The sequence below is a fragment of the Hylobates moloch genome, unplaced genomic scaffold, assembly GCF_009828535.3.
Source record: "Hylobates moloch isolate HMO894 unplaced genomic scaffold, HMol_V3 SCAFFOLD_1, whole genome shotgun sequence".
Classification (NCBI taxonomy): domain Eukaryota; kingdom Metazoa; phylum Chordata; class Mammalia; order Primates; family Hylobatidae; genus Hylobates; species Hylobates moloch.
In genome coordinates this window covers 179,910,373-180,054,551 of record NW_026652276.1, presented here as the reverse complement: position 1 = coordinate 180,054,551, position 144,179 = coordinate 179,910,373, and the positions used below count along the sequence as shown (strand labels likewise).

At 36.1% G+C, this 144,179-nt stretch overlaps 1 protein-coding gene across 3 annotated transcripts; it reads left to right on the top strand.

The window, feature by feature from the left end:
• Nucleotides 1-24,132: 24,132 nt before the first annotated feature.
• CD36 (CD36 molecule) lies at nt 24,133-105,001 on the top strand. 3 transcript variants are annotated; one of them, XM_032761221.2, is made up of 15 exons: nt 24,133-24,305; nt 71,490-71,583; nt 72,054-72,262; nt 82,219-82,379; nt 86,792-86,939; nt 88,695-88,874; nt 90,082-90,173; nt 92,134-92,180; nt 95,554-95,623; nt 96,559-96,746; nt 97,474-97,592; nt 98,345-98,418; nt 98,968-99,022; nt 99,648-99,812; nt 102,093-105,001. In XM_032761221.2, exons 3-14 carry the CDS (start codon nt 72,143-72,145, stop codon nt 99,810-99,812), a joined length of 1,419 nt encoding a protein of 472 aa, XP_032617112.1. In that variant the 5' UTR covers nt 24,133-24,305; nt 71,490-71,583; nt 72,054-72,142; the 3' UTR covers nt 102,093-105,001. The 3 variants fall into 3 exon arrangements, with proteins under 3 accessions (XP_032617112.1, XP_032617115.1, XP_032617114.1); XM_032761224.2 differs by lacking the exon at nt 24,133-24,305 and adding an exon at nt 49,095-49,193; XM_032761223.2 differs by lacking the exon at nt 24,133-24,305 and adding an exon at nt 64,177-64,281.
• Nucleotides 105,002-144,179: the final 39,178 nt, after the last annotated feature.

Below are 144,179 nucleotides of genomic sequence, written 5' to 3'. Positions count from 1 at the left end.
TTTATAAGACATTAATTTTCTACTCACTAATGTTTGTTGCAACCTAAGTTTTTTAGAAATACCAAAACACTGGTGATATATAGTATGAGTTTTACCAGAAGCTTATTAGTTGGCAGAAATAAATATGATAGGTTCCATATTATGCTTAGGGATATGCACTTTACATTAAAACAAAAGTTAATAACAATATATTATATCCTTGGAAAATGCAAAAGAGTGGATATTAAGTGTTCTTGCCACAAAATAATCGTGTGAGATATGGTGCATGTTAATTAGCTAGATTTAGCCATTCCACAGTGTGTGTGAGTGTGCGTGTGTGTGTGTATGTGCAACATGATGAGCATCATGTAAAACATGATGTTTTGAAGTATACCGATATATATACTTCAAAACATCATGTTGCACATAATATATATAATAACTGTCAATTTAAAACAAACAAAATTGATAAAATATTTAAAAGTAAAGCCAACAAAACCAAAAACCTATCCCACTATTATTGTTTCCTTTATGTCATTAAATTGTTTTGGTTTTATAGTGTCATCTGTTCAGTTTAAAATGCTTCTATGTCACATCAAGTAATAGTAGCAGAATATTAGGAGGAGTGGTTATTCAGTTTTAGTTTCAAGGCTTAGAAGAGAAGACACTGCATTGTACTGCAGGTCAGTATCAAGGAGATCAGGTTGAGTCAAGAGTACAATAATAGAAAAGGCTGGTGGAATTGAAGATCCAAATTGTAGGGCTCTCTGTAGGCATAAGGCAAGATGTGAAAATGGATATCCTGGAAGCAACTGAAATTTCAGGCTATCAATAATTGTAGAAAGGATAGAAATGCACAAAGACTGAAGAAAATAGTGAAGCTCAGGAATGAGCAAGACGGGTTGGATCTTAATAAACATGACAGTGAGAGGCTTGGACCCCATTATCAAGAAAGAGGGGGACTCTTTATATTCACAGAGGAAAGGAGCCTGAGTTTAAAAGGGGAAGAAAGAAGGAGCCCTTGAGTTATGAGTGATTGGTGAACGTTTCATTACTCTCTGGGAGATTTACTTACTAAGTCCTTATCTCCTAACCACCCTGTAGGAGTTAGCAGAAATAGGGCTCAGATAAGGTGCCTTCAATGTTAGTGGGTATGTTTGTAGTAAATATGACCTTACAGCCACAAAATGAAGAATGCAAAGGAGGCCACATTTCTTTATATTAACTCTAATTATATTCTGAGTACGCATGCCCCTGGGCTGGAGGTTAATTCAATCTCTGTGATCATGAAGGTTCTCTTCCTTCCTGTCCAAGTCATGGATAAGTCCTGAAGTTTAATTTGCACTTAAACCCCTGGAGGCTGCTCTTGTCTTCACTTCTCACTGATGGTTATTACATGTTCAATGACCAAGTCTTCTTGGTGCTCTGAGTTTCTGGAATTCTGTTGCTTCAAAAATCCTTTATTGAAACCAGGAATTTTGATGCTTCTCAAGGCTCAGCTTGAAACCATTTTGATCCTACCACTTCCCCAAGGGTAATGAAGCTAGAGGAAGGTTTTCTTTTGGGGCCTTTTGGAGTCCTGCCCCTCCACCCTCCACCAAAGTCAGCTTCTCCCCTTTCCTCTTCATGATATCAGGAATGTTTTCTCTTTGAGAGAGGGCAGTGCTCTTTCTTGCTGAAGACTTTCTCAACCAAGTTTCTCATCTGATCCACAAAACCATTCTCTAAAAGACAGTGTAGTAGAAATACTATTCTAGATGTGTAAGAAAGAAATTATTGCACATAATGGATGAAAATCAGGGCTTGATTTTCTCGTGCAACCTCAGGACACTGTGTTTGCCAGAGCACTAGAGATAAAACCTAATAGTCATTTTCAGGTGCACAAAGACTATTAGAGATCTGGTGGTTTCTTCCTTTACATCATACTATCTGCGCACATCACAGGGCCCCACATTGATGGAAGACCCAGGACTATGCTTTTCCATTTTAAATCAGTTTCCACCATCTTGGCAGCCTGCCTTCAGAGAGTCTGAAGTAGTGTCATCTCTCTGCCTTTCCAAAAGTCTTCAGTGGTATTCAGAGACTTAACTGTCCAACTGATAGGCCTGAGGCTATGATTATAAAGTTGTTTCTATCAGTGCGAGCCACCACTACCTGCTCCTGTGGTTCTTTTATCTTCTATTCCTTCGGTAATGTGTCTCCCCTCATTAGCGGGAACCCAGGTCTTTGTCATCTTACCAGTCTCATGTCTCCTTCCTAGAAGCTGGAGATTGTTCCCACAATTGTCACCCTTAAAAATATTCCATACTTTTAAAATTTTTCTCCAGGTCATTAGCATCACTTTTTCAATGAGCATTAGCTTTTACAAAAGACAGAGCAGTTGGCCTCAAGCAGCTTTTGTTTTTATCCCATACAAATGAATATTTTTGACAAGGAAATTCAAAGGCCTTAGTATCTACTTGGAAGAGGGTTAAAAGGAGATACAGAAGGGACAGATACAAATTAATATCTCAGAAAATTCTGTTTCTGCAAAATTTGGAGCTTCATATAGGCAAGGAAAAGAGAGAATATGCTATTCTGTGACTTAGTGGGGGAACAGGCCAGTAATGGGCCAGGATTTTTGAGTTGTGATGATAGCACAGAGAGCTGTGAGTCCTTACATCACTGTGCCTGATGCTAGAGGGCAAATGTTAGAAAACCAGCCAAGATGATTTACAGGTCAAAGTATTATAGTGTGTCTGAGTCTAAGGATTAAAGCTAGTGTTCTTAAGAGAAAAATTTGAATTTAAGAACCAAGTAAAACAGATGTCAGAATATTAACAGTATGGTATAGTTGGTTGGAACAAAAAAAAATTCAGAGATATAAGGTTAGTGCTAATGAAGGCAGCAATCCCATTTTCCATTTTTATTATGGAAAAATTTTTTAAAAGCCCAAGGAGAAGGAAGCCTACTGTGCATTTGTGTCTTGATTTCATAGGGTTCAGAAAAGCAAGTTACCCCATTTGGTTGAAACGTAGGCCCCTGATACCAGGTATATCACAGTGGGTATCAAACATGTAGGTGTTAATGGAGTTGTGAGTCCCTAGATGGGACGTACCAAAGAGTAAGGAAGATTTGACTGGTAGATATCAGCCTCAAGGCTTGCTCTCTTGCGTGAGCCTAACAACAGCCCCTACCATCAACTCACACAAGAAATACGAGTATTCGGTTTTAATGGTATTCATTGGATTAAATAAAATATTCCAAATGAGGTGGCCTATGTAAAGCCTTCATATCTGGTGCAAATAGATAATCAATATTCTTATATTAGGCATAGAATGTATTAGAGAATGTGCAAAGCGGCTAAGACCTTGTTAGGAGAAAATAAGTTCAGGAACTTTAGTTCATTGAAAGTGATTTTTCTGGTACAGAATCTAATACCTAGAAGGATTTATGAAGACAAAATTATGGACCCCAGTACTCGAAACCAGAGTACCAAAGTAAAAGCAACATCAACAGCAAGGCCTATTATAGAGGCAGCATAATTGCTCCCTGATCCACAACATGAGACACTCCTGTGACCTAGAGGTGTGAGCCAGCCCAGTCCAGCATACTGGAAGTGACTGAGCCTCTGATGAAGTAAGTGGTCCCACCTGCAAATGCTAGGGTGACACAGTGTGTGAGAACCTGGAGAACCTATCTAGTCACATACGGTTATTTCAAGGAGGATGGAGAGTATCGCTTGGAGCCTAAGAGTGTTGATATGCCAATTTAAAAATGGATTTGTCTTACACTAAAAATATCTGGATTCCAAAAGGAATGTGATTTTACTTCTAATCAGAAAAACTTGACACTAAAGAGAAACACGCATGTACTCATATACACAATGGCAGCTATGCTTCTGAAAATAAAGTCCTTAAAAACTTTTTTAACTGAATTTTTAATGTCGTTAACTAAGTGAACACAATGTGAAATTCTCAAAAAAATATGTTCTTACAAATTATCTTCCTAGACAGTTACATTAAATACATTTATCTTGCACAAAAGTTGCTTGATAGAAATGTTGGGGCATATATAGAGGGCTACGTTAAAATGAGGAAGTAATGACCCCATCTTCTACAGTATTTTCACTTTTACACAGCCACATTTGTTCATTTATACAGATGTGGAATCATGGATTGTCATCTAGCAAAATAGACAATATTTTCATTTATCCATTTATTCTAGAAATACGCAGCACATTTTATATCCCAGGCATGGAGAGTACAAGAATTATAGTCTATATTTTTGGCCTTTAAGAAGTTCACAGTCTGGTGGAAAAAAACAGGCCTAGAGAGAGAGCAGCATTAATACAAAATAGCACGACAACTGCAGGAACACAAATACGTACAGGAAGCACTCAAGACAGGAAGATCCCAGTTTTAGGGGTCCAGGAAGACACCTTTTGGGAAGTAACACTTGAGTCTAGAGGGGTTAGTAGGACTACAGCTGGGAAACTAAAGACTCTTTTGCACATCAAAGCATTATTTATAGAAAACAGCAAAATAGCAAGCATATTTATATTGTTTTTTTCAATATTAATATTACTAAACTGAAGTCTGTTCACACAACAAATATTCACAGGTGGTTATTACATGCAATCAACCATGCTAAATGATGTTTTAAGTAATCCAAATTAAAACTGTTAAAACATATAAATTATTGCTTGGAAAACAGAGAGTATCTAAGGGCTCAATCTAACAATAAAACTTGGTCATAAATATATAAAGTCACACACTTACTAGAATTATAGAATATTTAACATTGAAAAGAATATAGCAGGAGAAGCAATGAAATGTATGTATTTTGCCATTGTGTTCACTTATCTCAGTTAACCACATTAAAAAATTCAGTTTAAAAGCTAACAATTGAGATGATACACATCACAATCTAAAGAGCGTGAAAGAGCCTCATTGAATAATGAAGTTTGTGATGGCTTTAGCCAAACAAAGTAAACCTACAGGTAACAATAAAATAATTTTCAAGTTCTTCCAGATAAATAGCAGAATACTTCAGCCAGCCATGAAGAACATCTTAAAACCACATGGTTCCGTTAAACTAGAAAACATTCCAAAATGTGTGGCTCTTGATAATATGGGTTAAAATAATTAAAATATAAGTGATATGTAACTCTCAAAAGGTAACTGAATGTCTTAGTTAATAGAAAGTAACTAAATCAAATTTATACAAAATTAATTTACCCCCTTCAAATCAAGAATATGTAATTCGTAATATACTATTGAGAACTGTAAGGCAAATATATAATTTTTACTGAAAGTAGTTCTCCTACCCCTGTGCCTGCCTTGTCCCCATTCCCACTCATACAGACCTTAAAAAAAGTTTCCTGGATTTGGGCCTGGGCTGCATTAGGCTTTAAATATTAGACAACCCAAGGAAACCTGAATGCAGAGTATAGAGTGACATTGTGTCTTCTGTGTGACTGTTTTCCTTCTCTGCATTATAATTCCAGCTCTGTACTTTCCTGCCTTGAAATCTTACCTTCCCAGCTTCTTCCCACACAGTTCTCTTTGATCACTTTTTTTTTTTTTTGCCATGAACACCTGATCTCAGAGCCTTTGTCTTCCTTTGAATTGAGCAGTATAGTGCTGTAATAATTTAAAACATGGCTTTAGCTATGAAATAAAGAGAGCCCTTTCCCTAAATAAAACTGAGCCTTAACATACTAATATCTCTATGACCCATGATTAAGTTTTGCCTACCATAAAAATTAAATAAACAGTGTAAGTGTATCTTTTTAAAAGAAGGAACAAATGGAAATGACTCAAGAGCTCCTGGTCGTGGGAGAGGGGAAAGGCCGATAGTAAAATAGTGAAATTTCACGAGAATGGGAGGCAAGGAAGTCAAAATAGACTTCCATTTATTTCAGATTTCTTCTTAGGAAGAGCCCTGGGTGTTTGAGTCTTGCAAGGCTTTCATTCTGGGTGTTGACAGCTGTACTGAGCTCCCGCTCGGTCCCAAGCGTTGTTACAGGCACTGGGCCATGCCACAGTGAACAAGGCTGCAAGATCAGCAGGCCAAATATATATATTTCTGTTTAACAGAAAAGAGAACCCAGGGAGCTTGCCCAAGTGATTTTCCTGAGGTTCTTAGGGATGGTTTTGACAGAACTGCATCAAGAATGAACTTGTCATTTCTAACAGCATGGATAAACCTGGAGAGAACTGTTAAGTAAAATAAACCAGACACAGAAAGACCAATACTGCACAATCTCACTTACATGTGGAATCTTAAAAAGCTGAACTCAGAAGTAGAGAGAGTAGAAGGGTGGTTACTGGGGCGGGGGTTGGGGAGTTCTTGGTTAAAAGATACAAAGTGTCAGATAGGGGGAATGTTTGTGACTTATATTATACAGCATGTGGATGATAGTTAATAACAATGTATTATATTTTTGAAAACTGCCCAGAGAGTAGATTTTGAGGGTTCTCACCACAAAACATGGATAAGTATGTGCAGTGATGGATACGTTAATAGGCCAGATTTAATCATTCCCCAATGTATAAATATATCGAAATATCATGTTGTACCTTATGAATATATACAATTTAAAAAAATAAATACTTCACTATATACAATAAAAAAATAGAATCCAGAATTTCTCATTGCTCTTTGTGAACAGTAACTACAATTTAGACCTTAGACATATGATTTTTATAAGACATTGTCATATTTTCTTCCATCTTGTATCCATTTATCTTTGCTTCTGTTACTGCTTCACCATTTTTCTCTGTCCTTTCCTCTATTTTCAAGCACTTTTTGCACTTTGCTGCTGATATCGTATGTGTTGCTCAATCACTTTAAATACATAGACCCAGTCAGAAATTCCCATGATAATCTCTACCCTAAGCATGCTGGCCACAATGCCAGGAAGGCAGGAGGTGTGTCAGCACATTGTGTAAGTGCCTTGATCATGTGATCAGATACTGTGGCACAGGACAAAGGGAATAGAGGAAGCCCGAGGAACAAGGCAAAGTAAAGGGAAAAAGAAGAACTCACAGAACAGCTACCACATTGCACTGGAAGCCCAATAGATACAACCACGCTGTTACAGTTTGCTGATAGAAAGAGGTTTCAATAACACTCTGAATCTAATCATGTCAGAAGTTATTAGGCCACTTGATCCATGATCAAAAGCAAGAAATAGATACATATTTTGCAACATAGAGCATGCACCCTGAATTGTGTGAGAGTGTGTGTGTGTGTGTGTGTGTGTGTGTGTGTGTGTGTGTGTGTGTGGAGGTGGGGGGGTTGTCTGAACTCATTGATATTGTTTGTACTTCATTTTTATCTGAAATTCATTGCAGGTATTGTCCTAAAGAATTATAAGAAGATTGGGAAAGTCTTAGAATGTTCTTTCATACAATCTCTGAAATGTCCCTTTTAAAAAATTGAAAGGAAAGGGGCTCCCCATTCATATTGGATTTTTCCTATTTTACGCACCATTGTCTTCTGATCACCTCCAAAATCACTTTCAGTTATCTCTACATATTTGGCAAAAAATGGGCGATCAGTACACTCTACTTTTATGTACAACAAACGTTAGAAAATGACTGTGGTGAGGGATAATTGAGAAAGGCACTAAGGTGTTTTATCTGTCTTTCGTCAAAGAGCCTGAAGATTATGACATTTTAAAAAATAATCTCTGTTGTCAGAAGCTTTAATGTTATCAGTTACCTGTACCCAAGACTTTGGAAATAGTGTTAGTATTGCAAAAAGAGACATTCTGGGGATGAGGTGTACAAAAGATGTCAGAATTTAGGATATAAGCTCATTCTGTTTATTTGCAGCTTGATTTCTCTAGGAAGGAAATGCATTCTCTTTTCATTTACAGAATCTTCCAGATTAAAGACAATTGTTTGTAAGCCATTCTGCTTGCTCTCTCCATCAAGTTCTTGGCCTTTGAAACTAGTTTTTTATCAAAGCTGTATAAATCTTGGATTTTGTAGATGATTTGGGAGAGGAAGGTACAGGAAGGAAAAAAACTGATCCAAGTCTGTGAAGGCAATGATTTGAAGTACTATTTTGTATAAGTCTGTAAGGAATCTTCAATTGCTTAACCAATTCCCCCCAAATTGAATGAATACTAATTTTAAACTGAAGTAATACTCATAAGATAACTGTAAAAAACAATTTGTGAGACAATGTTTCTTATACTAACATATGTAAATAAACATTTGCATTTTTATTGCTATACTCTTACATAAACTAAAAGTGTAAATATAACTCTGGCAGGTAACCTAAAGTGATATTTCCTTGGAATAATATTCAAACCATTGTCTGTATTGTGCTTCTAGTCATGATTTTCCATTTTACATATTAATAGTTTTTGTTATTTTCTCTATAAAGCTGAACACACGCTTTATAGATAATTAGGCAAATAATTAAAATGGAAAACATATATATATATCATTTATTCTGCTATCTAAGAACGATCACTCGATTTACCTTTGTATCTTTCTTTCCAATGAGATACTTATTATTACTTGAGAGTGGCGCTTCACAAAGAGCAACTATTGCACAGCATCAAAAAAAAAAAAAAAAAAAAAATGGCCCGGGTGCAGTGGCTCACGTCTGTAATCCCAACACTTTGGGAGGCCAAGGCAGGTGGATCACCTGAGGTCAGGAGTTCGAGACCAGCCTGACCAACACGGAGAAACCCTGTCTCTACTAAAAATACAAAATTAGCGGGGCGTGGTGGTGCATGTTTGTAATCCCAACTACTCAGGAGGCTGAGGCAGGAGAACCGCTTCAACCCAGGAGGCAGAAGTTGCGGTGAGCCAAGATGGCGTCATTGCACTCCAGTGTGGGCAACAATAGCAAAACACAGTCTTAAAAAAAATAATAATAATAAGAAGAAATGTTATTAAAATTTTAAAGGGATCATAGATTTAACATAGTTGTACTTCCTAAATTCATCATGACAATCTAATCCTCTTCATTCATTTAGGCTTTGCTTCTGCTGGATTCACTTTTTTATTTGGTTGGGGGAGAATTTTTCTGATTTTCCAAATACCTTTTACTATATTGCATTTTGTCTGCTATTCCTAGATATTGATGATAGCAAATACCTGCAGAGCATAGTAAAAAACTTTGACTCGAATTTCAGGCCTTTTGTGCATATCAAGTTCAAATTTATCTAGTGATGAGTTCAAGGCCAAGTTTAGAACCATATAATTACAATCTAACCTTTCAGGGCCCAGGATTCTAACACCTTTCATTCATAGATGAGAAAATGTGACTTGGGTGTGCTGGGTCATACCTGTAATCCCAGTGACACAGGAGGCTGAGGCAGCAGGATTGCTTGAGCCCAGGAGTTTGAGACCAGCCTGGGCAATATAGTGAGACCCCATATTTACAAAAAAGTAAAAATAAAACTTAGCTGAGAACGGTGGCACATCATGTCTGTAATTTCAGTGATGGGAGTCTGAGGTGGGAAGACCACTTGAACCTAAGAGGTCAAGGCTACAGTGAGCTAGATTGCACCACTGCACTCTAGCACCACTGCACTCTAGAGTGACAGAGTGAACCTTGTCTAAAAAAAAAATGGAATCTTTGATCTCAAAGGTTAATTGAGGCAGCTGAGTATTGAGAAGTCATTTGAGTGACAGTGTTTGGAAAATATCTGACAGTGTATGACAGATTCATGGATAATCTATTAGACAATTATTCCCCGTTCAGAACTGAAGTTGTAAGGGTAAAAACAGCTGATAACCAAGATAAAGAAGGATATTATAATCAAACACCATTTTGACATTTGGTGTCACTTGGTCTGGAAACAAGGATAAAGAATAATACCTGGATGATACATAAGATAGCTTCCTCATCTAGTCAATAATCTGCACTGTAGTGCTCTTTACATGAGAGATTTAATGAGGCTTAAATGAAATGGTTAATGTCTTAGCTGACTGCTAATCAGATATATTATTGGGTACTTACTACTAAACCCAATGATGACTGCAAAGCCATAATCATTTCTCTCCAGGGGCTTCTAATTTGTTGGTTAATGATAACTATAAGCTGTAAGGGAGGCATAGAAATAGTGATGGTACAAGAATAGGTATAAACTGCACAATGAGGGAACATAAGCCCTAAGTTATGCTTTGGACATAAAAATTCAATGTGGTCAAAAGACCAAGAGTCTGATGGAGTTGGCTTCTAATTGCCGTAGAATCCTGAGCAAAGCATTTAGCTTTGTGTGTGACTTGAGGTGGCTCTATTAATTTCCATTTGTTTTGAATTAATTACTTTATGCATGTGTGTGTCAGTCTAATTTTCATAATCACAACTCATCCAAAGATTTTCTCAAAAGTCAGACTTATCTAGAAAATCTATACTAAAGAAATCACGAAGAATGGCTCAACGTTGGAAAGAATGCTGAGATCTAAGGGAAAAGATACAACAGATCACAAGAAATTATTATGAACAATTATATGCTAGCAATTTAGAAAAACCTAGATGAAATGGATAAATTACTGAACATGTGCAATCTACCAAGATTGAATTATTAAGAAATCAAAAATCTGAACACATCTATCTCTCAATTGCCTGTACTGGTACCTAGAAATGTGTTTTATTGCATTCCGTATTGAAACAATTCATTCAGTCAATTTCATGGAAAGCCTTCAATGTGACAGGCCCTAAGAGGAACAAGGGTGAACTGGCTAATGCTGAGTCATGACCTGCAAATAACTATGCCAAACCTCCAAGGGAATTTATATTGTAATGTGCCCAAACTTCTATTTAGCATTAAGGCAATGGAATAGAGTTTTTATTTGAGGTATCATCAAGAAAAGTAGATGTGACAGTTTTGGACTCAGTGTTGTATATGATCTCTTTGATCCTGCAGATGTTTTAACACTACAATTAGCACACAGTAGCTAAATAAATCCAATCAGCTCTGTGTTGTGAATTGGCATGCATGTAATACAAACATAAAATTTAGCGACTGTTTTCTCCTAGTGACTTCAGACCTTGGTCATTGCAATTCTTATCTAATCTCTGATTTAGCCTCCAAATTCCAATATTCAAATATGCATTTATATCGTGTCTGTCCTCTATGTTAAGGTTTTTAGATTGAATATCTAAAGTCATTTACTGCCCAAATGGCAAAGTGTGGATAAACATTGAAGCTGAGGTATGATCACCTGGGCTCATTATACCATTATCTCTACTCTCTAAAATGTCCACAACATAAAGTCAAAAGACAAAAAATAATAATAAAAGATATTTTTAGATATTGTCTTTATGAACAAAATGAGTATAAAGTTGACTTTTAACTGTACAGGAAGAAAAGTTTACAGAAAGACTGAGCAGGACTAACTGTACCTGCTGTCGATCAAAAAACACAAGTATCACAAATGTTTTCTGCTTTATGAATTTTGCTTGCGTTTAATCCTTTACATGAAAGACAATCAGTCTCCTATGTTTCTAAGCTTCCTGGAAGGGGTAACGTCATATAAACCTTAATCAAGAGTTAGACCTTGAAATCTTAGCTGCTTAAATCACCCATTTCTATATTGTGGTCATTGTTATTAACTTAAAATTCAAATCCCACAGTTCTGTGTTTCATTTTTAGCACATCACTTCTGGTAGGGACCAGAAGTTTCCTTTAGACTAGGTTATGGCTTCTTATTTGCTTCTCTTTTTTATCTTAAAATTTATACCTACTAATAGCTTCCATGTGGTCATTTGCAGGACATTACAGTATAGAGTCCTTGAGCTGGCAGCTTGGAATAATGTTTTAGGGACAAGGAAGGAAGCTCTAAGTGAAAAGTGTGGAGAGGGAAAGAGAAGGAGACAGACACAGTGTATGGAGATACCAGATGAAGCTAAGAAGAAAATAGACAGCACACTCCAACTTGCTTAACTGTGATCTCCATGCAAAAAAAAAGTCTTATGGGGAAACATTCCAATTTGCATTGTAAGTGTACCTTAGTATTCAGGTAAACTTTTAATAATTGTTTTTAAAATATAGCTGAGTATTTCCATGGCTTAATATTCTCCTTGTACTATTAAATTTGTCTATTATATATCATTTAAGGGGAAAAGCAAAAACACAGACAATGATATTCTCTGTACTTCTTTTGATGTAAACAAAACAAAATGTATAACTTCTAGATAAAAAGCAAACTAAAAATATTAGTGAAAGTCCCCAACCCTAATTTTAGGAGCTTCCAAAATTGCTTACAAGTGTGTTCTGTAATGCAAAAGATGTTCAAGTTTATGGATCAGTTAGGACATTAAGATAATAAACCAGAATTAAAACCAAGTATTAGCATATACTTTACATACTAATTTTGGTCAGAAACATTCCATCAAAAATTAAAATTTTGTATTACATCTACAAACAGCAAGGCAAGGGTTAATGTCGCTAACCTGAGCTTACTTCTTTCAGGAATCTATGACTACAGTCCCTAATTTTGATAATATATCAAACAAGTGTGAACAGAAAATGTGTAAGTTTTCTTTATCATCAAAGAGACTATAGCAATGAGTTATTAAATGGCTATTTGAAATGTATCTCACACACAAATATAAAAATATCTTGTTATATAATATTAGGTCTTAGGTTTTATGCTAAAAATGTTTCAATTTTGATAGAGATGAAATCTCTTCTCCTATACCCTTATATTTATGACTGATTTCTGGCTGTATGTTGTGTCACCTCCTGAACCATGGACATGACCACTGATTATAATCTGAATTTGGTAATAAGATACATGAACTTGACATTCCCCCCACCCCGTATCTTCCTCTAATTGTAAATTGTTATAAAGAATATACAATATTTGCTAAAATAAAAGTATTTCTTAGAGGTACCTAGATCATACCCCCAAAATAGTATGGCAAAACATATTCAATTTATATACTTAGAGTTCCAAGGTAAAGTATACAAATCTGGCAATTTGATGCCAATTTGTGAATAAGGAAACGGGAGATCATGGAAAATAAGGAATTGCAAAGTTTAAAATAATAATAATAGAAACATCAAGGCAAAAGATACCACAGGTACCTTGAATATCATTCTAAGGTTCTTTTTTACAAATCTGAGACACTTAGGTTTTCAAGCACAGTTGACAACAATGTAGCAAAGAGCAATTATAAGCCAAGATATGCCAAACATGAAGAGAATAAACCTTTGCAGTAACCTTTCATACCCTTTCAGTGTCTCCTCAATTCCTACTGAATGGATACCTTGGCCAAGCATTTAACATTTCCTGTGATATTTCCTCAGTTTTCTTTTTCTTTTTTCCCAAATTTGAAAATTATTTCCTACTTTTTGAGTTGGCAGAGCTTCAGGCAAACTTAATGCCTCTCTGCTTCATGTACATATCCCATATGTTTAAGGGCCTCCAAGTCTTTTTTTAAACTGTTTGCTCTGCCTAGAAGCTCATTTCCCCTTCAACATGTTCAAATCCTATCCATTTTTTCAAAGCTTTACATAATATCCTATTATCTCTGCATTTCCTCATCTCCCTCTGAGATGTCAAAGCAAATTATTTATGCATATCTTACGGTTTAATAATTAGCTACTTTCTATTATAACTATCATCTATATACTATTGTACTGCAGTTTTTCCCAACCACTGGTTTCCAATATTCAGGGATTAACAATAACAAAAATGGTAAATGTGTCTGTTTCCATTTCGATTTTAAAATCAATTTGGACTCTGTTTGAAAAGGAAATCAGCAGTTTCAGATCCTCTTAGTGGTTGTCAAATGAGCACACATTCAACTTATCAAACTGAACAGTCCTAGCTATAAGGAGACCTTCAAACATTATTCAATTTTAAATCGTTATTTTTATAAAGTTATTTTAGATATCATTGGTTAAAGGTATTGACAAATATAAGTATATTGAAAACCACAATTGAAAGTAGAGAAATCTCTATCTGTAAATTTGCAACACCATCTTTATTGGATTTGAAAATTACATTAGTTGATTCATATTCCAACAAAACAAGAAGCGTTGTCTCTGGCATTTCAAAACCAATTATCAAAAAGAAAATGTAGTATCATATATATATATATATATATATATACACACACACACACACATATTTAATGTTTTATTTATTAGTATAAAAACAATTCACATGAATGGAGAACTATATTTATTATATTTATTAAGCAGACTGCACCTTCTTTCTTACCTCATAATTCAGAAATTAAATACTAGAAATATGAAAACCAAAATAATACAATTTAAGGTGTGAAATACAAAACTTCAAATAGCAATTAATAAAAGATGTGTTTATCTATATTTGATGACCAAAAAGGTAGTTAAATTTCAGGTTACTTTTCACTATATATTGGGTACTAAAACACAATACATTAGAACTTAATTTATGTGTTAACACGTTATCCTTTTATTAGCTGATTATTTTAGAGTAAAATTTATTTGTTAGTATGAAAAAATCAAATGTAGCCCTTCATTGGGGTATTAAAGAATACATAATCCTTAACAATTTGCTAATATAATTAAAAATCTAACTTTATCTTATAATATTAAAATGAATAATATTTTTAAGAACTGGAGGGTTTATATATAAGTATAAAAATGGGCCACAGGTCAGAAAATGTTTGGAAATATTAGTTGAAAATAAGAATAACAAAAACTAAATATAATAAGTGCTTTACACTTACTGAGAAATGTAATATATCAATCAATCAACAGATGAGTAAATACATAAAGTGGAAGGAGAAAATAGCCCCTGAGGTCATCCTCTAGAAGTTGAGGACAATATCTGGCTGATAGCCAGCAACGAAGGAGAACCTCAGTCTTACTACCTTAAGGGACTCAATTCTGTCAACAATCTTGTGAGCTTAGAAGAGGACCCTAAGTGCCAAATCAGAATTCAGCTCAACCAAAACTTTGATTTTAGTCTTGTGAGACACTGAGAAGAGAATCCAGCCATTCCATGCCCAACTTCTGACACACAGAACTATGAGGTAATTAATGGGTATGACTTTAAACCACTCAGTTTGTGGTAATTTGTTATGCAGCAACAGAAAATGAATACATTAGGGGTACTATTTTATTTTTTTGCTATTCATTCCTATCATTTTGTGTATCATGACAAACAATTTTGTGGGGTTTTTTTTGGTTTTTTGTTTGTTTGTTTGTTTTTGAGACAGAGTCTCGCTCTGTCGCCCAGGCTGGAGTGCAGTGGCGCCATCTGGGCTCGCTGCAACCTCCGCCTCCCGGGTTCACGCCATTCTCCTGCCTCAGCCTCCTGAGTAGCTGGGACTACAGGCACCCGCCACCACGCCCGGCTAATTTTTTGTATTTTTGGTAGAGACTGGGTTTCATTGTGTTAGCCAGGACGGTCTCTATCTCCCGACCTCATGATCCGCCCGCCTCTGCCTCCCAAAGTGCTGGGATTACAGGCGTGAGCCACCGCGCCTGGCTGACAATTTTAAGCTATGTATTGGACTATAGATTTTTCATTCCTCACAGATATTATTTCATAGAATTAAGGTTCATCATTAAACTGTAAACATTTTTCATTGTGAATTAATGTGATAAGTAAATATATGAGAAATAGCTTATTCAACTGGCCAACAGATATTTCTGGTGTGTTTTCTATGTGCCGAGTAGTCTTCTAAGCAGTGTGGATAAGGCAGTGAACAAGACAGTAAAACTTCCCTGGCCTCAAGGAGCTGACATTTTCATGTGAAAGATATTAAAGATTTTTAAAATACCAGACAAACTAATGTGCAATAAAATCAGGTAGCATAAATAAATAAATGTAATGAAGTGGGTTAGATGATGGGGTATGACGAGAGGTTATTTGAAATAGTGGCTAAATGAAGACAGGCACACAAGTGTCTGGGGGCAAAGGATTCTAAGTAGACTGAACAGCCAGTGCAAGGTCCACAGGTGAATATAGTTTGGCATTTTCCAGAAGGGGCTGTGTATTTTGGTAGAGTACATGAAGTGAAATATGGTAAGAGATAAGGATAGAGAACTAGTCAAGGGCCGAATCATGTGACGTGTTATAGATTCTGAATATCTGAAGGTAATCTCTACTTCCGAACCCTTTATTAGAATGCTTTGAAGACATTTAGTATTTTAATATTTACTTTTTCCTTTTTTTGAGATGCTCTGTTGCCCAGGCTCAAGTGCAGTGGTGCAATCATAGCTCTCTGCAGCCTTGACTTCCCAGGCTCAAGTGACCCTCCCATCTTAGCCTGCCAAGTAGCTGGGACTACAGGCACATGCCACCGCATGTGGCTACTTTTGTTTATTTTTTGTAGAGACAGGTCTTGCTATGTTGCCAGGGGGCTGGTCTCAAACTCCTAAGCTCAAGAAATCCTCCTGCCTCAGCTTCCCAAAGTGCTGGAATTACAGGCATGAGCCACCACACCCTGGCCTAATGTTTATCTTTTATAAAGACAAACATAATGAAGTTATCTTAGAGTTTAGTGCATGAAGAAATATGATGTCTTCTGAAGGACTGCTACAGTTTCCTGTATCTGATGAGAGCTTTGAAACACAAAGCAGTTCCTTTGTGGTCCTGGCTGCCAGGAGACACCAAGCTTGAGCTCCAGTGAACTAACAGTCCTTAGCTAAGGTTTTGGGGAAAATTCATCTCCTCTCCTCCATGACTATTTTCTTTGTTATTTATTTTATGTCACCATTGATTTTATGTTGTTCACTGCTGTTTCAAATACCTTTGGAAATAAGTACAGTTTTTAAAAATCCATATTTGCTAATCTGGAATATTTCTTTCTAAAACTATGATTCATATGAAATCCATTTATTAAATAATTGTTTAGTATCTGGGAACCGTTTAATTAAATGGATAAGCCCTCAATTACACCAATGAGGTTAAATATGTTGCTAAGTATGATAAAATAAGATTTAAATGGACAGGTAAAATAAAGCCTGATATGTAACATTATGGGAGGTCAATACAGGAAGGGTTTTTACTGCCTAAGGGGAAATGAAGAAGACAGCACAGAGATAAGGTACCTCCACTGAATCTTAAGGTGACACCACTGTGTGCTACTGAATATGGCAATGCTTGCTGTGCACTGCCCAATACTAAAGGGTGTCATTCATATTATGTATTATCAAATAGTATCCAATTTGATACAACTTATTAACATAGTAATACAATATATTATCAAATATACAATATTGTACAGCCAGCATACTTATAAATATATATCATGTACGATACATCATATGTATACGTCATACATTATACATGATATATATGATATACATGTCCTATATATAATGTATAAACATGTTATGACAATTTTCTTGCAGGGTGCAGTAAAATGCCATGAAGAAATGGCTTCTTTTATTTGCACAGTTATCCTTTGGGCCAGTGGTAGCACAAGCAGTAATTTTTAAACATGGAAATACCCATTAATTTAGATTTGATTTGACCAGGTTGTATATTAGACATGTTATTATTTTTTCAATGCTTCAAGTATACACATCTTGTTAAGAATCACTGAATCTGGAGAGTAACATTTAGTAGAGAATGGAAAATTCTAGATATAAGAACTATTTGAAGCAGTGACAGATGAAAAGTGAGAATGCAGGGACAATTTCATTGAAGAACAGATGATTCAAAATAGAAACAATAGGTGAGGGCCTTAAATACTGAGGAGTTTGAAGACCATTACCTGGGCAATGAGGATTATTAATGTTTTATTTTAAATAAGTCAAATAATCAAATTTGGGACTTAGGAAGATTAATCTGATAAATGAGAATGGAGCAAATCTTCATGCAGGAAGATCAGTTAGGTCAGGATGGCAGTGGTCAACGTGGTGGTGATTGAAACCTGACTTAAGTGGATGCAGTGAAAAATAAAACACAGGAGACAAATAGAAAAAAATATGGTGAAGTTAAAACTGTTAGAAATTGGAAGATGGTTGGGTGTATGGGTGACAATTTCAAGCTGAGTGACAGACAGTAGGTATGGTGATGAAATTTATGGAGATTGAGAACACAGGGAGGGGGAGATGTGTGTTTAAGGCACCTGAGTAGAGATGACCACAAAAAGTTGACATGCAGTTACACCACAGTGAGTCAATCCCACCAGAGTGTCCAAGAGTTCAAGGCCCAGGTCCATGGAGATCTAGGTCCAAGTCTAGTCATGTGGGGCACCATAACAGCCTCTATTTAAGTTGTAAAGCAGTAAATATTAGTATCACCCCAAGAGTTAAAAAAAATGGAGATAATATTGTACCAGTATGTAGAAAAGTCATAACAATGCTAACTAATCTTACAATTAGGATAAAATTTAGGGGTCAAAAATTAAGATTTGGAATTAATTGTGCAGAGGTGCTAAATTAGACCCACAGAGAAAAATGCATTATCAAGGAAGAGAAGATATAGGAAGAAAAGAAAAAATATAGCCTAGACCTTGATAGATACCCATACTTAGAATGCAGGTAGAGCAGTGGGAACCCAGAAGTAGACAGGGAAACAGCAGCCAAGAAGGTCACTTTCTAATCTTTACATTAAAGAATAGGCAAAAGTGAAAGAGTGATATATGAACTGTATTATAAAGGCTGGAGGTCTCAATTGCAGAGCTTTGCTAGAACTTTTCAATCTACCTCAGAACCATAGTACTTAATCCTCCCAAGTTTTGCCCTAAGAAAGAGAATGGAGCTATAGTTCACTAGATACAGCTTTGTACAATGCTTGTCAAAAAATTACAATAAGAATTGTTTGATCGTTACTGATTACTATCTGACAACATCAAAACAAAGTTTCATAAACATAAGTTCTACAGCATGGAAGTAATAATGATAACAAACCAAGGCTCTATGTCTGATTTAAAAAAGAGTGGGACATCTGCTTGGCTGCTACCATAATTGGCTACCAGCCTGTTGTTTTGTTGTCCTGGAAGGGGGACTTTATGTCCTGTGGATATTACTTGTTCTTGGTCCAGGGGGACCCGTGTTTCCATTAGATTACAAGCTCTATGCACATAGCCAGATGTGTGCAAGACTCTTGTATAATTTCTGTAAATCATGCTTAACTTTTTTCCTTTTAGTATTGGGTTTCTTTTAGTTTCCTTTGGTCCTTTCTCTGTGAGAATTAACTAGTTATCTCCCTGGACTTACAGTGTCTACGGTGTCACTTGGTGTGTTGTAACTCTCCCTGCCATAACCTTGTGAAAGCCTCCTATGATAACCAAACTAAACAGATATACTGACGTTTCACTATCACTGTTCATTCGTGTTGACATTGGATTCAATTCTATTCACTCATTCATTTATTTATTCTTTCATTCAGGAAATATATTTTCAGCACCTGCTGTATACCAATCATGTAGCTAGATGTGTTCTCATATGTTATCCAAAGAATGAGTGTTCATGGTAGGACATAGAATGATTTCTAGAATAGCTCCCATTTAAAGACTTCTTCAATTAATCTCACTCTCATTTCCTCATGCACCACTACCACCACTAAACCTGTTGATACTACTTTCTAAATATGTCTTAAATCCATTGTTTTTTCTCCACTTTTTTCTGCATCCTTTTTAGGCCGTATTACCATTACAGTCAATCATAATTGCCTTACTGGTTTCTCCACCTGAATTCTTATCTCTCTTCAACCCATTAACCATGCTGCTGCTGGAGACTTTTTCTTTTCAATGTAACTCAGATCCAATCGTGAATCTTTCCAGACTAAAATACTTCAAAGACTTCTTGTTGTTCCTGGGATAAATCCTTACAAACTACTGTGATATCTGGCCCATCTCTAAACCTCCTGCATCATCTCTTATTTTCCCTGTTCTCTGTCATCCAGGGGCATTGGCCTTCTGTTTTCTGCTTTCAGTTATTTAAACCTGCTGTGCTCTTAGCTGTCCCTGGCAGGTTCATTGCAGTTGCTGCTCCCTTACCTTTGAATGCTTTCCTTAATTCTTTGCCAGTTAAAACTGACTCATTTTTAGATGTTAGTTTATTTAGCTCAATGTACATAAAGCTACATTAGCTAAATAAACTAATATCTAAAAATCTTGTATGTACATGTACATGGGAATGTACGTATACATATTTGTGTGTGTATATGTGTATGTATGTGTATATGTGTGTATGTGTGTATATACATATATGTACATACATATATACATACATATGCACACACATATATATACATACATTCCCATACACATATACATATATCCATACATATCCATATATTTACATATATATATTATATATCCATATACATACATATATATACAACACACATGCATGTATATGTGTGTGTGTGTGTGTGTGTGTGTGTGTGTGTGTATATATAGAGATATATATGCATGCATCTATTAGGGAATCCTCTCTGATCTCTCAGTCTAGCTTATCACATTGCAACTTTTTTTCCTTCACTAAACAATAATATACTTGAGAGCACAAATTTTGGCTCTTTACCACTTTTTCCCCAAAGGAGTAGCACAAAACGTATATGTAAATAGAATTGCAATATATCTTGCTTTTGAATGAAAAATGATTAACTGATAATCCAACCCTCTTAAAAAGGAAGAATGCTGCTTTGGGACCATACTGTTTCTTGCAAATTCTTGACAAGGCTTTTATAATTAATGAAGATGACAATAGAATGGAGGAAATAAATAAGGATATTAATTTAGCAATAATTTTAGGCTTCAAAGATTTGAAACATTACTCCATTAAATTATTTTAATAGCATATATTTCCATTAATCTTCATTATTTTTGAAGACCAGAGTAAGCACTCTTCCCTAAAGTCAGCTTTTTCAAACATATATAATGTTATTTTATTTTTAAATTGGCAGATAAAATTGTGCGTATTTATTGTATAAAACATGATGTGTTTTGAAGTATGCATAGACTGTAGAATGACTAAATCTAGCTAGTTAACATATAAATTACCTCACATAGTTATCATGTATGTGGTACAAACACTTAAAATTCACTCTCTTAGCACTGTTTGAGAAAACAATATATATATTGAAGTCAGTTGTGAGCAGCAATGGCAATAAAAACTTTACCTTAATCTGATGTTTAGAATAAGGACATTTCACATATGCTAGATTAGAGAAAAGCAAGTTAAGCTGAGAAGGTTAATAGTAAACCTTTGTCATAGCTCTCCTGTAGAAAAATGCTCCTAATGAAGAGTGTGTTTAGGTGAAATTGTTTATTCCATGATAACAAACAAGCAAGCAAACAAAAAACCTTGGTAAGAAGAGTGTGCTAATAGAATCACTTACAAATTAGCCCTCAAGTATCTTTCAGAGCCTGAATTTATACTTTAGGCAAGCTAATAATGATACAAGGGCATTTTTTCAAATATGTTTTTCCTAAACACAAGTTAGCAAGGTTAATGTGTAAGCATCTTGTTGAATAATACTCATTGTTTTCAAGTGGGCAGAGGGGTTTATGCCAGAATTTCTCTAGAAGGCCGCAAACTGTTCCTTCCCGGTTGCGTTTCAGAGCCAGGGGTTCAAGAACAGTTCACCATTAACTTTTACACAATGGACAGAAATATACAAGTAAGAGGCAAATCTTTGATTTAAAATTTTAATTTTTGAGCATCATACTATTAATTTTAAAAGTCCTAAACACACTCAGCATTACATACACAAGGATGAAGTAAATGTCATTAATGATACTTAAAGCACATTGGATGATGGCCATGGAATAGAGAGGAGAATTATCTGAAAGAGGAATAGCACTCAGAAGACTTCAGAGAAACAGGACATGGGAAGTGCTGGGTAGGAGTGAAAACATGAATCCCGCTACTGCGTGTATATTGATGATGCTTTGCATATGTACAGATGAACTTAATTCCTTGTTTTGAGAAAAAGATGTTCACACAGAAATGGGAAATTCTATGATACTGTCTTGTGAAGGACATTCTGTCAACAGCTGGAAACAGCTGCTATTAGCAGCAGGATTGTTGGTTCAATTTAATGGCTTAAAGTTAGGCCAGACAACTATTTGGAAAAAAAAAAAGAGTCCTAAGTTTCAATGGACATTCTGTGATGAAATGTTCAGGTTTGAAGACAGTTGGTGAAGAAAACTTCTAGGGATTCCCTAAATGGAGGGAGTCAATGGTCTTGTCTCAGTGATTTACCACAGAGCCATCGTGCTTTTTAGCACAAGCCGCCACAACTTTTCCCTCTCCCTCACCACCTATCCCTATAAGCTCATGCCCAGCAGGGCGTAAACAATTTAATGATAATGCATATCTGATTAGTGGAAAGGAAATACAGGATTTCCTATTCTTATGGGACATAATCCATATTTGAAGATAACAGTGCTTACAATGTCAGAGGCAGTCTATGATATTTACTGTGTTCATAGAAAATATGCATAGCTGTGTTCACTAAATTTTTAGCATGGCTTCTTCTTCGATAAAATAATTTGTTTAAAAGTTCCTAGTTCAAATAATAGAGAAATCTTTTACACACAGGGAACAACATTTTTTTCCTTAATTAAAAAGTTCACATTCTATAATATTTGGAAATACGTGACCCTACTTTCATGTAAAGACCATCTGACCTAAAGGGTCAACTCCTTGCCACCTGGTTGTCCCTCTCTCTGTCACATATCAGACCTCTGACTGGTTGAGAGGTAGCCATCAGGGCTGGCCTTCCAGGATCTGGAAGATCAAAGTCTGCTCTTACAAAGTGGCAAGGAGAACGTGAAATGCATAAATGCAAGAAATCAGAAATCTCCCTGGCAGAAGTGGTGGCTTACGGATCCTCTCTCTTTTTCCTGTGTTAGGGACATAATCCTTCTGGGAATGTCCTGGTGTCATAGCAATACTCTTTAGGGACCATTTCTGTGCTTTCTGTAACTTTGTTTAAGCAACAAAAAAGCAAAAAAGCTTTGGACTTGCTCAAAGGGTGGCTAATCTGATACAGATAAAGGGTGGATGAAACTCATTTTTAGCCTGTAACTATGTTGTAGGATGGAAAAGAAAACTTGCTTTTGGGTCAAAATTTTGTGGGTTAGACTCTCAGATGAATCAGTTATTCACCATGTGTCCGTTGTCAAAACTTATCCTTTTAGTTGCAGTTTCTTCTCTGGAAAGTGAGCCTAAAATATTAATTTGAAAGCTTATTTGGGATTAGAAAAGGATAATGAATTAGATGGTATCTACATCGTAAAGGGTCAGGCACATGAACAGTGCTCAATACATAGGACCTATTATTAAAATATGATGAAAATACTGGTTATGGTAATTTGACAAAACAACCTTTTTTGTGGATAGTGGTTACTACTTGTTATAGAATAGTTTTATTTAAAGAGTGGTAACTCTAGTCTATCATTTCCCTTTAATGTGATTCTGTAAAAGAAATTTTAATTGAAAATATTTAAATATCAGGAGAGAAATATGACTTTTCCAGTTTCTCTGTTCACTTTGTTTTAGTATAGAATTAGAGATTTCTAGGTAAACCCTAGAAAATAATTTAGAAATCTTGTCATTATATCTTCAGAGTAATAACTTTCATCACAGGGTCTGTTTGGGCTGAGAGTAGAGCTTTATTCATGTTTACCGAAGTCCCAAACAAAAATTTTTTAAAACAAATACATTCTACAACTCTTCAAAAAGATTCAAAAAACAGTAATTTAAACCAAAGAACTCTGAAGGTGCATGGCACTTTCTGCCTCATTAAATGAGGCAAACAAAAAATGACCAAACGACTACTGAAAACATAGAGGAGAAAAAATACTGAGAAAGTTTACAGGGACTTTCCAGTAACAAAAGTTACTGGAACAAAAATCTGTTTTGTTGACTCAGTAGTAATCAATATTCACTTTTATGTTGTTTTATACTTAAGACAGGAAAACCTGAGCCTTTCTCTTTACTATCAGAGCAAATGGCAATCATGAAGTGAAGCAAATTGATGATTATTGATTACTGATTACTTGAATTTCTATGTTTCATAAGTAGAGCAACCATCTGTTAACAGGAATAACAGGTTTTAGCAGGGAAAGGATTAAGGGTTTTATTTTCCTCAACTGAGGCCCAAAATGAGTAAGATTTTTCAAGTTAACTTTCATTCCATTTGGCTCAGGTGTCAGGGATCTATATTTAACTTGTGTTAGGCTTGCGTCCGAAGTGCTGGAAGTCTCAGGATGTCAATGGCTTTCAGATGTCAGGATAACCTTAAGGATAGATGAAGGGTTGAGAGCCTGTGCCTCATTTCTGAGTTCTCAGCTGCTATGCCGTGGAAATCCTGTTTACTTTCTGCCTCTCCTCCTGCAAGACTCTGGAGCCAGTCTTGAGGTCCTACATCTGCGAAAGCAAGCTCTTCTAGAAGTTGGTGAGCAGAATGCTTTTTGTCTAGAAGTGTGGCTATAAATGTCTTTGTAGTTGATGCACTCTCATCTAGTAAGTAACTATTATTTTTGGGCTCTCTAAAAAGGTAATTATTATCTGATATAATAGTTTAGTCTGTGATGCTTCTTTTAACATATTTGTAAGTTTTAACCAAATGGTTAAAGAAATTTGCTTTTTAACCCTTAAACCTTACATATCCACAAGTCTCTAAATTCCATAGGATGCTACGGATTTCTAGTTGCCTAGTTCATGTCTTTTACTTAGAAAACATCAGAAAACCCAAACTTCTCGTGATTTCAAAAAGTGTAATTGTATTTGAAACTTCTTTTCCTTTAGATTTCTTATGTTTTCTGATAGGTTTTTAAGAAGATTAATCTTTTCAAAAGGATGCTCTAAAAATCTGGCCAATTAGATTATCCTCTTCCAACCTGGAAACAATATGTATTTAAAATGAGACTAGAATTGGAGTGACCTTCTTTCATGGAACTCTGAAAATGTTTTTTAGCTTGCTGTCACAACTGACAAATACATTTAAGAAATAATCTAAAAGACCAATCTTAACAATTTGACTCCTAGACAGAAGAAAACAAAAATCTTTTTATACATAAAACTTACTAATCATTAGTGATCATAGAAATTTTCTTGAGTGTGGGTGCCACATATCTTATTTGTGGGGTGAGGGGAGATTTTGTTACATAGCAGAATTTTTGTTATAGGTGTGTTTCATAATATGGCTACATTAGATCAGACAACACCACCAGGAATGACAGAGTCGTTACTTATACAGAAAGTCAATTTAAGTTATGCATATTTCGAGACACAATTAAGGTTGATACAAAAAAAAAAAAAAGCAATTCCTTCTGTTTCTCCATGCTATTCTGCTATTCTACAAGCCCTGGAAAAGAATTAGATAGGCTTCTTTGCCTTCACAAAAAAGGTCACTTTTTTATTATTATTATTTGGGGAACGGTTGCTTGGTGCGAGACCAAATTCGGGGGAACCATTTAAGGCTAATACTTCCAAAGGGGTAAATTTCTTGTTCACTTTCCTTGAGAGAACTCACAGTTCAGATGGGATCTCTATCTCAAAGAGAAATAGGCAACCTATCTTGTTTTCAGGTATAACTGACTAAATAATAAAAGTGGATTTGTGGGGCAATATATGAGACTTCTGTAATCCCGACAAGAGGAAAGGAAAAATATTTTCAAATGATGTACTATGCAAATACTAATTATTTTGAATCTGATACTTTTGTAAAGGATAATGACAACTGTGTAATTAACTGTTCTAAGAGTTCAAGAAAGCAAACACCTGAGGATAATAAAACAATTTTCACCTGGGAAAAAGATAAGCTCTGGAACTGAAGAATTACAGTCAGGCAAAAAAAAAAAAAAAAAGAGTTTTAAACTGCTGACAAATCATTGAAAAAGACTGCTAAATGTTGTAGAGTGGGATGATTAAATGGAAGGAAATGTTTCAGAGCAAAGAAATATAAAGTTGTTGATGTGACTGTGGCTCATTTTGCTTTTGGCACAAATTACTGATTAAGATGACTACTTAAGGAATTTTATATTCTTAGTATTTACAAAGTAATAAAGGTTCAGGTTAAATTATTGGAAAAATAAAGAAATGCTATAAAATGAGTGCATTTCAGATCAAAATTGTGAAGCACATCATTACTTTATTGCAACCTGTGAGGAGCAAGGGGAGGTACTGGAGGTGGGGGAATGAGGCTGGTTTTCCATATCATGTGACTGGAATCCTCAGTCATGTCTAATCCACAGTGGTTCAATCACAAACAATAAATGCTCATCAGGAAAAGGAAATGATCTCAAACAAATATAAGTGTGCAAGGATATAAAAAGAATATAGTCGAGTAAATAGTTTTAGTGTTTTGTTGTGTGTAGAAGTACAGTAATTGGCTAAGCCACTGGAATTTTTTTTTTTTTTAACAAAGTATGCCGTTGGTTGAACAATAAGCTTTCAAGTCATTTCTTTATGGAAAAGGGTAAAGTGAATTCTGATTTGTATCTTCTGACAAACCATGTGGAGAAGTAACACTTTTAGATACATGCTTGTTGGTACCCTGCTAAATAGCTAAAGATGTTTTGAAATATACTCAGAGACCTTTGTCACACAAACACTATGGTACAAAGAAGGAAATGACAGAAAATTGGCAAGCATTAGAGGGGACATAGGAGACAGCTTGGCTCATTCACCAAGGACTCTGGACTGTGCTCAAATGGAAAAGCATTGTTTGCCCTTCAGTGCTTGTGATGTTTAAAGGTGAAATGAGGATAGTTTTTAAAAATAAATTACTATTAGTTTCATCTCTTCATTAATGTTGTTCCTTCTCATTAAGTCTTATAAATATTACTTTTCTCATTTTAATTTTTAGAAAATTAAAAAAATATATTAGTCATGTCATGTTTTGCGACCATGACTTAATGAGAACACTTCAGTCTAATTGAAATTCATTTGGAGGTTCCTTTGGTCCCATGTTGGAACTTCATTGTAACTTTATTTAAAATGTAGCAAATGCCATTGCAAGATCTACTTCTTGTATCTCATTCTGGTCAGTTTTAGAAATGAAGTAATAAAACTTAGTGTGTTCAATACAGTGGTCTCAGAAAATAGAACCCAAAGCATACTATCTTTCTAGAGAAGATACAAAATTTTAAGTAAATTGGATATCTACTTTAAGACTGAGCCCTCAAACATGAAATACCTATTTTGGTTGAATACATGATGGAGTTGCTATCTTTCGAATACCTTTATTCATTGACATACATACATACTCTTTCAAAATATTTAATGAACACCTACACTGCTTTAGGAAATGCTATTAGAAGCAATATTGTGCTAAACATTTGTAAGAATCTAGGATCATTTTACAGGTGGTTTTCTGAACCTGTTCATATAGAATGAAACTTTTGATGAAGGTTAACAAACAAAAACTGTAAATAAATGGTGAAAGCATATTCATCATTTTATGGACACTTTTCCCCATGACCCCACAACACTAGCTCCCTTAAAGTGTTATCAGTCTCTGGGGGAAAAAAATGGACCAAATGAGTGACAGTTATATTTCCAGAAGGACTAGAAGGAAGATACTGGCAGAGTTGTTTCCATTGCTTGCTCTAAGCTTCTCATTTTTGCATCATTTACTCTTAAAATGCTAAGTAACTTCACACAACATAGGAAGCCTCTCCAGAATAAAATATCTGTAGTATGGACTCTAAGCTTTAGGATTGATAGCTTCCTAAAATTATTTCTTCTTGAACTACTTAATCTGAAATGGGGAATAAATACTAGTCTTGATTTTATCTTGGTCTCCTGGGGAGACATTTAATTTCTATTAGCCCCATCCTTTTAAGAGCTGCTTGGGCAATAGGTACATCTAAGCAGATGCATAGACAAGGAATTACAGTGCAGAAAGGTATAGCTGTGATAAGCTTAATATACTGGGATAAGAGCATTCCTTACAGACCTTTGCTATTGCCTAGAGTTGGAGCATCTTGCCTGCACATAAACTCCATAAAGGGAATGGAGCTATTCCATTTGTAACTACTTGTGTTAGTAACAGCAATGTCCCAGTGCCTGACTCATACATAATAAGCACTCAATAGAGAGATTTTATTCATTTATTTAAAATATTGTCTAAATATTTCCTAAATCAAAATATTCATCTTCTGCTAAAGACTATGACTAAAATTTTAAGAATTTTGAATCACATAAATAACTTAGATACATTTCTTTCTTATGTTTAGCACTTTTTCTAAAAATATCCAAATTGATGTAGATCTCTAACATAATACGTAGATCTGTGCAACTTTTTTTTTTTTTTGCATTAAATTCTCAGGTAGGTAGTTTAATGGAATGTTAACTACCACTGTTCTTCCCAGCATGTCTGGCTGGGTTTGTTTATTTTTACAAAATAGGACAGATCCTCTACTCACAAAATGCATTATGGGATTTAATAGAGAAATATTCTATATTTTACAGGACACTAAATATATAAACTCACAGATGCTGAGAATGTCTCAGTGAATCAATTCATGAAGCTCATTCATTTCACCTAATGCCTCTCAATGATGTCCTAGTCCTTTTCCCCAGTCTGCATGCAAAACTTAGATGTGCTTGCTACTGTGCTCAGTCTCTTAGATGTCTTTGCCGCATGTACTGAGTTTTGGATGAAGCCAGAGAGAAACATTTAGCTCAGTCAGTTTTACTCCGAGTCCAAGGGTCATCTTGGAGATTTGCTAATCTTTCCTCTGGGAAAGGGTTGTGATTTCTCCACTCTTCACTTCAGGAACAACCACAGCATGCACAGTACTGTTCTTTGCTAGCCTAGTCACGTATCCCCTCAAAACCCTCTCTGAAGTTGGGGGATGGTGACCAGCTGGTGGTAAAAGTACAGGCATCACCCATTTTCTTTCTCCATCCCTTAGTTCCTTTCTTAGACAGCTGCTTAAATGTTCCTTCGCCTTCAGTCTTCCAATCTTTGTGTATTGTATCCTTGTACTGCAGCCCTGTTATAATCATTCAACAAACTTCTATATGGTTTACCAGCTGAAGTTGGGAAACACAGGATTAAGCCAAGTGAAAAATAAATCCTATTATTAAGAGGCAAACAGGAAGCTTACTATAGTTCCTCCCATTATCTTCTCCACCCCATTAATATTCCTCTTAAGTATTAAAGGTAGCATTTTGTTCTCTGAACTCTCCTATGCAAAACTTCTGTACATAGTAACAGCAAGAGAGTTTCTGAAGCTGAAATCCTGTAGAATAAATAAAAGCAACTGAAACAATCTGAATGGTCTTTTGAAAAAAAGAAGAAAAAGAAAAGCACTTAATTATTTACCATGGCAAAGCAACAGCTATGAAGCTTGCCTTTTCTTTTTTTCTGAGGCTTAGGGCTGGATGTCTACTTTCAGCCGCTCTCCCAATGTTTACATTTTTTTCATAGCACAAGCTACAAACAGGAGAAGTGGGGATAGTTCTTAGCACACTCTAAAACTAAGATCTACTGATTTTTTACAAATAAGGACGTGGAGGCTTGTAGAAGTTAGTGACCTTTTATGCCCTTGTCTAGCCATATTGCTTTCCTCAGTTTCCATTTCTGCAGATTTTCTAGGTTCCCATTCCCCATCCCCCACTTTATAAGTGATATTATCAATTTTCATGACTTCACCTGTAATCTATATATTGAGGATACCCCAATCTACATCTTAGGGCTCCAATCACTCTTCTCAACTTCAGACCCATATATTTCCATGCCAGGAGGTCAAGTTCTCGAGTTGAAAGTATCTAAACTCTTGTTGTTGTTGTTGTTGTTGTTGTCGTTGTTGTCGTTGTTGAGACTGAGTCTCACTCTGTCGCCCAGGCTGGAGTACGGTGGCGCAATTTCGGCTCACTGCAACCTCCTTCTCCCAGGTTCAAGCGATTCTCCTGCCTCATCCTCCCAAGTGCTGGGACTACAGGTGCCCGCCGCCACACCCAGCTAATTTTTTGTATTTTTGGTAGAGATGGGGTTTCACTGTGTTAGCCCGGATGGTCTCCATCTCCTGACCTCGTGATCTGCCCACCTCGGCCTCTCAAAGTGCTGGGAATACAGGCGTGAGCCATATAACCTTGTTAATGTGTTCTGATTCAAGATGTACATTTTTATGTTCAAAATTAAATTATAATCCCCAAATGAGTGTCTTTTACCAGGCTTGAATTTATCCCAGCATTCAATAATATATATGGATATAACATATCCCCTGCAAATTATTTTAAAATAAAATGGTTAAATTTTAATAGCTATTTATTACCTATGTGGTACCTGCAAAGCACTCTAAAAATAATTATGCAAAGTGCCTAGTATTTAATGAGAAGTAAATTACTGGTTGAGGCATACTCTCTAGTGTTAGACTGCATATGTTTGAAACTTAGATCTCTAATTTCCCAGCTCTGTGACCTCTGGCAAGTTAGCAAACTTCTTTGTACCTCTGCTTCCCTATCTGTAACACATGGATAATAAACATGCCTACCTCGTAGGGTAACTGTTCAAGATAAGCAACTTAATGCATATAAAATACTCATACAAGTGTCTTGCATATGGTAAGTGCCGTAGAAGGGTTAAATATTATTTAAGTTTTACAATAATTTTAAAGTAGATAGTGTTATCTCCATTTTACAAATGAGTAAACAGACTTGGGGAGATTAAAAAATTGGCTCAGAATCTTGCAGCCAGTTAGTGAAAATGCCAATATTAAACCCTGATAGGACTAACTTCACACCACCCCTAAACCTGGTCCTGTATTTCACCTCCAGGTTAATAGTACCTCCTTTTGTCTTGTTACTCAAGCGTAAAACCTGAGACTTACAATTTTTTCCTATCTAGCTAGTCACCAAGCCTTAGCTATTCATGCTACCTTCTAAATATCTTCCATATCCACTAAATATTTCTGAAATCTTTCCCACATTTCCCACCCCCAACTACATAATTAAGTCCAACTACATAATTTCCTTTCTAGATTATTTTGATAGGCGTCCTCTGGCCTTCCCTCCAATCCATTCTCCATGCTGATGCCAAGGTCATCTCCTAAACCCAAATTTTATCATGCGCTCCTTCTCTAAAAATCCTTGAGTAGTCCTATGTTGCTTTCAGGATAAACCCACAAGAGAATGAATTCCAGGTAATCAAGGCACACACATAATATGAAGTTTGGTATAGTATGTGTTACATTAGGGCTTCACGTTTGTGGTCATTTGTGGCCACTTTTCTGGTGTCTTGTTCTTCCAAAACTCATACACTGTACCGAATCCTTACTGAAACATGTTTCCCCAGTTGTATGTTTATTATTTCCCCAGTTGTATGTTTCTTTATGTATCTCTATTTGGGGAAATGCCTGTGATCCACTATACCCTCTCCCACTCTGTACCCGGAGCTGTATAATGCACTCCTGGCGTAAGGAACCACTTCCTCCACCACTGTCCTTTAACACCTTCTCTCCCTCACCATTCACTCTTCCCACCTGAGTGTAGATGTCACAGCCTATTAGAATTGTCTGTTTATGAATCTGCCTTCCTAGACCTGCCGGGAGCTACTTGAGCGGGGTGTCAGGTTTTTGTTTTGTTGATTCTCACATTTTCTCCCAATCAGAAGTCCATACTAAGAATACTTCAGGAATGTATTTAAGTTTACTCTTGCAAAGGCTACTGATTGATAAAATATTTGCCAATGTAATTGGGGGGAATAAAAGCATCTATAAATAAAACAAAGTTGATGATTCAAACTATGATAGAAGAATAATTTCACACATAATCTGAAGATTTCAACAACAAGAGCTTGATAGGAGACATAATACAGTATTAGAGTCAGAAAAAATAGTTACAAAAAGCCTGAGTTAGTATTTGCCTGTCTTGTGGCTTGCGATCTGTTGGTGAAGGGAACCAGATCAGAATTTGGTTCAGGTTACAAGTATGATCACCCAGCAGGTGCTTGCTATGTAGGCAAAGGGTTGAGGGCAAGATAAGATTAGGAAAGGACATGCACTGTGAGGGGTGAGCCAAGCTCTGGGTCTGATCTGGGTTTAAAGCCTTCCTTGGAAAACAAGGACTGGCAAGTGAATACTGGAAACTGAAGAGTGAGTATTATCCAGAAGCACACAGCTCACTTTCAACAGCTGATTAAAGGATACTGGATTTATCACAGTCGTTCTCAAAAATTGGCGTGAGAATGATAAAAAATGTTTAACTCGGTATTCACAATGCCTTTTTAAAAATTGTTACTGTATTGTCATTGTAATTGTCATCATCATTACTCTTATTTTGAGTTTTCCTGATCTATATTTGTGCTCTGTATGTCTCACCTCAGACTACCTAAGATTTTTAATCCCTTCTAGGAAGTTATTTAAAATCCACCTACAATTATTTTGGTAGCCATTTACTGAGAGGATAATTTAGCTTCCTAATATTATGGTATTTTTACGTCATCTTTTGTAAATACAAGAAGAGTACATCTTCAATGCAGTCGCTGAGGCTTCTTTCCTTTAGTGAAGTTTTAGTGAAACAGAATTTTCCTCTATCTTCTTTTGAACATATTTTAAACAGTTATTTTAATTTTATTTATTAATTTATTTTTTATCTTTTTTGGGACTGAGTCTTGTTCTGTCTTGCCCAGGCTGCAGGGCAGTGGCATGATCTCGGCTCACTGCAACCTCTGCCTCCTGGGTTCAAGCGATTCTCCTGCCTCAGCCTCCCCAGTAGCTGGGATTACAGGCGCCCACCACCATGCCCGGCTAATTTTTTGGATTTTTAGTAGAGACGGGTTTCACCGTGTTAGCCAGGCTGGTCTCCATCTCCTGACCTCATGATCTGCCTGCCTCAGTCTCCCAAAGTGCTGGGATTACAGGCCTGAGCCATGGCACCCGGCCAGATTTTTTTATTTTTTAGAGACAGGGTCTAGCTCTGTCAGTCAGGCTGGAGTGCAGTGGCACAATCATAGCTCACCGTAATCTCAAACTCCTGGCTTTAAGTAATCTTCCCCCCTCAGCCACCCAAGAAGCTGGGACTACAGGTACACACCACCATGCCCAGCTAATTTTTGTGGTTGTTTCTTTTTGTAGAGGCAGGGTCTCTCTATGTTGCCCAGGCTGGTCTCAAACTCCTGGCCTCAAGCAATCCTCCCTCTTGGGCCCCACAAACCACTGGGATTATAGGCATGAGCCACTGCGCCCTGCCTTGAACAGAATTATAATAAAGCTCTTGGGTGTTTTGTGGCCTTTCAGCAGATGCTCTGCCCCCCTGTTGTGACCTGGCCATGTTTCTTGTCTCAGCCTGCTTTTTTCTCCCATACATGACACAGAGGCCCTAACCTCAAAATCGTTGTCCCATGTCATTTGGCACACCCATAATAATCTCTCCTATTTCTCATCACTGTGGCATCTTCTAATTTTTCTTCTTTGAGTTTCTCTTTAGTCATCTTGAAAATTCTGAGAGATTGTGCTAGCATATACATGAGAGCCTCCTGATAGCACTGGAGTTAGGAACCAAGTTTCTTAGATGCTTTATTACTACCAATGTCCTTTCCTTAACCAAAGACCAACAGGAACACACCTGTAGTGAAACAAGTTCATTACTCATTGAAAAGAGAGGGAAGTGTACCATAGGAAACTGAGAGTGACCCGGTAAGAAGATGTTAGGAAAAATCTATTCTAGAATTTGGACTTTGGTTGGTTGGTTGGGGAGGGTCGAGGAGTGATACTGAAGGAAATAGAGGTTTGCTCTGAATTGGATGTTGTCAGGAGGCAGGATAATTTTATGATTGGGTGTCTTAATCTTGGAGGAGGGAAGACTAGACTGAAGCTAAAGCTGTAATTGATAAAGAAGCAGAGTCACTCATGGTAAGTGGGAAGGGAATGTGTAGTATCTGTGGCTTGGACAGTGTTCATAATCATTCTGGGTTCAGACATAAAAGGTCTCATTTTGTCTTGACTCAACATAATCGCAGAATGGTTTTATCTAAAGTAAACGTTCTATGAATTGTTTGTGTTCAGCAGAACAAACACCAAGGCCAAGCAGTGAGTGCTGGGCCTGTGCCCAGAAACAGCAAGACCTAACTAATAGTATCAGGCCAGCTCCTGGATGATGGGCTGTTTTCTCTTTACATTACAAAGTTCTTTGTTCCTTCAGTAATTAAACGTGCACACCTGAAATCCAATTTCCACTACTTTGATGACTGTTGAAATAAGATTCTTTTGAATGTCCTTCTTAAGCTCTATAATATGCTCCATACACTGAGTCCTTTAATACAAAATATCATTCCTGTTATGCTAGCAACCTGAAAAATCACAAGAGATCAGTCCTTGTATAAAAATGATAATGTGCACAAATTGTTTGGGGGAATTGATTCTTTTCTTTGCATATATACCATAAAAACTAATTTGTTATATAAATGAAAAAATTATGCCATTGGCACATATAAAATACAATGAAATGAAATTTTAATTACTCAAAGCTTCTTATGAAGAAATTAAGGGGTCTTTCTACTTACTATATAGATGAATAGCATGCTAATCAGATTGTAGAATCCTGCAGTTGGGAATTATCTTAAAACGTATTTCTGAAAATAGGCACCTCTGTGGAACTTATGTAAATGTGGTTAAATATATATACTCAACTTTCTATTTAGATATTCCAGATACCAACTGAAATAGAAGAGATAATCTGACTTTTTCTATTATACAACCATAGACTTTCTTTTGTTATTTTTATTTCTTTAATTTTCCACATTGACAGATATAATTGTATGTATTCACTGTGTCTTAAATGTATAAGCATTGTGGAATGGACTCAATCTAGATATTTAACATGCATGTTATATCACATAGTTATTATTTTTGTGGTGAGAACACTTTACATCCACTAAGCATTTTTTAAGAATTCAAATAGACTTTCATCATAAGCTTTGCTTAAATAAAAAATCTAGTAAGTGATTCAAGTCTGTGATTGAATAATATTCCATATATTTAGGTAGTATATGGATTCAAAATGAGTAGAAATATTGACAAACATCCCATGCCAATAATCTACTTTGTAACTTCTCACAAATCTGTAGAGGAAGTAGTAGTAGAGAGAGGAGGGGAGATAAGGCTATAAATAAACTTGATTCCATAAGTCACACAAAGTGTCTTTTCTTTATGGTAATGTAATATTTAAGACATTTGTAATATTCATAATTGTACTACTTTCTTTACATCATACATATATGCTTTTTAAACATGAGCTGCATGACAAATTCAAAGTTTCAGTGCCATATGTAAAATTTTCTCTATTCTTTTTTTTTTTTTTTTTGCAGGGAGGTGGGGGTTGCTCTTAAAATATGATAAAGGCAATACAAGAGAAATAGTGTGTTTTAACCACTGCTGTATTTATCATAGTATCTTGTTAATAAGCTACTCTGATTCTACTTTATAGAGATTTTTCCTTTAGTTACTCTCGAAGATATCTAAACCAAGAAAGATGTTCATTCTTCTCTTTCTCCTTAAGGCCTATCTTTTCACAAGATCCTACTTCATCTTTCCTATTTTGGAATAAAACATGTAGCTCTGTTTTATGTGAGCCAGGAATAATTTACTGAACAGGAAACTGTAGTTAAGAAGTAAAAATCCCAGTTAAAAATTTTAACTTTTAATGGGACAGAGAGGCTTGAATCTTTTACAGATGAGAGATGCTTGTCATAGGCCTAAGAGATGGGGTTTATTTAAGTCTAGTCAGCAGTTTTGATTCTTAAATTTGAATAGTTCAAAAGTTAAATTAGAGTAGGATCCTGATAACTGAGTTGATTCCTTGTTAATAGTAATAAAAGGTAAATACTATCAATAAATATAAAATATCTACTAGTTACTTGGGAAGTTAAGATAGTACTTTTGGAGTCTATTTTATGCAGAACCAAATGCATATAATTAGCTAATGTGCTTTTGGATGTCTATATTTTGTAATATTACTGTCTGAAAGGTTGTTACAGATAAACATTTATTATTTTTCTGAAAGTCAAAGGGATATTTTGTATGCCCGGCTTAGCAGCAGTTGTCTATTTGAAATGAAAATAAAAGAGCATTAATGCCAATCTGCTTTCTTACTAGAAATATTCCTATACCTGATGTTTTTCCACAAACTCTTAACACATCACAGATATTCTTAAACTACTTGTATAAATTATACCAGAATAAAATGGGCTTCATTCTCTTTTTTTGTTTACATCAAATCTTTGTTTCTCCAGAGCACATCCGTGTTGTGGAGAAACAATGGTGATTGTTTTTAATTGCAAAAACTACCCAGATTATTTCTTGGAGAGCCTTCTTGTTTTCCATTGGGTTTAGACATAGGTTCTCTTTCACTCTTTATACTACATTTTTAGACCATCATAATGTATTTACATTTTATACACCCACTGACCAACAAGAGAATCTATAAATATGTTCACTAAAAAGCAGGTTCATACAATTAGTTTATTCATTCCTTCTTCCTGATGAGGTTCTTCTTTACTTGAGTCCAGTTCCTGACTCCAGAATAAAAATGAAATTATCAATGTCTCTTGTACATTAGTCTGTGATTTTTTTGCAGGGGAGCCCTCTGTATCTTAATCTTTGCTTCTTCTTCACGTCTCCATCTTTCCCTCAAATTCCCCACCATGACACTGAAGTACTTCGCCGATTCTGCCCTTCCTTGGAAACCAAATCTGAGTTCCTGACCCCAATTCCAATATACCAGTTTATAATGTGAAGTGGGAAATTGGGGGATTAAATATTTCCTGATATCAATTGAAAACTGTGGGTGCCCTTGTTATTTGCTCTGCTACTTGTTAGCTTTATACTGTATTTGTCGCTTCAACGAATGCCAATGTAAAAGAAATGCTAAGTCCTTTGTCCCTTTGACCTTCAGTGTTTTTTTCCCCTCTGCTTGCATAGGGGCGTATCCAGTTTTCATTACCTCTCTTCTATCTACCCCTGCTGTTATGTTCCAGAATGCCATCAAGATGAAAGCTAACCAAAAGTATTTCTCCCACTTGTGATAATGACTCTTAGGGCGTGCTTTTCAATTTTACGGCCCTCTTTGCCATGGCTGCCACTATAAACTGCAAGCACATTCCCGTTAATCCAAACTCTGCCTAGAATGAGACCACATTCCCTTCATTAGGCTGAATACAAGTTTTAGTTCAGGGTCTTGTGTCTTTCCCGCATTCATTTATTAGTCATCTAGCTGAATTTCTCAACCCAATTTATTGCTTTTCGTGTGACCTTTTAAAAGTACAAACTTGTATCCTGTTACTCCTCCAACTTATAACTACTTAATTGTTCTATTCCGCTCACAGAATAAAGTTCAAGCTCCTTAGAATATCATGCAGGGGGCTTCAAAGTCTGGTATCCACCCATTTTCCTCACTTTTTGCCACTTCCCTGAAAACCATTTTTGTACTTTTGCAAGCATATCACTTCCTTTTTGCCTCTGAATTCATACATGTTGTTCTTTCTGCTTCTATTGCCCTTTTTCCATCTTCTGTGATTAGAAAATATCTATTCATCCATTGAAGCCCTTCTGTTATTTTACAATCTATCTCCTATCAACAAAATCCCAATCTATTCAAGACCATATTTTACTCATCTTTGCATGCCAGTGCCACGCTCAAAGCCTGGAGTGTGATTAAAGGTCAGTTAATATTTGAATAAATAAGTTAGTTCTTTAGCAAGTTTCCTTTCTCTTAACTCACAACTTGGAATTGTATTATTTCTTTACTCTTCAGAATTTCTCCCAAAAAATTCTAAGGCGGGAAGCTTCATGAAAACTCTTGGAGTTTTCTCTAATAGTCTTACCAAAACAAATGGAAGACTCTTTCTTGGTTTCTGTGATAGCTTTCTTTGTTTCAGATTGGTTAATTTTATATATCACTTTTCATTTGTCAGGATAATTCTGTTTTTAGGAAGGATAGAAGCTTGGACTTAATTTTATTTTGAATTTTGATTTAATTTTGATTTGATTTTAAAGCCTTAACAGGTAACACTTTCTTCCTTTAAAGAAATCTATCTTTCCAGGCAATAGGAGATCTTGTGGTATTTCTTTGTTCTTTAGAGTTGATTCTATAGATACTCCTTGACTTTTTGTTAGGGTTATATCCCAATAAAGCTACTGTAAGTTAAAAATATGAAAATATTGTTGTAAAAATGCATTTAATATATCTAATCTACTGGATATCATAGCTCAGCCTAGCTTATCTTAAATGTGCTCCGAACACTTACATTAGCCCACATTTGGGCAAAATGATCTAATACAGAGCATATTTTAGAATAAAATGTGGACTATGTCATGTAATTAATCAAATCTAGCATTGAACTATGGTTTCTACTGAATATATATTGCTTTTACACCATTGTGAAGTTGAAGGGTTGTAAGTTGAATCATTGTAAGTTGGGGACCATCTGTGTGTGTGTATGTGCACACACATATGCAATTTGAGAAGATAATTGTGTTATCAAGATGGTATGACAGTCTAATATTTTAAAGTGATTTCTCTAGAGAAAAGTTATTATTTGACAAATACTATGAAAATAAATCTCAAACATTTTCTTAAGTCTCCAGTTGTTATCATTTGGGATGATTTTGCCTGCAAGTAACAAAGTCCAAAAGAAGCAGTTTCTTGGGTACTTTTTATTTGTTCATATAATGAGTCAACAGACTGAATTAACCAGCTTGGAATCATCCTTAGGCTCATTGATATTACTTAATTCATAGGGCCCTAGGTTGGTTTTTCTTACTGTTACCCTACAAGTGCAAAGTGGCTACGGCAATTGTAAGGATCATGTCTTTATATAACAATGCCTAACGGCAGTAAGAAACAAGTTTCTGTCTTGTTTCAGTCTTTTAAAACAGAAAACTATCACTGCAGCTCTGTAGCTGACTTGTTTCTATGCCTCAATGTCAGCATTTTGTTATATGCTTGGTATACATCTCATTATCAAGGAGAATTGTGGCTAAGACTAATGAATATTCAACCTCTGTAGCTTGGGAGAGGTTTTATAATCACATAAACGTGAAATATCTGATACAAAGTCAGAGCTCAGTGAGGAGAGATGAGGTGGAAAGAGTGGAAGTAACTTCTGTCACAGTAGGTCCTATTCTAATTTACATGAGTTCAATTTTTGAAAATTAAAATATATGTGTCCTCACATACAGGGGAACAACACACACGGGGGCCTTTCAGAGGGTGGACAGCGGAGGGAGAGAATCAGGAAAAATCACTAATGCGTACTAGGCTTAATACCTGGGTGACGAAATAATCTGTAGAACAAACCTCCATGACACAGTTTACCTATGTAACAAACCTGCGTGTGTACCCCTGAACTTAAAAGTTAAAAAAATACATAAAATATATGTATCCTCAAAATAATTTTTAAAAAGTAAAATTGCTGTTAAGGGCCAGGCGCGGTGGCTCACACCTGTAATCCCAGCACTTTGGGAGCCTGAGGTGGGTGGATCATCTGAGGTCAGGAGTTCGAAACCAGCCTGGCCAACATGTCAAAACCTCATCACTAATAAAAATAAATAAATTAGCCGGGCATGGTGGCAGGCGCTTGTAGTCCCAGCTACTTGGGAGACTGAAGCAAGGGAATTGCTTAAACCCATAAGGAAAAGCTTGCAGTGAGCCGAAATTGTGCCATGACAGAGCGAGACTCTGTCTCCAAAAAAAAAAAAAAAAAAATTGTTGTAAGAAAAACAAGCTCTTCAAACGTACATTGGATGCTGAAGTTTCTGTTTCTCACTTGGCTATGATATTCTTTTCGATTACATCTGTGCTGTGGTCTTCTAGGGTTTTGTCATTAGAGAAAGGTCAGACTGATAAGATAGTAAAGTGCCAAAAGTTGGTCATGCCTAAATTCATTGCAAAAATTACTTAGTTTAGGACAGAATTTTATTCCATTTATGTAAAGATGATTACTATTTTCTGTCATGCACAGTACATGTTCTTTCATGAATATTGTTAGGACAAATTTTATAAATTTCATAAATGCTTTTGGTTTTTTTTACATTGTTTCATATGGATAGTAATAGATTATAGTGTGATATATATATTTAGACCCTGCATTCAGGGTCTGAATGCAGCAGCCAGCATTTAACTCTTAGCTCAGCACTGTTTGACCTTGAGCAATTTAGCTAACCTCACAGAGCATCATTTTTGCCATTTGTAATACTGTGAAAATAGTGACACTTAAAGTGTTGTGAAAATCAGTTTAGATGGCCCTATAATGTTTTCAGAATAGGGTCTTGTTTGTGGTAGGCACTGTCTGGTCTGCAGTAAACACTCTCAGCATTAGCTACTAGTGTAAAAGAATACAACTTGGGCTTTTCAATAAATGTGTTTCTGAAAAGATTATCATTATTTCACAAATTAATTATGAAGCGATATTACAAGGAATAAAAAGGGTGATGTGATTATTTAAAAAGTCAATCAATACACAACGAAACTATGCCACCTGTCCTCCAGTCAGATTCTGCACCTAAGTGCAATGACTTTTAAAGCACTCACTAGGCTGGGCATGGTGGTTCACGCCTGTAGTCCCAGCACTTTGGGAGGCCGAGGCGGGTGGATCACCTGAGGTCTGAGGTTCGAAAACAGCCTGGCCAACATGGCGAAACCCCATCTCTACTAAAAATAAAACAGCAACAAAACAATTAGCCGGGCATGGTGGCACGTACTTGTAGTCCCAGCTGCTCGGGAGGCTGAGGCAAGAGAACTGCTTGAACCCAGGCAGCAGAGGTTGGCAGTAAGCTGAGATCGCACCATGGCACTCCAGCCTGGGTGACAGAGCAAGACTGTCTCAATTTAAAAAAAAAAAAAAGCCACTCACCAGAAACAGCTTTGGTTCTACTTAGCCCAAAGGAGGAAGGGGCACAAGATACCATTCAGGTGGATTTTGCAATTAAATTTAAATTATTACTTCCCCAGTGGCCTCATTCTAGGAGGTTGCTCATATATCTGAAAATTTATTCATGGGCTTAAACATTGGAACTCAAATAAGTTCAGGGCAAAAGGAGTCTAATCTGTGGTCCAGGGACCTTGGGGATCACTTATTTGACGGGAGAGCAAGAGTTTTTTTTTTTTTTTTTAATGTATATTTTTGTCTAATCCAGTGAGTGGGTTACGCATGGAGGGAGTGGGCTGCCCTCACTCTGGCTTCTGCTCCTGGTAAAGTTAGTAGAGCTTGGAAATGAAAGTCAACAGAAAAGCATTGTATTTATGTGGCACTTGAAAAATAGATTTTAAAATGAGTGATATGGGATTGCCAAAAGACTTTTAAAGAGAGGAGAATAAAGGCGATTAGAAGAAAGCACTTCTAAAAAGCTGACTTCCGTGACATAGTGCTACAATATAGGCTATCCAGATATTAGTAATGCTTTAGGGTGAAAAAGAAAATTTTATTTAAAATATTTTAATCTTTGCTTTCAAATGGAAAAAAAATTCTGTATTTAATTCCTTTTAAGAATGTCTTACTTTCTATTTTATTGTGAATTGTTATTTATACAATCTCGGGTTTCTCATTTTCTCAGGCCTGAATAATAAGTGTTTGATTTTTCTCACCGCTAACATTCACAGTAAGATGATACGCATTTATCCATAGTAAGAGTCATTGAAATATACTAAACTCTTTGTAATATTTACATAACAAAAGAGCAAAGGAATTCATAACTGCCATAAATATTTCCTAATATTTTAAGCTTGAATAGTTTTAGATTTAAAAATCATTAAAATGCTTTCAAACTTATATATAGACCTTTAACTTTGCTTTCATTATTTTCAAATTAAACTTGGATATATTTATATAATAAGTCAGCTCTAAAGTTACCAAATAATAAAGATGGTTATAAAATCCATCTAGTAATTTTTCAGTTTATAGCATTAGGTAAAATTTTTGTGCTCTGAAGCAGAATTTTTAGACTGTATTAGTGCTTCTTCACATAAGTCAACATAGAACTTTTAGCAGTTTAAAACTAATTGTTTTTGAATTGTAAGATGAAAATTACACGCTTTTTCCTAATAATGCCTGAACATAGCAGATGCTCAATTAATTTGAAGTGATTTACTTATTTTGAAGTTACGATGACAACTTTTTAATGTTTTCTTTCTCAAAGTCCCTGGCCTCTGGTAAAAATTGCTAAATCTTTCTATGGATGGGGAAATATCCTCTGCCTTTATCCCTCCACTGCATTGGCCAATGGATGGTAATTGATCTCTGACTCTTGTTTGAGAAAGAGGCTGGAATATCATTTTCTCTACGGAGCTTGCCATCTCTCCTAAAACCTTCTCCCTTTGTAGATTGTGCTATAAACTTTCCATGATAGTATCTATTGTGCTAGTTTATAATTTTCTGAATGTCAGTCTAAGCTTATTACCATTAAGCTAGGGTGTTACTGATTTTATTTATGTTTAAATTCTCTGGACCCAGAAATATCTGGTTTCAAGAAGAATTAGTTTATTAAAATAAATGACTGTGAATAAACGTTTTAACTGATATCTGTATATGGAAATAACGAAAATAATTTTAAAACATCAAAGTTGTGTAGACAAATGCATCTGTTGAGAGATTTATATTGACAAAAGGCAAGGATTTAGACATGAACCAGAAAATTCTTGTACTTTACCGTGCATTCTGTCTTAGTCAGTTTTATGTTCCTATAAGAAAATACCTGAGACTGGGTAATTTATAAAGAAAAGATGTTTATTTGTGGCTCATGGTTCTGGAGGCTGTACAAGAAACATGGCACCAGTATCTGCTTCTGATAGCAGCTTCCGGAAGCTTCCACCCATGACAACAGGGGAAGGAGAGCAGGCATTACATGGAGAGAGAGGGAAGGAAGGTGCCAGACTCTTTTTAACAATTGGATACCATGGGAACTATTTAATAATAGAGTAAGAACCCATTCATTACCAGGAGGACATCACCAAGCCATTCATTAGGGATCCATTCCCATGACCCAGAGACCTCCCATTTGGCGCCACCTCTAACTTTGGGGATCAAATTTCAACAAGGATTCAGAGGGGACAACTATTCAAACTATATCATATCCTTATGTTTTCCTACTAATCTTTGATATCACCAGCCAACTGGATGCATAACCTCAAGGTCACCTACCGCATACTACTGGCATACCTCATTTTGTTGTGCTTTGCAGCTATTACTATTTTACAAATTGAAGGTTTGTGGAAACCTTGCTTTGACCAAGTCTATTGGTGTCATTTTTTTCAACAGCATGAGCTCAATTCATGTCTGTGTGTCACATTTTGGTCATTTTTGCAGTATTTCAAACGTTTTTGTTATTATATCTGTTATGGTGATTTGTCATCGTAATTTTTTATGTTACTATTGTTGTTTTGGGACACCACAAACTGTACCATATAAGACAGCAAACATAATATTGTTTGTGTTCTGACTGCTACACTGTTCCCCTTTCTCGTTCCCTCTCCTGGAGCCACCCTAGTCCCTGAGATATGACCATATTGAAACTAGGTCAATTTATAACCCTACAATGGCCTCTAATGTTCAAGTGAATGGAAGTGTCACACATCTCTTACTTTAAATAAAAAAACTAGAAATGATTAAACTTAGTGAGGAAGGCATATTGAAAGCTAAGATAGGATGAAAACTAGGCCTCTGACACCAAACAGTTAGCTAAGTTGTGAATGCAAAGAAGAAGTTCTTGAAGGAAATTAAAAGTGCTACCCCAGTGAACACACGAAGGATAAGAAAGTCAAACTGCCTTATTGCTGATATAGAGAAAGTTTGAGTGGTCTGGATAGATTAAATCAGCTACAATATTCCTGTAAGACAGAGCCCAATCCAGAGGAAGGTCTTTACTCACTTTGATTCTATGAAAGTAAAAGAGGTGAGGAAGCTGCAGAAGAAAAGTGTGAAGCTCACAGAGGTTGATTCATGAGGTTTAAGGAAAGAAGCTGTCTCCATAACATAAAAGTGCAAGATAAAACATCAAGTGAAGAAGCTGCAGCAAGTTTTCTGGAAGATCTAACTAAGATCATTAGTGAAGGTGGCTACACTAAACAATAGATTTTCAATGCAGACAAAACAGCCTTCCATTGGAAAAAGGTGCCATTTAGGACTTCCATAGCTGGAGAGGAGAAGTCAATGCCTGGGGTTTCAAACCTTCAAAGGACAGGCTGACTGTCCAGTTAAGGGCTAATGCAGCTGGTGACTTTAAATTGAAATCAATGCTTACAACCATTATAAAAATCCTAGGGCCCTTCAGAATGATTCAAAGTCTACTCTGCTTGAGCTCTATAAATGGAACAACAAAGCCTGGATGCCAGCACATCCGTTTACAGCATAGTTTACTGAATAATTTAAGCCCACTGTTGAGACCTACTGCTCAGGATAAAAGGATTTCTTTCAAAATACAACTGATGATTAACAATGCAGCTGGTCATCTGAGAGCTTTGATGGGTATGTCCAATAAAATTAATGTTGTTTTCATGCCTGCTAACACAACATCCGTTTTGTAGCCCAGAGATCAGAGTCATTTTGACTTTCAAGACTAATTACTTAAGAAATAGGAGGCGGGTGGTCACTTGAGGTCAGGAGTTTAAAACTAGCCTGGCCAACATTGCAAAACTGTGTCTCTACTAAAAACACAAAAATTAGCCAGGCATGATGGTACACACCTGTAGTCTCAGCTACTCGAGAGGCTGAGGCAGGAGAATCGCTTGAACCTGGGAGGCAGAGATTGCAGTGAGCCTATTTTGTACCACTGCACTCCAGCCTGGGTGACAGAGTAAGACTCTGTCTCAAAACAGAAAAAAAAAAAAAAAGGGCTATAATTTCCATGGATAGTAATTCATGTGATGGATCTGGACAAAGTAAATTGAAAACCAACTGAAAGTAATTCACCATTCCAGATGCCATTGATAATATTTGTGATTCATAGGAAATGTTGAAATATCAATATCAACAGGAGTTTGGAAGAAGTTGATTGCAACCATCATGGATGACTGAGGGTTACAAGACTTCAGAGAAGGAAATAACTATAGATGTGGTGAAAAGAGCAGGAAAACTAGAATTAGAAGTGAAGCCTGAAGATGTGACTGCATTGGTGCAATCTCATGATAAAACTTCAGTGAAGGAGAAGTAGCTTTTCTAATTGAGCAAAGAAAGTGTTTTTTGTGTTTTTTGTTTTTTTTTTTTTTTTAGATGAAATCTCCTGGTGAAGATGCTATGAACATTGTTGACATGATGTGTAGGGAAAAACTCTATAAACCATGTTTTTCCTCTGCCTCATGCCACAACAATCATCACAAAAGCAGAGTTCCATGACAAGAAGTGTGGGGGTTTTCCACACACACACAAAGCAGCAAACACCAGCTGGATGTCATCCAACTCAGTTCTGACACTATCTACATGGAAATAGTTAGATCCCACAGGTTGGGAGCTTAGTCCCCAAGATTGCCCGCTTCTTTCAACACTAGTCACAAGTCCAAGCTTCCAGGACTACCGACCAGCTTCAAGTTGGGGTTCTCATTACCCCCTCTTTGGGTTTGATTAATTTGCTTGAAGCAGCTCACAGAAGTCAGGGAAATGCTTATTTATGTTTACCAGTTTATTATAAAGAATACAAATGAAGAGATGGATCAGGCAAGGTATGGGGGAAGGTGTGTGGAGCTTCCATGCCCTCCCTGGCATGCCGCCCTCTAGGAACGTCCCAGCATTCAGCTATCAAGAAGCTCACCAAACCCAGTCCTCTTGAGTTTTTATGGAAGCTTCCTGACTTCAGCGTTCCTTCTCCCAGGATATAGGGTGGGATCCTCTCTGGGGAGAGTCTTGACACTAACAATCAGAAGGGAGGGGAAAGATTAGGGTCCTGCCTTGGGGCAAGTGAAAGGAGGGCTGGAGGGAGATTCTGTTTTCTGAGGCCTGATATACATGATAACAAAAAGTTTGTAACTAGGGCTAAGGGAAATATGAACCAGAAAAGGTGGACTAAAACCAATATATATCATAACACCACACGTGACAACAAAGAATTTAGAATATTACATAAAGTTTGTTGATGAAGCAGTGGCAGAGTTTGAGAGGATTGTCCCAGTTTTAAAAGAAGTTCTACTTTGAGTAAAATGCTATCAAACAGCATTGCATGCTATAGAAAAGGCAAATGATTTTTCCAAGTGATACGACAAACTCTATTGTCTCATTTTAAAAAATTGCCACAGCAACCCTGACCTTCAGCAACCACCACCTAGATCAGTCAGTAGCCATCAATATCCAGGCAAGATTCTCTACCAGCAAAAAGATGATTATAATTGTTAGCTTTTTTTCAGCAATAAGGTATTTTAAAATTAAAGTATGTATATTTTTTAATGGTATGGCACACTTAATAGACTACAGTATAGGGTAAACATACTTTTCTATGCAGTGGGAAACAAAATTTGTGTGACTCAGTTTATTGTGATATTCACTGTATTACAGCAGTCTGAAACCAAACTTCCAGTATCTGCAGAGGATGCCTATATTCTGGGCATGTTTACATTTATCTAATTTTCTTAACATTTTCTGGTGTTATCTCATCTGTAAACATGTGACTAGCAATAATTTATAGAATGCTTTGGGACAAATAATACATGGAAGCATTTAACATGATAGCTGACTCGTGGTAATAGGTGAATAAATATTTGTCCCCTTGATAGAATTTTTCAAGTTGTCTCACATGTGAGGGACAAAATAAATAAATGTATTAGAACAAAAATAAGGTATTATGTTTAATAATTTAAATAATTTAAAGGTCATATATTTTTTTAAAAAAATCCAAAGAACACTAGAGATTCAAAATAATTTTAAAAGTTAACTTCATACTAGTAACAGGGCACTAGTAACAGTGTATGGAAATGAAAAAAAGGTATAAATTGTTCCAGTTATCCAGGAGCTTAATATTAAGTTAACTAGTGAGAATGGCAAGAGGCAGCCAAATGCCTAGGCAGATAGCGGCAGGTCCCCGCTGAAATCCCACCTCTAGCCGAAGACAGTTTAAAGCCTGAAAGCCACGCTACAAGTTAAACCCTCAGACTGCATTGAGAACTTGTCTTCCTGTTTGGCATGCTTTCCTCTGGTTGATCCCCACCCTTCACCTATTTTTATATATATCTCCCCTTTCCAAATTGGTTTTTTACACTGTCGTGCCCACCTTTGGTGTCTTTGCTTTAACCTTTTTTTACAACCAGCATACACTCCTCCTTCTGAGTCCGTAAAAGGCGCCAGACCCAGCCACATGGGGGACTTTCCCACCTTCAGGTAGGGGGACCACCCCTGCATCTCCTCTCTGCTGAAAACTGTTCCATCACTCAATAAAATTATTCTCTGTCTTCCTCACCCTTCAATATTCACCATATCCTCATTCTTCTGGGGCACGAGACAAGAGCTTGTGAACCGCTTAATGCTGGTATAAGCTGGGACACGCCAGTGTGGCCAAGAGAGGCCCAGGTGGGGCATGGCTCGCTGAGGGTCCCCGGCTTGCAAAGTGACCAAAAAGAAAAATCCTACATCACTAGCATTGCTGAAGGAGATCAAAGAAGAATAATGGCATCCACCAAAAATTAAAGCAATACTGTCTCAAACATTACAGCAGAACTTGGAGAAAGACGTTAAAAAGAGATAAAAAGTGGAAATAGAAAAAGGAGCAAAACAAAGCAATATTCTAGTTATATTTTAAAAAATAATCATTAGGATGATTTAGAACAAGAGTTTGTAACTCTGGGGGTCTCTGAACCCTCATTTGTAGGACTAGATGTCTGCAGTGAGAAAACAAGAAAGGAAAGAGAAGAAATGTATTCTACCCAGAAGTAGGGGAAAGTTCCTTAAACTATGAGTCACAGCTATTTATATCCGAACAAATGTGCATTTCCTATTATTCCAGGAGATTTTGTGGTCTTCTACACATGCATTTATATAAAGAATTGTCCTCTGTGTATAAGCTGCATTTCTAGAAACTACCTAGCAACACTTAATTACCTAGGCCAATTTGGACAGACAGCATTATTGGGTTGTCTTGGTAAATATTGGTAACTTCAGTAACCAAGAATGCTCTAAAATCTATAGCTAGACAACAGGCAATCTCTGAACTAAACTTTAGACAATAGTCCTTGGTAGACTTTTTTTTTTTTACTCTGTTATGTAAAAGTAGAGACTTATCTAGTAATAATTCTAGCCAGTTCATAAATCTCTGATACCATTAATTTCTCTATTGAAGATCTCATTTTTATTATTTATTATGCCAGTCTTCTGTTCTAAAGAGATAAAAAAATAACCAAATTTTGGACTTCTATTAAAGGCTAGGGACCAGCTCTAGAATGAATGTTCTCAACCAGGGTGACTGTCCACTTCATGAAAGTAGACTAAAAGTACCAAACTCTCATATATACACAATAATATATATCAAAGTATTTGAAGTACATTATAGAAATCCTCACAGTAGGGGTCATGTTTTCTTCCACTTTGTGGCAGAGTTCTGAGCACATAGTGACCATGTGATAAATATTAATTCAGTATGTGAGTGTATGAGAATGTATGTCATCAATATTCTTTGTCTGCCTTAAGTGTTCTGGGAAAAAGCCATATTTTTGGTCTCATTTAGCATATACTGTAATTAATATTTTTAGGGTGTATTTATTTTTGTTTTAATGTATTTGATTTGTGTTACATATATAATATTGTACCCATCAAATATTGCTTAATTCTTTCATATTGCAAAATAAACAGCTATTATAAGCCTGAACTTGTTAGTCTTGCAGGGCCCTGCCCAAGGTTGCCCTCATCTCCAGCTTTCCACAAACTGGAATATTCACTGATGCTTTGTTTCTTCTCCCAGACCAGTATATATGTTGTTACGTGGTTCCTAGGAGGACTGTAAAGTCCTCTAACAAAGACACAGGATGGAATGAATCAAGGGAATTACTATGAGAAAGTAGGGATATCCCTGGAGAGGGGACTGTTTCTGTGTGCTTTTAGACGTCACAGAGTAATTGTTTCTTTTTTTAAAGGAAAGAACCAGGGTGAAGAGCAGCTCATTTTTAAGCTGGAGAGGTTAACAAACACTGGCTGCTGGATTTACTTTGGTTTAGGAATACCACTGTCTCACAGGAGTGTCGGTCAAAATTCCACAGCCATTCTTGGACACTAGGAGGTGGGACTGACTGATGTACAGCAGTGATTTGACCCAGCACTTGGGGCAAACACAACCAGAGTCTTCGGTGTTAATTCCCTGCTCTTCCCAACTAGCATTCTGAAAGTGCATTAACATTTGTGGCCTTGTGCTCTTTCATCGGACTTCTAATGGTAATTATGCCTGTGTAATCACAGTAAAGTTACCTAATCTAAATATGTAAGATTTCACACTTTGCTTGCAATACTTAAAATTTCCTACTTTGATCTGACTTTTGCTTTGTTCTTGTCCAGTTTAATATATATTTGCATTTCTCTCTCTTCTCTCAGGGAGTAGAATTTATGGGGTATTGTAGGCATTTAGGCAGCCTGTTTCAAACTTTTAAATAAGAAGTTGTATCTAAAAGAAAGTAGAGGGATGAGTCAAATGATTTTTACTATAGTTCTCAGTAATTGTTACGTTAATAAGTGGTAAGAATGCATTCAAAAACATTTGAAATAATCTAAGCACTCCAAAATACATATGCTTATATGCATGCAACAGTGGAGGAATATCTTAATAGGGCAAATTCGTGTGCAGCCATCTTTTATTCTTAGGAATATATATATCCTGCCAGACATGGTAATCCCAGCACTTTGAGGCCAGGAGTTCGAGACCAGCCTGGAAAACATGGCAAAACCCTGTCTCCTGTCTCTACCAAAAATACAGTAATACAATAGTAGGATATACTTCCTAGTGTATGCTAGGAAGACTGTTAAGATATAGATAGTCATTTTTTAGCCAAAGATGTATTATAATGAATATGACTGTAAAAATTTAGGTTTTCTCTTATATTAATATTGTAAGACAGAATGGTTGACTTCTCAATGTTGGAGCAAACAGAATCTATCCTCCCCTGCTTTTGATGTTCAATAGTGACAAGTAGAGGTCACACGCAGTCTCTGCTGCTGGGATTCCTGGCATGGTCACAGTGACTACTGTGACTCGTTTGAGAGGTGACTTTGAACATTTATTTTATTTTCAGGTTAGATACTTTAGTCATTGTATTGGATTGGCTTGGGCTAGTGAATCTTTGTTACAACAGCCAATAGGATGTATGAAGTAGTGTTTTGAAAAATTAAGCATTAAAGACAGTTTTCAATTTGCAAACCATTTCTAACATGCTTTCCATGGTAAGAATTAGCTACACAGAATGATACTGGGAAATATAGAAAAATGGGGGGTACTGGAACTAGCTAAAATTTTACAGATTACAGGTATAATTGTTTTGCTGGTCACACATGATTATTTCTATTGGTTACATTTTATTTGGACTTGTATTGTGATACATTGTTCTACAGAAACAAACTATATGCCTTAACTTTGTTGTGATTATCTAAAACAGTTGGAAACTGAGCCTGATGTATTAAAAGGGAGTACAGGAGGCCATGGTTTGCCGCAGTGGGCATTGTGTGAAGATAAGGGACTGAAGAAGGTGTTTATAGACAGACGCAGGAAATGCTAATGCATGCTCATTCAAAAAATCATAACCTTGCTTGTATTTCAGATCTATGCAATTCTGTTTGTCATTTGGATGGCTAGTATTGTGACTCAAGTATTCTAGACAAGCTGTGATTAAATATTTCAACAGAAGACCTCAAGGAATTACTGATTAATAATTACCCATGTTACCTATGCTACAATAATTAGAAACAAAGAAATTAAAGTGATGTACTCTATAGTAATGCTACTAAACAGATATATGTTTATATTAAAAGGCAAGGAATTTATAAAGGCTATTATATAAATGACTGTCTCTAAAGAATTGGATGATATATTGCATTTCGTTCATTGATTCAACAAATATTTGTCTGCCCAATACATACCAGGCACTGACCATTTTCTGTAACTAATTTCATCCACTTAGCACTGTAAGTAATCCAATAATTCCCCAACACAAATATTATTATTCAATAAATTAAATGAGTATCAATACAAGGGGGTATTTTATGGAAATCACTGCTCTCCTGGGTAATCAGAGGATCTGCCATTGAGTTTGGTACCACAGATTTTTGTATTTTTCCTTAAGGGATGATGAAAGATCAGTGAACTCCTAACTATCTGCAGTCTGTGGAGTCTCAGGTTGCTTAGAAACTCAGTGACTATGGGCTTGCTATGGCAACCCAATTTATCAGTGACTGCAAAACTAACTTAGCTGGCATTGTGGCAAATCTCCATATTTTGCTGGTAAGAATATTCAGATAAGTTCTTCTATCATACTAGTATTTATATTATTTACACTATTGAACTAAATATTTGTCAAATTTTGAAAATAATAAATTATGATTTATAATGGTCTAGAACTACATGAAAATGAAGCTTAAATTCTGAATGTATTTTTAGATTTCCAATTTACACTGTCTGCCGGTTACCAGGCCATTGCCTTAGCTTAAATCTACAATATGTGCTTTATGATTTGTACTATATTTAAAGCATGAGAAAATAAAACTAGTACAGTCTATTATCTATGTGCCAGTAAAAATGCTCTGCAAATTTAGCTTTAATGCTTCTATCCAATTAATAGATAAATTTATGTATATATGGTATAATTTAATAATTTTGTTTTACATTACAAACTATTCATATATGTGTAAGATTTTACAGTATTATGTATTTTTAAAATCTTATGTCTTAATATATCATGTAATCTGATACACAAGTGTATTAGAAAACCAATTTACTTGAAAAGCACATTTTTGCAATCATGGGAAAGACATTAGGGAACATATTGTCAACCTTTGTTTGAGTATTTGGTCCCTGTAGTACATTTACAAAAATTTTGCCCTTTCTGATTTTAGTCATGCTTTTAGCGTTTTACATGCTAACAAGTTCTATTGGTTTACACTATATATAAACTACAGGCTTCTCTGTACCTCTTCATATGTAAGTATTGCATTCATCTTATCTCCCTGTTGATTCCAACTTTTTGTTTTTATCACAGTCAATAGCAGAAGCAGAGCTAGCATTCTCTCCTGAGACAGACTATTACAAGTTTCCATTTACTGTCCTTTTCTCCTGGGTTTTGGCATTTATGCATTTTGTTTTGATATTTAAGACTTCATCATATTAAAGGTTCTCTTGAGATTGAAAGAATCAGTCCGACTCAGGTTTTTACAAGACAATGCTACATTTGATTATATTTTAAATTTTTTCTTTATATTTCATCAATTGCCTCGTAATTCTGCAAATGATGAAATTATTTTTGAATCCTCTAGTACATCAGTTCAACTAGGCTATGCCCCTGTGGTTGACGATATGTCTCATCTCACAGATGGAAACAAGTACAAAGAGAGAACTTAGGTTATTTTCTTGGAATTAATTCTCCTTGGAACAGAAAAGCCAATTCCCAGGGGTCCTTGCTTAAGCTTCCAATTAGTACACCATATTGACCCCCTCCCTTAAAAGAGGGGCTTTTTTTACTTAGACTACAGACCCACTGCTCTTTAACAGAATAAATGAGCAGTCCAGAACACTAAACAACCCAAAGGAATCAAACTGTTATCAAGGGATCATGTGTGTTAGCCTTTAAGGAGACACTAGATTGGCATGTAAAAAAAAATTAGGTGGTAGAGTACAAATATTCAGAAGACTTGGAGAGGATTTTCAACAGGCAAAAGCAAAACAATACAACTACTTAATGATACACATTTAATGTTCAATCATGCTTTTTGGTGTGACTGAATTATTTTAATACATTTTACAAAACTTTATTTTAATTAATATGTCTGTTTCTGCCAATGGATACATAAACACAACTGGTACATTGCATCATTTAAAATATTTGGGAAAAGCTCATTGTTAGAGGCACGTCATTCATTCTTGCATTATAGTTAATAAATACCTGTGAAAGGGAAGAATTAAAGCCCTTTATAAGAATATTTTCTAATGTGGAATAATCAAACTATTTACCTGTTTACTACATCGAGATTTTTGCTTAAAAAAGAGTACATCTGTTCTTTATTCCATTACAAGCATGCTGTCTATTAAACATAAAAAAATGCACATCTGGAAAATCATCAGTGCATTTAAACTTGATCAGATACTTGAATAAATAAAGGTACTTCCTCTCCTACAAAAGTATTTAATATATACATGCATGCCTTTTAAAAATCTATGCTGTGATACATAGTTACTGTTTATTCAGCATCAATTAAAAAAAAATTCGAGGCCGGGCGCGGTGGCTCACGCCTGTAATCCCAGCACTTTGGGGGCCCGAGGCGGACAGATTACGAGGTCAGGAGATCGAGACCATCCTGGCTAACACGGTGAAGCCCCGTCTCTACTAAAAATACACAAAATTAGCCGGGCGTGGTGGCGGGCACCAGTAATCCCAGCTACTCGGGAGGCTGAGGCAGGAGAATGGCGTGAACCCCAGGGGGCGGAGCCTGCAGTGAGCCGAGATCGCGCCACTGCGCTCCAGCCTGGGCTACAGCGAGACTCCATCTCAAAAAAAAAAAAAAACACACACACACACACATTTGAGCACCTATTAGGTATCAGGCACTATTTAAAACTCTGGAATATAATGCTAAACACTACCAGCATGACCCCCAGTAATATGTTATAGGGAGTTTCATTGTGACCTACTCTCTTGCTACTTATGAATGAATAAATGATGAATTGAGCTATTTTGGAATCCTTTCTATAAGTGAAACACTAAAATATTCTAAAGCTATATAAATGAGTAAAATACAGTCACATGCTATATGTGCTTCATGTTATATTAATATCTATATTTGTTACATAGAGTGTAGAAAACCATATTGCAAAAACACTTTTTTTCTCCTCCTTTAAGAGACTTGGTTAAGCCATGTTTCTTGACTGCACTCATGAGCTAGAAGTTTGATTAAGTGTTTTAGTTTATTAAAAATACCTGTGATCTAATGCCTATGTTTTCAATAGAATCACAGGGTATCAGCTTGGGTGCTTTCAACTTGTGAACCCTAAATACCTAAGACAGATCTCAGTTAATTTAATCCCATGTGCCCACGGTAGTCAGAGCACAGTTTGGTTTTATGCATTTTAGGAAGACCTGAGACATCAATCAACATATGTAAGATGAACCTTGGTTCAGTCTGGAAAGGTGGGACAACACAAAGCAAACACAGGACAACTCAAAGTTGGCAGGGGGTCCCAGGTCATAGGTAGATAAGAGACAAATGGTTGCACTCTTGAGTTTCTGACTAGCTTCTCCAAAGAAGGCAATCAGATAAGCTTTTATCTCAGCTAGCAGAGGAATGACTTTGAATAGAATGGGAGGCAAGTTTGCCCTAAGCAGTTCCTAGATTGACTTTTCCTTTTAGCTTAGTGATTTTGGGGTCCCAAGATTTATTCTCCCTTCACAAACCTAAATTAGCTGAATCAATAGGAGGACAGGTTTGCCCATAGAATTGAAAACTCCAGTGTTAGCACTCTTCCGGCACAGGTGGATCAGATTGCTGGCTCTTCTTAACTTTCTCTACTCTCTCCTTATTTGGATGGTGGGTTTGGCACAGGCTGGCTTTCCTTGAGGTTGTAAGAGGGCCTCCAGCAGCAAGGCTGTAGGCTTCCGCCTTCTTATACATAAGCAGTGGGGATTGGAATAGAGAATAGATGATGATAGAAAAATCAATTCCCACTGCTGTTCAACAAAGGAGCACATTTTCATGAGTTCTGGGCAAATGTACGTTCTGATAACACTCTCTATTTGAATATTAAATAGTACCTTGACATTTTTAGAGGCAATACCACATTAATAGCTCCACATCAACATATGGAGAAACTTTCGAATCTTTCCTGCTGAACTTAGTGTTAAAGGGCATCTCTGGAAACTAACCAGCCAAGGTTTTCCGGAAAACAAGGTGCTCCTCACTACACAAGATGAATTATAGATGTGGAGTTGTGAAGTCCTGAAATGTTGCTTTCTTTCCTCTGGAAAATGCTTAAGCGTATTGAATTAGTCCTTAGAGGTTATAATTCAGTTAACTGAGATGGCTGAATTTTGTCAGATTTATTCATTGTGCTTCATGTATACAAATAGAAGCAAATCCCTCAACATACACCTTAACACTCATGTGTTGGATTACTCTAAAATAGAAATTGCCTATTCTTAGTTTAAATCTTATTCACCTAGATTGTCTGGAGACTGATATATTCAATAGTAGCCTTTTTTTTGGTATCATGAAAAAAGTATTCTAGGTAATTAATTTGTATCAAAAGACTTAAAAAGAAAACCACTGCTATATTTCTTTTATTTTTCACCTAACCTAGATGACATGGCAGATAAGCCAGGGAAAAATTAGTAAATAGCACAAATTTCATCCTAATTTTTTGAATTTTAATAGTTTGAAGAATTAAAATATTTAATACTTAGGGTGCTAAATGTGAGGTTAAGAGACTAAGTAGCAGAATAAGGTTTAGTTTTGGCTGAAAGATTTTTTGATGATATTTGCAGACCCATTATTGTGTGTCAAACTGTCATTGGGGTGGTATGCCCATCAAAACAAGGATCTGTTAAGTGGATAAAATGAGCACATCCATAAAAGGAGTAGAAGAGCTAATGAACTTATAGTTTCTTCTAATTTAGAGATATTTGTGCTTGTCTTTGTGGAATTGTATGAAGTTGATTTGGAGACAGTTACAAATTTACATACCTAAAACCAGGTACCATTTTGAAAGAAAATTAAGATAAAAATGAGATGTCAAATAGCCAAAAATCAACAGAACAGACAAATGTAGGATAATCAAAGAAGAGAAAATTAAGAGAAAAGTCTATACTGAAAGCTTATTATAAAAACCAATCTTTTGGGATGTGCTTCTCTACGGCTTGGGAAATACTTGATGCTTTTAATTTGGGATTCCGGAAATGGTGTGGTTTCCATGTTTTTATGGATTTATTTCACCTCGAATTTTTGTTCACTGCAGGCTCCTTTCCTCCTGGCTATTGTGATTACCCAATTTTCCCAGAGGGGTTGTTGAAAATGAGAGGAAAACAGGCCTAGCAATGATCTTGGATCATGTCCAGAAAATGTTCTTAGTCCTTGGAATACATTACATGGAGGATGCCACTCCAAGCCTTGTAAATACAGCTCGGGAAAATAAATATGCTTAGAGTATTCACTCTGAACACGAAAGCACAGCGTGGTTAACAACAGGAGAATTGCAGAGTATGCCAAAACATAGAAAACATAAACATTTCAGTTTAGATTTGTTGTCTTTACCCAGGAACTGGGGCACTGTAGAACAGGACAGTTTGCATACCTACCTAACACAGCTGAGAGACCTTGGGCTCCAAAAGCCAACAAAACATCGTGTCTGAGAAGTCTCTGAGGATCTAAGTACAAATTGAGCAGTGCAAAAGTAGCAGGGCTAGTGGTGTCTTTTGAGAGTGACATTCCGTAGCAATTAAGATTCCATACCTACTATTGTTTACTTAATTCACAACCCCAGAATACAAAAGAAAAGTGACATTCAGAATCTGAAATGGGATGATCACAGTAAACATGTTTGAGTCCTTCCTTGTTTGCTGGAGAACAATGAGGATGATAGACGCTTTCATAAAGGCAGGGCTCATGATAACTAAACCTACATAGGAGAGTTAGAAGGGTGAAAGATTTCTTTCTGCATAACCACAAGGTAAAGTATTTTATCAAGTCCATTGTAATTGCTCCATAATGTGAAGCAAATTTTAATGCTGCTACTTAAGTGTCAGGGCTAAAATGAAGTTTGATAGGTAAGTCAGACTTCTCTATTATTCAAAATTTAAATGTGGAAATTCCAAAGTGAAGGTTTTACTCTACTGCTGATAAGTTTGCAATTTTTTTTTTTAATTCGAGAAGATAGCCAGCTATCACAAAGACACATACAGGACAGTTGAACGGTTTCAATGTTTTAGAATGATTCTGAAGTTCTAAGATATTTGTCTCATGTATTATAGAATAGTAGTCTGCCACTTTTCATTATCTGAATTCTAATATTTTCTAGAATATACTCATGTAAACATGATATAAACAAAGTGATTTAAATAATAACATTTCCAGAAAAACATTTCTGCAAGTTTTATATATATTTTATATATATGCATAAATGATACAAATAATGTACAAAACACACATTTGTTTTTTTTACAAAGTATTGTATAATGCTTTGTTAAAACCAAAAATGCATTTAGTGTAAGATGTTTCCACTGTTCTATAGATGCCTAGAAATCTTAAGAATATGTATCAAGTTATTGCAAGGTATTCATTTGAGAAGTAGCACTCCAAACTAAACCTGTTGGTCTCTTGGAAGACAGAAAACTGAAGCTTGTCCAAGAGCAAAACCTTCCCTTAAGGTTTTTGAGAACCAATCTGGAAAATGATGTTATGACTTCACTATAGGATTTGATAGATTGTTTTATATTCCTTTGAAATTATTAGGAGAAGCTGCTGTGCCACTCAAGTGCAGGGTTTGTGCCAAATAATTCTGTGAAGTCTCAGGGCAGAATGATCACTTCTCCATTCAAAAAAAGCAGAACAAGAAGGGTATCAGAGATGTATTATTTCCTGTGTTTCTTTTAAATTATTTTTGTATGCTTCTTAGAAACTTCACCCCACAAGCTTTAAAAAAAAAATGTAATCAGGCATGCTTCTGTGTCCCTGGAAAGCGTTTGTGTGTGTGTACACATGCATGTCTGTATATATATTTCAGTCTTTTAGGAAGCTAATGCCCAAATGTTCTGTATCTTTAAACTTGAGGTAACAGATGATCAGCTGGTGCAGATGTCAATATAGTTTTTTAAAAGACAGACTTGCCAGTGTGGTTTAGTGTGTTTATTTATTAAATGGAACAAAAAATCATTTTATGTCATCCTTCATCTGATTTCTATATATTTTTCTGTTTTAATATATTCATCCTGCTGATCAGTTTTTTATGGTTTAAACAAAATAAGAAAAACTGAATATTTTAGCATTTTAAAACACATCATTATGGCCAAGCCTAGAGCCAATGCAAAGTTAAATTATTTCTCTGAACCTTCTCAAAATTATTTATTTTATTTTAAAGACTCCACTTTAGGGATTATCTTTTTAATCCAGGGCTATTATAATATTTCTCAGAACTAAAATTTGTGGTACCCTTAAGTACAATGAATTTTTTCTTTCTGCCCGGTAAAATTCCAAATTAATTAATTGCTATTTTTTTCTCAACGTTTAAAAAATGTGGTGCTCATCAACTAAATGCTTGTTTTGGCTATGAATTATTGATTTTTTTCCTGCTATTTCATCACACCATGCCTTGAGACCTAGTTATTCTTTTACCTAAATGTTTCTGTTTTTTCCTCTAATAATTTCCTATCTACTCTATGAACACAATTTACCTAACTATGCTGATCATGGCATTTCCTTATGTTTCTTACCATCATTTAAATGTTGACTAATTTTTTTTTCCTACTTAGAGAATTGTTTTTGCAAGCTGTTCAAGTAAGAATTAGGTCTGGCAACATTTTTAGATGGCCTATAAAATTTACATAATGATTTGGCCATGCCCACATGAGAACTATCTACATATACAGAAGTGCTCTCTTTAATCTGTTACAAGCATGACTTCTATTAAACCTATAGGTAAGATTATTTTCTACTTTTAATGCAGTATGTTTGTTTTTATCCTGGGTTTTGATTCATTAGTCCATGTGGTTTAAGTCTAAACTAAATCACTCTGATATTCGGAATTTCACCTTTAATAATGTTCTGGAAATTTTCTTTTAAAGGTAATATTAGAAATCTCCATTTCAGTCTTTCAGCATTTCACTAGCATTACATGATGCTAATGTCTTTTGCAATTTAATATTCAAATTACATAGATATTTTTTATTACTGCATGTTAAGTCCTTCCTCAACTTATAAAGCAGTTAGAACATACTAATACTTTAATACTTCTGTAAGTAATGCGCTAGCAACTGAAAAATGTTCATATATTATACATATATAAGCATAAGTGTGTATGTGCCTAAATGTATGTATGTATACATTTCCATGATTAGTATTCCCTAAAGATTAAAGTGATAAAATAAATGTTGCCTAGTTTTACATTGGTAACTAATGCTATGAGATAGTTCATAGGTCAGTAGAATGAAATTTTATGTTTTATTTAATCTAAAATAATTCCGTCGATTGCTACCTATATATGTTCACTGTTCATTTTCTGTTGTGTCTAGATATTATTTTGCTCTTAATGTAATATCAGGTTAAAATTATTCAACTTGTGCAATGATTTTGAGAAAAATATGTAAAATTAGATTTTGATCAAGGGTAAATGTTTTTTTTTTTTCTTTTAAGAAAAGAGTATAGGCCCTTCAGTCAGTCAGTTTGGCTTCCAGCCCTTGTTCTGCCAAGTACTAGCTGTGTGAACTCAGCTAGTCATCTAAAGAGCTGGTCATCTAAGGTCCTAGTCATCTAAGGAGATGTGATTAGTCAGCAACGTAATACATGTGAAATACTTAGCTCCACACCTGGCAGGTAGTAAGCTCCTACTATGTGTTGACTGTGTTATTGTATGATCATCTTCATTGTTCTTTGTTCTTCAAGTCTTTGTTCACCCATTCAATCTAGAATTACAATGCAGGTTATACCAAAATGCTTCTTTTTCATTTGCTGAACTGTTAAAAAAAAATCACTTAGTTTTCTTTTAAATGGTATCTACTACTAGAAGATATTCTTGTATCTGCATATAACCTTACATTTTAAAGTTTAAATCTACTATCTGATCTTCAGCTTAAAGGTAGGTAGACTTTATAGGTTATCCCATTTAACAAGAAAGGACAGCAGGAATACAATGATTATTATGTCTTGCCTAGTTCACAAATCCTATTGCTAATAAAGGAATCACATGGGCCATGTGATTCCTCTTCCAGAACTCTTGTTACCCATCTGTCATTTGCTTCTCAAATATGTTGCAATATTTATTACTCAACTTACTGTACTCTTCCTCTTTTATTTCACAAGTGTTACATTCCATGAATCAGCTTGTCCAAAAGTACTGTTAAAAGGATTTTTTTTTAACTATACAAATGCTAAAAGAAAGTTTATTTTTTTTTGTATGCTCAAAGTGGATAAAGGCTTTCAAAGCATGATACAATCCTCAAAAGGAAATGACTCAAAGTTTATGGAATAAAAATGTAAACATTTCTGTAAGTTACACATACAAACAGAAAAGTAAAAATTGTCAAATTAAAAAAAAATTGTCAAATGTCCGAAGACTGTTTTCCTACTAATTATTAAGAAAGGGACAAAGCAATTTATGTAAAAAAAGGTGAAAAGGATATTGTTACAAGTGTTTTAAAATAAAAATGGCTAATATACTTTAGAAAATTATAAAATTACTGGGGGAAGGTTAACACACACTTAACATTTGTTACTTCTCAGGAATACAATTGGGGATTGAGGCTTCTCATTGTATACTTTTCTATAATTTTCAATATTTCTTTCTCTCCATACTAAATACATTTTCTAAAATAAAATTGTGCATAATAGCCAGTGATGGCCATAGCAATTATTTGTTGTTGTTTTTGTTTTTGTTTTTGTTTTTGTGTTTTGAGACAGAGTCTCACTTTATTGCCCAGGCTGGAGTATAGTGGCACAATCTCAGCTCACTGCAACCTCTGCCTCCCAGGTTCAAGCGATTTTCCTGTCTCAGCTTCCTGAGTAGTTGGGATTACAGGCATGTGCCTGCACACCTGGCTAATTTTTCCATTTTTAGTAGAGAGGAGGTTTCACCATGTTGGTCAAGCTAGTCTCGAACTCCTGACCTCAAGTGATCCGCCCACCTCGGCCTCCCAAAGTGCTGGGATTACAGGTGTGAGCCACCAAGCCCAGCCACAATTATTTGTTAAGCAAAAACTATGTCAGGCTCTGTGCTAAATCCTTCAGATTATCACTTTTAATCTTTACAGCAATTCTGTGAGGGAGATATTTCTACCATGTTTAAGAGAGGTAAAGTAGTTAGCAATAAGTCATACACTTAGGAAGTGATGAATTCCAAATTCAGACTCAGATTCCATTCATTTTCCTAGCAGATGTTCTTAATCCGAATCAAACCATTACATATCCATGGTATGAACAAGCAGCATAATAGTCTCTCATTTCCACTCATTCTCACTACTTGTAAAGCATTATGATGGTTATAACAGTCTTCGGTGTATCTGTTTATTCAACTTATTACCAACTATGAGCTTATTCTATACTATGGGGGTTCAGTGGTGAATTAAACAGACAAGCATCCCCCTCCTCAAAAACCCAACATTCTAGCTGGTGCAAAGATAGGACAAAAACAAAAGTCAATTGGCAGAATTTCTTCAATAGTGATAAGTGACCTGTGGAAAATAAAGCAGAGAATGGAGAGGGGAGGAGGCTTGTAGGAAGTGGGGGTGATGAAATGGGGAGTGTTGAGTGCCTAGAAATTTTCAGGCTCCTGTCAAAGTATTGTACACTACTCATCTCTTAGCTCTTATTATTACTCTTTTATTTAGTTTTCTCTAGTCTTTGATTATGAAAATGAGAGCAATGAATATGTTAATTAACTTGATTATGGCAATCATTTTACAGTGTATACACATGTCAAAATGATTCATACCTCGATAAATCTGGAAAAAGAAGAACAAGCAGTTAACTTCCAATTGCAAGTCAATACAACTAGGGCCCAGTAGCCTGAGGATTTAAACTTACATCCTTCCAATTTCTAACCCTATGTGATCTCTTGCAAAAAAAAAAAAAAAATTTCCAAAGAATTGTGTCTAAACTGACTGAAGTAGATTGAAAAATATATCCTGTCATTCTAATTAATTAATCTAGTGTTATAGTGGGTTTACATAAAGCAAGGTATATGCTCACATAAAACACATCCCTTCAAAATATGGTGGGTGCATAGTCTTTAAAAAAATGAGGCCGGGCGCGGTGGCTCACGCCTGTAATCCAGCACTTTGGGAGGCCGAGGCGGGCGGATCACGAGGTCAGGAGATTGGGACCATCCTGGCTAACACAGTTAAACCCCGTCTCTACTAAAAAAAAAATACGAAAAGTTAGCCGGGCGAGGTGGCGGGCGCCTGTGGTCCCAGCTACTCGGGAGGCTGAGGGAGGAGAATGGCTGAACCCGGGAGGCGGAGCTTGCAGTGAGCCGAGATCACGCCACTGCACTCCAGCCTGGGTGACAGAGGGAGACTCCGTCTCAAAAAAAAAGCCCCAACACTCTTTACTTTAAAATGGGTACAGCATTTTGCTGTATTTTTGTTTAAGGTCTTTATTTTTCTCAAAATCCACGGTTGCAGATTTGACTCAGCTGTGTGCTTTCAGGTCTTGTATGCTAAGCTACTCAGGAACTGTTGTCTATGGGATTGAACACTTAACAGCTGCCTCTGGGAATGTAAATTTGATTCTTTGGACTGCTCATGGGACTCTGTGACATTTTCCTCTCCAGTGACAGCAGATTTGAATGGCATTAGGCTACTGATTAAATAATACCCAAGTAAGTTTAATGTCAACTTAGGCATCTATTTTGCATGTATTTTTTCTGAAGTAATCTTTCTCTAATTGCGATCATATTTTCATTATACTTTAGTCCTTTAATATGTTTAAAATATGCTCTTTTAAATAGGTCTTATCTGAACCCTTTTGTTGGTAATCTCTTTCTGAATTGTCATATTAGAGTGTGAATGTGTGAGAATTAAGGTTGAGAAATAAAGTAGCTTAAATACAAAATAGCTATCTACAAAATAGATATTCTTAACCGAAATAATATTTGTCTTTATACTACCATTTTATATCGTGCCATCAAGATAAAAGGTCACAGTTATTTAAGGGAATTACCTTCTTAAGTTTCATGAAATCATTGTGAGTTATTCTTTTCTAACTGAAAGCATAAATTATAAAGAGATTGCACACGGTCATTTCTACTGTATCCTAATTAAGTGGTCTGAGATTTGAAAAAAAGGTAATAGACTTACAATATTTTTATGACTTATTTTTTAACTAAATATGTCAGTAAAAACTTCCCGGGGAAAAAAAACTGCTTGAGGAGAAAAGAGTGTTTGGGGTTCTTTTTCAGTTGTATGGCACTGCTTGCAAATGAAAGGATTCGTTGTGTGCCTCACATGCCCAAAAAGGACAGCACGAGCATTCTAACTATAAGGACTGGTTTAAATATGATCTAATGAACTAAATATATTTCTGTCTGTTATTCTTAGGTTGCTTTACTTCTAAGGTTGTTTGAATGTATTTATCCAGCTCTCCTATCAAATACATGCCAGGTTAACCCTGTGAAGGTTTTCCTGTATGATTCTAAGAATTTCTTTGTAAGAACAGGGTCTTGATAGTGAAGGTTCTTTCCCCAAAGTGCAAGGCCTTCTGTTTTGATTCAATATCAACATAATGCTTTTTTTTTTTTTTAAGTGACTTAAGTACTAAAGATTATCCTCAATAGTAATTCTACTTAGACATATTTTGGTTGAAGAAATTTAAGGAATTTATTTTTTGTAGGAGGACTGTGCTGTGATCATGAAATTTTTGCAAAACTAACAGAAAATGATAAACAGTTAAGAACTTCCAGCTAGAACAAGGCTGTTCCTTTTTTTAAGTCAGTTTGTCATCCTTGCTGATTGACAGTGTCCAATTGTTTTTAAAATTATTAGTCTCACAGTATTTCAGAATTATGCTGTATAAAAAAGTACATTAAATTTAAACTTAGTAAAATAGGTTTCGCAAGCTCAGTCAAGACAGGGAAGTGAGAATATGATTATTCTTCCCAATTTACTCTTTCCACCCGCAGTCTCAGTTCAGCATCTGAGAATATGTTAGGGGAAGCTCAGCAAGTCCGTTCCTTTTGTTTTTCTGGCCTCTGACTTACTTGGATAGGAAATAGCCACAAAAAAAAAAAAAAAAAAAAAAAAAAATGCTGAATATCTCAGATATAGGTAATGGGTCTTTAACAGAACATAAAAATAGATGCTTATTAGCCATATCAGTAATGTGCTGTGTGGGGGATTTTTTTTCTTTCAATTCCTCTGGCAACAAACCACACACTGGGATCTGACATTGTAGAGTGCTTTTTTTTTCTTTTTTTTTGGGAGGGGGGTGTGGTTGCATATTTAAACTCTCACGCATTTATGTAATGAGGACTGCAGTGTAGGACTTTTCTGCAGAATACCATTTGATCCTATTAAGAATTGTCCAAATGTTGGAGCATTTGATTGAAAAATCCTTCTTAGCCATTTTAAAGGTAAGTTATATGATTTTTCTTTAAATAAAAAAGATGAAGGGACTTTTCCCATCACCCAGATAATGGGAGGTGACACTACTGTGTAAATACTCCTAAGAAGTTATATAACAAGGACAGGAAAAAAGGTAGTAACTGTTTTCTTAGTCACTAGGCTTTATCTAAAAATCAGGTTTGCATTATTTTCAAGTTATCAACCTTCCTATATTTTATGCTTAAACCATACCCAATGGCGTTTCATGTCATATGTATAAGTTAATAAAGTGATTTACAATCCAATTTGGATTATTATAAAACTTTCATTTTATACTTAGGCTATTGATACATGATGTTTAAATGATGAAGATCATTATAGTGCAGACCAATATAATGAGGTTAGATGTTATAAATGACTTACAGCTCTTAAGTCAACATGTTGTCTAATATGCAATTGTTAACTACTTATTACTTTGCAGAGTCATTAGCTTGTTTAATTTTCAATTTGAATTGCACAACTTTTGGTGTACCTGACTTGCTCTACATGATCAAATGCAATGTGTATTTTGGATATGTGCTTTTTAAGTTCTTTTCTGTAATGAACAAAGATATTGTCATTGTTACTGGGAATAGCAAAGTATATTACTTTTAAATAATCTGAAATTTAATTAGTGTAAATTAGTAGAATAAAAAAATCAAAATTAATGTTTTTTTCAATTCAGGAAGATTACAAATAGTACTGAATTATTAGATGATGATGCCAATTTGAAGTAAAGGAGAAATCAGTTTGGAGGAATTAAGTAAAAGCCTCAAATTGGTTATATATTAACTAAAATTATAAATAACTGTAAATGGCATAAATTCTCTAGAGTATATCCCAGTTTCTGAAATCATCAAGTAGCATATTGAAACCTGTTTTGTAAAGATTTGCATGTACTTTTTAGTCTTTTTCTGTGTGGTTTTAAGTCAGTAACGTGTGTTGAAGCTAAGAAAATATTGCTTTAAATATTGGTTCACAAGGAAGCCAAAATGAAATATTTAAAAATGTTTGTTATATAGAAAGTCCAGTGGTCCTTTGGGGTTTACAAGAAAATAAGAACTAAAGTAGAAATCATTTAATTTACCAGACTCATTAGTGAACCAGAACAATAAACCAAACAGAGAACCATCAGATAATGGGTTAGCCTGGGAAGAATATTAATTACAATCGGAGGTACTTGCACAGAGTGTACTGAATTTGGAATTTACCTTGGAAGTTATAGTTGCCACCCTATTTTTTTACGCAATTGTTTTAACCTTGTTTACTTCAACACATTTGAATCCTGCATGTGTGTGTATTTCCTGTGCGTTTCCTGAAAAGGAAAGTTTAAGATAATTCTGTAACTATCCTCGGATCTAATCAGAAGGTGTTTTTGTTCACTGGCCCAAGATGTGTCTAAAACTTGCAAGTATCATTGTTCTAAACTAGTAGCTGTCTTTGCATTTGCATATTTTAATTCCATACATATATGATCACATTTCATTGTAATCTAACTATTTTGCAAATAATCATTTCTACTTTTGTAAAATATACACATTTATTAGATTTTTAAAACACTTGGCCAATATGAAATAACACTTTACTGTTATGGTTTGAAATGACACTTCATAGTAATATTTCAAAATAACAATAACATTTTCTACATTATAAATATTTATATATTATTTTACTTCATTTCATTTAATACTTGCAACCTTATTTGATGTAAGTAAACTCATTTTAGAGAAAACTGTATCACAGACAAACTTCAATACTAACACCCAGAACTGAATCTACATTTCTTGGCTTCAAGGCCCAGCATTTTTGGCATTACAAACTTTATAGTGTCTGTTTATAGTAGAATTTGGGGTGTGGAAAAAAGACATTAGCATTCTTGTCTAAGATTCAAAAATTAAGAATGGGTCTAGATAATACTCTTTAAATCAGTATGAATTTAAGAGAATAATTTCAAACCTATAGTAATCCCTGGTTCATAAGTCTTTAAAAGACAAGACTTGTTTCTAGAAGGATCACAAGTATAATATATAAAGTCCAATGTATTTATTGCATTAATTTGTAAAGACTACCATCAAAACAAGTTTCAAATTGCAATATTTGAGAAGTATATAATTATATTACAGATGTCTATCAAGTTTTTTCCTATTTTACATTTTTACCATCATCATATATTCTGATAGGATGGAAATCGACATGAGATAACTTCAGTAAGATAAGATGCTGGAGATCTCATAGTCCAGTTATTTGAAAATTATTTGTGGAACCCATGGGTTCTTTGGAGATGACTCAGAGCCCAAGGGAAGTGTCACTGGAAAAGGGAAGAGGCACAGTTTCTGCTCCTTTCTTTTACCAAATAGCTCTTCTTGGAACTATCTTTGTATATTGGTATTGTGCATAAAATTTACCTTGAAAGGAGAATTCTATCTCTAAACACGATTTTATAAGGAATGACCTAATGACCTTATGTTGATGAAACATAATCATAGTTAAATGATTGTTTTACACCCATTTCTACTACCTTGAATTTGAATCTACGTTTTTACTCATGTCTAGGGAACTGTGTCTTTATAAACATACATAGTTATGATAAGACTGTGAAAAAAGTTTAATTTTAAAAATTAACTTCTATACTCATGCAAACCGTTGAATGAATTCCCCCAAATCCTCCAAAAACTAGATTTTATGGACAGATGCTGTATTTTTTAGGTAAGGAAAACTCTCTGTATCAAGAGAATGGAAAACAGAAGAGTGTAGTCTGGTTTTCTATCCTAAGAAAAAGTGGGAGGAAGGCTTATAGATAGAAAAAAAAAGAAATTTTAGCTATCTACTGATCAGTAAGAAAATGTCATTTAGGTCTGACAAGTATCTATGGTACAAGTACCCTGGAAATCTAAAAGTTTTCAAATTTCATAGTTTACATCCCAGCAGATGTTACTTCAGGGCCATGCCTTTTCTGGGTGGAGTTTCCCAGGGAACACAGCTTTATAAACACAAGGGATTAATTATAGATGCTCTGGGGACTTGCTCTGATAGTCTGAACTATTTACTGAAGAGGCTTCTTATATCTCAGTCTAATGCAGGCTTTGCAGAAAGCTTAGTCTCTGTTTCTACTGGGTTCCCAATATAGTGGAAGGGTATTTTGCTTAAAAGTTCATTACAGAAACACTGTTGACCTGATAACCAAAAAAAAAAAAAAGTTATATTTTTCCTCCCTCTTTCAAAGATGACCCAACAGAATAGGGTCCAACCATGAATTCTACAAAAGGAATAGGATTTATAATCTATAAACTGGACAGAAGGCAACTGAGCTGCCTATAGAATCAAGAAAGGCATGTAATTAGTCGCCTATTAAAACACGTCTTCTTATTTTCCCTTTCTTCTTTATACAAGTCTCAATTAGTTTTCTGTATCTTGGCTTTCTAAATTTAAGTACTTTAAGCAGGAAGTAAATTATTATCGACACAGTATCAATATCTTGTCTGTTTCTTATAAAGGACAAGTAACAATGAGTAAAGAATAAAATTTAATCTACAATTAGCAAATGAAATTAATTACCTATTTTCATATATAAGGAGTTGTGTTATTAAGAAAACTGAGTAAGCATGACCCAAATTTTTTATGCTCTAGACAGCTAAATTTGGTGGAATGGTGGAGACAAAGTACATTCTTTCTCTGAAGATAAATATAGGTGGGAAAGCTGTTGACGACAATGTGCTATTTAACATGAACTTTTCTCTTTTGTATTTGGTGCACGTCTTATGTAGTATATTTGGCCCTCCTTTGCCTCAGGTGAATAAAACTAATTATAATTTTGTCATACGCAGCTTAAGGATAGAGTATGATTATAATAACAACACTTCATTACTCATGGTGTCAAGGCACTGAGTAATGATAAATGAACCCAACTAGTGTCACGTATTTTGCCTATTCTTAGGAAAAAGGTAGAAACTTAATAAGAGGCAACCAATCAGTTGAAAATTTGAACAAATAGACAAGTTCAGTTTGTCTAGCTCTTTTTTCAAATTATCAGCACATGGATTGAAGTTTTGTTAGATTAATACTTGTAATTTTGCTTATATATCATCCTGACCAATGTTAGATTGAGAACTGTCTAACCATAGAATTCAACAGAATAAATTACTTGATACTTCTGTTTTCTAATGTATGTGACTCTACAGCAGTGGGATGTGTACACTATCTCACTTCAGTTTTAAGTTCAAAGCAGACAGAGCTAGGCAGTACCCAGGCCTGTCCATTGCTCAACATATCTAGGCTCAGAGTCCATAGAAGTTATAATAATCAGTTTTCAGGTCTAGAGAGGGAGCCATCGGAGAGCATGCACTACTCCCTGGTTTCTTCAGTGGTTACTGTTGGAACTCTTTACCCCCTGTAGAAACTCTTCTCTGTAGTGTAATTTTAAATCATTTTGTATCACATTTGTCAGAGTTCCAAATGACATTAATATTGAATGAGTAATTTTTAGTGAAGTTTATGTGGAACATAAAATAACTTTTCCAGAGAGATAACTTAATCCTTGAGTTATACATGTTTTAAATAGATTTTCATACTATATTAACAAAGTGGAATATGACACTGGGGGTTTCCTGCTGCATTTTTTATATGGGCTCATAAAGCTGTAGGTTTCTACAGAGGTTCTCCTAGAGCTTCCTAACAGTGAGGATCAAGAGTGTCAGGCAGGAACAGGGAGACAAAGTTAAGAAACAGAGTCTCTGGGTTTCTTAACTGCTGTGGAATCAGTCATTTTACCTAATGGACTTCCATGTAAGAATTGAAGAACCAGTTCAGCTGCTTAAATTTAAAAATGCTGATCTCATTTTATCATCTCATTTTACGCATGAGGAAATTGAGGTGTAGAGAGATTACGTGGCTTGCCCACTTTCATTTAGCAAGACGGTGACAAATCAGTCTTTGGTTTAATCTTGTCCCCTAATCTCAATTGAACCAGCTGGGATCCCTATATTTTAATTGCTTCCTTAAGTATAACTCGCAGAAAATAGTTGGGGATAGTCTATGAAATGGGCATTCAATAAAATATTATGTACCTAATAAACTACCCTAAATCTCATTATCAGTTCACAACATACAGAACACCAGCATGACATTCTCTAGTTAGCAATTACTATGGTTGCTTAAAAGATGGTTTCAAGAAAAGTTTCAAGTGCTTTACAATTATGCATTGCAAAGGAAATTCTATTCGACAATATCCAGTCCTGATTACCAGCATTAAATTACTCATTCCATTGCATTAGGACAGCCATGGACAAAGCCATACGAGGTAGCATGGTATATGATTTCCAAGGGCAGGGAAAACTATTGTTACCACTCCACCCTGAACAATTAATAAAAAGCCAGCCCTACTTGCTCAGTGAGACAGAAAATTCCACAGGAAAAACAAATCACTTGTTTAGACTTATGTGCATTCCTTTTACATTGGAGAAAAATGACACTAAAGAACTAGTCAGTCTTCTTAATCACCAAGACCTTGATGTCAATGAAGTTTATTGCATCCTATGGTTTATACTGGAAAGTATCCTATGTATAAGAGAATAGGCAAAGGGGAATCCCAAAGGTTAAGGGAACATAGGTAAATAATAAAATTGCCAAGAAAAAAATTTGTAACATTTATTCCTGCATTTTTGGGGAAAATATCATTTTCTTATTCTTTTCTTAGCTCTACAAGTAATATTTTTGAAAAACTATATGATTACTAAAGTGGAAGTAAATACTAATAAAATCATAAGAGTGGTACCTCTGTTGCAAGAGAGCTGTGGAGGGAAAACCTGAAATTATAACAAACCACAATTATTAATACACTTACAACATTAACAACAATATTCTATGTGCCCTTTTTTGACTGTAGCCTTCATTCCGTTGGCACATATGTTTTGTTTGGCCATGAGCATTTCAAAGTAGAGGGTGATTGTTTATAAACTATAAAGTGCATTCTGACTATAAATGACAGGCCAACCCCCTTATTGACAAAATGTCATTAGAACAACAACAAAAAAGTTCAAATAAATGTGTTTTCAAATACTAATTAGAATTAACTCTTATCATTACAGTAGGATCCACTCATTTCACAAATTGTATTCTTTCTTCCAATCTTTTTTTTTTTTTTTTTTGAAATGGAGTTTCGCTCTTGTTGCCCAGGCTGGAGTGCAATGGCGTGATCTCGGCTCACCGCAACCTCCGCCTCCTGGGTTCGAGCGATTCTCCTGCCTCGGCCTCCGAAGTAGCTGGGATTACAAGCATGTGCCACCATGCCCGGCTAACTTTGTATGTTTAGTAGAGATGGGGTTTCTCTGTGTTGGTCAGGCTGGTCTCAAACTTCCAACCTCAGGTGATCCACCCGCCGCAGCCTCCCAAAGTGCTGGGATGGGACAGGCGTGAGCCACCGCACCCAGCTCTTCCAATCTTTATATAATAATCACATACTATGGCCAGGCACGGTGGCTCATGCCTGTCACCCCAGTACTTTGGGAGGCTGAGGTGGGTGGATCATGAGGTCAGGAGTTCGAGACCAACCTGACCAACCTGGTAAAACCCCATCTCTACTAAAAATACAAAAATTAGCTGGGCATGGTGGCACGCACCTGTAATCCCAGCTACTCAGGAGGCTGAGTCAGGAGAATTGCTTGAACAGGAGGCAGAGGTTGCAGTGAGCCGAGATCGTGCCATTGCACTCCAGCCTGGGTGACAGAGAAAGACTCTGTCTCAAAAAATAATAATAATCACACTTTATGAAGATACCAAACATTATATTGACAAACATATACTAACACAAACTACCTAATTTTAACAGATTTAGCATGAATCAACTGCAAATGACAAAATGAACTATATTGTAGTTGAATATGTAGGGAAAAAATTCTTTATTAAGAAAGCAATGCCATGGTTGAAACAAGACATCCTCTACATTTTATATTTTCTTCAAATTCTTTGCACCTGTAGTCTATCCAAAGTCATTAATAAAACTGAAAATAAGATATACTTATTTAAAATAATTCCATGTTTTAAACAGTTTTTAGAACAAGCAATTCAGGCCTGAACTCAGTATTCATGAAAATTAGACTTTCTTTTAACAGTTATTTTAAGTATGGTGATATTAGAGTGTCCCAGTATAAAATTTCTGAGAATTTTTTTTTTCTATTTACCCATGCTTTTCTCATTTTCACAGATAGCTTTCCAATGATTAGACGAATTGATTCTTTCTGTGACTCATCAGTTCATTTCCTGTAAAATTCGTGTCTTGCTGTTGATTTGTGAATAAGGTATAGTAAATAAAACATCTGTTACCATACTTGCTTATCATTTAAGGGAAAACACATCAGTCAACCCACATTGGGTTCGCAGGAGAACTCCAGAAAGGGTGTGGAAGGTTGTGTTGGGTGGAGAAACCAGATAGTGAGGATGCACCTAAGTTGCTGAGACAAGGGAAGAGAGATGAGGGTGAGAGTTCTCCTTAGATAAGATTTCAATATGTTAATCATGCGTAGAAAGAAAATTAAAAAGGAGGAATATGAAGAAATTCAGATATGACATTATTAGTTCTGCCACTGGTAGGCATTAGAAGCAAGAAAAGGGAGGTGGACAGAGGAAGCCACTTTGGTGAAACAAAAAGAAATGCATTTGTTTATTTAGAACTGGCAAAATGATCTGTTTCAGTGGATGTTTTCTTTGTACTTTGATCTTTTTGTACTGATATTTAAGCTTCTGTTTTATGATCTCTTTCTAATGATAGAACCAGAGCTTATAGAAACCACCTGAATCATATCCAGGAGTTTGCAAGAAACAGGTGCTTAACACTAATTCACCTCCTGAACAAGAAAAATGGGCTGTGACCGGAACAGTGGGCTTATCACTGGGGCTGTCATTGGTGCCGTCCTGGCTGTGTTTGGAGGTATTCTAATGCCAGTTGGAGACATGCTTATTCAGAAGACAATTAAAAAGGTACAAGTAGTCCAAAGAATATGCCTTGTCATTTTGATTCATTCTAACTTCTATTTTTTTGCTTTGTATTTACCTGCTTTATATTTCATGGTAACTGCTAATTTTGTATCTTTGACATGAAGGTAATTATTAACCACTGCAACTCTATATGATGTGACTTTATGTGAAATGTTATAATGTATTTTTAACATGACTCCACTGCTATCTTAAATATAAATACCAAATTCTATTAAAAGCTGTCTACAGGTATGCATGTTAGTAGAAATAATTGTTTTATGTCCAAAGAGCATGTTGGCATGCTTTTGAATAGGAAATAAGTATATTTTGTAAAAGCACATTTATAAAAGAAGTTGCAGGCCAGGCGCGGTGGCTCACGCTTGTAATCCCAGCACTTTGGGAGGCCAAGGCGTGTGGATCATGAGGTCAGGAGATCGAGACCATGGTGAAACCCCGTCTCTACTAAAAATACAAAAAATTAGCCGGGCGTGGTGGCGGGCGCCTGTAGTCCCAGCTACTCGGAGAGGCTGAGGCAGGAGAATGGCGTGAACCCGGGAGGCGGAGCTTGCAGTGAGCCGAGATCGCGCCACTGCACTCCAGCCTGGGCGACAGAGTGAGACTCCGTCTCGAAAAAAAAAAAAAAAAAAAAAGAAATTGCACTTTAGTTAATACTGAGAAAAGTAAAACTGTGTGTGTGTGTGTGTGTGTGTGTGTGTGTGTGTGTGTGTGTAATGTGTTCAACATTGAAACATAAATCCTTATTACATTGTTAGGTAAACTTGTTTGGTAATACACTGTTTAGTAACCCACTATCTTTATATATGTGTAATAACCTCATTATCTCATAAATATTTTCATTTATGAAGCTTCATATTTGAATCTTAGCAAATACTTTCAGAAATATGCAGAACATATCTTAGTATATAACAAATTGTAGTGTGAAAAAACAGAATGATTGAATAGATGGGCTTTGCACAACAACCTAGAATTCATCTCCCACCCTAGCTTATTTGAATTAGCTACACACTCACTCATCAGAAATGTTGATTGATAGGCGGAAGAAAAGAATAAAGGGAAGGAGATCTGCTGAAGTTCTAAATCAGGGATGGCAAATTCAAATGGCTGCAGGAGTTTGGATACAGGGGTTAAACAAAATTTAAGGTGCCAAGAACAAGACAAAATGAAGAACGGGAACTGCTGTGAAATAGACTGTGTGTTTACTGCCTGAAGGCATAAATGTTCATTTTATTAAACATAATACTGGCCAAATAAAATGAGTTCTGCCTTCAACTCTCTACCTGGTTAGGATGGCAATGACCTAGACAAAGGGTTAGTAAGCATAGTGCACAATGGAGAACAGCAGGAATTGAATTTTTATTACATTTTTCTTGCTATATTGTTACTATTTTTAATATTTTTGATCCACAGTTGGTTGAATCTGCAGATGTGGAACCCATGAATACAGAGGGCTGACTGTATTGTTTTCATTGCTAACATATTGCAGAACTTCAGCCTCATGTATTTAACTGAAAAAACATATATAAATTGGACAGTATCCCCTGCCTTGGAATTCTTAGTTTTCTTGATAGTATTTTTGATATAGGCCAATGGAAATAAACAGGTAATAGTGAGGTGTGAGGCTTATCTAATAGTGGGATGGAGTGGCCATTGATCTGACATCCTTCCTACTCATAAACTAGGTTCTCACCCAGATCTTATGCAGAGAAAGGACAAGATCAGTATCTGTGTTAACGTACAGACTATAACATCATTTGGAAAAGTTTTCCAAATTCAAAAATCACAATAATCTTCTAATGCACAGCAATTTAGAGTATTTTTTTTTGCTGACACATAATTATTGGTCAATAACTGAGTATTGATGATTTAATTTTTTTCTTTGTCATGCAACAAAACTGGTACATGTAGGTTCTTTTGGATAGCATGTGAGGTGCTAGCATTTATTTTAATTCTTTAATATTCATCTTTATGCTCATAATAGTTAACCATGAGAAAGTAAGTTTTCTGACATCAAAATGTGCTTTTGTATAATGACTAAGAGAATAATATAATCTCATCTATTGTAAGCTATAACCAGGGGAAGATATAATAAAAAATACTAAGACCTATGAGACTCTAGAATTGAATTGGAAAAGTAAATGCTGTAATACTTTGAAAGAGAAATCCCTCAGAGTATTCAAGAAACTTCAGGAAAAAGATAGTACTTGATTCAGATTTTAAAGAAGTGTAGAATTTTGAAAGCCTCAAATAACTGCAGTAACCATGTTAAAGGACTGATTGATAGTATGAAAAACCCTGTGAAAATGCTACCAAATGCAGTGAAGATGGAAGGAGGAAGGTAGAGATTGTGCCTATAATACTGGATTAACAGCAGAAAAGATTAGAAGTTAACATGGGGTTAGAGTTAGGAAGCAAGCTTAGAACATCAGGCAGAAAAATACTTAATTGACGATACGATACACAATAGTCGTCGGTATGTTTTTCAGCAAGTGTAAGATATAATAAAACCTGCATTTAGAGATTAGATGGCTAACATTTAATTCTTACTAGGAGTTTCCTATATACTAGTTCACTTAATCTTCAAGAATAGCTGTGAGAAGTTGCTGTTATTTTACCCATTTTACAGGCGCAAGTCCTTAAATCAACTTGCCAACTCACCTAGCCAATAGGGAAAGAAGCCATTCTCCAAATGCAAACTGTAGGAAGAGCCTAGATGAAAAACCTAGCCTTGTATACTACTCTACAGCAGAAAGGTTGCAAAGTGAGGATACCAGAGATAGGAAAACAAACAAAAAACTGTAGGATATGACCACTTTCAAGGAGAATATAAGATTCCCTTTTAGAAAGATATTTGCATAATCTGCACATTGTATAACAAAAGGCACACTGGTCTGGCATGGTTGAGGATATAGAAAAAAAAACTGATAGATAATATGATGAAATGGAAGCTTGGAGAAACAGATTAAATTAGAGAGAGGAGTAAAAGCATCAAACTGAAGATGTCCAGTGAGTTATTGATAGAAGGTATGTATATACCTTACGAAGTAAAACAGAGGTTTTATAAGTGATGTGTTATGAACATCAGTCTGTTTCAAAGGTCAGAGTTCAAATAGATTTGATCATTGCTATAGAGATTAAAAATAAAACTAAACAGTAGATTTACTTTTAGAGAGTTTTAATGGAGAGAGGAAAAAGCAGAAGAATTATTACAGAATTTGTAATAATTCAGAGGCAGGAAGACAAAAGTAGAAAAGGAAAAGAATGATCTTATATGAAGAAACAAACAGAGTACAATCCTAGAAGTTAATAGGAGGACAGAACTCAAGGAAAGAAAGCAGAAAATGTTCTCAGGCAGATGAAAATTAAGAAAATAATGATTAGAACATGGTCACCAATAATTTTGAAAGTATACTTTGAGTAGGATAATAAAGAAGGGGGAATTAAATCAATGGAGTGCTTCTCCTTCTTGTTTTTGAAATAAGAATTATCTGTGCAATATTTACAAGGAAAAGAGAAGATTCAGACTTCCTAGTGTAGATTCGAACTCAAGGAGGTGGTACAACAGAGATGTATAAAAACTGTGAAATGACAGTGCACAGTGTAAGCCCCCTACGTGTCCATAGACTAAGACTCATCCTCAGAATCCTTATATTGGTTAAGATGTACGGTACGTTTAAGGCTAAGCTTCATTTTGCTCTCAGATTCCTACACAACCATGTTGACCTTGTCAATTTTAGTCATATGAAGTAGGTGGAATATTGTTTGAATAGACTATTTCTTTTTTCTACAGTTTACAGACTATTTTTTAAATGATAGTGGCATATGTATATCTTTGGCATACAGTAGGAGTCAAATATTTGAATTTTATGTAAACCTAGAGAGCCGAGTGTCTTACTGCTGCCTCAGAAATACTTAGGGTAATGCTATTTCACAAACATATGAGTTTTGGTACTGTTGACTTCTTATTTGTGTACCATTAAAACTCATTTAATATTACTTTATTTAACTGACTAATAGCAAATTAAGAAAGCTATTGTATACAAGTGATATTTTGAAAAAAAGAATTAAACTGCTTAATTGAGAATGATGAGAAAATCATTTCATATTTAGTGTAGAGTTGGAGTGCTGTGATACCTTCCAATTCTGAAAGATGTCATTATCATTTGAAATAGTCTAAAACAGTTTAGAAACCTTATTTGTAGTTTACTTTTGCTCTTTATTTTCAAGGGATGTCTCTGGTGTCCTCATGCTTTTTATGGATTATAGCTGCAATCTTTCTTACCAGTATTTTTGACGATGATTCTTAATAGAGTTGTGTGCAGCCAGGAAGTTTATGCAGTCTTTCAAAAAAAAAAAAAAAAAAAAAAACTAAAAATCAATAGCAAGAACTGCCATGAAAGTAGAAACTACCAAAGCACTGTGGAAAATGGTCAAAATTCTACCTCCATTTACAAAAGATAATTTATCACTTGACATTATTAACATCAGTTGATAAAAAGTTTAGTGAATATTGTATAACATAACATAGGTAGTTGTATGCTAAGCAGATTAATGCAGGAACAGAAAACCAAATATCACATGTTCTCATTTATAAGTAGGAGCTAAATATTGAATACACACGGATATAAAGAAGGGAACAATAGACACCTGGGGCTAATTGAGGGTGGGGGGGAGGAGGGGGGAGGAGGGGGCAGGATCAAAAAACTACCTATCAGGTACTATGCTTATTACCTGCGTGAAGAAATAATCCGTACACAAAACCTCCATGACACACAATTTACCTTTATAACAAACTTGTACATGTACCTCTGAACCTAAAATAAAAGTTGGAAGAAAAAAACTAAAATTTAAATAAGTTCTATAGTTCTAACTACAGAACACCAAAAAGGAATTATAGGTTTCTTTGTTCCTATTGGAGAACTAATATTAAATATCATCATTCAATTATACCATTTTTCCTTCACCCATTCCTGAAAACAATGATCCTTCTGTAGCTTGTAAGAAATGCCTTCAGACAAAATAAATTGAAATAATGATTCATTAAAATGGCTATACTTGGCTAGGCGTGGTGGCTCATGCCTATAATCCTAGTACTTTGGGAGGCTGAGATGGGTGGATCACTTGAGCTCAGGAGTTTGTGACCAGACTGGGCAACATGGCAAAATCCCATCTCTACGAATAATACAAAAAAATTAGCTGGGCATGATGGCACATGCCTGTAGTCCTAGCTTTTGTGCGGCTGAAGTGGGAGGATCCCTTGAGCCCAGGAGGTTGAGGCTGCAGTGAGCTAAGGTCGCGCCTCTGCACTCCAGCCTGGGTGACAAAGTGAGACACTATCTCCCCCCCAAAAAAATTATGTTTGAATTAATAGTCCATATTTTAATCATATAATTTGTTTATATTAACTTTATAATGTATGCTTCTAGTATTTCCAGATACAATAAAATAATTTGTACTTTTTCATAATATGTAAAAGCTCAAAAAAAGACTAAAAATATTAAAGATGGTAAAGTTTGTTTTATATTTAATAACATAAGAACAACCCAAAATATTTAAATTAAAATAGCAGTATAAAAATGAATTAAACACTATGTATATGTGCATATAGCTGTAATAACAAATGTCACTTAAAGACAATGTTTCAAAAAATAGACAAGCATATATGTTTCTTCCGCTAGTCCAATTTAATATCAACATAGTTTACTTTTCATGCCAAACACAAAATCTTCCATTTTAGGTACTTACATAAATTCTTGGAGGCTAATTTCTGGGTTTCAGAAACATATTAAAGCTTACTACTCCAATACACTTCACCAAATTTTATTCTGAGTTTTAGTTGATGATGATGGTCTGAAACTAAAGCCATTTTCAGATTCTCTGCATAACTGTCACTACAATTCTAATTCACTCTCAACTTACACACACTTGCACAATGCAAAAACATTAGAATTTCTTTAAACATGGGAAAATGATTCTTTTTAGGCCCAATTACAAGCAAATGGTAACGGGGAAGGATGGAAGCTATTTTTAGTATGCTTCTGGTTTTTAAGGAAGTTTTTACTTTACTAGAAAGAAAAATATTAAAATGATTAAATAACAGAAAAATAATTGTCACAGGATATTACAGAAGTTATTGGCAAATGAATGGCTTAGACAGTAAATGCTATGAACCAAGCAATTAAAACAGAATGAGAAGTAAATGGTATTAGAGTTCTTCCTCTAAAGGATGGATAGAATTTGTAAAATACTGATAGCTGACATTTATTGAATGTCTGGTTTGTACTAACGCTATTCTAAGGGTTCACATTTATTGATCCCCATAACAACCTATGAGGATACATAAGCCACATGAAAATGTCAAAATTCAACTTTTTTTGATTTTCAAAAATACTAAGTCTATGTGGTTCAATCTAACATTACTGCTATAATTTCACAGATAAGGAAAGTGAGGTACAAAGAAATTAAATAATCTGCTCAAACTTAAATGATTATTATTATTAACTCATAGCATCTAATTTCATTGTTGACCACTTCAGTCTATGCCTTAGGGAAGAAGCCACTATGCTTTGTTAGGGTGGGGATAGGGTAAAAAAAAATCTAACTCACAGATTAAAATCTGCTAAACATACTTCTGTCTCTTGGTAGAAACTTGTAAAGTCCTTGAAAAGTGAAACAAAATGTTTTCTACATTTGTACTCTACTCCATGCATAGCAAAGTATGAAGGGCATTTTAACAATGAAAGTTGTCAGTCATGTAGATGATTATTGCTGTTGCATGACAACAGTGTTCAAGTGAGTGTATGACTACATATAGGATATTATGGTCCCAACAAACATCTGTTTTCAAATTAGTGTAGCAGAATAGAAGTTTCAAGGTCAGTGCTTTCAACTCAGCTATAGACCATGCTATGTGAGAGTCACCAGGTTGAAATCCAGTTGTTGTTGGGGCTGGGTAGTCTGCATGCTTAGTGTCAGGGACAAATACACACATACACATTAGCCAAGTGAGAAAATCTTATATCACTTTTTCTGTGTACACACTTATCAGCTTTGTACTTCAAATTTAGTAAAATATTTGCAAAATAGACTAGATAGTCCAAATCCTATTTAAAATCAAATTCTTTTAAGTTCACAAAGGACATAGCTTCTTTTGTTTCTTGTGACATATTTAGTCTTGGTATTCAAGGAGTGACTACAATTTAATACATGTAGTAGTTGTAGCATCAGAAGCATATTATTCCTACTTTGACTACTTCAGTATTTTTCTCTATGTCTCTAAACAAATCATGATGCTATGGAAACTACACAAAACTGAAGTGAAAGGACCTGATTTTTCTATTATCTGCTAATAAATTTGTCACATAACAATTCAGTCAGACATCTTTCTCTAGAACCCATTTTCCACCTCTAAAAAAAGTGGATGAGGTTAGATGGTCCTGATTCTAACAGTTGATAATCCAACATATTCATTTCAACCCTGTGTTTCATGCTTGCCTTATTTGTTGCTAGAGATATTTTTTAAGGGAAAAGTGATTTGTGGCCTTTAGAAAAAAAGGTCTCATAACGTACAATGTCTTTTGGTGTTTAGATGGACACTCATTGTAGAGTTAGGAAGGCATTCAGTCCTGTCAAGCACATTCGGTCACAGACTCTCTTCAATTCTATGAGTTTATTGAGTTTCTTTCATTAAGAGATATTAGGTCAGTGCAAAAGTAATTGCGATTTTTGTCATTGAAATCGCAAAAACCATAATTAATTGTGTACAAACCTAATATGTACCTTGAGAGGCACTTGATGAATAACAGGTATTGTTTTTGAGCATTAAGATTCTAATAGTGTGAGGATAATAATGTTTGTGTTTGTGTGTTCTCCCTTCTTAAGTCTCTTGAAATGGAGAAATCAACCGTTTTCAGCTTCTATTTAGCTTTGACCTTCAACATCCTCATCAAACATACTTACATTTAAAAGAATATCCATAATACTTTAAGCAATTTTGTCTTAATATTAGACTTAGTGTGGAAATAAGCCTTTTTGAGAGCAAATAAAAAGTTTTTCAAGGACAATTTGTTGCAAAAAGTAATAAAGATTCCATCAGTCTAGCAGGTCCAATGTACCCCATATAAGTGGATTACAGCAGCGTAGGATTTTGTAATTCCATCTTAACTTGGTGCCCAGTTCTTCTCTAAGGAATTCCCTTATTCCCTATATTAAGCAATAAGTAAAATATCCTGAAGATATGAAACTTAATTTGACTTTTACCAACTAAGTGCAGAGGGTGACAGAAAAAAAAAAAAAAAAGACAGTCACAGCATGGTGTAAAGGAGGACTAGTCTAAGGGTCAGGGATGAGGATTTTTGTCATGAATTCACTACTGTTTGCCTAAGCTGACCTTGGGCCAGCCACCTGGTTTCTCAGAGCCTCAGTGTGCTCTACTGGAAAAGGTGATCGTATTCAATGTCCTTTCCTAATCTGTCATTCTGTGAATGGGTGCTTCCAGGTGAAGGAAACAAATAGGTCAGAATGTTCCTGTGGTCATTGTTCTCTTTAGGCTCATTTTCCTGAAATAGTTGTATTCCTCTTCCTCTAGCACACTCAGGTTATGTTGGAGCTCTTTAACCTGGGCATTCTTCCCAGTACTTCATTGGAAATACCGCCTGCTTCAAAATCACCTGTGTTTGCACTAGCTACTACAGCGTAATAGACTTCTGGCTCAGAGAGTGAAAGCTGTGGAAGAAAACTAGAATAATATTTATGTTAACGCCCTTATTTTACAGATAATGAAATTGACCCTAGGGAGGTTTGATGACTCTCCACCCAGTCCCAAAGCTCCTAAGGCAAGGAATCAAGTTCCTAATGTAGGATTTTTAATGCTCTTATTGGTGTATGTTCCACTTGTCTATTTTTAGCAAAAGGAGCATCAGTGATTTTTAGTGGATTTCACAAAGGAGTAATAGGAGAGCTTCCTTGTCCTGTTTTTTTCTTTAAAAACTACAACCCAATAATGATGAGTGAGGCTGTTGTAATTTTTGGAAACATATACTAATGGGTTGTTGCAAATATATTGAAAGTTAGGGGCTGTGTGCAGTGGCTCACACCTGTAATTCCAGCCTTTTGGGAGTCCAGGTCAGGTGGATTGCTTCAGCTCAGGAGCTCAAGATCAGCCTGACCAATATGGTGAAATTCTGTTTCCACTAAAACTACAAAAACTAGGTGGGCATGGTGGCACAGGTGAGAGGATCACTTGAGCCTGGGAGGTCAAGGCTGCAATGAGCCAAGATTGTACCACTGTACTCCAGCCTGGGTGTACTCCAGCAATATCTTGTCTCAAAAAAAAAAAAAAAAAAAAAGGTTAGGGAAGCCAGATTGAGCAGGATTTTGAAGACAAGATGTCAAATTTGTGTTCTTCATGTAGATATTTTTATTTTCTTAATGTAGTGAGTGTTAAGTACCATCCTCTGAAGTGTCCAACTCTTGAAGGAAAAGAAAAAGCTTCCAATACCACTGGATTTTTCACTCAGTTTTTGTGTTTTGTTTCATCAATCCAACTTAGGGGCAGAGAAGAAGTTAATGTTCAACTCAGTAAGAACTTTTTTGAACTTCAGTAAATTTTGCTTAATAAATTATGTTGACTGTTGCAATATTTTCAAAGGGCCACTCCAAAGCTTGCCGAAGGGTCACTTTAAAGTTTGCCTTAAAATCAGCAGTCATGTCTTCAGTATTACACACTGATTCTCTTTGTAAAAGGCTAAAAAGACTGCTGTAATGATAATTTGTTGAAAATATTTCTGCTGCAAGTGTATGGTAAGGTTGCAAATGTTCTCATGAATGAGGTACTTGGGCTTGGTCCTTTTATTCTGGCTGACTCAAGGCTACAAACAATCTTCCAGAAGTGCCTGTACTTACTACAAAGACATAACCCAAACTTATTTTCTTTTTCATAGCAAGTTGTCCTCGAAGAAGGTACAATTGCTTTTAAAAATTGGGTTAAAACAGGCACAGAAGTTTACAGACAGTTTTGGATCTTTGATGTGCAAAATCCACAGGAAGTGGTGATGAACAGCAGCAACATTCAAGTTAAGCAAAGAGGTCCTTATACGTACAGGTGAGTGAGTCCCCACAAATATGAGGCATTCTTACCTTGACCATGTATTTCTGAGAAGTCTTCTACTTGGCAAATGTCATTGTATTGAAATGTACTTATTATTTTCTTGCCAAAAATATACTTTAAAATATTTTTCCTGTCTGTATAGAATCCTAATCTAAGAATTTAATGATTATAAGGTATTTATTTTGAAAAAAACTGGAAGATATATACATTATCCAAATACTTATTAGACAGTATATAGAAAAGATAAACAGATTTTATTATAAACTTACCAGTTTCAAATAACTTTCCTATGTTTATGAAGTTAGTGTTTTGTTATTGTGGCATATATTCTCAACAACTCTGAAATATTCCTGCTGAGCAAAAAAAAAAAAAAAAAAAAAAAAAAAAATCAGTTTTCACATCTTAAAATTTAAAGCATATTTTAACAGTGGTTCTCAAAGTGTAGCTGGGCCACAGCAAAGTGCTGGGCCAGCTGCATCAGCATCAACAGGGAATTGGGAAACGTGCAAATCCCTACACCCCTTCCCAGACCAAATGAATGAAAGCGTTGAGGCCCACTAAAGAGTTTTACAAACCCTGGGTGATTTGAGTACACAATTTTGAGAACCAAAGTGCTAAATTCATTTTTCCTAATTGCGGTACCTACCCAAGATCTATATTCAAATTAACTTCCAGGTCATATAGACGTTTACATTGATCTATTTTAGTTTCACTCTTATATTTTCTCTAGTGTTGAGACTGAATATTTTATATCTTTCCTCTGCCTTCCCTGATAGTTTAGCACACTTTTGAACAGAATCTTAGAGTATTAGAACTAGAAGAAATGACCAGCCAGAATCTGTCATTTTGTGAGTTAAAAATGCCTGATCCAGTGGATGTGAGGTCACTTGTCCATGTTCACACAGATGTAGGTACTGGTAGCTCCTAGATTTTTGTATACATTTTCTTCTATTTCAATTATAGACTCTCTGTCTTTTTCACTAAAAAGGGAAAAAAGGGGGAGATTGAGGTGCCAAAAACACCACCTTAACCAAGGATTAGGAATATATTTTTGGTATCCATATGGAAACATAGTTATGTTCTGCTATAGAATTTGTTACCTAAATGTATATTTTCCCTCACGGATAATCACAACTAGTTATACACCATGATTAGTTCTTATCACAAAGTTTTGTATTTCTAATGATTTCTTATAATTTGTAGTTTTAGTATCTTATCTGTTTTGGTTATCGGATGATTGTATAATTTTCCTTCCTCCCCAAAGCATTACTATGCTTCCAGATTGAAAATTCACACCCAAAATAAAATGAAATAACAGGCATAGTGAGGGTGGTGCCTACTACCATCGCATATGACATATAAGCCACAGAGGGCCTTGGTGCATGTCCTGTCTTAGCAGTTTTACCCAAATCGGCGGTCTCTGTGCGCAACTGTGACAATTCATAATTTTGTCAATGAAGACTTAGTTTTCATGGCTACAAAAAAATCTTACGTTAGAATTTTTTTCACGGTCTTAAAGTTTTTATATTATTAGCAAGAGTCTATACAAATATCTTGTTGCAAAGAATGTTGTTAGGTGTACCTAATATATATATATATATATATATGTATGTATTCATAGGTATATATATACTTATGAAAATCTAGAATTCACATATGACCTAAGGAGAGTATCAGCATAATTGTTTAAGAAATAGAACCTAAGTGAACTGGGTAAGTGTGAGGAAAGAAAATAGTTGTTAGAATTTGAGAACTCATCATGATTTTTTTGTTTTTTGTTTGTTTGGGGGAGGTTATATTTTTCACTTCTATTTTTAATTTTATTTATTTTTTGAGGCAAGGTCCTGTTCTGTCACCCACTCTAGAGTGCAGTGGCACGATCACAGTTCACTGCATCCTCAACCTCCTAGGCTCAAGTGATCCTCCCACCTCAGCCTCCTGAGTAGCTGGGACCACAGGTACATGTCCCTACACCCAGCTAATTTTTATGGGTTTTGTTTTGTAGACAGGGTTTCGCCATGTTGCCCGTGCTGGCCTCAAACTCCTGGGCTCAAGCAATCCACGTGCCTTGGACTCGCAAAGTGTTGGGATTACAGGTGTGACCCACCATGCCCAGCCATATTTTTCACTTTTAAATATATTATTTGGGATATGAGAAAACATATCATTGAAATAGTTCTCCTCTGGTAGTTGACAGCTAATCTATATTTTATTCTTAGAGCCTTTAATCTATCTCTCTAAGGGACAAAAGGGGATGTGTTAGATATATTTGATTTGCTTAGAGAGGCAATGGAGCAAAGACTGGAGAAGAACAGTTGCATTTACAGCTAAATTTTAGAATCCATAAATAGCTCTTTCTATAACAATTTTAAAGGGATTCCTGATTAACTATAGGTCATCTTGTCTCATCATGTCACCAAAATAGTCTTTTATTGTTTGCCTGAGTGCCTTAAATAATGGAAAAACAACCAGTACCTTTTAGAAAAAAGTTAACACTTTGATACTGTATGTGTTGAGCTAAACATGCTTTTTCATAATTAATTATACCCTAAATCCATCTGACATTGGAAGTATGTGAGAATGTCCCTCCTCAAACAGAACCCCAGGCTGTATTTGGCCAATGTCTGCTAAAGTAAGCTTGATTACACTTTGACAAGATATGACCTGAATCAAAGCACGAAATTGCTTGGGTTGAGATCTTATGTGTGTTTCTACCTACACCATCTCTATGAAGATGCTGTAATTCCTTCAGAATATTCTTAGATCCGTAATTCATTTTTTGAGTTACTTTGCTTTGGAAAGAATATAAAGTAATCTTGAGAAAAGTATAAATTCCTTCCCTTGACCTTATAAACAAACACATTCCAAAACTTCCATACAATCTATAACTTTTAAACAAAAAATTCAGTAATTATGTTCCCTTTTTAAAACAACATTCTAAAGACAGGGCTGTTTTAAGGATTTTTCTTTTAGTGACTGTCATCTACTGGTAGAATGTTGTCAGTACACTTTACGTAATGTGACAATTATGTTGCTATTGTTTTAATGTATGTGCATATTTTTGAAAATTGAAGTACTTTGATTTGAAATATTAGTGATATGCACACTAACTTAAAATACAATTGTCCTGAGTGCTGTTTCAGATTTTTATATTCTTTGTATGTCTGCAGTACTTGAAGAATAGTAGTTTTAATAAAATTATGTTAAAAATATATTTCTAGCCAACTTTGAATCCTCTTTTTAAAGAATCTGAGACATTTGTTTAGTAAATACATTTACTGAGAACTCATTATATACAAGGCATGATGCTTAGAGATACAAAACACTCATAAACCCCTACCCTGTAGGAATTTACATTTTTATTATGATGGAATAAAATGAGTTTTTAAAAAATTCAGTCCAATTGTGTAAGTCTTTACCTTGGCTATCTACTCACTTCACAGGCATTCAAATATGACAGTGCAATTATGATATGTATCTTATTTCTTCTCAGTGAATATCTTCCACTTGTGAAATGTATTTTTCCTGTAATAATCACCCTTTACCACGTTCCTAAAATGTAGTTGGTACTTTGCAGCCTAGCTATGTTAGAGCCAGGAGATTAGAACTAGCAAAAGTATTCAATATACCTGAGGGGTTGAGGAAGTTAGTCTATAACCCTTAAAAATGGAAATTATATTCTTATCTCTAATTCTCATTAAAGTCCTGAAAAAGGGAAAAAGCAGTGCTTGATAGGCTTTGTATTGGGATCATTCTTTGTATTTGGATCATCCTTTCTAATATAAGAAAATGTGCTCTAAATATTCCCCTGCTGAAGCCCCTGTACTTTTTCCTCCTTATCCTCAGGATAAAGTCTCATTTGAGTATTAGATGCAACTCTTTTACATTTGAGATCTTGCTTGTTTCAGCAACTTTATTTCCACTACTCTCCTCACCTCTTACTCTGTAATCCAACCACACTCAAATATCTGCGTTTCCCAAAATATATTATGTTCGTTCTTATGCATGCTACCATCTGCCATACTTTACCTAACTAAACTTATATTTGTTACATAGACCATTTATGTAGACTTGTACTAAGAAGTGTTTTAACCCTCACCCCTACCCTGACCATTCTAAATCTGGATCTGGATCTGTTTTGTGTTTTCCCATGGAGTCTCCATTATAACAATATTCCTTCTCCCTCACTATTTTAACTTCCAGTTTGCCAGTTTAAGACCCCTTCTGATTAGTTTGCTAGAGACCCTGGCTGATTTCTCATTTTAATACCATTGCGTACATAATATCTGGCATACTCTATATGTTCAAAAATCATTTGTTGAATGAATGAATGAGTGAATGACATTTGAGATCTAATGTTCACATATGACAAATGTTTTGAATTTTGTTTACTTCTGTTTCTTTAGAGTTCGTTTTCTAGCCAAGGAAAATGTAACCCAGGACCCTGAGGACAACACAGTCTCTTTCCTGCAACCCAATGGTGCCATCTTCGAACCTTCACTATCAGTTGGAACAGAGGCTGACAACTTCACAGTTCTCAATCTGGCTGTGGCAGTGAGTAGACAAACAAAAAAGTTACCTATTTTAAAATACTCTAGAACTCACTGTAATTAATCCTATCATTAGAATTATTAGGTTTTACTTGTTTTTCCATTTTTATCAAAACGTATTTTATTTTGAATGGAGGCATGATCATTTGGAAAGTGACAAAATCGTAAGAATCGACTGCATTAGAAAACCACTTTATTTTTTTCATTATTTTTTGTTGAAACATTCTCTATATTTAATTTCAATTTTAGATTACAGGAAGATGCTTAAGAAACAAGTACAAGATTTGTTTCGGTATGTCTTTAAATGATAGACTTTTAAGTATGTAAGCAACTATATAATAAAAGGTTTCCAAACGCAGCCTGTAAGAAATCAGGCCAATTTTACTATAAGCAATAAACCATTCCAAGCTTTCCAGACAGTCTCCATAGCTGTACCAGTGGGCAATAACCTTTAACCAAACGAAACAAAAATAAACAAACAAAAGCACTTTGCAATTTGTTGCTGCAAAATAGGGAGAGAAAAGAGTATATAAACTTGATGGAATCACAACTGTCAATATAATTTAAGGGAAAATAAGGTCGATAAGGTTGATGGTGTCTATTGTTTGGAAAGTCGAATTCGGCTGTTTGCCTAGGGCTCTAGACCCCACACAACTGAACAAACATAAAACTCCGCAGAGTCTAGCTATCCGCCAACAGGGGGTGCCGTCCAAACTCATGGCAGATAAACAGCATTTGGTGCTCACCATTCGCAATGGGCGGGCGTTTATGTGCATGAAGTACAATTTCTTCAGCAAGCTCAGCAAAAACTCTTAAGGGGCAAAAATGAACTCTGCATTTTAAGAAAAATAGAAAATGAAAACACAAAATCCTAAAAACTATATGAAGGCTCTGCATCAGCACACTGGCATCAAACCACACATCCACAGCACATCCTAATTCTATGGGAAACAATCCTTGCTTATCAGAGGTGCATATCTAAATTCAATAGCTTACCAATATCTTCTTGGGAGTAGAACAAAAGGAAACAGAAAACCCACATTAAAAAAAGAAGTTTCTTTTCCTAAACATTTTCCTGAAGCTGAAATTGAAGTGGAGAGGACGTCAGTTGTCCTCGTCGAAGTCGTAGTCCTTCTCGTCCTCCCCAACCTGGGACACCAGGGTCTTCACCCTGGAGATGCTGTACTGAGACCTGTTGGAGCTTGTGGCCAGCATTTCATCCTCACCATTGGTCAGGTCACTGGCAGAGAGCCTCGTGCCGTTAGACGTGGAACCTGCCGTTGTGATGAACAGGCCTGCAACAATTGTCTGCGCCATTTCTGTCACGTATGGTTCCAGAGCCTTTGGGACCAGACTTCTGGCTTTTTTAAGTTCTGGGATACATGTGCTGAACGTGCAGGATTGTTACATAGGTATACATGTGCCATGGTGGTTTGCTGCACCTATCAAACCATCATCTAGGTTTTAAGCCCCGTATGCATTAATGCATTAGGTATTTGAGAAGACCACTTTAAGTGTATCATTAAATAAATAGAGTTTAACTTGTAATGTCTTCTTCTTGTGGCTGGCACTGAGGCAAAGAAATGTAATCATCTAGGAATTAGACGAATTGCATTTTGAGTTTTGGCAGGATCTGGCAGTAATTTTAAAGATAAGCTTTAAAAAGTTGTGTATTAAGCTCAATATTAGCATTTAATCCATTTATTTGTTAAAATCTAATATTGTATTCTTGTCTTAAACAGTGACTCTTTTTTTGTAGGCTGCATCCCATATCTATCAAAATCCATTTGTTCAAGTGGTACTCAATTCACTTATTAACAAGTCAAAATCTTCTATGTTCCAAGTCAGAACTTTGAGAGAACTGCTATGGGGCTATAGGGATCCATTTTTGAGTTTGGTTCCATACCCTGTTACTACCACAGTTGGTCTATTTTATCCTGTAAGTACCAAATATGAATGGCAATATTATTACATTCTAATTGAATTAATTCAATGGCATTGGCAAGGCATAATTTTATAATTTAGCTCATTAGTCTTATTGCTGATCTTGAGACATATATCCTAACTTTTTAAAAAGTCCACTTCTCATTATAGCTTCAGTTTTCCTAGTTGGGAAATTCATCTGAATTAAATTTAAACCTGAGAATGGATTTAATAAGGTTTCCACTCATTTATAAATATACAATTTGTTTTAAATTAGCCGGTAAGCTAGTCTGTAAATCTTTGAGCGCTGTTTTTGGCTTTTATTTCCCTTTTCACATAATCAAGTTTAATACCATATTGTTATTTGTTTTAAATATACTCCTCATTCCTCCTTTTCTAGACCTCTTAAAATTTTAATTTATATTTCAAAGTTAGCCTAATGTTCACATCTCAATACTGATAAGGTAATAGACTTCATTTTAATAGGATTTGTAAATAAGAATTTTTAATAGTCCACAATGTCAGGAAATGGCAGCTTGAAGATTAAGGAAAATGTGAACTTCATAGTGTACTTGATGGTGTACTTCATTACAGCTTAATGTTTTGAATTACAAATAGGATAAGCTAACTACTGAATTGGAAGTTTGACTATGACTTCATTTGGCACTCTATGTGAATATTATGTTCTCTAGTTCATTGTTTTACTTTTAGATACTGTTAGGATTACAAGGTTATATATCAATTAGAAATGAATGTAGAAAGCCATAATAAATCAAATTCATTCTCGTTTTAACTCAGTACTCATAGCTCTTTCTTTGGCTAATGCTTTAACTTTTGGATGTCTAATTTTTATCATTTTAGTAACCACTTATTAATGATCATAACATTTAGAATACCCCTAGAAATCATTGTTCTTATAGGTTTGTTCAATGTCCCTCACCTCAACATAGTAAGAATAGTGATCAAAATGCCCTCATTGGCTTGATTATGACAAAGAGTGCTAGAGTTCACATCATGTCAGCTTCTGATATGCATCTAGCACTTATTTCTAGGCACCTTTCACAATTTTTTAAGGCCAATTAAATTAAAAAATTGTATTGCAGATGTATTTCAAGTCATTTGAGTAACCAGTGATTGAGAAATGTGAAAGTGAGTTATGTATTGTATAACTTTGAAAAAATGACTTGTTCTAGAAGTAACATTTTCCCATACATATATTTCAGTACAACAATACTGCAGATGGAGTTTATAAAGTTTTCAATGGAAAAGATAACATAAATAAAGTTGCCATAATCGACACATATAAAGGTAAAAGGTATGTATTCTGGTAAAATGTGCATGTATGTTACTAGGGTACTCTTAAGCAGGAATAGTATTCATTTAACATCTCATAAGACATAGGCATCACCTACAGAACAGACCTGGTTATAATTCAGCTCTGGAAACTCCTGTTCTGCTAGGTATTAACGCTTTAGTTGTGGTAACTGGTGAGTTCACACCAGTGCATAGCTGCTGACTGTCAGCTCCACTTTAAGGTTTGGCTCACCTTTCTGCACAGGTTATGGTTATGTTACATAAATCCCCAAAGGGACTATTTTTTCATCTCTGCTACATATCCAGCATTACAGTACAATTATTCTTACAATTAGATAAGCATAAATGAAAAGGTACAAAAAAACCAACACATCAACTGATTGTATAGTAGATGGAAACTTTTTTTTACTTTTTAAATCGAGCATATCAAATTCCATATTCCAGTGGCATGACCTAAATGTGTCTATAAAGATGGAAGCTTAATGAATCCAGGCAGGTGCTTTCATGACCTTTCCCCTGCAAATAGTCTTTAAATAATTTTCCATATTGATAACTCAGCTTTTTTAACTTTATCAGTGTAAAAATAGAATGAATATTTCAAGTGCAGTTCTACAATGTAAATACAAAATGTGAAAATGAAGACTTTGCCACCTTAAAGTGGTAAAATAACAAATCAGCTTCCTAAGCCATTATTTCCTTTTATTTCCCTAGCTCCAGCCTATTCACCTAAAGAATTTATAATTTATCATATATGTAAACTAGGAAGAACCCTAATAAATATCAGGGGAACAAGCTTTCTTCTCCGTAAAGTTAACAATTGTGTGTTCGACTAGTTTTTTTCTGAAAAAGAATAAAGTGATCAAAACCAAGAGATGAAATGTTTTTATTAATATAAAGTAACCCCTACCTCAAACTGAGTCTATCTAATGATTGCTTTTAACAGCTAAATATTACTAGTGGAGCACTTTTTCTTCTTAAGAGTCCACAGTTACATATTTTTATAGAAAAGTCAGTAGAGGGAAAGAAACACTTCTAAGTATTCACTTAAGAGGAAATCACAGCAATTTTTTATATTGAGAAATAACGAGCATTTCACTCTATTTTAATATTACAGAGAGATGTGGAGGGGAGTTGCAAAGCGCTCCTAGTTATAGTAAGAATTTCACGTCACTTTAAGATTATAAGGTTGATTTAACTCATGGCAAGACTGAACATGATTAACCACTTATTTTGTTTAAAAAGTAAACAACGGCTTGTCTTGCCATGTCACTGTCAGGAGTGAAAAAAAGTTTTTCCATCACCAAAAAGTGAGGATGCAGGGAAACTATTACTATTGTTTTTATCACTTTCAGATCTATATAACTTATTTAGACAGCAAAGTATAAATTAATAAACTCTTTCCTACTTTAATGCCAGTCCATGAGAGAATTAAAGGGAGGAAGGGGCAAGAATATAAATTAATCATCTACATGTTTTGAATGTTTGCTGATCCAAACAGCTGCTTCTTTCCTCTTCCCTGCTTCTCACCTCTTCCCTGCTTCTCTTTTCTGCCTGCCTTGTACTGAGCTTACATCAATTACCCACTTAACATTTTCCTTCTATTCATTCTGAACACTTATACTGAGTAATTCATGTATCCCATTGGAAAAAAAAATTCTCCCTTAAGTAGAGATCTAAGTTTCTGATAAATGTTTTTAATTTTTTTCTTATTCCAAGATGTTTCTAATTAACACCTGGCAGTTTTTATTTTATGATCTGGCCACCTAATGGCATCAGGTACATTGCAATAAGATAAAAGGTTCAAACAAAACATGAACAGAATTAAACATTTCTTAAACTTAGTACTTGTCACATTTAAATGCATCATATTAACAGAAGTATTGAATTATAATAGAAAAAGTAATGTAAGAAAGGTATTCTTTAAATGAGAATGTTTATTCATTGTCTTTTTCTATTCCTAGGAATCTCTCCTATTGGGAAAGTTATTGCGACATGATCAATGGTACAGGTAAGAATATTTGTTTTGTAGTCATCACAATGAATCCACCTCCCTTTGCCACAAATCCACCGTTATACTGACAGTGTTCTGAAAGTTGAGGGTGTATGTTTACTTGCCTTTATATCCCCACAACAAAATTCAGAGTCACTATTTGTATATAGGCTAAATGTCTGTTCAATGTGATGGGATTTGTAAAGATTAATCATAAAAAATTAGCCCTTATTGCATGATTCAGAGAAATGTTTGCTTTGTAAAAACTTAACTGCCATCCTGACAACAGAAGTAAATGGTAAAAAACAAACAACAACAAAAAACACTTTAGTTACATTTCAAATATTTTATAAATAGTATACAGATAAGTTAGAATTGAAAGATATAAAAAAAGCTAATTACAAAAGAGAAAACATACCTAAGCAAGGCTTATAGCTGAGATAGAATAAAGTTGCAAGACAGAACCATCCATTTTTGGATAAGGTGGTCAGAATGAGAGAGAAAACAATAACAAAGTCAGATGTCTTCTTAACTGTGAAAAATATATGTAAAAAATGAGCATTCATAAACTTAGATTTAGGGTATGGTTAGATCAGGCTTATTCTCCTTCAGGAAAAGCAAAGTACAGATATGCCTAGTAGTTTAAGAATTAAGATTTTTAAAAAGCAATAGGAGGCTGGTCACGGTGGCTCATGCCTACAATCCCAGCACTTTGGGAGACCAAGGCAAGTAGACTACTTGTGCCCCGGAGGTTGAGACCAGCCTGGGCAACATGGCAAAATCCCATCTCTACAAAAAAAATACAAATATTAGCTGAGCGTGCTGGCACACGCTTTTAGTTCCAGCTACTTGGGAGGCTGAGGCTGCAGTGAACTATAATTGTGCCTCTGCACTCTAGCCTGGGCAGTAGTGTGAGACCGTCAAAAAAAAAAAAAAAAAAAAAAGTGGTGAGAATCGAATACCATGAAATAATTAATATCCAGAGGCAAGCTTTCAACTACTAGGAAACAAAAGCATGAAGTTTAGAAAATTAGGGAATATCCCATAGGAAAATGATATAATAAAGATAAAGACACTTCAGTAAAAATGAAGTACAGAGAATGTTTACTTTGCCAAAGGTATGATTATTGACTTTGTATGCATATTTAATTCTATCATTGCCTTGTAGGAAAAAACAAAAAACAAAACAAACCAAAAAACCAGCAAAAACTCTGTTGGATTTGCAGGTTGTTGTTTTTTTGTTTTTTTGTTTTTTTTTTTTGAGACATAGTCTGGCTCTGTCGCCAGGCTGGAGTGCAGTGGTGCGATCTCAGCTCACTGCAACCTCTGCCTCCCAGGGTTCAAGTGATTCCCCTGCCTCAATCTCCTGAGTAGATGGGACTACAGGCGTGCGTCACCACACCCAGCTAATTTTTGTATTTTTAGTAGAGACAGGGTTTCACCATGTTGGCCAGGATGGTCTTGATCTCTTGACCTTGTGATCTGCCCCCCTCGGCCTCCCAAAGTGCTGGGATTACAGACTTGAGCCACCGTGCCTGGCCAAGGCTTTGCAGGGTTTTGAGCCTTAGGAGTGGGCAAATAAGCTATTTTCTAAGTAAAGCATTTCTGGAAATAAATTTTCAAGTCCTCAATGCTACCAATGCTAGTAGTTGTATAAGCAGAATACTTAGTCCTTAGATGCAGAGATAAATATACTGTGTTATTCCTAGTAAAGGATTCTTTATGGGTTTAAGGAGAAAAATCTTTAAAAAGATTCATTGACAATAATAGAAATGCATGAGCATCAGGCATGATGTTAAAAATATCTACGGGGAAAATAGGTCTGATACAAACTAGGAAAAGAGGGAATTTGGACAGAGCAGGGGATGATCCCTGTGAGAGAGATTCTTGCTTATGGCACTAGGGAAAAGAAAGTAATAAAACAGTAAGGTTCTAATGTGTTTTCATCGTAATTTAGAGGTGCATCCTCTTTACCTTCTTCAGTAAGTTTGAAAAGACTTAAAATGAAAGTATTGGTATACATTTAGAATGCTTCTTTTGGGAGGACAAAAAAAAAAGCTCTGCAAATATCAGCTATGTTGCAGTCATTGTCCATGGTAGTTGCTGGGTATAATTAGGACATAATCTTCAATGATATTTTAGATAATGATCTTAAAAGCTTTTCAATGCGTTTTTCTTTAATTATTAAGGAAATGGAAAAGCAGTTGTTGGCAATGTCCATATGGGGGCTTATATTTTACTTGTCACAAGAGTGTAAAGTAATGAAAACAAGGTCACAAGGTTGACACACTTGCCAGAGAAAGAACCTACAATGCATAATCAAAGATGAGACTTACCATTTAAAACTCATTCAGTGATGGCTCGTATTAGTGATATTCATGTGAGAAGTACATGGAGGAGTTAACTAAACTATTTCTTCATATATTCAATGTTTGCCATGGATCATAGCTGTAGCAAAAAGTAAATTTAATAAATGACTTTTTTATACACTTTCAAAGCATTTGAAGTTCTGTTTAGTGAGAGAACTTTAGTAAATATTTTTAGAAGTATTAATCAGCCATTAGGACAAATGAGAAAAAAAATCACTACAAATAAATGTGGACATGGTAGGAGATCCAAATGAACTTCACTGGAAGAAAAGTGCCACTCTACTGGTGGGGTAGGGCATTTCAAAAAACAAACACAATGTTAGCCTTAACATTTCATGTTTAAGTTTCTTTTATTTTATACCATTAAATATGTATAGTATGTAGATTTGTTGTTGACGATAGCAGCCGCCAGGCATATGTAACTGTTAAGGACTCAAAATATGGCTAGTATGATTTGAAATGTTCTGTAAATATAAAATGCACAGTGGATTTTGAGATTTTAAGAATTTAAAATATTTTATAATGGTTACATGTTAAAATATTTTGGATATTAATAAGGTAAATATAGTTTTGTTTTGTTTGAGACAAAGTTTTCCACTTGTCGCCCAGGTTGGAGTGCAATGGCATGATCTTGGCTCACTGCAATATCCACCTCCCGGGTGCAAGCAATTATCCTGCCTCAGCCTCCCAAGTAGCTGGGATTACAAGCACCTACCACCACACCCAGCTAATTTTGTGTATTTTTAGTAGAGACGGGGTTTCACCGTGTTGGCCAGGCTGGTCTCAAACTTCTGACCTCAGGTGATCCACGCGCCTTAGCCTTCCAAAGTGCTGGGCTTGCAGGCATGAGCCAGCATGCCTGGCCAGTTATTTCTTTTTACCTTTTAAAAATGTGGCTGCTAGATAAATTACTTAGGCAGTTTGCATTATATTTCTATGGATTACACTGGAGGAGAGATTTCTAGGTTTTTTTTCTAGAACACATACTACATCTAATCATTTGCCACTCGATTTTTAAACAGATGCAGCCTCATTTCCACCTTTTGTTGAGAAAAGCCAGGTATTGCAGTTCTTTTCTTCTGATATTTGCAGGTAAGACAGATACTGAAGTATGTCTGAGTCAGACCCCAGGTGACAAAATGCAGACCAAGAAATTTAAACACAGCCTAGGAAATTCATAATGTTTATTAACTCTGCAAAATATTCTTCTGCATCCTCCAATTTTTAATAGTACAAATCGTTTTTTTTTTTTTGCCATTTCTATCCAAGCAAGAACCATTTTGCCTTTTAAAAACTAAACTAGTAGTCTATTAACGATCAAGTCCAGAAGGGCATGCCCAATCTTTCTAAAGACATGCAGAGAAGATGATGCAAATGTAACAGAACTGTGTTAATGTGCTCTGCTCAGATTTGTGGGGCCCAGTAGATAACACACAAGCACTGGAGCCTTTACCACTACCCTTGAGCCCAAGCTCTGTCCCTAAAGACTGTATGATTGTGGGTAGGCATTTAACATCTCTGAATTTTTTTCTTATCTGTACAATTTAAGACAGCAGTATTTCTTCATATATGTGTATCTGGGGATAAGAAAAAAGTGTGTATTGAACCCTATGATAGACACTTGGTAAATGAACCAGGTATATATCCAGCATGTATATGCATACACTCCAGTGAGTGGTCTTTCTTTCCAGGATTAATTAAGCCGTGAAAGAAACTATTTCATTTAAACTGATCACGAATAAAGTATTTGAAGGAAGTCCTATGAATATTTACTCTATTGGAGAAATTGCCTGTGAGAAGTAACTTGGGTATAAATAAACATGGTACTTCACAAACAAGAATAGTTCATACTTGGCTATTGAGTTTTAGTATGTGTTAAAATCTCCCAATCACTTTTTTTCTAAGAATGAAACAAGAATTTAAAAGAGTATATGATGTTTCTAAGTTAAAGCAAGAATAAGAAAAAATGAATCTCCAGAATGTAAGTTCAGGTTCCTGGAATGCAGCTCTTTTTTCTCTGTATTTAGGTCAATCTATGCTGTATTTGAATCCGACGTTAATCTGAAAGGAATCCCTGTGTATAGATTTGTTCTTCCACCCAAGGCCTTTGCCTCTCCAGTTCAAAACCCAGACAACTATTGTTTCTGCACAGAAAAAATTATCTCAAAAAATTGTACATCATATGGTGTGCTAGACATCAGCAAATGCAAAGAAGGTGAGTAAATATCCTCAGTATCACAGTCCATATCATAATTTGTGATATTCTTTAAAATGAGACCTTTACCATAATCCTTTAGCAACCAAAATTTAAAATTAAAGTATGAAAGTAATTAGGGCAGAAGAATGGTGGCAGAAAATTTTAGTGCTGATTTTGTATTTTGGGAAGATCCCACTTGTGTTTCAGTGTTACAAAATTTAGTTAAAACCACACCAGTATTTCCTTGTAGCTGCTTTTAGATTTAGGGTGAAATGAAAATAATTCCGAGAACACATTAAGCATCCTGTTATCCATCTGTCCTAACTTTTTTCACTAGAAAATGGTACAGGTAAATGTATTTTCAATATGTATCTAAAGCTAGAGTTAAACATAAAATTTGGAGACTAGCTTATCCTGTACATATTTGTCATACTAACATGGGTGTGGAAGAAGAAAGAAAAAACTAGTGTTAAATAAAGCCTTAGTCCATAGACATATTACTGCCTGAAAGCTGAACATATATAGTTGAAACTTTGGGTTCATCAACAAAACTTTACATATTGAAAATTAATACTGAAGGAGTTTACAGTAGAAATCAACTGACATAATTCTTCCCTACCCATGTTAAAAGCCAAATATGTATTTTTTAATGTAAGAAGCTTTAGTTTTGTGGAAATATTTTTTGAGTTATATGTGAAATGAAGGAAGTTATTAATTCCAATTGACTCTTAAAACTTGTCTTCAGGGAGACCTGTGTACATTTCACTTCCTCATTTTCTGTATGCAAGTCCTGATGTTTCAGAACCTATTGATGGATTAAACCCAAATGAAGAAGAACACAGGACATACCTGGATATTGAACCTGTAAGAAAACACATTATTGATCTGATTTGGTTGATATTTTTAAAAATACAATTGAAATAAAAATAATCTTGTCGATAACACTAATCATATTTATTGAATCACATTCTTGAAAGTTACTGAAACATTATGTCGATTTCTTCCTATTGTTATGAAGTGATTCTAATTGGCTTAAAATAATTTTACATAAATATTTATGCTTATATGAGGAGTTATTGTATATTATGCAAAATTCAAAGAGTATATGTGAGTTTGACTATACTTATTGTCAAAATCTATAAAATTGTTATAGCACAACAGTTTTAATCTTTATTTTTGTATTTTCCTTTTCAAAAAGTAAATGAAATTCTAGAATTTTAGTAGTCATGTTTTAGTTCAAACAATGACACAAGTAGTATTATAACTATGATACCTGGATTCTAACTATGATACATGGATTCTAACTGAATATATATTTGACCAGGAATTATCTGAGATCTTATATTTTATTGCTGATTTTTGATTTTTTAAAAACCATTTCAAGTAAATCACAAATCTAACTAAAACTTTAACATTCGATTGGGCAAATAAATTGTGTGTATCTATATGGATGCATGTGTATATAAATATAACTATATATACAGTTTTAAAAGTTTCAAGTAGTCCTGTTTAACCCTAAGTTACTACCTTCTCTTCTGCTGTAAGAAAAATAAGTTTTGAATAGTATAAAAGAATGTTTTTAAAAGTTGGTAATTATTTAGTTGTTCTCTTTTTAGATAACTGGATTCACTTTACAATTTGCAAAACGGCTGCAGGTCAACCTACTGGTCAAGCCATCAAAAAAAATTCAGTGAGTCTCTTGAAAATGGTTATTTTGATATGATCTGTAGTATCTTCTTGTAAGAACATGAGTAAATCTATGTAAGTAGGTGGAAATAACATCTGATATCAACTTATCTTTAGCTTAACCTCACCAAACAATCATTATTAAACGCTTATGACAAATTTCACCTATACCTTAGTACCATATCTCGTGTTTATTGAAATGGTACTTGCACAGATTTTGGAATGATTTTATGGTTTTATTTGAGCATTTGATAGCATCTCTCATTTTGTTAGCTGCCCAAATATTTCTATGACAATAATTTTTAGAATTCATATTTTAGTTCCCTGAGAATTTATTGAAAGGGAAAATCCACACTTGGGAAAAAAATCAATGTGATTAGAAGATATATAAGAGCAAAGGAAGTCAAAAACAACTATATTAAAATTGAAATGAGTCATTACAGGAACAAAATCAAATTAGCAACAGCAACTAATTTATGAACATTTATTTTAAAGTTTGTTATATATAAATATTAGTTTATATGTTCATAATTATTTTCAATGTATATTACAGAGTATTAAAGCGTCTGAAGAGGAACTATATTGTGCCTATTCTTTGGCTTAATGAGGTTTGTATTTTCAGCTGTTAGTCATTAAAAACAAACTTGTTTGTATATAAACAAGCTCTTGATGTTTTAAAAGAATGTATAGTATTTAAAGCTATATGTATTTCCATTACCCATATGGATGAGTATACATTTATTAAACCTATTTGAGATGATCTCATTGCACAAAAACATCAAGTTTGTGTTAGTTTTCAGTTTTTAGAAAACATTTCCTATCAATCATTTAAGGTTTTCTTCAAAAATGCATCTATGAAACACGTTTTCTTGTTGTAACATTTGTCTCAGGACAGTCTACCCTATTGCCTGACAAGATATTTTTAGTATAAATCCATGCATTGATAGCTATAAAAATAGGAAAAGCATTGAATAAGTCTTTGGAGCAAATGGAACTGTTGACCCTTTGGTAGTTCTGTAGAGCAAATGAATCCTAGTACATTGAAGAGTACTGTACTCTATCTATCTGGCACTTAATTGCCTTTCTTGACTTGCAAAAGGAATTCCATTGACTTGTCTTATAGATACTGATAACACCAATAGAGGTGTTAGAAAAAAGGGTGATAGGCAATTGAAGGGTTTATTTTGTTTTACTAATGTCGCCAAATAATGTTGATTATTAACTTGATTACAGACTGGGACCATTGGTGATGAGAAGGCAAACGTGTTCAGAAGTCAAGTAACTGGAAAAATAAACCTCCTTGGCCTGATAGAAGTGATCTTACTCAGTGTTGGTGTGGTGATGTTTGTTGCTTTCATGATTTCATATTGTGCGTGCAGATCAAAAACAATAAAATAAGTAAGTATATACCAAAAAATATTGCTTCAATATTAGCTTATATCTTACTTGTTTTCGTTTTATCAAAGAGAAGTTATATATTAGTTATATATACTTCTAGACATGTCTAGCCAACAATCATTTTTAAAAATAAGTAAATAAACCTATAAATATTATCAAGCAGATCACTAAAGTATATCTTTAATTCTGGGAAAATGAGATAAAAGATGTACTTGTGACCATTGTAACAATAGCACAAATATAGCACTTGTGCCAAACTTGTCCAAAATTGACTGGTTCATTTCTCAATTATATAGCTAGTTATATATTATCTGATATTTAAAAACAATTGACTAGGAAATGGTTTCATAAGAACAGGATTTCATAACAACAGGATTGCTGCATGTAGACATGCTGGCCATGCATTTTCCAAATCCAGAAAAGTCCTGAACTAAAATTTGAATATAATAGTATCAGGAAATAGGTGAAAATAGTGTTCAACATAGTAAAACCAAGTACTCAGAGTTTAGAGGAAAAGAAAGATGTGTACAAGAGTTTTGGCAGAATTGTAGAGAGACTTTAGGCCTCTATGCTTTAGTTATTAGTGTCCATGCACTCTTATACATAAAGAGGAATGAATGCCTGACTTTTCCTAAAGGAAAACCTTTTTTTAGTTATCACAGGTAGCATTGGTGTTGCTTGTGGGGGAGAATTTTATACTTTCTGCCTATTTTTCTTCAGCCCACCACAAGGCAATGTAAATAAAAGCAGTATGTGTGCTATAATAACTTATTTAGTTGTTTACTGTGTGCCAGTACCATGCTAAAGATTCTGTATCTCATCTAATCCCTAATATAATTTCATGATTTTCCAATAGCCTGGATTCATCAGCATCCATTCTATCTATTTTCTAGAGATGTTCCATGAAATCATAAATTTTAATTGTTTATTACCAAAGCATAAATCAGTGAAAGTAGAATTTGGGGACCAATAATTTCCTTTTGTGAGATTGAGAGCTTGTGTTTGAAAAGGCAACCTAATTTTTGGTTCTAATCACTTCTACCACTATTTAGTCACCAAAAAGACAGTAATTCTGCATCCAAACTATTTGGACAGAATGTCTTCAAAATGCTAGCCTAAAATGTTCACATTATTAAACGTTAAATATTACCTTCAATACCTGTCAGTAGCCTACTGACAAATTATGACTAAACAAAGGTATTTGTATGACTATGTAATAGAAAAGATCATCCGCTGAAAAGTGAAACAAAAAAACATGGGAAAGCATGCTTAAGAAAAGGAAATGTAGAAGTTATAAACATGTTTTGTAAGTATTCAGAATTAAAATTATGTGATACATTTTTATGATTGCTTAATGATCCTTGGATGTCAGATTCCTTGGGTCTATTTACAGCTAAATTATAACGAAAAATTCAGGCTTGCCGGAGCAACTTTGTCAACAAATTTATTAGTTTTGCTTATGTATTTGATTTTTATAAGGATAAATTACTACCCTTTTTTACAAGCAGAGATTAAACTGTTGATTACTTGATTTACTAGATTTAGAAGAATCACAAAACATGTAGACTTTCTTAATCAAAATTCAGCTCTTAATATCATAATTGTATCTTTGGGCAGATTTGTGAACAATAGGAACAGGTAAGAAGACAGGTATGCAAGAAGGAGTAAAGTGTAGGATGGTGGAGCTTTCATGTGTGGTTTTACTCAGGGGGTCACAAGGAAAATAACCCCGTGGTCCTTTTGAAAGTAGTACATACACCTTTAAATGGAAGTTGGTCTGAAGGGTGTGGAAATGCTGGTCCAGGGCAGATGTACTTTAGCTACCATTCCTTGCCTGGTGTGTGCTGGTCTTGAGGGTTGAGAAGCACCCTTCTTATGTGCCTTTCTGGAACGGGAATGTGTTTTGCCTTATTGGTGAAGTCCATTAGAGAACTTCTCTCTGCAGCTAGAGAAATTGAACTGATTAATAAGAAGTATGATATCTAAGATATACTGCCCCTCTACAGGCAGTAAACGATTCTTCACATTTATGCACCAGCTACATTATGACCCTTGGTAATACCGACCAACAGGATGAAAATGGGATATGCTTTACTTTTACAAAGCACACCTTATCTTTTAGTGAAGAAATGGTGGCACTATTTCTTTTTTTTGCACTAAGCAACTGCACATTTCAAAAGGATTATTGAGATGTTATAAAAATCTCTACCTTGCACAAAAAACCCCAGCAGCTTTTAAAATTCATCATTTCCACAACTGAATTGATTTCTGTTTCTACAGACCTGGCTCAAGCACAAACCAATTTCTTTGTGTCGTTCTGATTCAATAATTGGTTTCTGGGTGGCCAATTTGGAAGAAGAATGGACATTCTCAACAAGTCGTAGGCCCTGCATTCCTGTCATCCTCATCCGGGGGAAACACCATCATCCTAGTAGCCGCCCTATTCAGTTGCAACAGTCTCCAGGACCATCAGCATATTGCATTTCATGCGCACCAAATATTTTGAAAGACATTTATAAATAATTGGTTTATGACTCATTTTTCTCTATGAATATCTTCATACAGCAGGTATAACTAACTTTTCTTTATGGGCTTATATATTTTGTCACTGATCCTGCAAATGGACATCATTTTAGCACATGGACATTTTAGCACACTTTAGCTGTTTATATTTTAAGGACCTTCATTCTCTGTTCTGCAGCTCTTCTGGAAATTGAGTAAATTTTGCTTTTTTTTTTTTTTTTTTACTCAGTTGCAACTTACTCCTGGCATCTTCAGAATGCTTTTCTAGCATTAAGAGATGTAAATGATAAAGGAATTATTGTATGAAATATTACAAAGAGTAGAATATGCATTGTTATTATAATATTTTTGCTATCATAATCGCCTCATAAAGACTGGTTTCAACCATTAAAATATGTTCTTCCTTAAATTCTTGTGCTTTTTCTAGTTCCTGTTGTGTCATAAAATGTTTATCCTAATTTTCTGTCTGAAGTATATTTTATCTGAATCCACATTTCTTTATAAATCCATAGTTCTTGCTGAAATATGCTTTCTAAATTTCGACCACTTTGTTCTAGGCTGATTTTTTAAGCTAACTGGATGAAGCACAAAAAGACATTTGGTTTCATCCTTTACAGCAGTAGGACAATTGCAAAGGTTTTTCCTTTTTCATAAGGAGACACATTAATAGGTAACCCTGCTTTCTTCAGCAGGGGTTCACTTATTTCTGAGAGCATTAGTCCTCCTAAAAAGCTCCAGCATAGAAAGGGAAGACAAACCAAATTCTTTCTTGTGTTTTACCCACAGAAGGATACAGGACAAAGGAATAGTAACCGGCCTGTTTGGATACTAAAATTGAAAATAACTTAACTTAGCCTCCTTATGATAGCCGCCAGGGTAAATGTTGAGCATTACTATAGAAAAGCCACAAACCAAGAATCGACCTGTTTGGAAAGATCTTTTGCATCTCTGAAGGTGCTTAAAGCATACTTAGTGCCTTTCCTCTTAACTGGGAGGATAAAAGTATCTGTCCAAGATATTAATACATAAGATAACATTGTAGACATGTTCTTCTGATAATACAAGGTTTATTCTATTTGCATTAGGGTATTTGTGGACATGCCCATCTAATATAAAGGAAAGTTTTTTAATCATTGAGACATGTAGGGCTGAGTTATATAATGTAGAAACTTCTAAAGATAACTGGATGAGAATATACATATTGACCTGTATATTATGACTAATCATGACTCAGATCTTAATACAGGGATGATCTCATAGCATTTAGATATCAGAAAAGGTTTTGACCTATATGTCTTTAATATTGTTTGAACACATGTATAATCTTTACCATTCCTCAGTGTTTCTCAAATTCTGTAAAGGGAATACAAGAGGAAAGACAATTCATATACAAAGACAACGAGATTAAAATATGCAGTAGGAGAAATAATTACTTAAAGAAGAGGAGGTTTTTTTACATGAAATCTGGGCTTTGGATGTGTGTGTGTGTGTGCGCGCACACATATGCACTGTGGTGGGAGTGGGGCAATTTGGGGAATATGTTACATGTGTGACTTTGTTTTGCCCTGGTGAAGTGAACGTTGTTCAGAAAGGGTAAATGGACACTTGCAATTGCTCATGGATGCGTTTATATGTTTTAGTCATAGAAAAATTGTACCGTTTGATAGCACATTTTCTTTCCAAAGTTGGTTATTAACCACAGAATTATAGCAGTTATTCATAACTTAAGTTTGAAAATTAATAGCATCTGCAAATGGATTAACAGATTAGAGAATCAATAGCATCGGAAAATAGGTTAATGCATATTGCTTCTAACAAGTGCATGAAGAAATAGAAGAAGCTATGTAGCTTTCAGTTCTGACAGAAAGGCGTGAAGGAGGGTATCACTTCAAGAAAAAAACATAGCTATGCACACAATGGTTATCTCTGAAAATATTTGTATTAAGATGTATACATGGCCAGGCATGGTGGCTCACGCCTGTAATCCCAGCACTTTGGGAGGCCGAGGCAGGTGGATCACGAGGTCAGATCAAGACCATCCTGGCCAACATGGTGAAACCTCATCTGTACTAAAAATACAAAAATAAGCGGGGTGTGGTGGCCCATGCCTGTAGTCCCAGCTGCCCGGGGGACTGAGGCAGGAGAATCGCTTGAGCCTGGGAAGCAGAGGTTGCAGTGAACCGAGATCGCGTCACTGCACTCCAGCCTGGTGACAGAGTGAGACTCCATCTCAAACAAACAAACAAAAAAAAGTATACACTTACAAATTTCTTAACCTGTTATCAATGTCTGAGCTACATAATTATCTTTCTAGTTGGAGTTTGTTTTAGGTGTGTACCAACTGACATTTCAGTTTTTCTGTTTGAAGTCCAATGTATTAGTGACTGTGGCTGCTCTCTTCACCTGCCTCTTGTGGCCTGTCTACAATTCTAAATGGATTTTGAACTCAATGTTGTCGCTTCTGGTTTCCTGCATATACCAACAGCATTAGCTATGACTTTTTTTCCTGAGCTATTTTCACTGAGCTGAGCTAATGAACTAAAACTGAGTTATGTTTTATATTTGTATCAAATACATAAAAGGAACACTGCTTTTTCCTTTTGTGGCTCAAAGGTAGCTGCATTTTTAAATATTTGTGAAAATAAAAACTTTTGTTATTAGAAAAATGATTTTGCTTATTTTTATTTTTGAATGTAGTTGACTTCCATATTGTTTGATATTGTTCCTATAGTTTTATATGAGCTATTATCCTTTCATGACTTATTTACATATCACTCCCATTTCCTTTTTCCAACTGTTCCCAGATGCTAGTAGTACAGTCTACACATTGCAAAACATTTCATTCTACATACTCATGAAGGGGGCTGTGACATAGGATAAATATAAATATTTTAAAATTTTACTTTAATTACATGAATCTTAGATGAACAGCCTCAACATCACCTGGGAACTTGTTAAAAATGCAGAATCTCTGGTTCTACCTCAGACCCATTGAATCAGAATCCGCAGTTTAACAGGATCTTTAAGAGATTCATAGACACTCGAAATTTTGGAAAAGCCCTGATTTAAGTCACTGAAGTTTGACTAGCTGTAAGAGTTTTATTTGACCTGTTGCTGGTATTAGTTTGATGTATTAACAGAAGGACATAAACATACTGAGATGAGGGGGAAGTTCATCAGACCTGAAAATGTTGCTATAAATATCCCACTAAGTTTTATAATTTGCCCTGTTGAGCTTGTAAATGATATTTTCAAACAGTAATAAAGCTAATCTATATGGCAGAGTAGAGGATGAAGTGGTATTAAACTTTATACTCCTTTGATTTGCTGGAATGTGTTATTTGATCTACTTGACAGTATTAATGACAAATATATTTACTACATGTAAAGTAAGGAATAGGTGAGGAGCAGATAAGGGATACTAAAATTGGAGACAGGTCCTAGACTTTATCTAATATAAAAATTATTCATCTGAATAAAGAGATTCTTCAGGATTCAGTAGCTTTCTGTTTTATAAATGTGTACTGAATAATAGCACTGGAGTTTTACTATGAGCACAAAACTGGGCTAGACTGCTAGATGGCCTGCTTGCCTGCATGTCTGCAGTGGAGTAGGGAGCAGGAGCAAGGGAGGGGATAAAGAGAAGAAAATTCAAAGAAGAGTATTTACAGTGGAGAAAGTCTACACTGTTACATAGAAGTGAATGAGGAAGGCTGAGCACAGCGTCTCATGCAGGTAATCCCAGCACGCTGGGAGGCCAAGGTGGGAGTATAGCTTGAGGACAGGAGCTTGTGACTAGCCTGGGCAACATAGCAAGACCCTGTCCCTACAAAAAAAATTAAAAATTAGCTGCGTGTGATGGCATGTATCTGTAGTCCCAGCTATTTGGGAGGCTGAGGCAGGAGGATCCCTTGAGCCCAGGAGTTTCAGGCTGTTGTGAGCTACGATCACACCACTGCATTCCAGCCTGGGCAACAGAATGAAACCCCGTCTCTAAAACAAAGAGTCAATGAGGCCAGTATGAAAGAGCTGAGCTTAGAACTATCTAGGCTTAAAGTGACAGTTTGGCAGCTGTTCCTCTGCCCTAATCTTGTCTTCGTTCTACATGGTTGAGGACTAGGGCATTTGTGGAAAGAGGAACCTACATAACAGAGAAGGCTCTGAAGTAAGTGGTGAGTAATTTCACATATTCTGCCACATTAGCATTAAAGAATAGAATTCAGTTACTGGAGACTTCTGTGGAATCATCTTAAAATGGTATTTTACACACGAAAATGTATTTATAATGTGTGTAATTATACATTTATATGGGTCAAAGAGGTATCTCACTTGTCCCCCTGCTGGCAACATGAAGAAAACAAATGACAGACATGTCTGTTCAGCAGGCCTCTGGTTCTCTACAGCTGTGGCCAGGTGTACTTTCCCCTGTGTCTCTCCAATATAACAAGAATTAATTTTGACACCAGTTTCCTTCTGTATTTTGGACTCCCTTGCTTATAATACAAATCTGGTTTTAGTAACCTCACCATTAAAAGAGAAAGTTGATGCAACAGAGAGACAGAACATACGAATATTGTGTACTTCAGGATTCGTATATAGTGGGACTTCTACCCTCCTTGGTACTCTGTCCTAAACTTGTAAATCTATGTTTTCTCTTTGCCCTAGCTTCTCACTGTGTATTTGAAGTTGATCAATAAATTGTGATATTTAATAATCTTGAGTTGTTCTACAATTTTTTTGTTCCTTTAGGACAGAGCTCTCGGATAGTGCCTGGTAGTGTACTTGGAGGCTAACATTCCCTCTAAGTAATTAATTTACAATGCAACACTATGGTTTTCATGTTGGGTTTAAATACAGAAAGTTTGTTTATAATAATTCAGCATGCAAAATATGAAGTTCAGCAGGCTTGCTAATTAAATAATGAATTATACATATCATATGCAGTCTAAGGCCTGAATGGCAAATACATTTCTTTTACCAATCATTTGATAATTGCTTGAAATCATTTAGTTGAAAAAGTCTTGAATTGGTTAAGAATTATGCATAGACAGGTCTAAGATCTGTGTGGACAAAAGGCCAAAAGAGTTAGCAAGGTCTATCTTGGGAAATGTAATAGAGAAAATCTGTAGTCCTTAGGGGAAGGGAAGTCTCTAAAGGTAATTATGAAATGGGCGAGTTGATGTGAGGGTTTAAACATTGATACCATTAAATGAGTTAAACTTTTATAGTCAACTATTATAATTCATTGCCAGACTGTAGAACTATCTACTAACAAAAACTCTCTAAGTTCAGTATGTATTAATAGTAGGGTTCCAAGATTGCGCCACTGCACTCCAGCCTGGGTGACAGAGCAAGACTCCGTCTCAAAAAAAAAAATAAAAAAATAAAAAATAAAAAAAAAATAGTAGGGTTCACTTCTAAACATTAAAGCTACATTTGACTCAGTTTAATATACATGTTGAATAAAATATTTATCTGATAAAAACGTAACTAAGCAAGAAAACAGTTATTGGCAAATTTTCCATAAAGGACCAAATAGAAAATATTTTAGGCTGTATAGGCCATACAGGCTCTGTGACAACTACTTGGCACTGTCGTTGTAGCACAAAAAAAATAGCCACGGACAATATATAACAAATGGTCATGGCTGTGTTCCAATAAATCTTTATATATATGTGTGTGTGTGTGTGTATATATATACATGTATACACATATGTGTATACATACACACATATATATATGATAAGCTGTATTTGGCACACAAGCCACAGTTTGTTGGTTCCTAGACCAGAAAGTGCTGGAACTTTGTAGATTTTGATACAATGGATAATTATTTGAGTGACTTGATTAGTCTGAAAGTTTCCTATTGTATTAGCCAATCATAGCTATATAAAGGATATGCCATTCAGAATTGGGGCTACTAAAAAAGAGATGTTCTTTAGTTGATTGAATTTCCTTGCCATGCCAGAAATGGAACTCTTCACTTTTGGGGATTAAAGCCCAGGTTACCATCCAAATGAAGCTATTCTGCTTAATATTATCTGAATGATTAAGAACTGTTTAAGTCATGAAGTCCTTGCCCATACCTATGTCCTGAATGTAATTGCCGAGCTTTTCTTCTGGGGTTTCTATGGTTTTAGGTCTAATATTTAAGTCTTTAATCCATCTTGAATTAATTTTTGTACAAGGTGTAAGGAAGGGATCCTTTCAGCTTTCTACATAAGCCCAGCCAGTTTTCCCAGCACCATTTATTAAATAGGGAATCCTTTCCCCATTTCTTGTTTTCGTCAGGTTTGTCAAAGATCAGTTGGTTGTAGATGTGTGGTATTATTTCTGAGGGTTCTGTTCTGTTCCATTGGTCTATATATCTGTTTTGGTACCAGTACCACACTGTTTTGGTTACTGTAGACTTGTAGTATAGTTTGAAGTCGGGTAGCATGATACCTCCAGCTTTGTTCTCTTGGCTTAGGATTGTCTTGGCAATGTGGGCTCTTTTTTGGTTCCATATGAACTTTAAAGTAGTTTTTTCCAATTCTGTGAAGAAAGTCATTGGTAACTTGATGGGGATGGCATTGAATCTATAAATTACCTTGGGCAGTATTGTCATTTTCACGATATTGATTCTTCCTATTCATGAGCATGGAATGTTATTCCATTTGTTTGTGTCCTCTTTTATTTCGTTGAGCAGTGGTTTGTAGTTCTCCTTGAAGAGGTCCTTCACATCCCTTGTAAGTTGGATTCCTAGATATTTTATTCTCTTTGAAGCAATTGTGAATGGGAAGTCCCTCATGATTTGGCTCTCTCTTTGTCTGTTATTGGTGTATAAGAATGCTTGTGATTTTTGCACATTGATTTTGTATCCTGAGACATTGCTGAAGTTGTTTATTAGCTTAAGGAGAGTTTGGGCTGAGATGATGCGGTTTTCTAAGTATACAATAATGTCATCTGCAAACAGGGACAACTTGACTTCCTCTTTTCCTAATTGAATACCCTTTATTTCCTTCTCCTGCCTGATTGCCCTGGTCAGAACTTCTAACACTATGTTGAATAGGAGTGGTGAGAGAGGGCATCCCTGTCTTGTACCAGTTTTCAAAGGGAATGCTTCCAGTTTTTGCCCATTCAGTATGATATTGGTTGTGGGTTTGTCATAAATAGCTATTATTTTGAAGTACATCCCATCAATATCTAGTTTATTGAGAGTTTTTAGCATGCAGGGCTGATGAATTAAAACACCAAAAGTGGTGGCAACAAAAGCCAAAATAGAAACATGAGATCTAATTAAACTAAAGAGCTTCTGCACAGCAAAAGAAACTACCATCAGAGTGAAGAGGCAACCTACAGAATGGGAGAAAATTTTTGCAATCTACCCATCTGACAAAGGGCTAATATCCAGAATCTACAAAAAACTTAAACAAATTTACAAGAAAAAATCAAACAACCCCACCAAAAAGTGGGCAGAGGATATGAACAGACACTTCTCAAAAGAAGACATTTATGCAGCCAATAGACACATGAAAAAATGCTCATCATCACTGGTCATCAGAGAAATGCAAATCAAAACCACAATGAGATACCATCTCACACCAGTTAGAATGGAGATCATTAAAAAGTCAGGAAACAACAGGTGCTGGAGAGGATGTGGAGAAATAGGAACACTTTTACACTGTTGGTGGGACTGTAAACTAGTTCAACCATTGTGGAATACAGTGTGGCGAATCCTCAAGGATCCAGAACTAGAAATACCATTTGACCCAGCCATTCCATTACTGGGTATATACTCAAAGGATTATAAATCATGCTGCTATAAAGATACATGCACACGTATGTTTATTATGGCACTATTCACAATAGCAAAGACCTGGAACCAACCCAAATGTCCATCAATTATAGACTGGATTAAGAAAATCTGGCACATATACACCATGGAATACTATGCAGCCATAAAAAAGGATGAGTTCATGTCCTTTGTAGGGACATGGATGAAACTGGAAACCATTATTCAAAGCAAACTATCGCAAGGACAGAAAACCAAACACCGCATGTTCTCACTCATAGGTGGGAATTGAATAATGAGAACACTTGGACACAGTGTAGGGAACATCACACACTGGGACCTGTTATGGGGTGGGGGGATGGGGGAGGGATAACATTAGGAGAAATACCTAATGTAAATAATGAGTTAATGGGTGCAGCACACCAACAGGGCACATGTATACATATGTAACAAACGTGCACACTGTGCACATGTACCCCAGAACTGAAAGTATAATAATAATAATAATAATAAAAAGCACTGTTTAAATCTTGAATTGGCAGGGCACTGCCCTCTCCTCAGATATTCTTTATACTTGTTGGACACTTAAAATTTTGATTTACTTTTTATAGGAAGACATTTGCGAATTTAGGTTTTTGTATTTTAAAAAATACTTCCTCAATTAGGTCTTTTATTATTACATCTATTATAATTGCACTGGTTTCTACATTGACTAAATATAAAATCCCTAGGTTGCATTTCTTTTTTCTTAGTGTGATGGATACAAATATATTTCTTGTGGCTGGGCTTGAATTCCAGGCCCACACCTCACTATGGACTTTTGAGAAAGTTAACCCCTCTGGTGTCTTAGTTTCTTCCTCTGTAAAATGAAGATACTAGCACCTTCATTACAGAGTGGCTTTGAGGATTAAATTAGTTAATGCATTTAAAGTGCTTCTAACAGTGAATGAAATAGAGTAAGCACTCAAATGTTAAGACCATACAACTTTGATGAACCATAGCGACTATGAATTGATTGCTTAGTAACTCACATTTCTCCTTTCCCCAAATCAGTAACCCTAGAAAAATTGCTCAAAGTGCTCAATCTTCAGGAAAGTGCTGAATGTTGAATACTACCATGTTGTGATGATAATGGATGTCCTGCATTTGAATTTACCCTACTAATAAGTTAGTCTGTACTATGTCATGGATGTTGGCAGAATACACATGATAATCCCCGGACAAAAACGGAAGACTTTGTTATTTACAGCACAGTGAAAACATGAGCATCAGTGTCTTTTCCATCAGTTGCCCCCACTTTAAGTCTTACAGGGGCCACGCAATAGGGCCCAGGTGGATGCTCCACACCTTGTGGGTTTGTATCACAGCTGAGGAACACTGAGGTTCCAAAATCCACTACTTTGAGAAAAAGCAGTAAGCAAACCATCCTCTTGTTTAAGAGTAGGGCAAAGACATTGCTTCATCCCTCCTAGTTTGTCACTAGAAACATATACCTAAGAATAGGCCCATGCAAGCAGAAATTAGGACCTTCCTTTCTGGGCATACCCAGCAAGACATGTAGGAAAATAAGCCCAAGGACAACTGTCTTCTCCAACAGTATTCCAGGCATGATATTTCATTAAAGGTTAATTATTTTGCCCTTTCTAGCTTTATGAAAAAAGTTTGGTAAATTCAGTTAACAACATTAAATTGATGTCTTCTTAGAAGGCTTCTCAGAGCCTTTACTGTACTGTAAATATCTAAGAGGAAAAGTTAGTGTTCAGTGTTTAGTAAAGTTTTATGACCATGGATTCCTTTTCCTTAAGAATAATTGCTTAGGAAGGCAGGGTACATTTTTTAAAAGAACAGTCTTGGCTGTTACTATTTTGCTTGCTTCTCACTTATTTCCTGACTTCTCTTTTTAATCACTGTAAGATAGCCATACATTTATTCAATGCATGATTATAAAGTACCTATGCCAATAAGGGTACATATAAAATACCCAATATTTGAAATGCTGATGGTGTTCCCTATTCTATGGCTTTCACTGACATGCTTACCTTAATCATCTGACCATAGTATTGAATGCATTGTTTTATCTTTGTGTACCACATGATACATTTCTGGACTACACAGATACTCTGTAAACAGAACACCAAACATTCCTTTAATTGTCTGCTATACTATTCTAACATTCTTCTCTCACTCTTACATGTCAGATGTTTTACTATTTAACCTTTCTTTATATTCAATACTTCATTCTCTGGCAAATTTTATTCAACATCTTAAAATGTTGGTGTTAATCTATCATTACTTACAGGAGTCATCTGTTAATGCCATGAAAACTTTGCTCATAAAGAGAATTTAAGTAGCACTGTTAGCTGTTGTAGAGACAGCGGTGGTCCTTAAACATCTTTTCTGCCCCCTGCATATTTCAGACCCCAACAATTAAAAGGAATAATGCAATAAATTCTGGCCAGTTGTCTGTGGATGGAAGTATCAGGCAATGAACATCAGGAGCATTGAAGAGCTTTCACATCTTTGTCAACTGTTGCAATAACTGACAGTACAGAAGAGATCACAGATGGCCATCAGCTTGGCTTCTTGAGTGACTGTGTAGAGGGCACCACCAGGTCACAAATTTGAGACATGAGATACGAGAAGAAAGATTTTCTTCAGTTACATTATTGCAAAAAGTGTATCGTTTTTACCATATTTTAAATAATAAAAGATCCTCCCCCAAACTGAAAGGTTTTCAGATTGTCTTTGGAGCTACTAATAACCTTTGTAAAACCTGTGTTAATAAATTTTGAAACTTTGTGTATCCTGATATTTGAGAATTTAAAATATGCTCTAGCAATGTTTACTAAATGGTATCCTTTAGAACACTAATTTTGGGATATGATAACAGATACTTTATGGAAAATTTGGTCCACTGGTGAAATATTTGGGTAGGTTGCTACATATATAAACATGATAAATGTTCTAATACATCATTATTCTTTTAAGCCAATGTTTCTAAACTTAAGGATAGAACATATATTTTTTCTATTAGATATTTGAAGGGTTAACTTACAGGATTTGGGAAATGCCAAAATAGAGAAAAGTTTACTACTTCTCAGAAGAGCTGCCATGTGATAGAAGGATTCTGCATATTCCATATAGGTTAAGAATTCTAGGAAATATGGGTACAATACAAAGAAGATAAACCTGAACCTTAAATTCTGAATCATGGCAAAAAATTCTGTTACACATAAAATTTTGAAGCAGCAAAAGGGAGAGAAATACAAAACACATTATATATACATGCACATATATACATTCACATGCACACATATGTACACACATATACTTATATATGCTCATGTATCTGGAGATGAAAGTCTTACTCTACAGAAGCCACTCTTGAAAGTCTGGAAGAGATGACTGCACCACCAAATATGCAGACATTAATAAAAAGACACACAAAAATGAAAAAAGCAGGAAACATGACACTACCTAAGGAACACATTAATTCTTCAGTAACTGACCCAAAAGAAATGGAAATTTATGAATTGCCTGAGAAGGCATTCAAAACAATAATCTTAAGGAAATTCAGCAAGATGTAAGACAATATGTAGTCAAGGAAATCAGAAAACAATTCATGATCTAAATGAGAAATTCAACAAAAAGATGACATAAAAAGGAAGCAAACAGAAATATTGGAGATGAAGAATTCAATCAATAGAAGAGAGACAATTAATAGCTTCAACAGCAGACTGGATCAATCCTTAAAAAAAGAATCTGAATTTGAAGATACACCTTTTGAAATGAGTCAGAAAAAAGGAAAAAAAGAAAAAGAGTAAAGACATATTTGGGAATTACAGAACACCATTAAGCAAACACATATTCATATTACAGGATTTCAAGAAGCAGAACAGTTAAAGAAAGGGACAGTCAGATTATTTAATGAAATAATTGCTGAAAACTTTCCATCTTAGGAGAGATAGGGCAACCAGATCCATGAAACTCAAAGGTGCTTGAATAGATTCAACACAAAGCTGTCCTGAGACGCATTATAATCAAACTGTCAACAGTGAATTACAAAGAGAATTCTAAAAGCAGCAATAGAAAAGTATCAAATCGGGCACTTTGGCAAGATGGCTGAGTAGGAACAGCTCTGGTCCGCGGCTCTCAGACAGATCAATGCAGAAGGTGAGTAATTTCTGCATTCCAACTGAGGTAACTGGCTAATCTCATTGGGACTGGTTAGACAGTGGGTGCAGCCCACAGAAGGTGAACCAAAGCAGGGAGGGCATTGTCTCATCCAGGAAGCACAAGGGGTCAGGGAACTCCCTCCCCTAGCCAAGGGAAGTCATGAGGGACTGTGCCATGAGGAACGGTGCACTCCAGCCCAATACTATGCTTTTCCCATGGCCTTCATAACCCACAAACCAGGAGATTCCTTCAGGTGCCTACACCACCAGGGCCCTGGGTTTCAAGCACAAAACTGGGTGGCCATTTGGGCAGACACTGAGCTAGCTGCAGGAGTCTTTTTTCATACCCCAGTGGTGCCTGGAACACCAGCAAGACAGAACCGTTCACTCCACTGGAAAGGGGGCTGAAACCAGGGAGCCAAGTGGTCTAGCTGGGGAGATCCCATCCCCATGAATCTCAGCAAGCTAAGATCCACTGGCTTGAAATTCTCGCTGCCAGCATAGCAGTCTGAAGTCGACCTGGGATGCTGGAACTTGGTGGGAGGAGGGGTGTCCGCCATTATTGAGGCTTCAATAGGCGGTTTTCCCCTTACAGTATAAACAAAGATGCCTGGAAGTTCAAATGGGGTGGAGCCCACCACAGCTTGGCAAAGCCACTGTAGCCAGAGTGCCTCTCCAGATTCCTCCTCTCTGGGCAGGGCATCTTTGAAAAAAAGGCAGCAGCCCCACTCAGGGGCTTATAGATCTCCCTGGAACAGAGCACCTGGGGAAAGGGGCAGCTATGAGCATAGCTTCAGCAGACTTAAATGTCCCCGCCTGTCAGCACTGAAGAGAGCAGCAGATCTCCCAGCACAGCATTCAAGCTCTGCTAAGGGACAGACTGCCTCCTCAAGTGGTTCTCTGACCCCCGTGTATCCTGACTGGGAGACGGCTCCCAGCAGGGGTCAACAGACATCTCAAAAAGGAGAGCTCCGGCTGGCATCTGGAGGGTGCCCCTCTGGGATGAAGCTTCCAGAGGAAGGAACAAGCAGCAATCTTTGCTATTCTGCAGCCTCTGCTGGTGACACCCAGGCAAACAGGGTCTGGAGTGGGCCTCCAGCAAACTCCAGCAGACCTGCAGCAGAAGGGCCTGTTACATGGAAAACTAACAAACAGAAAGGAGTAGCATCAACATCAACAAAAAGGATACCCACTCAGAAACCCAATTCGAAGGTCACCAACATCAAAGACCAAAGGTAGATAAATCCACAAAGATGAGGAAAAACCAGCACAAAAAGGCAAAAATTCCAAAAACCAGAATGCCTCTTCTCCTCTAAAGGATCACATCTCCTCACCAGCAAGGGAACAAAACTGGACGGAGAATGGGTTTAATGAAGGGACAGAAGTAGGCTTCAGAAGGTGGTTAATAACAAACTCCTCTGAGCTAAAGGAGCATGTTCTAACCCAATGCAAGGAAGCTAAGAACCATGAAAACAGGTTAGAAGAATTGCTAACTAGAATAACCAGTTTAGAGAAGAATATAAATGACCTGACGGAGCTGAAAAACACAGCACGAGAACATCGTGAAGCATACACAAGTATCAATAGCCAAATCAATCAAGTAGAAGAAAGGATCTCAGAGATGGAAGACCAACTTAATGAAATAAAGTGTGAAGACAAGATTAGAGAAAAAAGAATGAAAAGGAATGAACAAAGCCTCCAAGAAACATGGGACTATGTGAAAACACCAAACCTACGTTTGAGTGGTGTACCTGAAAGTGACAGGGAGAATGGAATCAAGTTGGAAAACATTCTTCAGGGTATTATCCAGGAGAACTTCCCCAACCTACCAAGACAGGCCAACATTCAAATTCAGGAAATACAGAGAACACCACGAAGGTACTCCTCAAGAAGAGCAACCCCAAGACACATAATCGTCAGATTCACCAAGGTTGAAATGAAGGAAAAAATGTTAAAGGCAGCAAGAGAGAAAGGTTGGGTTACCCACAAAGGGAAGCCCATCAGACTAACAGTGGATCTCTCTGCAGAAACCCTACAAGCCAGAAGAGAGTGGGCACCAATATTCTACATTCTTCAAGAATTTTCAACCCAGAATTTCATATACAGTCAAACTAAGTTTCATAAGTGAAGGAGAAATAAAATCCTTGACAGATAAGCAAATGCTGAGAGATCTTGTCACCACCAGGCCTGCCTTACAAAAGCTCCTGAAGGAAGCAGTAAACATGGAAAGGAAAAACCGGTACCAGCCACTGCAAAAACATGCCAAATTGTAAATACCATCAACACTATGAAGAAACTGCATCAACTAATGGACAAAATAACCAGCTAGCATCATAATGACAGGATCAAATTCACACATAACAATATTAACCTTAAAGGTAAATGGGCTAAATGCCCCAATTAAGACACAGACTGGCAAATTGGATAAAGAGTCAAGACCCATCGGTGTGCTGTATTCAGGAGACCCATCTTATGTGCAAAGACACATGTAGGCTCAAAATAAAAGGATGGAGGAATATTTACCAAGCAAATGGAAAGCAAAGAAAAAGCAGGGGTTGCAATCCTAGTCTCTGATAAAACAGACTGTAAGCCAACAAAGATCAAAAGAGACAAGGCCATTACATAATGGTAAAGGGAACAATTCAACAAGAAAAGCTAACTATCCTAAATATATATGCACCCAATACAGGGGCACCCAGAATCACAAATCAAGTTCTTAGAGACCTACATTAGACTCCCACACAATAATAGGGAGACTTTAACACCCCACTGTCAATATTAGACAGATCAACAAAACAGAAAATTGACAAGGATATTCAGGACTTGAACTCAGCTCTGGACCAAGAGCACCTGATAGACATCTATGAAACTCTCCACCCAAAATCAACAGAATATACATTCTCCTCAGCACCACATTCCACTTATTCTAAAATTGACCACATAATTGGAAGTAAAACACTCCTCAGCAAATGCAAAAGAACAGAAATCATAACAAACAGTCTCTCAGACCACAGTGCAATCAAATTAGAACTCAGGATTAAGAAAGTCACTCAAAAATCACACAACTACATGGAACCTGAACAACCTGCTCCTTAATGACTACTGGGTAAATAACAAAATTAAGGCAGATATAGATAAGTTCTTTGAAACCAATGAGAACAAAGACACAACTTACCAGAATCTCTGGGACACAGCTAAAGCAGTGTTTGGAGGGAAATTTATAGCACTAAATGCCCACAGGAGAAAGTGGGAAAGATCTAAAATTGACACCCTAACATCACAATTAAAAGAACTAGAGAAGCAAGAGCAAGCAAATTCAAAAGCCAGCAGAAGACAAGAAATAACTAAGATCAGAGCAGAACTGAAGGAGATAGAGACACAAAAAGTGCTTTTAAAAAAAGCAGTGAATCTAGGAGGTAGTTTTTTGAAAAGATTAACAAAATAGATAGATCGCTAGCCAGACTAATGAAGAAAAGAGAGAAGAATCAAATAGGCACAATAAAAAAATGACAAAGGGGATATCACCACTGATCCCACAGAAATACAAACTACCGTCAGAGAATACTATAACCACCTCTATGCAAATAAACTAGAAAATCTAGAAGAAATGGATAAATTCCTGAACACATACACCCTCCGAAGTCTAAACCAGGAAGAAGTTGAATCCCTAAATAGAACAATAACAAGTTCGGAAATTGAGGCAATAATTAATAGCCTACCAACCAAAAAAAGTCCAGAACCAGATGGATTCACAGCCGAATTCTACCAGAGCTACAAAGAGGAGCTGGTACCATTCCTTCTGAAACCATTCCAAACAATAGAAAAAGAAGGGCTCCTCCCCAACTCATTTTATGAGGCCAGCATCATCCCAATACCAAAACCTGGCAGAGACACAACAAAAAAAATAAAATTTCAGGCCAATATCCCTGATGAACATTGCTGTGAAAATCCTCAATAAAATACCAGCAAACCAAATCCAGCAGCACATCAAAAAGCTTATCCTCCATGATCAAGTTGGCTTCATCCCTGGGATGCAAGGCTGGTTCAACATATGCAAATCAATAAATGTAATCCATCACATAAACAGAATCAATGACAAAAACCACATGATTATCTCAATAGATGCAGAAAAGGCCTTCAACAAAATTCAACACCCTTTCATGCTAAAAACTCTCAATAAACTAGGTATTGATGAAATGTATCTCAAAATAATAAGAGCTATTTATGACAAACCCACAGCCAATATCATATTGAATGGGCAAAAACTGGAAGCATTCCCTTTGAAAACTGGCACAAGACAGGGATGCCCTCTCTCACCACTCCTATTCAACATAGTGTTGGAAGTTCTGGCCAGGGCCAGGCAAGAGAAATAAAGGGTCTTCAAACAGGAAAACAGGAAGTCAGATTGTCTCTGTTTGCAGATGACATGATTGTATATTTAGAAAACCCCATAGTCTCAGCCCAAATTTTCCTTAAGCTGATAAGCAATTTCAGCAAAGTCTCAGGATACAAAATCAATGTGCAAAAATCACGAGCATTCCTATACACCAGTAATAGACAGAGAGCCAAATCATGAGTGAACTCCCATTCAAAATTGCTACAAAGAGAATAAAATACCTAGGAATACAACTTACAGGGGATGTGAAGGACCTCTTCAAGGAGAACTACAAACCGCTGCACAAGGAAATGAGAGGACACAAACAAATGGTAAAACATTCCATGCTCATGGATAGGAAGGATCAATATCATGAAAATGGCCATACTACCCAAAGTAATTTATAGATTCAATGATATCCCCATCAAGCTACCACTGACTTCCTTCACAGAATTAGAAAAAACTACTTTAAATTTCATATGAAACCAAGAAAGAGCCAGTATAGCCAAGGTAATCCTAAGCAAAATGAACAAAGCTGGAGGCGTCACATTACCTCACTTCAAACTAGACTACAAGGCTACAGTAACCAAAACAGCATGGTACTGGTACCAAAACAGTTATATAGACAAATGGAACAGAAGAGAGGCTTCAGAAATAACACCACACATCTACAACAATCTGATCTTTGACAAACCTGACAAAAACAAGCAATGGGGAAAGGATTCCCTAGTTAATAAATGGTGTTGGGAAATCTGGCTAGCCATATGCAGAAAACTGAAACTGTACCCCTTCTTTACAACTTATACAAAAATTAACTCAAGATGAAATCAAGACTTAAACGTAAGACCTAAAACCATAGAAACCCTAGAAGAAAACCTAGACAATATCATTCAGGACACAGGCATGTCCAAAGACTTCATGACTAAAACACCACAAGCAATGGCAACAAAAGCCAACATTGACAAATGGGATCTAATTAAACTAAAGAGCTTCTGCACAGCTAAAGAAACTAGTATCAGAGTGAACAGGCAACCTACAGAATGGGAGAAAATTTCTGCAATCTATTCATCTGACAAAGGGCTAATATGCAGAATCTACAAAGAACTTAAATTTACAATAAAAAATCCCATCAAAAGGTGGGCGAAGGATATGAACAGACACTTCTCAAAAGAAGACATTTATGCAGCCAACAAACACATGAAAAAACACTCATCATCACTGGTCATTAGAGAAATGCAAATCAAAACCACAATGAGATACCATCTCATGCCAGTTAGAATGGTGATCATTAAAAAGTCAGGAAACAATAGATGCTGGAGAGGATGTGGAGAAATAGGAATACTTTTACACTGTTAGTTGGAGTGTAAATTAGCTCAGCCATTGTGGAAGATAGTATGGCGATTCCACAAGGATCTAGAACCAGAAATACCATTTGTCCCAGCAATCCTATTACTGGGTATATACCCAAATGATTATAAATCATTCTACTATAAAGACACATGAACATGTCCGTTTATTGCAGCACTGTTCACAATACCAAAGACTTGGAACCAACCCAAATGCCCATCAATGATAAACTGGATAAAGAAAATGTGGCACATATACACCATGGAACACTATGCAGCCATAAAAAAGAATGAGTTCATGTCCTTTGCAGGGACATGGATGAAGCTGGAAACCATCATTCTCAGCAAACTAACACAAGAACAGAAAACCAAACACCACATGTTCTCATTCATAAGTGGGAGTTGAACAATGAGAACAATGGACTCAGGGTGGGAAATATCACACACCGGGACCTGTCAGGGGGTGGTGGGGTAGGGGATGGATAGCATTAGGAGAAATACCTAATGTAGATGCTGGGTTGATGGGTGTGGCAAACCACCATGGCACGTATATACCTATGTAACAAACCTGCACATTCTGCACATGTATCCCAGAACTTAAATTAAAAAAGGTATCAAATCAAATATAATGAAGTCTGCATTAGACTATCAGTAAATTTCTCAGCAGAAACCTTGCAGACCAGGAGAAAGTTGGATGACATATTCAAAGTTATAAAAGAAAAAAAAACCTTTCACCTAAGAATACTATACTCAACACAGCTGTCAATAGATGAGAACAAACCGAAGGATTCATTACCAGTAGAACTACTTTACAAGAAATGCTTAAGGGAGTTCTTAAAGTGAAAACAAAAGGACAATAATTACTGTAACGAATACATATGAAAGTATAAAGCTCACTGGTAGAGGTAAATACATAAATCAAGAATATTTCAATACCAGAATGGTGTATAAATTACACATTTCTGTAATATAAAGATGAAAAGTCAAAGTGGTCAAAAATAACTAAGACTATCATAAGTTGCTATTAAATACACAATGTAAAAAGATGTAAATTTTGACATTAAAAACAAATTGTGGTGACGGGAGGGACAAAAGTCTAGAGCTTTTACGTTCAACAGAAATTAAGATGTTATCTGCTTTAAAAAGTAGATTGTGAGGACGGGCTTTGTGGCTCACACCTGTAATCTGAGCACTTTGGGAGGCTGACGCAGGCAGATCACCTGAGGTCAGGAGTTCAAGACCAGCCTGCCCAGCATGGTAAAACCCCATCTCTACTAAAAATAAAGTTAGCAGGGTGTCGTGGCATGCACCTGTAATCCCAGCTACTTGGGAGGCTGAGGCACGAGAATCACTTGAACCCTGAAGGCGGAGGTTGCAGTAAGCCGAGATCATGCCATTACACTCCAGCCTGGGTAACAAGAGCGAGACTCAGTCTCAAAAAAAAAAAAAAAAAAAAGCAGATTATAACTACAAGATTTTATACATAAGCCTACCGGTATCCACAAAACAAAACCAAAAAAAGATAGCAGATATACAAATGATAACTAGAAAAATCAAAGCTTAACACTTCAGAAAATTATCAAATCACAAATCACGAGAAAGGAACAAAAAATCTATAAAACAAAATCAAATTTTAAAATGTCAGTAAGCCTTTACCTATTAATAATAACACTGACTGTAAATGGATTAAATTCTCTAATCAATAGAGTGGATAAATAAATTTTAAAATGATCCAATTATATGTTGTCTACAAGATATCCACTTAAGATTTAAGAACACACATAGCCTGAAAGTAAAAGGATGGAAGAAAATATTTCGTGAACATGATAATCAAAAGAAAGCAAGGGTGGCTGTATTTACATCTGAGAAAAAAAACTTCAAGTAAAAAACTTTTGCAAGAGACAAAGATGGTTATGATTTAATGATAAAGGGTCAATTCATCTAGAAGACCCTCTCAGTGTATGTACACGCCACATTTAAGCACCTACAGACATAAAGCCAATATTAACGGACATGAAGGTAGAAACAGATAGCAATACCATAATAGTGGGGGAATTTATTATCTCACTTTCATCAATGGATATATAAACAAGACAGAAACTTAAGGAAATACTGGACTTAAATTGTACTTTGATTAAATAGACCTCACAGGCATACAGAGCTTTCCATCCAACAGCAGCAGAATATCCACTTTTCTCCAGTGCACATGGATCATCCTCCAGACCAGATCACACAGTCCACAAGACAAGTCTTAACAAATTTAAGAAGATTTAAATTATATCTAGCATCATTTCAGACCACAATGGTAAGGAACTAAAAATCAGTAACATGAAGAATCTTGGAAAACTCAAAAATATGTAGAAATTAAACAACATACTCCTGAACATCAATGGATCAAAGAAGAAATCGAAAAGGAAATTTATAAATATCTTGAGACAAACAATAGAAATACAATATACAAAAACCTATGGGATACCAGCAAAAGTAGTTTTAAAAGGGAAGTTTATAGTAATATATGCTTACATTAAAAAAAATTCCAAATAAATAGCCTAGCCTTACACTTCAAGGAACTAGAAAAATAACTAAACCCCAAATTTGCAGAATAAAGAAAATTTTAAAAATCAGAATAAAAATAAATAGAGAATGGGAAAACCATAGAAAGAATTGATAAAACTAGAAGTCTGTTTTTTGAAAACAAATTGACAACCATTAGCTAGTGGAGAAAAAAATAGAGAGAGAGACAGAAAACAAAACAGTGGTTACTTCCACTGCAGGGGGTGAATAAAAAGAAGGAAATAAGGAGATGTAGGTTAGCGGATACAAAGTAGCAGATACTTAGGATGAACAAATCTGGAGAACTAATGGACAACATGAAGACAACAGGAAATAAAGTTGTACTGTGTTTAAGGGATTCATGCTAAATGAGATTTTTATCATTCTTGCCAAAAAACAAAAACGGGTAACTGTGAAACGAAGAATGTTAATTTACTTTACTGTAATAACACTTTTACTATGTATATGTATCCCATAAGATCATGTTATATAACTTAAATATATAAAATAAACTTTACTTTAAAAAATAGCAGAAGGGGACATCAGAGAGGAAGTGAGAGCATTTTATGCTTGGTTAACTAAGGTAAAGAGTTAAAATGATTCCTTTATGACAGTACCTCTCATTTATTATGAGAATGTGCTGAGAATCTCTATGAATGAGCTATGTTATGCAATATTTTTCAAACATTTTTGCAGAGCAACTTGCAGGACTGGCGTTCTGCAGGGCAGACTTTGGGAAATGGTCATCCAGACAAATTATAGTCTATATGCCATATGTAAGGGGGGAAGTGCTATTAAAGAACATAAGACCAACAGACAGGAGCTTCAAATTTAGTCCTAACTGTTGATAATTTTCTTATTGGACTTTATTGCTTCATCTATAAATTAAAGGAACTGAGCTAAACAAAGTGTTTTGATCTTGAAAATTCTAAATATTTTTAAAAGCTTGGGCTAGTTATAATATACTGTCATAGAAAGTTTTCCTTAAACAAAGAAAACAGTATTGTTGCTCTGGAAACGCACTGATTATATTTTCAAGTCTGAAATTATTCAAGACATTTTAATATTTTGCATATAAGATTTATTTTGAAATTTGTCCTCTCACTTGAGACGTTTTGCCCTATTTAAGCTTTTGTTCGGATTAAAATTGAAACTCTCCTCCAATATTACATGACTGGCTTTTGATATCCTGGGCTCTACTGATGCTTCTCAAACTTTAATGGACATCATATCACCCGCGTACGTGGGCAGAATGCAGATTCTGATTCCGTAGGTCTGGAATACGGTCAGATTCTGCAATGGCCACAAACTCCCAGGTTATCATGCTGCTGCGGGTCTGCAGGCAGTAACACCATAACACCAACCTGAGTTTTAATTCATTTTCTACAACTGCTTGTCACTGTGAGATTGATCAAGTCAATAAATATTTCTGTGCCTCTGTTTACTTATTGTCAAATAGTGACAGCACACTTGCTTTAATGGCCTCACAGAGCTATTGTGAAGAGAAATGAGATTTTATGTGATGATCTACTAAAATTTATAAACATATCCACATTGTTCTTTTTTTTTTTTTTAACACAAATTCAATGGTTCACTCAATGGGCATTGTCCAATCTTCTTTCTCATGACATATGTGATATATGTCATCATCTTCTGAATTTTTAACATAATTATGTCACCCTAATAACTCACTGATCCATAGGAATGCTCTGATTAGGGGTTTGGAATAGTTAGGTGTCGGGAATAAAGGGAAAATATAGATGTTTAAAAATCATAGTAATTTTTACTGTATTAAATACTATATTTTACCATACTATAAATACTTTACTATAATAAAGGTAGAGTTAAAAATTTCATTGCTGAAAGTGACTTCACTTGTGCTATCACATATTTAAATGACCAGTGTGTGATAGAGAAAACAAAGTTTTTAAAAGATAATTTTCCTAGGAAAAGATAATTGTCCTAGGTCACACAGCATGTTAGTCAAGAACAAGGTTGTACCAAAATTCAGGATGACAGAAAACTTACTAATTTTTGAGAAAAGAAAACATCTGCCACATATACGTGCTTAAATAAGGTGAAGATGAAGGCTTTGATTATATTTCAGAAACAGATTGGACAACCTGATGCAGGGAATACGATTTTAATATGTAATTTGCGAAAATTCCACTAGATGGCAGATGAAATCCAATGTTAAATATAGGAGCGTGACAACAAGGAAAAATGGAAACAGGCAATTTCTTTATTGAAAGACTGGGCTCTGACTTTGGCACATTTATTCAGTGTATTAATATAGTGCCTATCACTGATTTAACATATAGAGATATGCTTCATATAAAACATTTCCTACACATTTTTTAAATTGAACTAATGGCATGGCTACATACGCATGTTACTAAATGGGAAATTATTCGATCTAGTGAGAAAGCATGAAAAAAGACTTGAGTCCTGGTCATAGTTTTGACACTAAATAAAGAAGTGACCTTGAGTAAGTTATCTCACTTGTCTGAATCTCATCTTCTCACCCATAAAATGTAGACAATAAATAATAATGCACTACTAATTTGTAGGGCAGTTGAGGTTGAATGGAAATTGGCTTTATAAACTACAAAGCACAACACAAGTGTTGGTTACTGTTATTTCAAAGCCCCTTTTCCCTTTCTTGACTGAGGTGGTGGGACTGTGAGCCTCAAATCAGGTAAGCTCTCCTTCACCAACCTTCCACTCTACTAAGCCCTCTCAGTGCCCTCAAGCTCCGGGAATCAACATCTTTCATTCTGGCTAGTGTTTATTTTGGCTCCTATATGCCTTTGGACTTCTGCAAGTTTCTCTGCTCTGGTTAAAACAGTCTGCTGTTCTATTACTGTGTGTCACAAGGACTTTTGTTCCCTCTGTGGGTTAAAGTGTCACTTGGTGCTCATGGGAGAAAAATTAGGAAACTTCTTCATTTTGCTGGAGTCACTTTATCTTCAAATCTATGTGACAGAAGCCACATAGTGTCCTACTTGTTCCGTCACACTTCCTCTGCCCTTCTATGATTTTTAACAGCAAGTTTATGCCTCTCTGCTGGTACAGTCTAAATTCCAGTAATTCAAAGACTCAGCAACAGTCCAAACTCTCTTTATATCTCCATGAATAACATTGCAAACCACATCCCAGCAATAACGTTTAGTTTAAGATTCAAATTAATGACTACAGTCTGAGACTACATAGAATATCTATTGCAGGCAACACTCGAAGAAAATTTGTACTATCCCATATTTAAGAGGGGATAGATAGCATGTGACTTGTCAGATCTGCAGCTGTTTAGCAGAATCGCTGTAGAATATTTCCCAACAAAGGTTGTATCCAAGGCTTATTATTGGGGGAGAATTGGTCACATCCATTAATCAGAGGTTGATCTAGAAACATCATGCATGCAGAAATAGTGGGAGTCTTGGATGATCTATGTAAAAACATATCTGCCACTTACAGGCTGTTAGAAAGTTGTGTTCTATTGTGGAAACTTTTCCCCCGTCCTTTTGCTAAGATTTGTTCACAATGCAACTTAAGATCCTCAACTGTGAACATTATTATAAACACATACTTGCCCCCATTTTTGAGGGGGTGAAGTTGATCCACTGTGATTTCTCTCTGGTAGCGTGCCATTCCCAATTTTCCAGGACTGACCCTGTATTTGAGCTTTCCACTTTTTCCTAGCCATCAAATTCTACCTCCTGAACTTGAATTTACACTGAAGCATAAATACCTGATAATTTCAGAGTAAATTAATTACTTCTACCAAAGCTTTTCACATTTCAAAGCAATCAGAACAGGAAAAGGCAGGAAGAAAGGTAGAGATTTTAACTGGCCTATAAGGCCCCTAAAATTCCTGCTGCCCTCCCTCCCTCCTTCCCCAGTCCTGCCCCACCACACACAGAAGACTGAGGTTTCCTAGCATCTTCTAGTCATCTATATAAATACATTAAATTTATTTTTGTTACTAAATGGTGACAAATAATTAGACAGGGTTGCAAAAAACCGAACGATTATGTTTGGAATGATTCAATCTGAAACATAGGCCATGCATGTACACTTAACTTTAATGGCTTCAGGAACACATCAAGGATATAAGCAGCCAGTCTTCAGAGCAGAGGCAATTGGGCTACAAATAAAGGCCCATATGATTTTCAGCTGCACACAGTGCCCCATAAAAATTAGGACAGTGTGGCCGGGCGCGGTGGCTCACGCCTGTAATCCCAGCACTTTGGGAGGCCGAGGTGGGCGGATCACAAGGTCAGGAGAACAAGGCCATCCTGGCTGACAAGGTGAAACCCTGTCTCTACGAAAAATACAAAAAAGTAGCCGGCATGGTGGCGGGCGCCTGTAGTCCCAGCTACTCGGGAGGCTGAGGCAGGAAAATTGTTTGAACCAGGGAGGTGGAGGTTGCAGTGAGCAGAGATCGTGCCACTGCACTCCAGCCTGGGCAACAGTATGAGACTCCATCTCAAAAGATCTTCACGTCTCCACAGAAAAGTTAGGGCACTCCATATAACAAACTGTGCTTTTAATTGAAAACTCTGAAGTTGAAAGTGGTAAGAACAGATCATCTAAAATGCAAGGGCTAATATGTTATTAAACAGCTTTTCACTTGAGCAACCCTAAAATGAATGGCAGCAGAATTATTTACATAGACTGAGCAGTAGAGAAGAGGCTAGGTCTTGAATATATGTGGTTATATATTAATAACCTTATCTATTACAATACTACTTTCAAGCTCAAGTTAGAGAAATACTTTGGGAATACTCGTAAGTTTAGCAGGGTGTAAAGTGATACAGAATGGGGCTTCTAATAAGTTGAGAGAGAACCTTGGCATATTCTGCTCACCCCTCTTAACCTCATTGGTTGGAGACTGAAGGACAGCTGTCATCCTGTCAGGACATACCCAAAGAGCACACAAGTTTCACCCTCTAACTCACAGAGCAAACAGGCTACCCTGTCAGCAATTTATCAGATTGCTTTTCATCCACCAACAGGCTTATTTTCATGTATTGCCATCTAAATCTCTCCAATTTTGTGTCAGTGCAGAAAGTATTATCCTTTTTATCTCAGGTTAATTCTTCCACCTAAGCAAATGAATGTGCTAAAATATTTTGTATCTTTAAACTAAAACAAAAATCCCTCTGCTACTGGAATTCTAGGCAAGTGGTCATAACCACCATTATCATTCTTATGTGGAAAGGATGTTTCTATCTTGCCACCCTCCTCACCCCCTACACCACAGTCTATTCGCAACCCAGCAGTGAGTGTCCCTGTTAAAATATTGTTCCATGTCACTCCTCTGCCTAAAACCCTAACTCATGGTATAAGCCAAAGTTCACAAAATGTCCTTCAAGATCACAGGTAATTGGTCCACCTTCCACCTTTAACTCTGATCTTACTTTCTATTCCTTTCCCTGTCCATTACTCACTTCCAGATTCCCTGATCAATTTGTCCAGTCTTGCATATGCCAGGCACACTCCCACTGTGTGGTCTTTGTGTTAGCTTTACCCCATGCCCAAAGGGAAGATCTACATTCCTATATATACTCATGGCTTTCTTCTTCATCCTATTCAACTTTTTTGCTTAAAACTAACCTTCCTAGGCTGGATGCAGTGGCTCATGCCTGTAATCCCAACACTTTGGGAGGCTGAGGCGAGCGGATCACCTGAGGTCAGGAGTTTGAGACCAGCCTGACCAACATGGAGAAACCCTGTCTCTGTTAAAAATACAAAATTAGCCAGCCGTGGTGGTGCATGCTTGTAATCCCAGCTACTCGGGAGGCTGAGGTAGGAGAATCGCTTGAACCTGGGAGGTGAGGTTGCAGTGAGCTGAGATCTTGCCATTTCACTCCAGCCTGGGCAACAAGAGCAAAACTCTGTCTCAAAAAAATAATAATAATAATAAATAAATAAATAAATAACCTTCCCACGAGGTCATCCCTAATCACTATTAAATTTGCATTCTACCTCAAGTCCACCCTTTCCTCTTTTTTTCTCCTGTGCTTATCTCCCAACAAGGTGTGCGCTCACACTCTCTCTCTCCCTCTCTCCCTCAATAGATAGATAGATAGATAGATAGATAGATAGATAGATAGATAGAAGTTTGCATGCAATTAAGAATTGTGTTTATGTGCTTGCATATGCAGAAAGAGAGGGAGGAAGAACAAGAGAACAGACATTTTAGTCTATTTGTATATAAGATCCAGCTCCTATAGCAGTGATAGGCTCATAGTAGGTACTCAGGAAATATGTGCTGAATGAAAGGAATAGTGCTATTGGCATAGAGTAAGAGAGCTGACCTTGGAGATGGAGAGGACTGGATAGATTTGAGCAATATGAAGGAGACAGAAATGTCAGGATTTGTTGAGTAACTGGCTATGGTATGTTAGAGGGTGATGAGCTGGAAAGGAGACTGAGAGGAGACAGAAAACCCAGGAGAGGAGTGAAGTAGTGGGAGTTAAAGGATGGACTCCTCCTGGGGTTTAGGGTAATGGTTAGTAGTAATAGTATCAAAGTGAGATAAGGACTAAAAAAGCATTTCATTGGATCTGGTGGCTTGAATAACACTGTGAGAATAAGTTTGATATAACTCAAATGTTCTATGATCACTCTCCCACCATGCTGCTTCTTACCTAGTAAGCCTCCTTTTTCCTCCTCTCTCTGACCAGCACCCATATAAATGCAGGCAGATACTTCTAACTATTAGTATGCAGCAGAAGTGATGTTGCATGACTGCCTAGCCAGGTCATAAAAGGTGATGTAGCTTCTGCCTGGCTTTGTCTTTCTATTCAGACTGTCCCTCTGGAGCACTGGCCATCATGTAATCAGCCTGGCTATCTTGAAACCACCATGCTAGACAGGCCATATAGAGGTAGAGAAATGCCTGCAGAACCCTGTGTCCGGTCTCCAGCTGTATGAATCTTCTCAATCCACTTCAACATGTGAGTGAGGAAGCTTTTGAGTTGACTTCAGCTGCAATCACCATCCCATTATAACAACAAACACCTGTGCTAGTCAGCTCAGCTTCCATAACAAAATATTATAGACTGGGTGGCTTAAACAATATATTTATTTTCACAGAGTTCTGGAGGCTGAAAGTCTAACATCAGGGCACCACCATGATTGGGCTCTGCGGAGGGCTCTCTTCCTGGCTTGCAGACAGCTGCCTTCTCTCTGTGTCCTCACATGGTAGAGTGAGAGAGCTAGCCCTGGTGTCCTTCTTATAGACAGTACTAATCCCGTTGGACCAGGGTCTCACCCTTATAACTTCATCTAACCCTAATTACCTCCGAGAGGCCCCATCTCCAAATACCTTACATTTGGTGGGTAGAGTTTCAATTGTGAATTTGGGGGTGAGGGATGGACACAAATATTCAGTTCATAAAGAGAAACTCCCATCTGGAATACCTGAGTCCAGTCCACACCAGAACCATGAGAGATAATAATGTTATAAAGGATCATTGTGGTTTTATGCACTAAATTGAGGATGCTTTGATATACAGTAGAAAACCAGAACTCTGGCCAGGCACAACAGCTCACACCTGTAATCCCAGCACTTTGGGAGGCCAAAAGGAGAGTACTGCCTGAGCCCGGGAGCTCAAGACCAGCCTGGCCAACATGGTGAAACCCCATCTCTACAAAAATACAAAAATTAGCAAGGCGAGGTGGCACATGCTTGTAATCCCAGCGACTTGGGAGGCTGAGGTGGGAGGATTACTTGAACCCAGAAGGCAGTGAGTCAAGATCATACCACTGCACTCCACTGTCTCATAAAAGAAAAAAGAAAAAGAAAAACCAGAACTCCCATTCATCTTTCAGACTTCTGCCAGCTATTTCTGCAGAGAAGAACTTTCTGCCCTTCCCCACTTCTTTCACCCAGGTATAAGGTAACTATACATCCTTTGTGTTCCCCCAAACATTTTATTTTGCTTTAAGATGGAGGTTTCACAAATGAGAACAATTGTCTGTATTTCCTACAAGAATTGCTGGAGGCAGAAGATATAGAAGTCATAAAAAATGTTGAAAAGATAAATAAGCATTTAAAACCTACACACATCATGTCTGAAGAATAGACTTGTGGGTCTATTGCATCAGATGTGGAAGGGGCAATAGGGGCAATATTTTATACCTAAAGAAAATCAACATCAGTTTTACCCTTCACCTTCAGCCAGCCCATTAAGTGTGTATGAGAGAGAGAGAGAGTGCACAAGCATGTGTGTACAGGGTTGCCCCACCTAAGAGAGAGAGAGAGAGAAAGAGAGAGTGTGTCTTTACAGGGTTGCCCCACGAGAGAGAGAGAGAGTGTGTGTGTGTGTGTCTGTGTGTGTGTGTGTGTGTGTGTGTACAGGGTTGCCCCACCTAAACTGACCCACAAGTCTAGGTGAATTTTAATGAGGCACAGACCTAAAGGAGAGCATCATCAGAGTAGTGTGCTTGCTTTTCATATTATATAATGATTTAATGGAACCACAGATGGTGATTAACACTGCAAACATTCAACAGAAGAAAGATTCCAAATGTATTAACTTAATCAAAGCATATTTATTGAATATCTGCTATGTGTCTGGAACTATCCTATTTGTTTTAGGAGAAATGAGAGATGTATAAATAAGGAAGTCTTCAAGGAAGTAATTTTCTAGTTAGTGAGATAAGACAAACACAAAAGAAACTTAATAGAGGAGATAAATGGCTTGCTTGAGCATATTAAGATATAATACAACCCAGCAGGAAACAATACATGTAAATGGTTTCCAAGGCTACGTTCAGAAATATTTTCTCAATGTAGTTACCAGGGGTGGGGGAAGGCAGGGGTGGGCAATGGGGAGATGTAAGTTAGAGGATACAGAGTAGCAGACATTAGGGTGAACAAGTCTAGCAATCTAATGCAGATGAGGTTTAGAGTTAATATACTGGCCAGGTGCACTGGCTCACACCTGTAACCCCAGCACTTTGGGAGGCCAAGGCAGGCAGATCACCTGAGGTCAGGAGTTCGAGACCAGCCTAGCCAACATGGTGAAACCCCATCTTTACTCAAAACACAAAAATTAGCTAGGCATAGTGGCGCACGCCTGTGCTGGAGGCTGAGGCAGGAGAATCGCTTGAACCCAGGAGGCAGAGGTTGCAGTGAGCTGACATTGGGCCACTACACTCCAGCCTAGGTGACAGAGTGAGACTCCATCTCAAATAATAGTAATAGTAATAGTATTAATAATATATTGTATTCAGAAATTGTGCTAAATAAGTAGATGTTAGCTGCACTTGCCACACACACTGAAAAAAGGCTAACTATGTGAGATGATGGATATGTTAATTTGCTTCACTCTAGTAACCATTTCACTATCTCTATGTATCCCATATCATGTTATATACCTTAAATATAGACAATAAAATTTATTAAAACACTTTTTTCAAACTTGGGCATGTAAGACTTGGTAATATGAGTGATACCAAGCTGAAACACAAAAGGGATTGCTATATTTACACATTTTTAAAATATCACAATTACAAAAACAAAGATATTCCAAAATAAGAACTGTCTTGAATTTTCTAATTTAGAGAAACAGCAGTGTTCTCCTATGGGCTCTAACAACACATCTGCATACTGATTTTCCTTTTTCAGCTTTTTTATTTAAAGGACATGTATCGGCTTCTCCTTGGTGTTTTTAAGGCCCCAACATTTTCAAAAGTTGTATGTGATCTATGGGGAAATATGATTGATATCAAATTTTATTCAGGCCATCAAGTAAAATCTCAACATTTCTTACTGTTCCTTCTGAAATTCACAATTCCTATTCCAAACAGTTATTCTTTTTTAGGCTTTGAGGCCCAACTTAATAACTTCGCTCAATAAAAACTGTGCTGTTTTTAGTTTTCCATAAAAAGTTAATATAAAAGTAGAAGCATAAAAAAATATGCTGGAAGTATAATGGAGTATAGAAATGTGTAAAATGAATTACCTTTCTTTATCCTGTTCTTTTTATTCTTTATATTAGTGGATGGCTCCTTCCCTTACCCAGCTGTCAATAAGATCAACTTAAGTTGCTTTCAATTTAGATACAAACAAGCAAGTAGGAAATTGTGATACATAGTTACAATCAGGGAAGGGCAAGAAGCCTGCGGAAAAATCAGACTGAGAAAATTGAAAAAAAAAAACAGGAAACATCAGAAGAATTAGTTGTTAATGAAACCAAAGCAGAGGGAATTCTAAGCAGAATTAACATCATATGAAAAGACCTAGAGAGGAGTGAGATTCACTGGAGGAGCAAAAACAAGTTTCATATGGCTGTTAGGGACTGGCAAGTTAGGGACTGGCAAGAATGGAGCTGAGAAGATGAACAGTGGGGTGAACAAGGAAGGATTCTGTAAATCAGGCTAAGAATCACTGAACTTGTTGAGGGTAAGGTGTAAACATTGGGGGTTTTAGGTAGGAGGATGACACAACCAGATAATATTTAGAAGATCATTCTGGCTAGTGTGTAACACATTTACTGAAGGATGTTATAACAAGTTCCATAAAATATATTAGTGATCGTAACTAAGGCAGTAGAAGTTCACAGTGAAAGTGGACAGTAATCAAGAAACATTGAGGGAGTTGAACTGACAGGACTTGTTGATCGATTTGTGGGATATAAGAGGATTTTTATTTAGATAGATTAGATATTTAGATAGATTAGATAGTTGGGTAACTTGACATAGGCAACAAAGAAGTAGACATGGTTTTGGCTGGGTGAAGTGATGTGTTCAGCTTTAGAAGTACTGCTAGGTGCATATAGAATGTAGAAGTATAACTCAAGAGAGAAAGAGAGAACTGGATAAAGACATAACTGAAGCCATGGACATGAATGAAATCTTGCAGGGGAAGAATATAGAGTTAAAAATAAATAAATAAAAAATAAAACCGTTTAAACAAAGTCCCAAGGAGCATTAACTTTAAAGATGGGGCTGGAAGAAGTAGCATTTCCAAAGGACTTAGAAAGAATGCCAGGAAGAGGAAGAGGAGAACAGCCACAAAAGGTAAGAGAAGAGTGTGCTTTAGGGAGAAGCACTGGTGACGAGCAGCCCCCATCCTTGTGAGAGACTGTGGAGGGAAGCAATTGCAGTAGAGTCATGGTCAAGGAAACCAGATTGCTAAAGAGTGAGTCAAGTGTTAAGTATTTAAAACATATATATGAAACTCTTTCAAGAGGTATGGCCACAAAAGGGAAGTCATCAACTAATTTTCATCATATATGTAAATTAAAACACTAAAAGATGGTATCCAGGATATTGTGACATGGAGAAAGTCTCCTAACTGTTCCTCTTTAAGGGCAACCTAAGTGAGCACACTTTATCTTAGCTGCAAGCAGACTATCTTGATGAGCATTAGAAAGCCTAAAAACCCAACTTAGCACTAACATACAAGGGTATGCTCCCACACTGTGTCCGTCTCACCCTTACCCAAGTGAAGTTGCCATTTCTAATCCCTTTGTTTTTCCTTTCCACTCGTAATCAATGTAAAATTGGATCCTCCATTGTGACTGGGGTGAGGTAGTATGTAAAAAGAGATCACCCAACCTGGGGGTTGGTAAGAGTCCCTCCTTTTCTTTCTTGTGGCACCAGATAGGAGGAATTTGGACTTGAAGAACTTCTAGAGATCTCAGGACAGTCACCAGAAATAGACAACTTGGCCAGTGCTTCATGGCATTTCAGTATTTTGAAAGCTGCAGTCAAGAAGAGCGGTGATCTCTTGATGAATTTCAAGGTTCATTTGCTGATCAGGTTGAGTAGTCTCTTTTATGGACACAACTATATCTATTCCAGGAGCTTCCTCAATTGAGTGTCCTACCTATATTTTCTTCTGGATGTTATGAAGGTGATATGATTAGGTTTTTGTCCCCATCCAAATCTTATCTTGAATTGTCTCCATAATCCCCACGCGTCATAGGAGAGACCTGGTGGGAGATGACTGGATCGTGGAGGCAGTGTCCCCATGCTGTTCTCATGATACTGAGTTCTCACGAGACCTGATGGTTTTATAAGTGTCTGACAGTTCTTCCTATACACACTATCTCTCCTGCCACCATGCGAAGAAGGTCTTTGCTTCCTCCTCACCTTCCTCCGTGATTGCAAGTTTCGTGAGGCCTCCCCAGCCATATGGAACTGTGAGTCAATTAAACTGCTTTCCTTTATAAATTACCCAGTCTTGGGTGTTTCTTTATAGCAGTGTAAGAACGGACTAAAACAGAAGGCAAAGCTACTTTGAAATCATAATGGATTCTGATACTATAATCACTCAGGATAAACTATCACTGAGACAAACGTGTGCAGTGACCCTGTCTTTTCTGAGATGAGTTCACCTTAATCATTTTGATTGAAATGACTACCTACAGTGGCATTTTACCAGGTGGGAAAAAAAACTATTCAGTATTGTTAATCTCCTTACAGATAACAGAAGTTTGATATCTCAAGGACATAGAAAATGAGCCTAATTTGAGGTTCAGTCACAATATCTCAATTTATTTAAAAACCAGTCAAGTTTCAGTTCTTTTGTGATAAACACTCTGTGTGATCTGATATACTGCTATGCTTGTGTGAATGTCCCTTCTCAACTTAAAAGCTTTTCTGGCCTGGCATAGGTCACCAAAATAGATGAATTTACCAGAATTAGCATCTTTTTCATATCTTTGACCAACATCAGAATATTTCTATTGAGAACATACAGTCAGTATTGAATCTTTATCTTATAACATACACACACACACACACACACACACACACACACACACACACACACACAATCAACTCGAAATGGATTGAAGACTCAAACATCAGACCTGAAACCATAAAAATCCTAGAAGAAAACATAGGCTAAAAGCTTCTTGACCTTGGTCTGGGCAATGATATTTGGGATATCCTACGAAAAGCTCAGGGCACAAAAGTAACAATAAAGTGGGACTCCACCAAACTAAAAATCTTCTACACAAAAAGGAAACAAGTGCCAAAATAGAAAGACAGTCAAGAGATTGAAAGAAAATATTGCAAGCCATGTATCTGATAAAGATTTAACATCCCCAACATATAAAAAGCCTACACAATTCAGTAGCCAAAGAAAAAAAAAGAAAAAAGAAAAGGAATCTAATTAAAAAGTAGAAAATGAACAAAGGACCTGAATAGACATTTTTTCACAGGAGATAAAAATGGCCAACAAGTGTATGTAAAGGTTCTCAACATCACTAATCATGGGGGAAATGCACAGCAAAACCACAGTGAGCTATCACCTCACACCTGTTAGGATGGCTGTTAACAAAAAGATAAGAGATAACAAGTGCTGGCAAGGGTGTGGAGAAAAGGGAACTTTAGCATGCTCTTATGGGAATACAATTATGGGAAAAAGCATGTAGATTCATCAAAAATAAAAAATTAACAATTAATAGGACTACCATATGATCCAGCAAGTCCCCATCTGGGTATATACCAGAGGAAATGAACTCAGTACCTCAGAGTGATATTCTGCGCTCCCATGTTCATTGTAGTATTATTCATAATAGGCAAAACAAGAAAACAACCTAAGTTTTGTAGACAGGTGAATGGATGACAAAATTACAGTATGTAATGAATATATATAAAACTTATATAAGTTTAAGGCTACATAATACCTCATTGTGTGTGTGTGTGTGTGTATATATATATATATAACAGATTATATATAACTTGTATATAACATATGTAACTTATATAACATACACACACACACACACAAAATGAGGTATTATGCAGCCTTAAGAAAGGAAATTCTGCTACTTACAACAACACAGATGAACCTGGAGGACATTATGCAAAATTAATAAACCAGACACATGGACATTTTCTAAGAGGACATTTCAGGTGCTCTCATGACAACAACAATAAAGTAAGGGAGGAAGTGAATATGTTAATTTGCTTATTTTATTCCATATATGTATCAAAACATCCTGTTGTACATATTAAATATATGGTTTTTACAAAAAATAAAAAATGTGTTGAGCAAAGTGAATTATTTCAGAACCTCAATTGGCTTACATCATAATCGAATTGCACTACATTGAGGATAAACTCCTGGAGGGCAGAGTTCTTTCCACATGGTTATCTCCCATTTATTGTCTGGCATGTTTGCTTGTACACAGTAATTTCTCAATAAAGTTTTATGGATTTTAAATTGCTCCATGAGAACAAATGCCTAGAAAATATTGGAGAATTAGAACAAGGGAATTTTCTAGCTGTGTGCCAAAGAAGATAATGTCTTCTTAATATCTTAATATTATCTTATTATTATTAATATGAGAGGTATCACAAGAATACAACTTTAATAACTGTACCATATAATTCTGATAATTTCTGGTCAGAGCTGTACTTTTCATGTTAATAGCAAGCATTTTCAAATGCTGAAAGTATAATAAGTGCTGCAGTCTTGTCTGTTGTAAATGCATGTTTGTTATTACCAAGCAGCTCTAGTATACAAATGAATTCTTACAGTGATCTAACTTCTTATATGCACAATTAACTCTGCTTGGCTCCTCAAAATCCGTGGGGCACCCGTTGGCTCTCTGCTCACACTTGGTCCTGCTGTGGTGTAGTCATCACATCACACACCTCATTGTCAGGCACACCCACCTGAACCCTTTCTTCCCCTGAATCACATGCAATACTGCCAACCTCTGTGTCATCTTCTTGAGTCGCTACTCCCTAGTGGTCTTGCATCTGGCAGAGGAACTTGGAGAATCAGGAGTCAGGCCCAGAATCCCTGGATATCTCTTGTTGCCAACTGGGATTCACATTTGGGTTGGACTAATCATGTTTTTGCCATCCCTGAACTAAGTGCAGTGGACCTAAGTGTATCCTGCCAACTAAATCTTAAATCCCCAAGCCTCCTGCCGTACACAGCCAAAATTTACAATTCCTAATTTTTATTCCTTATTCCATTGTACTAGGTCACTCCCATTTTCTTTATTTTAACCATTATTCAATAGGGATAATAATACTAAATGTAACTCAAAGAGCTTTATCTTGTCAGAGGATTGAAAAGTGAGGTAAAGGAATTTTAAGGCAATAAAGAAGCTTTATTTTTTATTTTTATTATTATACTTATAGGGTACATGTGCACAACATGCAGGTTTGTTACATATGTATACATGTGCCATGTTGGTGTGCTGCACCCATTAAATCGTCATTTAAGTTAGGTATATCTCCTAATGCTGTCCCTGCCCCCTCCTCCCACCCCACAACAGGCCCTGGTGTGTGATGTTCCCCGCCCTGGTGTGTGATGTTCCCTACCCTGTGTCCAAGTGTTCTCATTGTTCACTTCCCACCTATGAGTGAGAACATGCGGTGTTTGGTTTTCTATCCTTGCAATAGTTTGCTGAGAATGATGGTTTCCAGCTTCATCCATGTCCCTACAAAGGACATGAAGAACTCATCCTTTTTAATGGCTGCATAGTATTCCATGGTGTATATGTGCCACATTTTCTTAATCTAGTCTATTGTTTTTGGACATTTGGGTTGGTTCCAGGTCTTTGCTATTGTGAATAGTGCCACAATAAACATATGTGTGCATGTGTCTTTATAGCAGCATGATTTATAATCCTTTGGGTATATACCCAGTAATAGGATGGCTGGGTCAAATGGTATTTCTAGTTGTAGACCCTTGAAGAATCGCCACACTGTCTTCCACAATGGTTGAACTAGTTTACAGTCCCACCAACAGTGTAAAAGTGTTCCTATTTCTCCACATCCTCTCCAGCACCTGTTGTTTCCTGATTTTAATGATCTCCATTCTAACTGGTGTGAGATGGTATCTCACTGTGGTTTTGATTTGCATTTCTCTGATGACCAGTGATGATGAGCATTTTTTCATGTGTCTGTTGGCTACATAAATGTCTTCTTTTGAGAAGTGTCTGTTCATATCCTTTGCCCACTTTTTGATGGGGCTGTTGGCTTTTTTTCTTCCTTTCTAACTTTGCGAGGCCAATTTTACTTTGGATGTGACTGAATTTTAAATTGTCAAAAGCAGTTAAATTGTCAAAAGCAGTCAACACATGATCTTGGAATATGATTTTCAAAGCATGTTAATAGTATTTACTCAAAGAAATTAAAAATTTCGACAAGGAGCTAAGTGGGCTGTGAGAATAACTGAGCAAAGCTGGATGGAATACACAAAATTAAATCAGTTGCTTTACTGCAGAATTCTTTAGCCATTAGTAAACAACAACACAATGTGCATACTTAAGAAGACAGGAATGCGATGTGCAGCATTTCTTGCCTGAGCTTAGTGGGGTGAGATGGGGGTTAGTGTTTCACAGAACATGGTTAGAAGAAATATCTTTCTGAGGGCATCACTACTGACAGGCTCACGTAAGTCATGCATATACATGAGCTATCCAGTTGCTGATCATTTTAATTTGCTTTAGCTCCAAGACTGGGGAAGACTATCACCTGCATTATTCTCTGGTGCCTTTATGGACTCTAGTACAATAGAATACTAAGTAGTTAATTGGCTAAAATAGGTCTTGGGTCAATCAGTTAACATGTTAAGATCAATGTCAATTGGCAAGTTCTATCCAGATTGAAATGTAAAGCATTTCTATGGTGGGTTAACTAATAATCTTTTTGATTCTACCTAGCACTTTAGCTAGTTAGCATTATCATTCAAGTAATCCATGTAAATAGGAAACTTAATAAAGAATATGCCTAAGCAAGTGTAATTTTCTTTAAAAATTAAAAGGTTTGTTTGTTTGTTGTTGTTTTTGAGACAGAGTCTGGCTCTGTCACCCAGGCTGCAGTGCAGTGGTGCGATTTTGGTTCACTGCAACCTCCGCCTCTGGGGTTCAAGCAATTCTCCTGCCTCAGCCTCCAGAGTGGGATACAGGCATGTGCCACCATGCCTGGCTAATTTTCAAGTAATTTTAATACAAAAGGGGTTTCACCACATGGGCCAGGCTGGTCTCAAACTCCTGGCCTAAAGCGATCCACCTGCCTCGACCTCACAAGGTGCTGCGATTACAGGCTGGGATTACAGGCATTAGCCACCACACCCAGACTAAAAATTAAAAGTTTATACTGTATTGTACACATTGTGGTGCAACTTTGCATATGTATTTCCAGAATCAACTATGTATCAAGGAATGTTGAAAGCATAAAATGAGATCATGGTGAATTCTCTCCCATTGTCATTCTTGTGGTAAGGGAATGAATGGTGGGGAGACAAGCTAAGAGGAGAATTTGCTCTGTCTCAGTGTTGTATTGCCTCCTGAAACAGAATATCAAGTTTTCTTATCTACATGTAAAAAGGCTTTCAATACTTATAAATAAGGGTATCACGTTAGTTCTAAAAGATGATTTTGAGTGTTCTGCTCATCTCCTATGTTTGAGGAACAGCATTATCTCTGGTTCTGTGAGCACTACTAATTCAGGACCAAGTGTCCCGGTACTAATGACTTGCCATACTCTGAGCAGTGGTGATATTTAACAAAGTGTGCCTTAAAACAGCATCTGTGTCTACAAATTGATGAGGGCATCAATCATTCCTGAAAGCCTAGTAAGCAAGGAGTCCAATTTTCTCCTTCCAAATTTAGGGAGTATAATATCAAAGATATGGGAAGTGAAAACTTTCAGACTCAGCAATCACTGAGGATGGTTTCATCTAGACAATTCATTAAAGCCAGAAAGTGAGGACTAGGAGTTGTAGTATTATGTAAAATATTTACCGATTTTGACAGAAGTCTTATATAATATAAATATATCTATATCGTACATTTATAACTTACAAAATTTTAGTGTACTCCTTATAATATTTATAATAGAAAATATTAAATATGTAATTAGAAGAAATGTAAATTGTAAACATAACTTTGATACAAATTTTAGAAAATAAAGTTAGTTAACATAAGGTTAATATAACATGGACCTTTAATGAATCATAAATAATGAAAATAAAATACTATTTGATCATTGTGAAGTTCAACCTCATATATGTATATAAATTATCCATAAAACTAAAAAGTAGAAACAACTCAAATGTCCATCAACTGATAAGTGGATAAACTTGAGGTGACACATCCATATAATAGAAAATTAGGCAATTACAAAAATGAAATACTCGTATGTGCTACAACATGTATGAACATTGAAAACATTATGCTAAGTGAAAGAAAGTAGTCACAAGTGACTATATATTGTGTAATTCCATATATCTGAAATGTCTAGAATGAGAAAACCCATAGAGACAGAACATAAGCTAGTGGCTGCCTGGAGTGGAAGAAGGGGAAGAGGATTAAAACTGACTGCTACACAGTACAGGATTTCTTTTTGAGGTGATAAAAATATACTAGATTATGGTGCTAGTTGCACAATTTATATACATCTAAATGGGTGAATTGAATGGTGTATAAATTATATCTCAGAAAAGCTATATATACACACCCAACTAGTGTGCCTTTGAGTCATAATATTTTTATGCAATTTTTAATATGCTAATTAAAAGCAATTTATGCCTTTATACCAGTTGAAAGAAGAATGCTGAGGTATTTTAAACTAACTCCAACTATTTCCTTCTACATTTTTATTCTTCAAATAATCCCAACTCTCCTTTGATAACTTTGGATAGACAATTTTTTTTAAACAAGGATAACAATTTTTTATTGGCAAGAGTTGTATTCTGTTTCAAAGTACACTTTCCAGTTTGTTTTCGTCTTTCTTGGTTCATGCACAGTCAGATGCAAAAGTACCAAAAACAGTTTGTCATGTTGAAATCCTGTTGATTTGGAAAATCTAATGTCTAAATTAGAGAACTTTTCTTTCTTTCCTTACACTGCAAGTTACTCAATGTGACAGTACGGTATGACTCATAGAAGCACAGATCTGCCTACGACTGCACGCTGTGGGTGGATTGGAGTCAAGGAAGAAAAAAATGGAGTAAGAGATTCATATGCTTTGAATTCAAGGCATAAGGGTGAGATTTCCAAATGTCAAAATAACCTGGCATCCCAACAAAATTGTATGTAGTTTGCGATATAAAAATGTTTTAAAATAATTTTAAAATAATTTAACAAGGACAATTTTCAGAATACCAGCCTGGCAGTCATCACTGTTACTGCAACTGCACAGGAATCTGGGTGCTACTCCGGTCAGGTTCACTGTGGATGACCTTGTTTTCTAAGCCAGGAGGATTCTTCAAATAAGCCTCTTCTGTCAATCACATGTCTAGTACGGCCAGGGTCTTTGACTGTCTCAAAGCCCCATCATTGTCACCTTCTTAATCTCTGCTACTCACTGAGAAGCCAGAGAGATTCCCCGCTGCTCTAGGACCAGAAGACTTTCTTCCTTTCCTAGCCTCTAAAAGTCTCCTCCCTCTTTCTTCCTCACAGTTATTGCTCTCTTCAGATTCCCCAGCATGGTCCCCTCAAATAATTCAGGCACTAGAAAACTAAAGCCCAGAGGCAATTTTTTCAAAGCAATTTAATTTTTAATCAAGCTATGCAAAAATCTCAAGGGGCAAGGGAGTACTATGGCCTGGGAGGAGAGAAAACAGAGTGAGAGCAAAGTAAATTATCTCTAATTTAACCTGCCATACTAGGACTTAATCTCTAACAGTTCACTCCAAATACTTCTTAGTTATATAGAATAAACCGTGTCATCCAATTTGCTGCTGAATGACCTTTCACCATCCTGGGCTGATATTAGTCAGAGGTGGTGATTGCTTAAGGCTCAGCTAAAGGAGCTCAGTTTGCTCCTTTGCTGTGTCTTTCAGTCATTCCATCAGCATGAGCCACTGCACTTTGTGCCAGTGTACTCTGTGCCCCTTCCCACTGGGCTCTGCATTACGCTTTCATCTCTTCCCAACCACTGGGGCTTCTGTTAGTCAAACTTGCATTCCACATGACACATTTCCCCATCTGTGTCTTACTGTGAATATTTTCTGCTGCTCTCTCATAAAATCTTTCACTATCCTGGGTTACTCTCATCTCCTTCATTTGTAGACTCCATTACGGTTAATGATTAGGATTATAATACATTTCTGTAATGTTAACATGGTATCTCCAACAATCATTGTTTTGTGGCTACAATAACACATTCTGGATATACAAGACTGAAGATTAATTCACTTTTATTTAAATAGGCTTATTTCTTTTGGACATTTGCAGTCCAGCTGTAGAGTATGAGTATGTGTATATGTGTGTGTGTAATGATAACAAATAATGGGGGAAATATTTGAGTCAATTGCTCACTTGGGAAGGGAAGTTAAATCCACAATTGTCAGATAGATTCCTTAAAACCTTAAAAAGCTTAAATTAAATACCTGGATTAGTTCACCTTGGTGTAAAATGGGACATTCAAATTCCTGTCTCATTCAAGCCACATCAGTTACGTCTGCATTTTAGAGGTGTTGTTTTCTCTTCCTGAGCTAGTTGTAAGTAATCCTTTAATCAACTGAACACACTTTTTTTTTTTTTTTGAGACAGAGTCTCATCCCGTTGCCCAGGCTGGAGTGCAGTAGCCAGATCTCAACTCACTGCCACCTCCGCCTCCCGGGTTCAAGCGGTTCTCTTGTCTCAGCCTCCCAAGTAGCTGGGATTGCAGGCATGCCACCACACCCAGCTAATTTTTTGTATTTTTAGTAGAGATGAGGTTTCACCATGTTGCCCAGGCTGGTCTCAAACTCCCGACCTCATGATTTACCCATCTCAGCCTCCCAAAGTGCTGGGATTACAGGCATGAGCCACCATGCTTGGCCGAGAGATGTTTTTAAAAAGAGTAATGGCAAAAAAAGGGTAGGAGAACAGGAGTAAATGCAGGAAACAGGAAGGGAATGAAGCAGAACTGAAAGGGAGAGAATAAATGCAATGAAGCAAGAGAGAACGTCACCAATAAATATCATGCTGTGAAGTTACACCTGTGCCACATAGCCCTGGTTACCCTCTGGAATGAGAAGGAACATGGCAGCTTGGATGGAAACCCAGTTTATTTGAGTGCATCACTTAACTTAGTTTCATTTTGCTTTTCTGTAAAGAAATGGACAGAATGACCCCAAGGTTCACCAAGATTTCTTTTTGATTTAAAATTTGAGAATTCTATGAAAGGTCACTCTGTAAGCCAGGTAGCAGCTGGGCAATTCAGTCAGGCATGTGTTTACATTCCAAACATATTCCAGAAGCACCCTGTAGAGTTTGAAAAGGCCTCTGAATTTGTCCTTAAAAAAAAAAAAAAAAAAAAAAAAAAATCTTCAACATGAGCTGCTCTTTGGACTTTGTTAAAGTGTTCTTTTCTTCTTTCGTAAGAGACCTCTGTCTGCAAAATCCATCTGGGAAATATTCACCACAAGTTTTCTTGTAGGATGGAAACACTGCTGCACGCTAGCTGCCTAGAATGAGTACAAATCTATCCAATGGTCACTAACTGCCCTCAAAGCCCTAAATCACTTTCAGCTTTGAGGAGACATATGTGTTGGGATGGGTCCCATTCAATTAGTCTTTTCCAGTCAAACTCCAGAGTGAATCAGGGTTTTAGCCAACTCTTAATAAATATACCAGATTTTAGCATCTGGAAGGAAGCCGATCCAAAACAAATTATATGATCCACATAGTATGTAGT

Excerpts from the sequence above, each read along its gene's own strand:
- CD36 (XM_032761221.2), top strand. The coding sequence starts at position 72,143 with ATGGGCTGTGACCGGAACAGTGGGCTTATCACTGGGGCTGTCATTGGT. Across the intron at positions 90,174-92,133 it reads GACACATATAAAGGTAAAAG|GAATCTCTCCTATTGGGAAA; the intron begins GTATGTATTCTG and ends TTCTATTCCTAG. Across the intron at positions 95,624-96,558 it reads TTTTCTTCTGATATTTGCAG|GTCAATCTATGCTGTATTTG; the intron begins GTAAGACAGATA and ends CTCTGTATTTAG.